This window comes from Calypte anna, chromosome 13 (genome assembly GCF_003957555.1).
Source record: "Calypte anna isolate BGI_N300 chromosome 13, bCalAnn1_v1.p, whole genome shotgun sequence".
In the NCBI taxonomy this organism is placed as follows: domain Eukaryota; kingdom Metazoa; phylum Chordata; class Aves; order Apodiformes; family Trochilidae; genus Calypte; species Calypte anna.
Window position 1 is genome coordinate 616,624 of NC_044259.1, and position 144,179 is coordinate 760,802.

Consider the following 144,179-nt stretch of genomic DNA (forward strand, 5'->3'; position numbering starts at 1 on the left):
GCAGGAAGGTTTCCCACAGCCCACACACGGGCAGCTCTATCACCCAAGCTTTACCCTCCAGCACCCATCCCATCAGTGACTGATGCCACCTCAGCAAACCAAGGAACAAACATCAGTCCACTGGCCCAAGTGGCATCCTACAAATCTGTCCCTTGCCTTATCAAGAATCCCCCAAACCTGAGGCTGAGCCAGACCATGGAACCTGCTGCAGTGGGCTCAAGATCACAGAATCATTAAGTTTGGGAAAAGACATCTAAAATCAAGTCCAACCATCCAGCCAATGCCACCATGCCAACTAAACTCTGTCCCAGATTCCCTGTCCACATTTTTTTTTGAACACTTCCTGGGATGGTGATTCCACCACTACCCTGGGCAGCTTGTTCCAATACTTGACCACTCTTTCCATGAAGTTGTTCCTAAGATCCAACTGGAACCTTTCCTGCTGCAATTTGAGCCCATTTCTTATCATTCTACCACTGGTTACATGGCCCACTCCTTGGACACCACATGGGATCCTAATGCCACCACGGGCCACAGCCCTCCTTGGGGTGGCTTCACTGCACTGCAAGGAGTTCCCTCAGACAACAGGACAGGTCTGCTGCTAAATACAAGTGGTTTATGTTTGCAAAGCTCTGAGATGAGGAGCCAGGACAGGTCAGAGGACTGGACCAGTGAGGAAAAATCAGTGCCTGGTCCAGGGCAGACACAGCTCAGACCTGCAGCTCCAGCCAGGACACAGCAAGAGCTGCTGGGCTCACCTGGGCAAAGCACCTCAGAGCTCACTTATATTTTCCTGGCTACCTCTCAGTCTCACTTTGCTTCACTTTCTGATTTAAAAAGTGATTTGCGGCTTCAAGCTGAGAGCTGTTCTCAATGAAAAAAGAAAGCCCAAAGCCTTCTCCTCTGAGAAAAGAAGAAAAGAAAGGAAAAGAAAAAAAGGCCAGGTTTGCTTTTATTAGGTTGGAATCACACTTTGAACTCGCTTCCACATCGTGCTTTATGTTTTCCAAGCACTGCATAGGATTATCTGGTTAATTAATACTTAGTATTATCCTCACAGATGGAGAAAGCTTCTAAGAACTTAAGGTAAAATATTTTAGCAATACAGATTTATGCCAACCTAAATTTATACTCCTAAGCATAATGAGATTAGTAATAGGAAAGAAACGAAATGAGAGTAATAAAATCTGGATCCTTCTAGGCACACACTGGTCTTTTTACATTTAGAAGCCCCATTCTCACCCTGCAGAGTAAGGAGAGGTTTAAACACCTCCTTTCATTTTCAGTCCAAGCAGAGATGAGCAGCCAGGCCACAAGGACCCTGCTGGAGGTGCAGAACAGCAAGGGACAGGGACTGCTGTGACAGCCTGCAAGGGACAGGGCAAGGCACAGAGGGGCAGGGGTCTGGCTGCACACCCCCTGTTCCCATCACCAGCTGGGGCTGGGCAGGGCTGAGCTGAGCCCCCAAGGATGCTCAGTGCAGGCATCCAGCTGCACATCTGCGACATCTGCAGCCACTGGCCCTGGACCAGTTGCTACCAGAAGGTCTCAGCACCTGGAAAAGCATCCCATGTTTGAGCATGAGGTAAAGCTGGCTCAGCCACAGCTCATTCCCACGTCCAGACCCTAAGATTGGAGAATATTTTCCTGCTCTAAGTCAGCTAGGAAAAAAAAAAAAAAAAAAAAATCACTAAAAGGAATCCAGATGAGGTCACTAAGCGTTTTACTTTGAAATACCTCTTTTCTCACCGAGCTTTTCAGCTTCTTTCAACAGACATTTCAGTTAAACGAGTTTGACAGGGATTTTGAAGGTTGCTCCAGCATGAAAAACTTCGATTTGCACCCAAAAAAAAAGGTAAAAATAAGATACAAAGCAAAGCTGGATCTATCTCAGGTTGGGTTTGCTTTTGGTGGGGAGGGGGTATAACAGATGATCTCTGCAGATCCTCCCAGCCTAAGTTTTTCCCGTGTTTCCACACAAGCTATTTTAAAACACTTTCAAATGTTTTGCCAGGAAGGGACTTGACAATAAAACAGCCTTTTTGTCAACTGTTGAATCTCAGCAGTAAAAGAGCAACCTGAGGCTCAGAGGGGCCTCAAAAACTTCCTCTGCTCCCCCTCAAATCAAACCCAGTTGCAACTTGCACCCAAGGTGGCTGCTCTTAGAATCACCAAATCATTTTGCAAGGAAAAGACCTTTAAGATCATCCAGTCCAACCCTTCCCCCAGCTCTGCCAAGGCCACCACTGCCCCACCTCCCTCAGCTCCACATCTCCAGGGCTTGGAAACCCCCCCAGGGATGGGGAATCCCCCTGGGCCAGGCCCTGAGACCCTTTCCAGGGAGAAATTGTTCCCCAGCTCCAACCTAAACCTCCCCTGGCACAACTCGAGGCCATTTTCTCTTATTCTATCACTTGATGTTTGGGAGAAGAAACCGACCTGCACCTCGACCCCCAAAACTGCATGGTCACTTGAGAAGAGAAAATCCTCAGCAACTAGACAGAGATGAATTTTATCTTTAACATTTCACAGGCAGCTTGCCTAGCAGAGGCTGGAAAACTGAATACAACAGGGACGGCACCAGCTCAGGGTCTGGGTAATGATATTTTGGGTATTTGCAGCATGAGGCACTCCTCCTCTCCAGCCTCCACCCACCAGCACTCCTCATGGAAACAGCCCCCGAACCACAAGACTCCCAGCCCCAAATCTCACCCACCCATCCCACCCAGTATCACCATTTCCCAGCCACACAGGTACATGAGTCACCCCATTCTTTCATGCTCTATTTCTGGCTCCTGACACGCACAACCAGATCAATAGCTGATGTGTCAACATCCCCTTTTATTTTCCCTACCCTGGAGCAGCATCCCACACCCGGGGCTGAGGATGTGCCCATGGCTCACTGCTCACAGGAGCTGTTTGCTCCTTAAGCATTTCACATCTGTAGAGCTGGGGCTGGGATGATTTAGGGGATCTGGGCTAAAAAGTCAGTGAAGGGAGAGTTGGACATCTCCTGTGGCTTGGGCATGGCCCAAGGAGAGGACAGAGGCATCTAACCTGGAGTTAGGGCAGCTGAGCTGATGCCTGATGTTCTTATGGAAACAGCAAGTGTTGGCAGGCTGGGAAAGGGAAGGATCCAGATTCTGGAGGAATAGAAATAACTAAGAACAGGCAGCAAAAGACCTGGAGAACCTCTTGCCAGGCTGGAAAAAGATCAACCCTGGAGCAGCCCCCACAAGGGCTCCTTTCCCTCATCCTCTGTTCCTGCTCCATGGGAAGGACAAGGAGCAGCCCCAGGGCCCAGTTTTTCCATGGGAGAGAGAAAGTTCCTGCCTCAGCCAGGGGAGAACAAAGCTGCTCCCTGCTGAGGACAGCCTGGCCAGGTGGACATGGCCTTCCCCAGGGGGTTCCCAGCAATGATTCCCTGCTCCTTCAACCTGGGCAAGGAAAGATGATCCTTGGAGCAGAAGGTCCCTGCAGCCCTCCCAGCTGTGCAGATCATCATCTCCCTTACACCTTAAAATAGCCCAGAGCATTTGCCTGTATCCTTTGTGTGGGGAGAGTGAGAATTAGAACAAAAAGGAGCCTGAACTTTGCAGCATTGGGAACTTCAGTAAGCAGAGATCACATTGGCAAGAAAATCAATCTTCTGCTAAAGAGAGAAGAAAAAACAAGTCACCAGGCTGGAGCTGCTGCAGGAAGTCTAACAGCACGTCCAGCTGGATTAGGGGCTCCCAATTACACAGCTGAGATTAAGCAAAGACTGGCAGATGATACACCTGGGAAACAAACCTGCTCTAAATAAAACATTTTCAAAGATGAGATCAACATGGAGAGCAGCTAAGGATCACAGCAATACATCCATCCTCAGCCAAGTCTGGGTCAGAACCAGGAGCATCCCGTCCTGCTCTCCCTGGCCAAGGCAGCACTGGTCCTGGTGGCAGGAGGCAAGGCCACCAGGTCAGGCAGGAGGAGTTAACACACCACAAGCTGCAGGAATATCAATTCAGCCTCTTATTTGTAATCTTAAGGACTTAATTTTAGAAATTACAGCTCATGGGGAATTACTCACTGAGCCTGGAAACAACAGGCAGAGGAAGAAGCACAAGGGCTCCTGCCAGCTGCTTCTAAAAACCAGCAGGACACAGGAACAAACCTGGAGAGGGACCAGAGCCACCAACCTGGGGACCACCAAACACGCAGACCAGGACAGTTTAGGAAACTCCAGCAACACTGAGACCAAATCCTGGAGGTGCCAGCAGTGTGAGGTGACAGCCCCCAGCCCAGCTCACCCCACAGCTGGAGCTCTCTGACACAGGGGCCATCATCATCCTCCCTGCTCTGCCCCAGCACAGCAATGGTGACACCTGCCCTAACCAGGGTGGGACTGGCACAGTGTCCCTGTATCCCTCAGACCTCTGTCACAGACACAACTGAGCTTTGCTGCCTGATGCTGTCACCTCTGCATCCCTGATGCCTGAGCTTGTGATCTCTGGCAAGAGATGTTGAATGGGCTCCTGGATCAGTGGCCCAGGAGGAGACATGGCTCAGACAGGACCTGACTTTCAACCCCCTCAGCCCTGCTCCTGCAGCTCACACAGACTGTAACACACCTGCAGGGCCAGGAATAAAAGCTTCCAGGGATATATTTAGCCTCTTGCATATGGAAATACATCTTTTAGCTCCATAATAGGTGTTGCAGACCATCAAATTCAGTTGTGGTGGTTGGAGAAGACAGAAGTAATCCCAGCCTCAGACACCCACCTCATCCCATGCCTACACATTCCGGCAGGGCCATGTGCCACCACATTCCTGGACCACACTCACATCCCCAGACCCTCAGGAAATTCTCTAGCATTTTAAGGCAACCTGGCTCTGACCCAGACATCTGAGACAACGGTGGCCACACACAGAGCACCAGTCATTTTAACAGATCATTATGTTTGCCTTCATTATTACCTCCAGCTCAACAGCCCCCCACCTCCTACCAGTCACCAGCCCCTCCTCTCCCAGCACCACCAGCTCCAGCCCATGCTCTCACTCCAAAATTCAATTAGAGCCAACATGATTTTGCTGTCACCCAGTCAGAAAGCATCACACCACCATGCACATCCGATGCAGCTGGAGGCAAAAATTCCCATCCAGCAGGAGGGTCTCCCTGGGCACTCGCTCTCAATGACACCCATTTATGGCAGCTTCTGAGTTAGCATTTAAGTTAAACCTAGAGATTTAAATAATCAGCTAAATGGCACTGTTTAGCCTCCCAGGCCTCCAGAAGTTCACCAGAAGGTAAAGCTTCATGAGTCAAGAGGAGATGATGGGAAAAGGAGAGGCAGCTGGTACCAGCCCAGGACCACCCCACTGCTCAGCCTCCCCACTCCCACAGAGGCCAGACCAGCACCCACCTCCCCCTCCAGCTCACAGCCCTGATTCACACTCTGATTTCTGCAAAAATGGTAAGTTTAATTTCAAAGGGCATAACTCTTAATTTATGTGTTGTCATGATCCACGACAGCAAAAGTAGGTCATTTCATTATCTGCTGCCTGAGTATTTTGCCAAGGAGCCAAGACATAAAGCTAAACAAAATCATCACCCAAGGTTCAGCATTCATTTATTGGGGGGGAAATAGTATTATGGGTTGTTGGTTGTTTTTTTTTTTTTTTCTACTTGCTTGATTTGCACATCTTGGATTGCAGAGCATATTTAGTTTGGCTTTATAGCAGGCATTTATTGTGACTGTCATATTTGATAATGCTGCCTATAGTCAAAGAGCAATCGTTCATGGATAGAGTCACAATTTATAATTCAGTATCACAGCTTGGAGGACTCATACAGTAAGTCACACAACAACACAACCCCAAAAAACATCTCCAGAGAAATAAACACATCAGAGCATGAATGAGCACCTTCCGAGAAAGCGGCTGACAGCTTCCTCCCCTTGATTCCCACCCCCACAGCCAGCTGAAAGATGTGAAGGATGGAGGGGCCCAAGCCCTAGGAGCTGTGTCCAGCTCCTGCCAGCCTCCCTTAGGGTTTTGGGACAGATGCCAAGGCAGGGAGAACACCTCAAGCAGGACAGGGACTGTGCCTGATGCTCTGAGACTCCACAGAGGAGCCCTCACCACATCACAACACCCAAGGAAGGGAACCACCCCCTCCCAGCAGCATCCAGGAGGACCTGGCCACTTTCAGACCCTGCCACAACTCAGCTGTTCCTCAAAACACAACCTCTGGGAAAACCACAAGAGTGCCAGAAGAGCAGCAATAACTCCATGAAAACCACACATCCCCCACTGCACCCTGAGGCACCTCCCAGCCCCCAGGCAGGAGCCCCATTAAAGCCCAGGCACCTATCCCAGTTAAAGCCATTCCTCTCTCCTACCTGTGTCCAGTTGTCCTCTGCTGTCCTGGCTCCTTGGCTGCAGGGCTACAGATGACTTTGTTGCAGCTCCATCTCCTGAGAGGCTGCAGGCTGGCATCGATGCCTTGTTTCCAGCTCACTCCTGGTGTTCTCCTGCTGTCCTTGCAGCTACTGATGATCCTCTTGGCACCCACACTCCACACAGCCCCACGGGAGAGCACCCGTGGTGGGGAGGACAACAAGTGGTGAGGCCACCCCTGCAGAGCAGCCCAGACCCCTCTGCCCCCTCAGCACCAGCTCAGACTGGGAGGGAGCAGCCAGGAGCTTATAAAAGGTGCGTGTGAGCAGATGGGGCTGGTCAGGGCAATCAGAGCAGGAACCAAAGCTGGGCCTGGCCCCCAGAACTGACCCAGCCCTGGTCAGATTGGCTCCTCTGCTGCAGGTGTGTTACCTGGGGTCACACAGAGAGGGGGTGTCTGGAGCTGTGCCCCAGGTGCCTGTGCCCTTACTCCCCTATCACAGGAGCTCTGCCAGCAGGCACAGTGTGACCCAGCTCCCTCCTGGCAGCCCCAGAGATAACCAGTGCCTTCTCCTCAGCCCCCATTAGTCCTTCATTCCCTAATTCCCCCAAGAAGGTCTGGAGGGAGGTATGGAAGCCCTTCAGGAGAGCAGAGCCCAGCCAGGCAGCCTCCTGCAGCCAGGGTGATCTGCAGAGAAAAGCTGATGGCACAGACCCTAAGGGACAGCTACAGCAAGTGGCCTGATCTATAGACATTAAATGAGACTGAATAGTTTCCCTTTTGCCTGCTCATGGATAAAATCGGTTAGTGAGAGGATTAGAGAGGGGTGGGAAACATCTTTATCTGCTAATGATTCTGTGAATTAACCCTGTTTAGTAGTCATGCATCTAAAGAAGAGGCAAACAGCTATTTTCTGAGGAATGACCTTTAGCAGCAGCCAATACATTTACATTTAATTTAGATTTACAGTTATTAGGTCAACTGGGGAGCAAGTGGAACTCACATTTACAAAGAGGGGAGAAAAAAATTGTGTCTTCCAGCTTTCCCCCAGTGAAATGCTGGTCCTCTCAAAAAAACTCCTCGCACATCACCTCTATCAGGGAGCCAAGCAGGGAGGTGGATCCAGCACCCACTGAAATCCAGTGAGTGCCCAGCTCTGACCTGAGGTGAGTCCTGCACAGGCTGTGTCCCCCCATCCCATCTCTGCAAGAATCAGGGAGAAGCAGAACTTGGGCAGACATCTCACAGTCTCCACAAATGCCATTCTCAGCAACTCCTGGACACAAAGGATGGGTGAGCAGAGAGGCCAGAGCTTCCCTCAGGTAGAATCCTGCCTAAATCTGTTGCCAACCTGATGCTCAAAGTTTGTAGCATAAACCAAACTAACACATATTTACAATGAAACAGTCAAATTTGTCCTCTGTACATTTTAACAAACAGGTTGGGTTTTTTAAAGCTCATTAAAAGAAATGATATTTTGGGGGGACTGGTGTTTTATGGAGAGCCACCAAACAGCTCAGGGAACACAGCCGTTAAGATTGGTATTAATACCAAAAGAGAAAAATATCCTATTATTTAAAACCAGTTTATTATATATATATAAGACAATGAGATCTATAGCTTTCTGATTTCATTCACCCTGGGATGTCAGAGGAAGGAGCACCCTGGCTCACCTGCCCTGTTTACATGTTACTGGCATGTGAACACCGGGATATAAATCAGCTGTTTACTACCTGTACTCAAGAGGCCAAAATGCTTGAAAACATAATAAATTTGGCCAAAATATCCTAAGGACTATTTAGCTTAATTCTGAACAGCGTTTTCAGTAACATAACAGCAATAACCTTGATAGAGTAAATTATAAGCTGATCAAAATAAATAAAATTATAACATAACACTGCCAGGGATCAGCTGTAAAATTTAGATGCTGTTTAAAAACATTAACTACAGAACAGGCTGCTTTCCATTTCAATGGATGATTTACAGAAACTGCAAACGCGGCTCTGACCTGCGCAAGCGCTTCCCTCTGCAGCGCTGGGCTTGATCGGGACGTGTAAAACACACACTGAAATTCATAAAACTTAAATAAAACGGTGAAATTATACCTTGTAGCTATAGTTATCACAAATAATGTATAGTCTAAATTGCAGCCTGAGCAAACACGATTTGCTGGGTGCCTCTGGAAGCCCAAGGCAGGATGCAGAGCAATTATGAGGAATGAGTACAAAGGCCATTTGCATCTGAATGCCGGGGAGAGGGAGCAGGGGCGGGCTGGGAGCCCGCTCCATTCACAGCACCACAATACACCGGCTGGTAAAAGCAACTTTATTAGTGTCCCGCAGCAAAATACATTAGTAATTTGTAACCAGGCATTAAAATTCCCATCCGGTGTCACACAGAAGTTACCAGACGCCTCCACGCTTCTACGTTGTTCCGACTTCACTCCGGGTTCTCCCCCAGCAGAGATGAGTGTGAAACCCCCCCTGAAAAGGCCAGGGGAGGGAAAAGGGCACCCATGGGTGCTCCATCCACCAGGCACACCTGGAAACCATCCAGTTGTAAGGCATCCCAGGAGAATCAGCACCACATCATCCTGCACCTCCAGCAAAACTTGCCCGGGGAAGAGAGGTTTCCAGATGCTCTCCAGATGTGGGCTCGTGGTTCCAGCAGCACAGTGACCACCTGCTGTATTTTCATTCTCCTTTGAGCATACAGAGCTTTTTTTCACTCCAACCCGACAGCAGGAACACACTAACACATAGAAGACCCTAATTAATTTTTTTTTGAGTGAAAAGATCTAATTTTACTCTCCTGAGCATGAAGAAAAATTGCAGTCTCCGAGTAGCACGTTTCAACTATTAGTGTTAACTGTTAGTGTTACTGTAAAATCCTCTTTGGTTATTAGAGTATTTTATTTAAAGCAAGATTATACAAAATAATTTTCTGCTAGAAGTACACCCCTGAAATCTAAAAGCAAGCTAAATTAACACACGTCTGCAGGCTGAAGCTATTCTGATAGGACTTATAAATTTGAGTATTTCCCCACGTAATCTAAACAAAGTTATCAAAATTATATTAAGTAAATACATTTTGAGGCATAGTAAACTTTTGAAAATATCCTTAGAATATTAAAAGTAGAGTTCTGGAAATAGCAGTAGTGGGCTAGAGGAAAAAAAAAATAAAATAACCAAGACAGAGACCTCTCTTTAAATACTCTCCATCGCCTTGAACTCGCTGAGAGCCTGCACGGGGTTCACATGTTTCTTCTGGGATGCTCTCTTGATTTTTGTTTGGGTTTCATCTTGTTTCTCCCTCTTGACCAGGGGTTTCTTCTCCGGAGCCTTCATCTTCCATGAGACAGCAGGAAGGTTGAGTGAAGCCATGCCCTGGGACTTCTGGTACTTGGTGGATGCCACGTAGGAAGCCTTCACGGTCTGCACCACCGCGTTCATCAGGTTCTTGGCTGCTTGGATAAGGGACATGGCACTGTCCACCTGCCAAACCATGAGATGTGTTATACACCATAAAACCCACATAAACACAGAGAATATGAGATGCCCAAGGAGGAGAAGTACTCAAAAACGGTTTAGTTGGCTTTCCTTCTGGAATCTGAGGTTCCAAATTCAAGGTGGTATTTTTCTCTCAACACACTAAGGGGCTGCCTGACATGAGCCACCAAAAAAAAAAAAAATAAGTGCAATCTGTGCCTTTTCCATATTAATAGCAATGGGAAATGTTTGTATGCTGCTGTTTGCTTTTGTGACTAAGCTTTAACAGTCACTTATTCTCTAATGAAATTAATAAAGCTGTGGTAATACCTTAAATCACCGATAATAAATATTTAAACCAGTTCAGAATATTAAGTTGCACTGGAAATGAAGGAATGCAACTGCTGCTTCAGCCCGGCCTGAGCCCTTCCCCACGTGGTTCCTGATTTACAAAAGCATGAAAATCAGAAAAAGAAACACACTTAGCAAGTGGCAGAGATGAAAAGCCACAAAGAGGACAGGGTGGAAGAGAAGGGAGGATCCCTGGGGTGACCTCAGCTGGGACCTCACTTCTCTGGGTACCAGTCCTGCTCCAGGTGGGACCCCTGGCTAGTGAGAGCCAATGGACTGGGCAGGCTTCCTGTCTTGGGCAGGATTTCTCCATCTCTGCCAAGCTCAGCTGCCTCTACCCACTTAAATTCCAGTGCTGTAGACATCTAGGGAAGGTTTTAGGAAAAAACCTTGAAGCCATTGCTTAACCTAGCAGCAGAATCAATGGAGCAGGAGGTTGGTTGCTCTTCTTATGGTGCTGGTGGCTTCCTCTCCATCACTCTGTGTTTTTAGTACCACAATGGCAGAGCAGATCTGCCCCCTCCAGCAACCCACTGTCATCTGCTTTCCTTGCCTCAGTCATCACACTGGAAAACACTTTCTTTGCCTTCCACTATTTTCCATGAATCTTCACAGCAGGAAAAATCATTCAATGCAATGGAAGCACGGAGGCATTTTTCCAAATGAGTTGTCAGATTACTCAGGGTGCAAGCTTCTAGGGCCTCAGTTATAAGCTCTGCTGTCACAAAATTTTGGCAGGATATGGTTGGGGGAGGATGTTGAAGACAGTTCTACTTTTAGACAGGTGAAGTCCCTGGACTGGCAGAGGTCTCCATCTGATAATGTGATAGCAGCTTAACACCACTGCTGGCAGGATTTAGCCCCAGTGGACAGACTCATGGAGAACTGATAAAAGCAGGAGATTAGGACTACAGCTGCCAGCCTGTTCATGTAACTAATTTATGGCAGAAGGGTATGTAGATTCTGAAGACACTGAAAAATTGCAGTAAAACCCTGGAGTACATATTATTGCATAATGACACATCTACTACTTGACAGCATGATGCCTTCAGCCTTCCAGCTACCAGGACATCAGGCATACAACAGAGATGTGCAGCAACACACATTCCATCCCATCTCATCACTCTGTTCCACTCTGCTGGAAATGGGAGCACATGGGGCAGGCAGCAGCAGGAGGGGCAGCAGAGGAGCCCAACCCACCCTGCAAAGCTGCTGAGCTTGGGCAAGTGTGGTCCATCACCACCACTGCTTCTGTGGACCTTCCTCTGATGCTGCTCTCCCCAAGGCACTTGTTCCAACTTGTTGGGTACTAACCAGTTTAAGCATTTGAAATATATAAATGGCAGAAGATGTTGGGGTTTTTTTGTTTCATTTGCTTTTAAGGATTCAGATGATAACACTGGACTATCAGCCCTTTCTCTCCCTTCTTCAAACCTCCCACCTCAGTCATGACAAGGGTGGGCAAAAGCATCAGCAATTAAGCACACAAGTCTAGGACAAGGAAGAATATGCCAAAGAAATTAAGAGTTTAGTTCCACTTCTCTGCCCCAAAATATCTGCCATGTGGTTCCTCTTAGGAGAAAGCACTTCATGAACTACACTGAAAAAGTTATTTGATAAGTGATGGTTGGGAGAAGGGAGCAGGCTGGCCTACCACAGCTTTCTGCTGTCATAAACCAGAGCAGCCACTAAAACCCTGCACTCCTCAGGGCACAGCTAGCTTGAAATATTAACACCTCTGGAGCACACCTCTGGAGCACTGGAGGATCTCCACATATTCCAAGGCTCTGCTGAGACATAGAGTAAGTTTACCTATGCTGCTTCAAGTGACTTAACTTAGAGTGAAAAACAGGCTGGAAAACCAATAGATGACACAAAGGTAAAGTGGATCAGTCTACAAATGTGACCAGGTAAGGAAAATCAAGGTCTGTCTTTTCCCCTTTTCAAACAATACTTCCTCTGAGAACACCATTAAAATTTGAATGCTCTGCAATCTCCTGTCTATATAACATAAAAGCTTAGCTTAGAATGAACTGGACATGCCACAGCTCCTACATACCCCAGACACCACCAGCTCCCCTCCGAGGTTCTGAACTTCAGCCTTCACTTTGCTGCAGATGTTGAGCTGGTGGCAATAGAGAGCGATGCGCTGCAGGTATGCCAGGAGGTCCTGCTTGCAGGCAGAGTCAGGGCACTGGAAAAAAACAAAGGTGAAGTTTTACTTTGCAAGCATGAAACCTGGAACAGAAATCGTGCAGGGACAAAGCAGACAACTCCATTTGGTAACAGCAAATGTGCTCTGGAGATCACTCCCCTTTTCTGTTGAGCTTTGGCTGTCAAAAGACAACTGAGCAATTCATGGGCATCATAAATACATAAAAAAAACCCTGAAGCAATAAACATTGGGTGATCAGAACACAGGGGACAAAATGGTTGGGATCCTTTCAGTTGCACAGCTGCCCTTGAGTTCCCTGTGTGGAGGAGGAGGAAGAGGAAGAAGAAGAGACAGGCTACCCAACCTTTCTAAAGCAGGTTTCTTACCCACGAAAGATCCTTCCTGGACACTGTATAGGACACAGCAGCAATGATTTGACATTCAAGATCTCCAGTTGCACCTAGCAGATGTTACAAAACAGCCTCAATTCCCAACCCTAACCATTTTAAGATAGGAAATTACAAATCTGACAGTTACTCAATTATATCCAACAAAATAGATATTTTCCTGACTTCTGGTCCCATTTCTTAGCAGTGTGGAAACTAAATTCCTCACCAGGCATGAAATAAAATTTTTGAAGTGCTTGCTGAAGCACTCATCTGTAAGATAAAAGTAACTTTTTCAGCTTTGCAATTGAAAGCCTAGGTAGGTACTGGAGACTGCAGTGCAGTTCAGAGAGCTGTTTGCTTGGGCAGAAACCAAGGGCCATCCCCTGCTTTGCAGAGCTGAGCAAGGAGAAGATTAATGAACCAGCCTCATGCTGGATTTCAAAACAAGAGGAGCCCTGCTGAGGGGCAGTCACAGTCCAAAATGGGAGCTGCAAGCATAAGACAAAAAAGCTCTGGGAAGCCTTTGACTGCCCAGGCTGGGCCTGCAGTCTCTTTAGAAACAGCAGGGAGCAAGGTGGCCAGCATGGCTTCTCCAAGGAGTAATGGTCCATCTCACTCCTACTGGCACACTCCAGCTGTACTGAGCTCCACAAACCCTTTGCCAGCAGCCTGCTGATGAATAAAGCCAGCAGCACAAGCAGGGCACTGAGGGCTGCCTGCACCCCAGCACGGGGCAGCAAACATCTCCTGGACTGGGTGCACCCTTGGGCCACTGGCCAGCTCTGACCCCGATGTCACTGGCCATGCTGCAGACAGTGCCCAAGAGGAAAGGTTTTAAAGCAGCCTGGATATTTAAATGATGGCAGAAGCTATCACAATAGGGATGCAGGGGGTATTATGATCTAACAGGTCACATTCTGGTAGACCAAAGCCAGACCAAAGGCAGATTCTGCTCCTTCCTAGACGGCTTAATCCCACCCAGAAGCTTCTTATAGCTCCAGCCCCAGGGACTGGCAAACAGCACCTGATCTCTAAATGCAGGCTTTCCAGCACCCTGTACACACACACACACTCACCTACAAAATCCAGATGCTCTCCCTGACCCCACAGCTTCACTGAACCTGTGGCCAGCTGGACACACAGCTCTCAGCTCCCCCCAGGCAGGGTGTCTGGCCAACCAGCCACTTGTTCCAGAGAAGCCAGGCACCCACTGCCTTCAGCCAAGCCCCCAGAACTCCCCAGAAACCAAAAGGGGCCTCATGTGTTAGCTGTGACAAGAAGAGTCTTGCTTTAAGCAGCATCAGCTTCTCTTCACCCAGCTCCTGCTCGCTCTTTCCACTGACCAGACCCTGCTGAGATTGCACAGTCTGGGACAGCTCTTCTCCACACACCCATTTGCAGCAAGATCCCATCTCATCTCCTACCCTGATCCCGTACAACAGGGCCTCAAATGGAGATCCATAATAGACCTGGTATGCTTGGAAGGATAACCTTTTAAACATGGCACCAATTTACAACTTAAAGCTTCACTGAAGCTCAGGTTTATTGCTTACAGCCACACTGCCTCTGCTCTCCTTTCAGAGAAAGGTAAAAATCCCCTGGTGTCAGCAGTGGGGTCTGAGCCCTAATTCTCATGGCAGACCTTCCCTCTTAAGCTGCAAGATGGAAGCAGGAGCCAAAATCTCCCTGTAGATAAAAGGCATGAAAGGAGACTGCACCAGAACACCCTCTACAAGCTGGGACAAGTACATCAGGCTGTGGAGCACAGCCTAAGGATACCTGGATGGGCAACTGAGCCAGTCTGTAAACTACCAGGAATCACCTTCTTAGTCCCATGGAAGGTAACGAAACACCTTAAGTATCTGCAACTCTTAGGCAGGCACGTTACTTCCATCAGTGAAGTGAAACCCGTGAATAACAAAGCAGCAAAGCTTGCAGGTTAATTTTTTAAGCTAATCAATATTAGTCAGCAGTACAAGATGTTTTAGAGAAAGTTCACAAATAGCATCGGCCAAAGAGCTAATGAAAAGCTGAAATTACCATTTTGGAAAACGCTCTCCATCTCCCAAACAGCTCATCTGACAAAGGCAATGAGCAGCACAGCAGCAGATTGAATTGAATGTTGACAAATGCACAATAGGGCACGTCAGGAGGACCTGCTGAACAATTCAAGGTGCTTTATGGGCTGTGAGTTTATGGAAAGCCTTTAAGGAAAGACACTCAAGGAAAGAGCCTGCCACATGTTTACCAATGGGTGGAGGAGGCAGCAGAACATCAGTGGGGGAAGCAGCGGAATAGGAATTATTATTTGGTTGTATCTATCAATCTGACATGAGCTGGAAAACCACATCCTATGGTGTGTATGCTATTTCTGTGAGCAGATCAGAGAATTCAGCTCCAAGACAGATGATGTTCGAAGAGAGATGTAACACAAGATAAAAAAGAACATCAACAAAAGGCACTGCGGATGCCTGGATGAGCCACGGCTTCTCCTACGCAGGAACGCTGGGATAAAAACCAAAAAACCCAAAAGGCAACAATTTCAACACCGATTAAGAGAGATTGCATTATTGTATTAACCTACAACAGCTACAAAGAGCCCCTGTCTGCAGAGCTGGCTTGGGAGGATCCCCACAAAACGGTCACAGCAGATTGCTGCAGTGTAGACAAAAACAAACGTGGGGGGACACCCCATCTCCCCAGTCCCCCCAGATGAAATGCTGCTGCAGGCTTTGTGATGGCTGTTGGCAAAAGCTTAGCTGGCTGCTCCAAATCAAACCTAGGATCCATCCCAGGCAGAGCAAATGCACAGGCACATTCCCTTCTTCAGCCCCATCTGAGCCTGCAGAGCAACAGAATCATCTTTTCCTTTCTTTTTGCAAAGGAAAGGGGCAGAGCAAGCCAGAAGAGCTCTCCCACCATGTGTGCTGAAGAAGACAAGCACACAGCCCCATCCCCGTGTGTCTGGTAGGTGTAAGTAAGCAACCCCAGAGACTCTCCTTCCTCCCACTGTATCTCCAGTTCAGGGTGTGAACACTGCTGTAACAACCATTCACAAGAAAACGTCCCCACCAGCCTGGTGGAACAGCTGGGCACAACTCTGGCTGCAGAAGCTGAAACCAGACATTGAGAGGAAGCAGCAGGCATGGCAGGGCAGGCAAGGGGCACTGCATGCCAGCAGACATCACCCAGGACAGCTGTCACCCACTGCCTGGAGAACATCCTTGGACCAGCTTCACCAGCACATGGACCACTTGACAGCAGGAGACTGCTAGAGCCTTTTCCTGGGCAATCCCTGCACCTCCCTCCAGCTCCTTTCAAGGTAATGATCGGATACTGACACAACCTCCCACCACCATCAGCAGAGGAAAAGCAACAGAATTTTTCTTTGGCTTTCTAAGTGTTTCAGCACTGGAAAACAAAATGGTAATATGGAGAATCATTGTCGTGCTGCAAATCACTTTCCCTTGTGTTGTGCTCAGAACTTGCTCATATTCCCTCATTCAAAACAAGCAGCTTGATGCTCCGAGTGGAAGATGGGATCCCTCTGGAAAATCCCCCAGCTGATGGCTAGATGCTTTTCAACAGATGTGAAATACCTTGGATAACAGCTTTGATGGTTTCAAAGGACATGTGCTGACAAACTGCCTGAGTGAGGAGTTCCTGGCACACTAACACGAAGGGTCATGATTCTCCCAGTGTCCCAGGGCACACCAGGGAACAGGACATCCAAACCCATCCATTTGGTAAAAGCCCCTGCTAGGCATTAGTGCTCTGCCCAAATGGTTGCATGGAACAGCCTCTGCCTGCAACTTCTGCATTAACAGATCACTACAAGTTTCTAAAGAGCATGTAAGCACATCCTATGAAATATGCAAGCTGAAAGTATTAGTAAAGTACAGAGTCAGATTTAAAAAAATCACCTCTGTTCTTGTCAAAATGACTAACTGTACAGTCCAGCTCGTATTTCTCTTCAAACATGTGCTTCATCTTTTACATTTTTAAGGACCTTCCTTCTACTAAAAGGAGCCATTTAGTTTTCTTCTGTATTTTGAAATGGCTCAGTGCAGAAAAGTGTGTATCAAGTTTGCATAAAACATGTGAATAAAAAAACCCCAAACAACTATTGTAAACCTTCAGCCCAAGATCCCCTGAGATCTATAACAGAAACTGCTCCTTGCTTCATTTACCTAAGGCAGCAGCACACCTGATTCTTCCAGAAAAATAGTTGTCAAAATGCTATAGCAAGGAGACCCATTTCAAAAAACACTTTTCAACTTTCTCTCTCCATCGCACATTTCTCACTGCATCATTAATAATTAGGGGTGAAGCCAGCATCCCCTGGCTGCAACATTTAAAGAGCAATCTGCATTACAAAGATTTACTTCCACAGGGTTTTACTTAAAACCTTGCATTATGGATTTACATTCAGAGAAGGACTGAAAAGCCAGCTGCACAAAATAAAATTCAGTCCATGACCTCAGACTTAACCTACCTGCATTTCAGGGCCTTTCTTGAAGGCAGAATATTACTATTAATGCTGATGTTTCTTTGCAATTTGGGTGTGGGATGGGACCAAAGGTGTTTTTGCTTGGCCCAGCCCAGTTTCTGAAGTGGCCTAGGACAGGCAGATGCATTGCATAAACCCCCAAGCTGGTCCATACTCATTCAATCCTATAGAATTCTTTTAACTTTTGTACATATAGCACAACACCACACATGACAGCCTGGGACAGCATAGAGAATACTTGGGTCACCACGGGTCTTGCTCAAGGTCTTCATCAACTCTGACCAGACCAGGAAAACAACACTAGAGAGCTTTGACAATCTCACCATTCAGTCTACAGGGTATTTGAAAATCGTGAATATTAAAAAGCTGTCTCAAAAACAATATTAGAGGTTGTGCAACAGGCCACGTGCAGTAATTATGGTGTTGCCTACACAGTCACGTCATTGCTTTGGCAAGTGCTGGGTGTGTTCTGAGCATGACAGAAGTGACACGAATTCAGTCTCAGTCCTGTTCAGCTGGAGAAACTGTCCTGGACACTGTGTGGCATGAGGCAGTGCTGGCACATTGCTACCTTAACATGGCAGGTGCTTGATTTAAGCCAAGGAGGTGCTGGTGTTACTGCTGGGCAGGTTTAGCTGCTTACACTGCTCAGGATGGCAGAAGAGCAGCTCAAGAGAAAAGTCTAGAATTTTCCAGCAGCCAATCTAGAAAATCAGTTTCAAAAAGCTCAAAACACTTTTTTTTTCCTGTTCATCATGATTGCAGCACTAAAAGATCTCCTTTTGTTTGTTTGTGCTGGAGGCTTATGAAAATGAATTGTGACTTACGTGGTCAGCAATAGTCCGTCCCAGTTTGTCCATTCTTGACCCAGCCTCTGCAATCTTTTTGGCTGCACTGATCACATCTGATGTATTTTTCAGTGGACCTTTACCTCTGCAAAACAGATCAGAGTCTACCTTTTAGCACCAGCAAAGCAGAAGAGTGAACTATATATTCCTTTACTCATTCTGTTCCACAGGGTACTGGAAGCGATTCCTCATCCAAACTGCAAGAATGAGGTTGCACAGAAACAGACAGGTTGTAACCATTACAGCCCCTACATTTTCAAGGCAGTTTCCCCTTCCTACCCCCTCTCGATATTTAGGTTAAATCTAGGAATAAAAACATCTTAAAAATTTTAGTGTTTCAAGCAACCTAATGATGATAAGAGAGAACATTTGAGAAGACAGATTTGCAATTCTCATGGAATGGAACATCAAGCTGAAAAAAATGGTGTTGTATAAAAGCTGGTAAATGAATTTCAAAAGGCATCAAAATCTCTCTCTCTCTTCTGCAAATAACTGTACCAGGAACTCTTTCTGCAGTACAGCAATATCAAGAAGCCCATAGAATTTAATGTTGTAAGGAACCGAACAAATTATATATATATATATATGCATATAGATATATACGTATATTCCTTGGGACAAAAATCACCCTTAAGAAAGACAGGCAGGCAATAACTGCTGTGCATCTATGAACCAATTTCAACAGTTATTAGCACCCAGTCACTGCATAGTAATGCATCTTCTGAGCTAATATGCAGGCTTTAGTAGGGTGACACTTAAAGGAAATCGTTAAGACTCTTAAGAGCACTTGCAAAATGTTTCATTGAAAGATCAGCATCCCAGCCAGTTCTGAGAGAAGGTGTGTGTACAAATTAAAAAGACTCACCTGGTGAAGTCTGTCATTTCCATCATAATCATACACATTTGTTTGGCCAGGACAATTATATCATTACCACTGTCATCCCATTTTGATACTTCAGCATCCAATTTACTCTTTTCTTCCTGGAAGCTTGCGACTTGCTCAGCAATCTTAGCCTTCTGCTCTTGAGGGAGCTGAGCCATGATAGCCTGAAAGAGAGAGTTTCCTCACTTAGCTTTACACTACTGCTTGTAGAAAGCTTGTTGAAACATTCCAGTCACAGAATTAACTGTTTCCTTTCCTTTTGAACCAAATTCTATGCTCTTGCTTAAGAAAGAGTGCCCAGAAAGACAAGCTGACATCTGAAGCATGGACACTTGCATGGTAAGCTCATTAGACACTGAAGAAGTTTCCCAGACGTTACCAACCATCAAGGAAAAATTGCACGAAGAAGATGGATTTGCTTTTTTTTTACAAAATTTAAGGGTTTTAAAAGTATGTTCCACTTGGGTACCTTCCATTGTTCAGCAATGCACAGAAGAAATACTGCGAGACTCTTCCCCACAAAAAGCTAGATGAAACATGCATACTGAGGAAAGAGCCAATAAAGATCCTGTGCTTACTCCTGAATCAGGTCTATTAGACCAGCTTTACAGCCTGTCTGAGACTCAGTGTCCTGGCCTTCATAAATACTAGGAGTGCTCATGCCTCCAGGAGTCTTCAGCAAAAAAAAAGTCTCCTGCAAGGTAAATTAGATCTGTCTTCATTTAAATAAAAGGGGAGAGAGGGATGCAGGAATAGAGAGTGCAAAAGGAAGGAGAGCATCAAAAATACTCTCAGGAGAATTCCAAAGCCAAGATGGCAGAAGTTTGATAAATAAGGCCCAGCTACTTCTTGCCTGGTTTCAGGCTAAAAGAGCCTTCCCCAAAAAATCTTCCATGGCACTTTCCCAGGAGTAAATTGTTATTGATCCAGAAGGGGACACTTCAAATAAAAATAACAGATAAGGCCGGTTTTTCCTTCAGTGGACCAATTTTAAGTTTTCACCCACTAATGATTACGTACTGCCTAGCCACGCTTTCACTTTTAACAGGCAGAGGAAAGGCCATTACTTTAAATGATTTAATTTTTGAGGTCCTCTTGACATTGTCTTGATTAAATGCTCAGAACCCAAACACACAGCAACAGGGATGCAAGAAGACATTTTGCAAAAAATGCCTGAACTGCAGAGTTATCCATTTCTTTCCCACAAACTCAGTATTTCTGTGTTGAATATGACATAACTGCAATGGAATGATTTGCCCTGTGCCTCCCTGCAGGAGCTCACCTGCTTAACCAAGAGGCTGCAGCTACAACCTCTGGAATGTCAAGGTATAAAGTTGTTCATTAGTATCCAAAGGAGTCTGATCTTTCAGAACATTCAAAATAAAACACAGACACTTCTGATGTCCATCAGACCAATAGGGGCTTCATTTCACTTAACCTCCTTTTCACAAGAAAGGAAAAACGTGCCAGATTTCTGATCCAGTTGCCACCCCCACAGATTTAACCTGAATTTTCAAAGCAAGTTGAACTGTTTCTTGAAGGTGGATGACAGTTTTGGAATACTCAGATTCCTTCCTTACCCTTGCACTCTGTCCTGCAATGAGCTGATCATCTTCAGTCTGAATACTTGTTCTGCTTCGGACATCAAAATCCTCAGTCTCGAAGTCAGAATCATCCAACTCTTCAGGAGTCTGAAGAAAGAAGAATTCAGGCAGAGTCAAACAACAGATTTCATGGCTCTAAAAAAATCAACAGGAATATTGCTTCTCATTGCAAAGAGAATGGAAATAGGTAAAAATTACTCAATGTTTTCAACAAAAAGGTAAATATGGGGGCTTTATGCAGCTTGTGAACATGTGTGATTATAGATGCTTGGCTGCTCATGTTAAACACCATGAGGATCCCCAAATTACACACCAGTAACTAAACATCTGCCATTTGTCAGGACACTAATGCACTCAGCATTTGAAACACAGGAGGAAAAGAAGTTGTAAGAAACAGAACAGTCTCTTCTGCAACTCAGTTCAGTGTAAAAGCTTTGCTTGAAATTCTGAAGCTAAAATTACACACAGCTTAAAGGCCTGGTTCAAACCCACAGACATCCTCTTTAGAACAATTATGAATCAAAGCACTGACTAAATTAACAACAGATAAAATGGATCAGAATTAGGGTTCCTATCCCCCAGGAAAATCTGAAATTCTGTAGCATGTAGGGGCCAGCTTTTATGCTGGAGGCAAAACACATCTGACCTAGTTCCTGCTTGCCTGGCATTTATTTTTTGCTACTGCCAGTCTAGAGCTGGCAAACTTTATATAAAGCTTATCAAGTTTAAACAGTATGTTTGTCAAACTACTACATCTTTGCCTGGAGTGGCACTTCATGACAATTTGGCAGAGCTGGATCAACAAAGGAATCCGCTGATAAATTCAATAAAATTAAGAGATAAGATGCAAATAAAATTCTTGCTCTTCAGATTTCTTTTCTATGATTTGAATTTTACACACTTGTGATCCAGTTAAAATAAAGATGGATATGCAAGACTGTTGCCAAAAAGCAAAGGTGACTATCAAGACCTAGAGTATTTTAGCCATAATCTCCTCTCCATGCCTTGAAGAACAGACTGAATCCTTAAATTCAGCATAATGACACTTATGAACAAGTAGCTCAGTGCATCAATATGTTAAAAATTAAAAAAGAAAAAAAAAGAAAACATTTATGCTTCATCTTTAAAAATGGTTTACAATTCTCAAGTCCTTGTCTCTGCCCATCCATCCCAAAGCCTAAACAACCTGAGGTACACACAGTGTAATTGTGCCTTTCAGCCTGGCATCAAGGGCAAAAACTTCTCTGGAGGGTGAGGTGCCTGGGGATCAGGGAGGAAAGAGCTTTACTTTAACAGCCTACAGACTGAATGAGATACTAGTGAAAATACCCTGCATCAACACACAAGAATTTTAGGTGGTTGAGTGACTTTTCCTTCTGGTCTCTGTGAAGAACAAGTGCCCCCAGGCCAAGTTTCAACCACATCAGCTCATCTGCCCCAGCCAAGCTTTACAGCATCCCCATTCTGGTTCCAGGTTGAGTTAATGCACTGGAGAAGCTTATCCTGAAGACATTCTATACCCGACAGCCCTTTGGACAGCAAATCCTAACACTTCCAACTTTTTGCTAAGTCACCAACACGTCCCCAGGGAGCTGCTGCAGCCCTGCCATCAGTGACACCATCAGGAGCCCTGGCACTGCCAGCTCAGCTGAATACTGATGATGTGGAACTGGTAGTCATGCTTTCCTGCCCTGAACAAGGGCTTCAGTGAGAGGTGAAGCAAATCAGCTTATTTGCATAGCAGGAAAGCACTGATACCTTCATCTAACATTGCTTGGCTATAAATCCCAAGCTTAAGCTTGGAAAAATAAAAAACAAAAGAAAACTGTATGGAGAGTACATATGTGCTTGTCAGCTTTTCTTCTGCTCTGCCATTTAATTCTTTCAGCAGATGTGGAAGATACTATTGCAATGGTTACCATCATCACATAGATTCTGTGGCTGAACATCCCTATTGACTCATCACCAAAACACATCTGCCATGGTTACCATTCTGAAAGATGAAGTTTCTCTGCAAGGCATTTACATTCAAGGCAGAGGGTTAACAAGGAAAGGAAAAAAAAATCCAAAACAACAGACAAGGAATAAAGGACAGCCCTGAGGAGTAGGACTTGGGGGTGGTGGTCAACCAACATGAACCATTAATGTGCAGTTGCAGCTCAGAACCCAACCAGGCCCTGGGGGCATCAAGAGACACACAGAGAGCAGTCAAGGAAGGGGGATTCTCCCCCTTTATTCTGCTCTGCTCAGACCCCCCCCTGCAGTGCTGGGTCCAGTTCTGGAGTCCCCAGCATCAGAAGGACACAGAGCTCCTGGAACAGATCCAGAGCAGAGCCCCTGAAATGCTCAGAGGGCTGAGCTGCTCCCTGGGAAGCCAGGCTGAGGGATTGGGGTTGTTCAGCCTGGAGAAGAGGAGGCTCCCAGGTGAGCTCAGAGCAACCTTCCAATGTCTGAAGGGGCTACAAGAAAGCTGGGGGAGGGCTTTGGACACGGGGGGGGTAGGGAGAGGACAAAGGAAATGGGTTAAAACTTGAAGAGGGGAGATTTAGATTGGACATTAGGAAGAAATTCTTTAATGTGAGGCTGGTGAGACACTGGAAGAGGCTGCCCAAGGAAGTTGTGGCTGCCCACTCCCTGGCAGTGTTGAAAGCAAGACTGGATGGGGCCTTGAGCAACCTTGTCTAGTGGGACGTGTCCCTGATCATGCAGAAGGGTTTGAAGTGGATGATCTTTAAGGTCCCTTCCAACCCAAACCATTCTATGATTCTATAAAACCCTTATGCATGTTTTTTTCTGCAATTGGCTCCTGCCTGGTTTTACCACACTAAGAGATTCAAAAGACAAGCCCAGAGGTCAGCCTCAACCAGAGCTTTCTTCTCTGTGTCCTTCCAGACAACTGCAGGAATCCTCCACACCTTCCCCACACGCCTCCTTCCAGACTAGTGCTGCCTGACCTACCAGAAATCAGGACTTCCAGGTACCACTCACAAAAAAAGCTTTGGAAAAACAAAGCCTCTATGACCCGGTCCCTGTTTACCCAGGTTAGCCAATTAACAAATTACATGCTCTAGGGACTACAGACTGAACTCACCTCAACCTGTTTTTGACTAACCAGCATTAATTCTCAAAATTTATTTAATGAAGAGCCATCAGCTTTTATTTCTGAGCTCTCAAACCATCAAAAGGCGTCTGTAGTTAAGAACCCACTTGCTGTCATGAAATCAAAGGTCACTGATTTTAGCACATTAACGAGCAAGGCATTAACATGATGTTACAAAAGCTGCTTGAAGGGTATTTAGCATCACAATTCTGGCTTCTCAGTGATGCTCAGATCTGCTTAATGAATTTGAAGAAAAAAATACTTCTGATGTACTCCACGGACTGCTCAGCCACTTCCAAGCTCCGGAACGCTAACAGGAGCTAAAGGGAAATCTCACGCTGGCTGCTCGCAATCAAACCCGTGGGTTCCAGCTGGAGGGAAGGGAGGGGGCAGAGGGAGCAGGGAAGCAGCAAACTGTTGGAGCAAGGCCCTGCTGCTCACCCGGATCATCAGCACAGCTTTCCTGATGTCCCGTATCCCGTCGTACACCAGGCGGGACGCGTCGATGAATTCGTTCTCGTCCATCGGCTGAGCAGGGTCCGAGCTCAGCGCCTCCACTGCAGCTTCTACTTGCTCGGTAAACCGTGGCATAACTGAGTGAGGAACACAAAATAACTGTCAGTGTCCACCCCGTTGCCCTTTTCTGCTACATACTGCCATCAAAGACCTGTGTCCTTAACACCCCTTAAGGGGGTGTCCTTAACCAGCACTGAAAACTGGGCAGTGGTTTCATTTAAACGCAAAACATTTGTTACACCCCAGCCGTAGCTTGGGTCTCACGTCCACGTCAGCTTCTGTTTATTCTTCTGCTGTCTGGGTCGGTTGTTTTCCCCTTAGACAATGAAAGGTCTATCACAGCCTGCTAGCAGACAAGGGAAAAACACCTGAGGAAGCAGTTAGAAATTATGGGATAAAATATTAAGCACTTGTTTAATATTCTTTAGATTTGTACCTATTCTTTGTGGGGAAAAACCCCCCAGTATTACCTCCACAAAGCACAAGTTTAAGGCAGTGGAAAAGGGCAGGTTGCACTGCTGTACTTCAGTGACTCACTGCACCCCAGGAAGAACATCACACAACCATTTATTTACAGCCTGTTTCTTCAGTGTCACCCCTGATTCTTGAGCAAAGTTGTAATTAAAGCAAAAACAACAACTAAGAGTTGACACAGCACTCACTCCAGCAGAATCATTTCTTGCCCCATATGGATGTTAGTAACCAGCTCACAGCCAACACTGTGATTCCCTCTTTAGGGATGGGTCACTACAGCCTGCAACGTTTCTTTAGCAAGTTAGAAAACTATTTTAACAAAATAGACTTTAAATGATTACAGAAAATTTATCTGTCTGTGCCAACGTGGCAGAAACCTTCTTTTCTGGATCCTGAACACTGCCAGAGCCTGGTACTGGATAATCAGCATCACTTCCAAGCCCTGACTCACAGTTTGGGACTCAGTTTCTGGTGTGGCAGCTTTCTCCATCTCAGCTGGTGACAGCAAACACATTCAGGGAGACCTTGGGCACTGACGAGTTTTAAAGCCAATCAACAGAGCAAAATTACACTTCTCATTTTGCAACAGCTCAGCATGCAACTCCTGCTAATTTTCATTACAGTTTGTTAATAGAGTCTTTAATAGATCCAGGTACACCAGTACTGGGTGACCTGTACACTTGCAAGGACAATGAATTCAGGAATTTTGGGAGTAACCAACTCTTACCTGTGTTGGACAGTAACTTTGTGGCTTCCAACACCTTCTCAGTGTAGACTCCAGGTTCGTAGTTATCCATTTCTGAAGTGACAACATGAATGACTCTGGCAGCACGTCCTCGAATTGCACCAGCTGTGCGGTCTAAACCATCAACATCTTTTTCTTGGAGAGCAATGACACATTTGTTTACATCTTCCAAAATATGATTCTCTGGTGGTAAAAGAAGAAGGTTTTAGATATTAGTATCTTCTTTCTGCTGCAGTCACTGGAATTGCAATGCCTCAGTTGCTCTATAAAAACCTCCAGGGAGATGCTGTAAAGCACTGACTTTAAGACTTTCTGTGATCAGCAACCAGCTGCCCTTCCAAACCAAGTGTCAAAGAACCATCCTGTTCACCTCTTGGCATCCAAACTACTTCTTGCCTCCCGTCTGTACTCAATTTTACCCAGCAGAAAAGCTGAATTCAGCTGAATTCTCCCCCAGTGTGTTTCTTTCCATATTCCTCCCCTGGACTGTCAAAACCCTTATTCCAATATTTAGAAGCCACTCCCCCATCATTCCACATGCATGGGGTGATGAGGCACCATCCCCAGTGCCACACCTAATCTGCTCTGTCTTTGAACAGTCAGGGCACCTGTTGAACATTCCTGGCTCCCTACACTGTGTTTTCCTACAGCCACACACACACCATCAGAGAAAACTCAACTCTTAGGCCACCACTGAACCTTAAGGCACATAACACGCATGGTGATTTATGCACAAAGTGTGCCAAGCTACAAAGCACTCATTGCCTCTTAAGAAAATAGAGAAAACCAAGACCTGTGTTTGCAATTTACTTCTAGAATACGTGTTTTTGGTTTTAAATAGATGTATTCCCCCCCATTTATCAAGTTCAGGAGGGACATAGTGATTAAAAACCTTCTAGAGATGACTGAAGATGGCTAAAAAGGTTGGGATCCTCATTTGGGGAACAATACCCAAAAGGTCTTCCAAACTCTGGTAGAAACCTCTTTAATTTATCAGTGCCAGCACCTTGACACTGGCATCCAACATCATCATTTGGGCAGCTTGCTAAGAAACCAAATTGGAAACATTTCTGCTCTGTCACTTAAAATGGTTTCCAGCGTTACTTACCATTGACTTCATTGTGCTACACTGCCAGTCCATACCACTGAAGTGGCTTTTATTCCCTCTACAGGTAGTAAAAGAGCCTTTTTGCAAGAGTTTGTAGAGACAAGCAGCCCATTGAGATGACTGATAGAGAAATTGTACAAAGGGGTTGAAAAGATTGCTGCTGGAAGAGCTGCACTTAATTTACATAAAATTAACAAAGCCAGGTTCAATATTGTGAAAGTTCTGTAAGCAGCCTGGGCAAAACAATACACTTGTGAAACACCTCTGAAGTAACTCAGCTTGAACAAGTTCAGCTGAGGGCAGAATGTGGCCCCAGGAGAGAGAAGCTCAGGTTCATTAGTGATTTGACAAGTCAGTGAGCAGGCAGCCAAGGTACAAGAGCTTCAGCGAGAAGCACCAAGTTTCGGTGTTGAAAGGAAGAGACAGACAGCCCTGCAGGTTGCAGCAGTCAGAGAACGGCGTCAGGCCAACACACAGGCTGTTTATTGCTTGAATTCCTTAATGAATAAATTAAGCCACAGACAATTTAAAAGCCTCTTTGGATCATGTGAACTTTAATAAAAGCCATGGACAAAACGAGGATGGAACATTTAAACGCTTGCTGATCATTTAATGCCTCTTGCAGATGCAAAGTTGCCAGGAAGGTGCTTCTATGGAAAGATAATCCCTCATGGGGCAGACTGGGACTGTCAGGTGCATCCACTCCATTTATCCTCTCCAGTTGGATGGTAACAAATCAGATTTGACACTGTTCTGGGTGCTTGTACATACACACACCGCTACCTGTCCTGCAGGCACACGGACCACAAGTGCCTGGCACAAAATGCCATCTGCTGAGGCCAGAGTGGCAGAGCCCAAGAAATGCTGATGTGCAGGTGGGTTCACCAGTACCTTCAGGGCTGTGATCACGCTGTCCTGTATCAAAGCTCCCAGCCTCCCTGCTGCTGAGCTGGAGAAAAACCTCCCAGCAATAGAACACAACACAGAATGTAACACAGGCAACAGCAAACACATCTCACCCATTTTTCCTCATAGGGAAAAAAAATGGTGTGGTTTGGCAATGGGGGAAGAGGAATGATGCTTTTCCATTAGAAATTATTTTTAGAGTAAACAAGAAAATATGAATAGCTAACAGAATTCAAAGCCCTCCCCACAAGTGTCAAGCCTCAATCCATCCCCAGTTTCCACCTTCACCCACCTCTCCTTTAGAAGGGATTAAGGAATTGTTTTCCAACACCCCAAGATGCCTGCAAGGGAGCCTGGGGGTGACAGGAGAGCAAAACCTCAGAGAATCAGTAAGGATATAAAGCCAGAGATGCAAAAATATAACTCTGCTTCTCTGTTGTGTCAGTGGTGGAAGGTCTTCAAACAATTTCTACACTGGACCACCTCTTGACAAGGGAGTCTGAAAGAACCAGGTCAAGCAGCAGTGTCAGCAGACATGGTTACAGAACAGATACTCAAGTGTTCACACACTCACATGTACAGTGTTCATCTTGTCCTGAAGGAGGACAATCACCAGGCCCAAGCAACATCCATCTGGAGGCTCTTAAGACAAAATAGCTTGTCAGTGATGGGCAGTCTCCTGCCTAAACCTCTGTCAGCAGCAGAGGAACAGAAAGGAGCAAATGGAATTATTTTTTCAGAGGATTTCAAAGGAGATCCGGGTAATTTCAGAGCATTGAATTTGACAATTACATGGTGCTATCAGCAACTGCTCTAAAGAACAGAGACAGTGGGCACACAAACACACTCAGAGTGCTTAGGGGAGACACTGACAAGAGGGATAAGAATTACAGAAAGTACAGAAGAAGAGCTTTGAAATGAGGAATAATGAAACAGGCAAAGACTGACTCTGCAGTCAAGCAAGAGATGACTGACTAAGTGTATGACTGAAGTCTGTACACTTACAAGAAAAAGAACAGGGAAAAAAAACCTCTTGACCCACCTTCTACTACAACTAGGGGCATCAAATGAAGCAAATAGGCAGTACTGGAATAACAAGGAGGTCCTTCACACAGAGCAGAGTGAAGCTGTGAATTTTGCACAGGAGATGCCAGAGGTTTATAATAGTCAAAAGAGAAACTAAGACAAGCTTAAATGAGAAGAAGCTGTCAAGGACTGTAGAGTAGGTAGAGCACTTCTGATGCTGGAGCTCCCTGAGCTGCAAGTCTGTCCTGGCTGGGAGTGTATAGAAAAGGTCTTCAGTCTACAGGACTGTTCTTTCATTAATCTTCCATGGACTGACAATTACCCACCACCAGACAGTTGTCCTAGCTCAACAGGGCCCTTCCTGTGCTATGCCCTTCATAAAATGTTGTCACTGACAAGCTCATCTGCAACACTCTCCATTTTCAGTGTCCATATTTTTGTGAGATACTCTGCTATTCTCTAACCCAAACATCTCGTTCATCAAGCCTTTACTTGTGCATAATTAATACAATTCTTCAGCACAAGATGAACAATGAAGCCTGAACTTCATGCTGGACAGCACAACACACAGTAGAAATGTGATGTTTTTAATATATACATACACTAACACACACACACATATATATATCCACAAACACACACAGACCCACAAGAACACTCTTTAATTCTACTTACATCCCTGCTAGGAGCTGATACAAATCCTACAAGGCACAAACATCCTAATAACCCTTCACAACTTTATCCAAAGAGATGTTTAGAGTTTCAGCAGAGAATCAGAGTTGTGGCATTTATATGGAAAAACATTATTCAACGTTCTAAAAACTAATATTCAAAGCAATATCTATTGCTTTAATATTATTCTAACATCTCTCTGATAAGCCAGCACATACAAATATTTGCAGCATCTTGAGTAGTCTCAGACTATGGCACTGCTGTGGCATCATTTTGGTGGTAAACATGCATTTGAGGTGAGCTCTCTCCTGAATCAACCGGTCCCTGCCACAGAAAAGCTGTCACTGTCCCTTACTGTCAAGCCCTTGAAACTCTTCAGAGCAGCTCAGCAATGGGCCAACACCATACCCAGTCCCCTCAAACGACCTCCACAAGGATGGAGCCCACTCAGTTGCAGGGGCTCAACCCATTCTGAGCCACCCTTGTTGGGGAATCAGCATAAGGCAGCTCTGTACAGGCTGCTTTTTCACAGACTAACAGCTTTTTCTCTTTGAAATGTTTTTTACTCTTGTAGGCAAACTCAAAGCAGAGCCACGAACTTCAGCACGCAATTCTCTCTAAATATATTTCCCCAGAAATAGGCTCCTGGCAGCTGGGCAATTTCAACCACGGCTGCAAGGCTGAGCAGACAGACAGATACAAAGAATGAGGATGCTCAACTGCCTCAGAAGTTTATGCTAACTCATTGCAAAGAAATCTGAATTCAGAACCCACAGAATCACAATACAACATGCACAATAACAGAGGTGACTCACCACAGAATCATTACGTGGGGTTGGGGCTTTCTTGGTTGGTTTTACTCCTATTTTTTATATTGCAATGTTAGTATTAATATTTAAAAATAAATATGGTCTTTTCATTGAGGCCTGAAAGTTGTTACCTAAATTTTCTAGGTGTGTTCACCTAGCATCTCTGATGCCATGCATCTTCCTGTGAAATCCCTCCTTACAACCAGAGTTTTTAGGTCACCTGAGATGCCCAAGTCTGTTTACATCAGGAAAATCAGACCCACAGTTCACAGTGGTAATTTTTTAACACTATTGCAGACACAGTTCAGGTGGTTTTATCACCATGTCCTTTGACTAGAGCAGGATTGGAGGATGTGGAAAGAAAAACATCCCCCTCATTGGCAGGTCCCAGCAACTGACAGTGAATCTTTATCAATGACATTGATAAAACAGATTATTTTAGCAAGCACTTTGCCTAATGGAATTATTAATCTGTTACAATCTTTTCATCTTGTATAAAAATTTTAAAAACTTCACTAAAGCTGCCACAGTTAAAAATATTCACAGAGCATTTTCTGTAGGAACAATTTTATTTAATTACCTCATACAACCATGGTCTGATATTGTTTTGTTTACACAGGAGAGCCTGAGGGGACTCTCTTTTTTGTTTAGTTCATAACTTCAACATAAACATGTTTGCTCTAGGTTACTGGGTTGGTCTGTCAACAGCAGGTACATGGCAGCTCACTGGGAGCCCAGCGGGCAACCCAAGATCTTGAGACACAAAGTGTCTCCTGCAATGTTCAAGCTGATCTGTCTGCTGCTGTGTAAATATATACATTGATGAACACACATACCATAAGCACAGTGACAGCATTCTAGGGTACCTGCTGAGCTGAACTATCACTGTTTGCATGCTACCAAAATACCTCTTTCCCCTCCCACCAACAGCTCCTGCTCTATTTTCACACCTCACTTCGCAGAAAATGACACTTGCCAGGTGACACGTACCAACACCATCCCTTCCAAAAACCCCAGAAGACTCCACAAAACGTGTAGAAACCACCCCTTTCCAGGAATAAACTTGGTTATGGGAAGGATTATTCCTGAGATGGAAGTCCTGGTTACCTGATACGGCCAAGAAGTCATCGATGGAAGTGATGTCATCCACAGCATCCGTCAGCACACGGACTTGCTTCTCCCACTGCTCTTTGAAGAGATCCATGTTCTCCTGAGCCAGCTTGCTTTGGGGTTTAGCAGCCAGAGCCAGAGCAGCATTAATGACCTGCAGAACACATCAGGGTTTTAAAAAGTTACCCTTAACGAAACGATTCCTTCCCATGTGTTTATCCAATGAACTCAACAGCAAACAAAGCAAGCTTAGTAAGTTGCTGGGAACTTGGTGTTTAAACACAAATGTTTATTCTGCTGCTCTCACATCCAACTCATAGCTGCTTCCACGTTTATTACGGTTACTTATTACAAGTAGAAACATTTGGCAAGTATTCAGGTGAGTTGGTCTCGCCTTCCTTTAACAGGTGGTGTTAAGAATGTGTTGCTTTCTGAGAGCAAGTTGTGCTGTTAAGTATTTCAGACAGGATGACATTTAGTACACTGGATGCAGCGTTTCCTAAGCTACTTGCCAGACCCTGAGAAAAAAGGTCAAAAAAAAGATTAATCTTACACAGTCTGAAGTAGAAACAACATGCAAATGCAAAATTAAAGATTAATTTTGTATTTATCTTTTTTTTTTCCCTTAAAGCTTTACTCTGTACCTTGCTGGCAATTGCTATAGTACCTTAAAATTCCTGTTATGGTTGGAAGAGCTAGATTAGCCAGGGAACAGGAGGACACAGTACTACTTGATGCTTCTCCTGAATTTCCTTCCAAGTATTCTTGGACTAATTTACTCCAGATCCTTGTTTTTCTAAACAGAGCAAATGCCATGCACACAAATAGATATCAAAGTTTATGTTGTGCCAATTAACTGGTCACCTAAATGACCAAAAAAGCTTCTTTGGATGAGGGAAGAAAGCAGTCTCAACCCCTTGCTCTTGTTCTTGCTGCACTATGCCCCAGCAGAATGGCCTTGGAACACGTCAGGGATAAGAAACCATCTGTGGCCAGCCAGACATGACAATCCTAACTTTGTTTTCAAGCACCTGAGAGTTAGAACTAATGAACTTATAAGTTCAATGTGTAATTTTTCTCCTTACTTTAGGATGGTATTAATTTCACAAAGTTGTTGAACAAAACATGTGAGCGCCAGATGCTCCTGATTTCCCAAAATCTACTTTCTCTACCCACTTCATTTAAAAGTGTCACAAAGTGTTAGAAAAACTATCTAACACCCTAAAGATGGAAACGATGGCGATGTCAAACGTATCACAATGGCACGGAATGAATCAGACAGAAGAAGGCTGATTCACCCATGGGATGATGGAAATCAGCAGCGACTGAGGCAAACCCACAGCACGTTCTCCAGGCCACCACCCTGCCTCTGGAGAGGGAGGCCACAACTTTGGGTTGCAACCAAAATAAGCTCAATGAGTCTGATAACAGAGACAGATGCAAGAAACCATTTGGGATGAGCTGCTCAGGAGACCCAGACGGGACACCTTGGAACTACTGCAATAACAACAGTGCCTCTGCCCTTCATGAAGAAGAATATGGGTGTCCCCTGGTGCTTGCCCTTCTTCACACCAGATAAAGTCACACTTTTGGTACAGGCACCTGCAGGAATCAGGATTTCCTTTCAGAGAGAAACCTGCTGCCAGCCACACTGCTCATGAAGACCATGATCTTCAAGTCCAAAAAGCCTTGCAACACCCAAGAAATGATGTTTAAAAATGTAAACTCAAACTGAAACAGAGGTTCCAGAAAGGGAACCTGCTCAAGAGTCCTACCTCTTAAGTCTAGCTGACACTTCTTGCCCCAGTCTGATGGATGCAATCAAACTCTAGATATCCAAAGCTTTATCCAAGCTTTGTTTATCCAAATAATAAGCGTTCTGGAAAAAAAAGGGGAAAAGCAGACAGTGCGCCAGAAACCTGCTCTCAGCTTCTATCCTGCTAGTAACCATAACTACTGAGAGAGAAAAGATGGTGATACTGAAGGCCAAGACAGTTTCTCTGGTTCTTTTCTAGATACCTTGGCTGGTATCAGATATGGAAAGATCCTTCCAGCCCAGAGTCAGGTCAGTGTTAATACTGAAGGAATGTACAGCCTGTGTGAACGTATGGTCCCCCCATGATGGAGGTCTGGACAGCAGCAGCTGTGTGAACAATTCACCTTTGTCACCAGCACACAGCTGACCCCAGATGCCCCCGGTGAGCAGCTCTGCAGAGCTAAGGGAAGAGCTGTCACAGACAGAGGGCTCTGCAAGAGACTCACACAGGGCACCCTCACCAAATCCAAATGCAGGAGGCACAAGCTGCACCACCCAACAGGCAGTTTGTCCAGCTGAAACAAAGGAAATTATTTTGTACTCTACAACAGAAAAATAAAAATGCAGGGCCAAGGCAAATGTATTTTTAAGCCCCATCCAAGCAAAGCCAGCGTGCAAGATCTCCCTTCAGAGCTTGCACAGGAGATCAGGACAACCTGGGGAGGAGGGGAGGCCAAGGCTATCATGTCCCTGTGGCACTAAACTACAGCTGAGGGAACCCATCCAGGTATGTGTGCACCTGGGAAAAAATGCAAGGCAGGAGATGCAGCTCAACAGTCCTTATCTGGGGTGCATACCCTATCTCCATGTGCAAAGTGGTTCCAACATCTTAGCAGGGGTGATCAGCCCCTTCACTCTGCCAACTCCATACAGCTTAGCATTTACCTGGACCTGTCTCACACACCTGCTTGGGGCAGTCTCCAAGCCCTGCAAATGATCTATTCAAATAAACATGCTCTTATGTGCTGCCTGGTATCCAACAGAAAATGACCAATATCTTTTTGAACAGATGCTTAGATAGACATGGGAAAAGGACAGGGATGCTGGTCCTAAATAGTCTGTGTATGTAGCAGGACTATGATTTGATTACTATCTAAAAATGAACACTCATGTGGAGGAGGGACTGATTGCTTCTCCAAAAAGGATTGGGTTATTAATTTAAAGAATCTGAGTAACACTTACAGGAAGGAGGTATATATAAAATACAAAAAACAGGAAGAAGATGGCCAGACAACCTGAAACCTAGCTGCATCCATGTAAAACATTCAGCGACTTCAGGGAAATATTCTGTATTTCAGAGCTTTTCAAAATGCTGCCAGAGCACTGTGATCACAATGACTCACTGAAGTCATACAAAGAAAAGAATCAAACAGGGACATTTTGAGACTATCCAGAAGGAAATGAAGCATGGCAAGAAAATACACTATTTTTATCGGCTCTTTGTTTCATGCAGCAATTGCAGTGCTCCAGTCAGGCAGCCCAACACTCGATACCCTGGTTCCAGCCACTTCCTTGGAGTCACTCTGCTCCACCTCACAGCTTCCCGTGGCAGGAGCCAGGACTTGGCACCTTAGGATTCAAAAGATTTGCATCTGATGTCTCAATTTGTACACTGTAGCCTCTTCCATGGGAGGAACCTACTTTGTAATTTGTTTTTTTTCCCCTACTGGAACTAAAGATGTTGGACAGGATTTATAGATTTATCCCTTGGCAGGGCAGGACTCTCCTGTGTTCCCTGATGAGTGACATCTGCCTGGGTTACAAAACTGTGCCTACGTTTCCCAGAAGCTCTCTTACAAGCATAGCTAATTCAGGACAGAAAACACCTTAACTTTAGATATTTTTGCTGCTAAATTAAAGCCATTGGGTCAGCCAGAATTAATTATTTTAGGCTTAATTTAGGATGGCTTCCAGTCTCACCTCTATAGCACTTCATCTGGAAGGCTGATGGAGGTTTACACGTGGTGATGTTGCACAGCCAAAGAAGAGTCAGGACTTGGGAGATGGAAACCATCACCTATTCATTTTGCATTGAAATCCTGACCTGTTGTATCTTAATGTAGTTTGGCAGCCACACAACTCTCTCCATGCCTGTAAGTACTTCTTATTTTCTACCTCAGTCTTTTTGAGAGGGACTTTTTGCTTTTTACAGCCAACTGTTCTTTCTGAAGCTGGTTTAGCTTTGCCCCGTTTCCCATAGTAGGGGTTTTAGGATGATACTGTGCCACAATAAGAAGGGGTTTCACTTTTAAGAACTCTAAAACAAACAGTCCTCTCCCCTTTCCCCTCTACAGACCATTTGCTCTATGGCCAAAGTTGCTGCTATTCCTGAACAACTCACTTGTTTGTTTAAAAATAAAGATCTTCATTTAGCAGCTTCCTTGTGGCATTTGGGTAATGAGTTGGAAAGTAGCTCCATGACCTTCAAATTCAGCATATTTTGCCTTTAAAAAAATGAATTAAAAAAGCTAGTAAAACGAGCACCCAGCCCTCATCTCAGGGGTGGAGGCAAATGAGAAAACACAAACTAAGCCCCAGATGGGATGTGAAAATCAGTTTTATTCTGAAGTGGGTGAAAAGGAACTTGACAAGCAGACAACAGGATCAAGTTTGCCTTGGGGAGAAGATCCAAGAGTGAACAAGGGAAAGCAAGTTGGAAAGCAGAAGCGTGATTTTTGGATTGCAGCTTTCCCAAAAATCAGCAAAGGAATTCATGACCTTACCATCAAAGCTGCCACATACCAGCTGAGCCCAGCCCCTTGCTCAGAGAGATTTTAGCACCTGTGTTTTTCTCTATTATGAACAGCATCACTTGCTTACAGGCAGATTGTAGGAAGCTGCTGATAATTTTATTCTACATATATCAGATGCCAAAGCTACCTCCAGTGTTCACCCTACTAATATGCCCTTCCCTGCTCCTAATTGTATTTTGCTCCAAGTAGAAAAAGGGTTCATAAACAAGACATCTAAGTTGCTTCCAGTTACATCCAAGGCCAGGTTCTCATACACATATCTACATGGGCTAACCCTCTACAGACTTCAGTACAGCAAAAAGCACTCTGCAGGCTCTTACGAGCCAAGATGCCTGGAAGCACAACACACAGAAATTGTTTAGCACTTTCTCCAGCTGTAATGACAGTGAGCAGCAAGTGTACAGAGCCTGATACACCCAAAGAAGATTCCTTTGATTTCCAGTACTTTGCTCCAATATACAAAAGTCCTTCGAGCACTTTCCTCTCCTGCAAGTTAAGCAGAGAGTGACTGCAGGCACCTCTGCAGGGACTTTCCCATTGCTACAGTGCTACAATGACCCACAGGCACACACTTCAGCTGGAATCACACGACCTCTTCCAGTTTAGCATGTATGACAGTCAAAGTTATTCACTATTTGCATGCAGATAATTATCCTATCTGATATGGGAAAAGCATTTTTATTTGTAGCTGATATCAATAGTACAACTCACTGCTGCAGCTGCAAGAACTTTGGGGCCATTTGTTTTGGTGTCCATTTGTGCTGCTTCGTTTTGCATTTTGCTGCAGCTCTGGGGGTTCCTCTGTCTTTTCTAGAAGCTTTTCTGCGACTGCACTCAGAGATCACACTGTGCCTGCAGGGAAAACCCAGGGTCCTTGCACATTCACATACCTTCTGCTACAGAACTCAACCCCCTTTTCTTCTTAACATCAGTAACTGCTGGAGTCTCTGCTACTGGTTCCCTGATGGACACACCTGTCCTGTGTTGGCTTGTCTTCACATCAAGCCTGCATGATACAACACTGCAACCCAAGTGTTCAAGGTTCTTCTTGTTCAAGGATTTCTACTCAGTGCCAATAAAAGGCTTCAAGCACCTGTAATTAGTCAAACAAGCTGGAGATAGAACCAAGAATTCTGGAGACACTACACTCCAAAAATCTGACAGTCTTTCCAAGAGAAGAAAAAAAGAGGACGAATGCTTGATATTAAGTCTTTACTGCAAGGAAAGTGACAGCCATGAGGAACTGGCAGTAACTGGGGACTCCAGGAGAGAAAGTCTGCAGGTCACATTTGGGATTGGTTGATTTTAGGGTATGGCAGGGGTTTTTTTGTTTGTTTCTTTAAGATGCTGCAACTTTTAAACAAAAGTGTTGGTGCTATTTGGAACCTTTATGTAGGATTCTTTATGCTTTGGTATTTTGTCTATCTGTGCCAGTAGGTGTGATCAGCATATGCAACCATCTGCCTCATCAGAAATCTATAAGCAGCAAATTACTTTTCAAGCATTTCAAAATTGGAATGAAAGGATGTGGAACAGCAATTATTAAAACAAGATGTTAATACGAGAGGATCCAATTTATTTTTATTAAAAATGTCATTTAATCCCAGAATTATCTGGAGCTTGTTTAACGGGCAACACTCACTTGACTGTGCAGGGAAGGGTGAGATGCACCAACCACCCTGCCTGTGGGTAAGGACATCCAGGGGATGGTCAGTCTTACAGGCAAAGAGAGATTTGCTGGCAGAAGCAAATACCCAACTAATCTAATTCATATCCATCCTAATCCACAGTAATTTTTTTAAGTCCCATCTTGACTGCAATTTGCATCAAAGTCTATAGATGAAGTTCACAGAGGCTTTAAAGAACATATACTTGGTAAAAGCAGCTGCAAGTGACAAGAGACTGTCACATCAAAAGGCTGGAGCAATACTCTTTGCTTTCAAGAGCTGTGCTGGGACATTTTCACTGTTGCTTTCTAAACACCTACAGCTTGTACGATCAGAAACACTCCTCTGGTTAAGCTCTCAGACATCTTTAATTCAAAATGCTGTTACAAAACAGCTTTTGCAGGCTCCTGAAGCAAGGACTTCTTGAAAACAGAACTCAGAAGCCACAGTTACAATTAAGGATACAGGTTTTTGAATTGAGATAAACAAAATCTTTCACCAATTTACCATTGGCAAGCTCTGTATTTATCAAGAAGGCAGAGAAAACTCCCTCCCCCTCTGACTGTGCTAGGCAAACGGAGGCACAGGCAACTATTCCAAGCATTTCACAGCAGTACTTTTCCATTTTCATCATGAAAGACATCTTAGGCATTATTATGATGAATTTTTTTAACATTTAGCTGTAGTGATGGAAGACTTTTGTTTCTTCACCTTCACCCACCACAGACAGCTCAGTTCCCCACCCCACCAAGCTGCAGAACTGCAGGTAACTCCTCCAAAATATTGGGCCCAATTATTTCACTTTGGTAACACAGACTTTCAGCCAAAAAAAAAAAAAAAAAAAAAACAAACCAAAAAACCAAATAAAAAAAACCAAAAAATCAAGCATTCAGGCAGGCTTGTAAGTCAAGGATTCATGAAGAAAACCACCAGTGACCTCCTAAAACCTGCCTTATTTCTCCACAGTAAAGCAAGCTCTCCACAAGTCACCCAGCTGCCTCCTACAAAACATGCACAGCTCTTCTTAACATTCCTTCTGTACCATCAAAAGGGAATTCTACACACATCAAGTCTTTAGCTTTGCATTCACTTCTGCGTTAATTTGCTGGGGACTCATGAGCACAAAGGATGATGTTACTCTTGAGGAAGAGCTGATTTCCAGTAGCATTAGCCACACTAAACAAATTTAATTGCTTGCTTTCCTTGAGACTTCTCAGATGAAAAATTTTCTGCTTCTGCTTTTTCCCTCAAAGAATGAAGTTCAAACCTGAGGATGTCTGAACCCACAGGTGATGCTGGCAGCGAGTGATCTTTGCCAGTAACAACAAAGCTTCTTAGTTCTCCCTAACCACTCCTCATACCTGCTACCAGCTCAAATAGGCTGGTTATGGCAAGAGACTAAATAACTGCTCTATTTGAGATACAGCTTTTATAATTAACTCTACAGATTGATTTCTGCAGAAATCATTCTTTAACCAGGAGTTCCCTACTCCCAGAATGGCTACTACTCAGCTAAGCTACTTAAGAGGTTACCTGGGGATTTTACTGCATTAAATTTCAGTTTCATCCTTTCAGCCACAGCAATACCTTGAATTCAATTTCATACATCATATTTCAGTGTGATATTGACATCTTCACTGGAGTTTCAGAGAATATTGCAATTACTGATTGACTTGACTCATTCCTAATCCAGCATCTTCCTGGAAATAGACCATCTAATCAAAAATAAAAAGGCAGAGAATGTTGGCTCAAATCTGTATTTCATGCCTAATTCCCACGTTTGTTTAGCACAGCCATCTAAAAGGATTCAAGAAGCAGTTGCAAACCTCATCAGGAATAAACTGCAAAAATAAAGAGAATTGTTTAGGAAAAGGAAATAACCCCTCACTATCCTGTTCCTTACATCTAGAAGCATTCAGAGATTAGAATAATCAAAGGTTGGGGACCGATCAGTAAGGGTGGTGAGGAGGATGAGAACAAGCTGGGTTAGATAAACCTCTGGATTGTCAGGAAAAACCACAGATGCCATTTGTAAAACAATTTAGACAAGTGCCCCGATTATCTCCCAGGCTTCACATCATGTTTAAACACTCTTAGAGCATTAAAGAACCAACCAGAGAAGATGTAACATAACCTAAAAGCACTCTTTCCAAGTGCTATGAACATCTACAGTGTCACTAATCTCTCAGTGATGACCCTGAAATTAAGGCAAGACAGTGGAGCACCTGAGCAGCAGGCTGGGAGGTTCAGGAGTGTGATTTTTCTAAATCCATCACTTATAGCTCTTGTCCATTTATAGATAATCAAAGCTTCCAACGTGTGCTAAATGTATCGACCATAATCCCTGAAGTTCAAGGTTAACAACTGCACTTCAGTAGATGTGACTAGCTTGGTGACTTCATCTTATTAATTCTTTCAAACTGACTATCATGCTGTTTATTTTACAAAGGAGTAGATTTATTAAAATAAGCAGTTGCTAGAAAAGAAAAAAGCTAGAAGTGTTTGAAATGCACACAAGTTTCAGCAATGGAGACGTGAAAAACACCCCCATAGACTTGGACAAGTACCAGAAACATCTAGATTCCAAGAAAACCTGACTCTCCTAAAATGATTCTTTTCAGAAGAACCAGCATTTGTCTGGAACAACATGCAGGAGACATTAATAGCACTGGAGATAATTAAAAAAACCAACAAACTGCATCAAGCCAAGTTTGTTACTTTAGGAAAGTAACAGCACTCTTAAAAGTAATAGAAAAGGCAAAATAGTCCTGGCTCTTCACACCACTTTCACCTATTCCCTCAACATTCTCTCCTGCTGAGGCAAGCACAGGGGTAAATCTGTCTTTTCCTTTCCAATGGTTTTAAAAGGACCAATATTTATGGGAAAACTGAACAAATTCCAAAAAATCCTGAACCCAAACACCTGCTTTTCATAAAATACCATTCTGTCATTCTTTGAGTGTGAGTTTTCCATTAGCTCCTGGTTACCAAACAACAGCTTATTTGTATGTTTTAGATCTGAATTTCCTGTTGTGTCATGTTTGTGTTCCTGTCAAGTTTAAAAAAATGTAAATTACATAAAGTGACAGTGCACTGTAGCCTTCATCCAGCTATCTAGTTGGTGACATTTAAAACAGCAGGGCTGTCAAAACAGGAGAGGGTAGTCTAGTGTTTTTATAAACTTAATTTCCTTTTTTCCATTAAGAAGGTATTAATTAAAAGGTAGTCTCAGCCAGGTTTCAACTCTTCAAGCATAGTCAGCTTCCTCTGATCCTACTCTACCGAGAGGATTTTTTTGGCATATTTATATTCTACTCAGACAGAAAAAACCAGCAGACACAGGAGCAGTAGTAGCATCTTCACTAGACATCTTCCTGCAAAATGTGGGGTTTGGCTGACAGCCAGCTGATTCTGAGCCAGCGTATGCCCAGGTGGCCAAGAAGGCCAACAGCATCCTGGCTTCTACCAGGAATAGTGTGGCCAGAAGAAGCAGACAGGGACTGTCCCCCTGGTGCTGGGCACTGGTGAAGCCACACCTCACATCATGGGCTCAGCTCTGGGCTCCTGAGGACAAGAAGGACATGGAGGGGCTGGAGCACATCCAGAAAAGGGTAATGGAGCTGGGGAAGGGACTGGAGCACAAGGGAACTGGTGATGTTGATCCTGGAGCAGAGGAGGCTGAGGGGAGACCTTGTGGCTCTCTGGAACCCCCTGAGAGGAGGTTGGAGCCAGGGGGGGTCGGGCTCTGCTCCCAAGGAACAAGGGATGGGACAAGAGGAACTTTGGGCACAACTCAAGTTGTGCCAGGGGAGGTTTAGGTTGGAGCTGGGGAACAATTTCTTCCCCAAAAGGATTGTCAGGCTGCCCAGGGCAGGGGTGGAGCCCCTATCCCTGGAGGGATTTGTGCCCTGAAGTGGATGTAGCACTGAGGGAACTGGTTCAGGGGTTGGCAGTGTCAGGTTTACCATTGGACTTGAGGACCTTAAAGGTCTTCTCCATCTAAAAGGACTCTATGAACATGCACAGTAAAACCCTGAAGCTTCACTGGCTTACTATCTCACAGTAATGTCTACTAGAATACCCATGCCAAATGAAATCTGAGCTATTATGTAAAAAAATAAAAAAATTAAATAGTACTAGTAATTATTTTGTCAGGTACTTTCAAGTTTTTCAGTCATGATGCCTACACTGTATTTCGTTCTGAACATATATTAAGGAAAAAGTCAAGTTCTGCAGCAAGGCCACAGACAGATACTAAGAAGCCAGAACAAATCCTAAGCAGAACCAGTTGCTCATCGTATTAGGGTGCATGTTATGTTCTCACACTCTTCATTACCTGGGGACAAAGAGCTTCAAGCTGACTGGCTGACATCCGAACCAATTTCACACCTTCTTCGTTGTTTGAAATGGAACAGGCCAAGTTGGCAACCTGTGGCAGAGGTGAAGAAAACAAACACAGCTGTTAGAATTGGGTTTTATTTCCCTCTGTAGGAAAATTTTCACCTGTCTCCAACAGGAACCCGTTATGAAATACAAAGCATCCACATTTGTTCAGTTCTAACCAATTTTGAAAGCACTAATGACAGCTGCTCCGTCTCTAGCCATAAAATCATAATACATCAGATCATAAAACCATAATCATTCAAACTGGACAGATAAATTACTGTTACCACCAATTCATTTAAGTTCTCTCCAGTAAAACATACAAGAACATTATTGACAGCACTTGAAGTTAACAGTTAAAAGACCCACTTGAGTGAAACAGCAGCAACCACACCATTAGAAAACAACAATCCAGCTCCCATGCATCTGAGGATTAAGTATTCTGATGGCTGTAAGCAGAGGGATGCTTCCATCTTTTTCCATATCCCACTTGGTGTCAACACAAAAGAACTTGGAGGCTCACCAAGCAATTCACCTATGGACAGCATGCAGGGGGCTGCAAAGCTCAAGCTGTTTTGCATCTGAATGCATTGGCTTAAACCACCCAATGTTCTCCTCCTGGCAAAGGCTGCAGCATCAGGCAGGTGTTTCTGAGACACATTTGTGCCATGGTTCATAGAATAAGAACATTTGCTTCTTCAGGTGATCTTGAAGATCCATCCACAATTCTCCATAATCTGAATAGTATTTTGTGATGCTAAACACTTAACTCCAAAACCTTGACCTGCATCCTTAACTAGGTCATCTTGAAACAGAGTCCCTTTGGAAAACACCTGCCTTTTAAAAGAACACAGGAAGGGGACAGTAGAGAATTTTTTGGTAATTGAAAATATTCCTCTCATTGGAGCTGCTCTCAGGGGAAGGATGTCTGAAGTACATTACGTTTCTTAGTTGACAGGTGAATGACAAGCATGTTATTCTGAGCAATCTGAACACAGAAACTTATAAAAATAGCACGAAGTGAAGTGAGATGAACACCAAGTACTGTCCTTTCAGAGACAGGGCAAACTGCAAAAACCCCCAGTAAATGTGCTGTAAAAGCATCCCAGCAAGCCAGCAGATGCTTGGTAACACCAGAAACTCAGAGTTGTCCATGTGTGCTTCTCAACCAGATGGGGAAATTCCATTCTCCCTTGAACTAAACAACCATCTACATTCCTACACAGGTCATTCTGTAGCAATAGCTGCAGCTGTGTTGTGAGCTTTTCCCCCTCCTCAAGTCATTCCCCTTGTGTCTGATGTTCCCATGCAGCATACGTGACTGTCCCAACAACCCTCAAGACTGGCTTTCATTGATCCATGAATTTTGGGACTACAAAGCCAGTTCCCACAGCAAAGTGACCAACTTCTTTCTCCCTCCAGTTCCAAATCGAGTTAGAAAGGACGTAAAGCTGCCTGCTGTCACAGAGAGAGGGATGTTTCCAACACTGAACCACCAAGCAAACAGATGCGACTGCATATATTTGGACAAAAACACTGAGAGAAAGACTACACATCATCAATAAGGCAGAAAACTCTGCCAGCTTTCAGGAATATTAGTGTCCTACTCCTCAACTTTCTTTTCCACTTGTTTTTGTGGACGAGACTTACAAGTTAAGAAGTGGAGCTGCAGGAAGGCTTCAGTTCATTGCAAGGTCATGCAGCTTGCACCCCTCTCATCTCCATCCTCCACATTAGCTACCATCTCCAGCTCACCAGCTTAGTTCCTCTCCCCACAGCACTACCACCAAACAGCTGTCCTCGTGGACAATGCCTCATCAGAACGACTTTTGATTTTGCAGGCAGGTTTTTCTCCCCTGTAGATTTGCAATGCCTTAAATCCCTGAGCTGACAGCGAGCTGTTGTATATTATGCTTTTGTTTAGAGGCTCAAAAATCACAAGACAGCAAGATGCCATGATTTAACAGTCAAATAAAGATTTTGCTGTTGTTTTAAGCACAGGTCGTATTTTTGAGAAACACCAGTTTGCCAGTATCCTTTATGATCCATATTTTCAGGCTATTTCTGCCTCCACAGCAGCAGTTACAATCTCTAGGAGTGAGATGAACACAAAGCTCCATTGAGTAGGGACTGAATAAAAGCGACATTGAAGCCCTACAAAATCAGCCTCTCCGATATCTGGAGATGTTGTGCTCTCTCTCAAGCCAAGTGTGATGAATCAAGGGCATAGAAACCTCGCTCTGTCTGAATACAGAGAGGCAAAGAAGTTGACAATTGAGTGCCCCAGCCATGGTACGATGAAATTTTGCTTTTTTGCACAGTCATTTTTTGAACAGTCATTTTTCTTCTGAATACCTCACTGATGGCAACTCTTTAGAAATAGCCTGATTGGGACTGCCAACCTTCATGAAAGAAGTGTGTGTGCTTCCCTGACTGAGGTCTTTGGCAGCCGAAGACGATCCAACTGTTGGCTGCCGCAGCTCGTCCTACTGCTGTGTCTCCAAACCTCCACACTTCATTTCAACACACCCATCCAAAAGAAAGCTCTTCGGTCTGGGGGATAGTTTCTCTGCCAGATTAGCACACCGATTCCCCAGCAAACTATTTGCTGAACATAGGAGCTAAGCAGGGAGGTGGCAGCAGGGGAGATGACTTGAGATCGCTGCAGGACGTGGCAACTCAACATTTGCTGGACTGGTGGGAAGACTCTGTCAAACTATTAGAAAACATTCACAAACCTCTCACAATGTGAAATTTAAGAAGAGCTATGGGAATTCATTATTCAAGTTGTAAATGACATTACAATGATGTACTTTAAATTGTCACCAACTATCAGGTGATAATCCATGGTCCACACCATGGATTCTAAAGTTGTGAGTACCAGCTGAAGCGGATGGTTCCACGAGTAAGAGATGTGTTTTCTAAGGTTTCTGAAACACCCATCATCAGTAACTCCCGTGTGACATCTGATGAATGACCTGACACTCCCTGTCTGCTGAGAGGATAGGGTAGTGCTGGCCAGCGTGACAGGTATACATATTACATGTGATTTTGCAGCCAAGATGAAGATCAACTGTGGCCCAATTTGTTTTAAAGCATGCAGAGCACTTGAAAAATCACACATTCCTAAAACTTAAAAGTAGAGCACCTCAAGCAAGCAGAAATTCCCCTCAAATCAAATGTAAATTAAATACTTTCTCTGAGTCTCTAGCACCATAGCTGACTGACACAGTAAGTGGCCAGACTTGATTTAGAAAGAACACTTGTGCTTGAGAGCAAAATAGCAATTGAATTCCCGCTGCATTTGTTCGTTCTTACCATTCACAATCATCAAGCCCCTTTACATAAGCATAGGCATCAAAGGAGATAAAAAAAAAAAATTGCAAATAATGTAATCAGCCATAATGAGCAATCTCTTGAAAAAAGTTAAAAATACAGAGGGAATGAAGAGAGAGACTAAAGAAATGAGACTGAGGCAGTGCCGATACATCGTGCAGCACTAACAGGCTAATTTAAAAGCATCTTTTTTGCTGCAATATCAAGACTTTCTTAGTGCAAAGCATATTCAACCATGTCCCAGAGATGTCTCCGTGTATCTCAGAAGACAAGATGGGCTCAAAGCAGCTGCTGCTGTTTAGATGAATGAGCTTCAGTTAACCCCCCCGTGACAAAGGCAGGGAGCATTCCTGGGAAGCGCAGAGCCGCAGCCATCTCTGCAGACTGAACTAACGAACTGGTGCCAAGGGAAACTCAGAGCAGGAGGAACTGGACTGGAAAGGGGGTTTCAAGCACAGATCAGTTTGTAGAACTCAAATCTTACTCGTATGTCACTGTAAAATGAGGTGATGCCTTTGGAGGAGGCATGACTTACCTGGTTCCTCCTAGAGGTGGACACTGTCTCAGTGCAAAGGGTCAATTATTAACAGGAACGTGTAATTCAAATTAAAAAAAAAAAATACTGTGCCATCTGTCATGCTTGAGGTTGCATCTCAAGTTCTAGCAATTTTTTTTCTTCAGAATTTACTAATTTTAAAAGCAAGAAAAATCCTAACATTTCTAAAGCACTTCTTTCCTCCTTTAGCAGTGATTTGTCAGCCTGTATCTGGATTGTCAGCTGTTGTAGGCAACTGCCTTTTCTGACAATTAAAAGGCAGTTTTCACCTTTTTCACCTGAAATATCTTTTGTTTGTTTGTTTGAACTTAAAACTTGTTCACACAGTGGCTATGGAGCTGTGCCTTCCAGCAATTCAAAGACTACAGTAGCCTCTGCTACACAACCATGGGGTCATCACTAAGCTCCTTACATTACACTGTTGAAAATAATCAAGAAATCATGCTGGAGCTTTGCATTTGTTCAGCCTTCTCTTGGTACTGACATCCTGACTTAGGTAACAGAGTTACTTTACATGAAGTGTTTATGAAAGGACTGACAACTCACTTTTTAAAGAGGAAAAAAAAAAAAAAAGCAAGGAAAAATGAAACAACAATCTCTCCCATACTGCACCTTCTTTTCCAAGGATTTCAAAGGCTGACACTGTAGAAATCTTTGCTTTATGCATCTGGACTGACTTCAGAAAAGCAGTGCCAAGTTTTTTGTTCTGATTTAGAAGTCATGATTTTAGGGCACCTCCTTCAGAAAGTCAAATACAGAAAACCCTCCTAAATGTGTGCTGGACGCAACCTCCCAGCAGCAGGGTAATCCAAAGGCTTTAATGTGTTTATTGTTGCATAATTTACAATTGTCACAGTTTCTCCTGCTACGCAGCACTCTTATAAACAAGAATTGCAATGGCTATGCAGAAGACAAGCCCGTACAAAATAAATCCTAATAGTCTGACCACTCTAATTTAAAACTGCAACTGTAAAACCATCACTGCAGAACTGAGTTTTCAGAGGGACTGAAAATCTTTTCAATTTATCATTAAGCAGTACCCTCTCATAACTGTTGCTCACAAATCCCTGTGCAAAGACAACAAATACACACGCAGTTATACACAGAAGGTTTAGGAATTTAAGCTACATGGAAACAAAGCTTTTCAAAGTTGTTCCTGGCATTTTAATTACTGATGAAACTTCTGATTGAATTTCTTGTTGGTTTTTTGTTTTTTTTTTAATTTTTCTTTTAGAATTTCTCTGGGAATGCTAACCACCACTTTTAAGCAACTGTAAATCCCCCATTTTAAATCCCCCCCAAAGAGAAGGGACAGGCAGCCGTTCAGCATTTTCCCCTTGAAGACCTGATGAAGGAAAGTGATACTCTCACAAAATTCAATAACAGCACATCTAATTTCTTCCTCTCCCACATTAAGAAAATTGTCCAGATTTACTTCATGATGGTCAAAGCCCATGAAATTAATTTATCTGCAGAGACAACTGTTCTGGCAGAACTAAGTGGCAACTGAGGACTCTCAGAAGAGATGTGTCAATTATGTAATCTCCAACTCTCTTAAAAATTTTTTTAAAAGGCTTTTATTATTCAATAAGTCCATACATTTATTAATTCACTCACACACTACAATATTCAAGACAAACGTGAGCATTTTAACATCCATCCTAGTAGGTACCACATGAGGGAGAAGCCTGAATTAAAGCTATAAATCCTATAAATTCCCTGGTTTTGCAGAGGCATAGCTTATTATTAATTACACAAAACAGTGCCACTTCTTTTAACACACAGAGGGATGGCAGGAAGACTTTGGTTCATGTCCAGAGTGACTCTGGAGCAAGTTACCAGGAGTCACACTGTCAACTGCTCTGATTTTATATGACTTTGGTGGCTGCAAGTAGCTGCAGCTCCACAGAAGGAACCTTGCAAGAGCTTGCTGTAGGCAACAGAATCCCAATGTATTAACTTTCAACAGTGAAAGTCTTTAAATGAAAGAAGCACCACACAGAAAAACTCCAGATGTAAAGCACTGAGAGGGAAGGATGGATGAAAACTGAGATACCTGCTTTTTCCAGAGCTCTACAACCTCACGTAGAAAAGCAGGTTTAATTTCAAGTCTGGTTATGAACACATGGAAGGGAAATTTCAGCTAGATGGAACAAAAACTGTCGAGCAAAATGTTTTCCTTTTCCATTCGGAAGGTTTAGGCACTGAGAAAATGGGGGTTTCAAGGTTTATTTCTACAGGCTAGCAACCAGCTGAAACAGGACAATATTTCATGTACTTTCTGCTCTCTATAATACTGAGGCAAACTGCCGAGGTATTTTCAAGGGTTTCTTTTGGCATCAAATGTCAAAACGTGCACCCTTCAAGTTGTGTCTGTGTGTCTAAAAATCAGCTAAACAATACAGCTTTGCATTTGGCTCTCAGCCTAAACACGTTGTCTCCAGCTACTTGGTGCCATTCTAGGCAGAGCACTCCTACTATTCAACACTGGTGAGCTCCTTCCATATCTGGAGGAAACATCTTTGTCCAACAAAGTACAACCCCATGGGCTGTCAAGGGTTCATAAAGAGAAAAACTCAAGAGTTTGTGCATCACAAGAAACCAAACTGGGCTCCATGTACTGAGTAGCAAAGGAGAGAATGTCTCTTTCTCACCAACAGGAAGGCTTTTCAATCAAAGAGGAGGGAGAAGAGGTGTTTGCAGGGAATTAAAATACCTGTAGCATAAAATACATAATTCACAGAGTCAAGTACTAGCAGGACAGGAATACCTCCATTCCCAGACTCGATTCTCCTTTCCATAGACCTGACTTAAGAGAACAGAGCTGGTAAAGGAACACCAGTGTGCGACGTGGGCACCGTGCCCCTTGGAGACGCAGCTGTAGCAGCAGATGTAACTATTGGCACAAAAACTATTCCTTCCTCAGACAAACAAGCTAAAGTGATAAAATGTTGTTATAAGCACAAAACACATTAGTTACACAAGTCGATCTGAGCTACCATGGCAGAAATCACACTGCTGGTATGTCATGTAGAACAGATCTTAAGCTAAAACTTTCAAAGTGCAGCCTCATCATCAAAGCTTCTTAGCCACACAAGTGTTTTTCTTGAAAATAAGTGTTTCTAGCAGTGATGTTTGGACAGTACCTGAATAATCATCCTTATCGAAAAACACTTCAAGGTTTATCAAAGTGGAAACTATAATTCTTTGCTATCTCAGTTTGTTTATTGCTCAAAGCAAGCAGCATTATGATTTTACTAGAGGGTTACAACTTGGTGCCTATTATTAGCTCTTTAAACGAGTTCTTGGCAACTCAGATAACTGTTCATGGCAATTTTAATGGTAATTATAAGCATGTTATGCACTTGAAGAAGGCAACAAAACAGTAAGAGGAATGAGATCAAGAATGAAAATATTGATGCTGTATCTATCAAAGCTGTACGCAGAAAGCTCATTTAAAATGCTGTTGGCATTAAGGCTGTAATATCTGGAAAATTAAACAGGCCAAGACTTTATTCCTTTTTTACCTGCCTCTGAAGACAAAATCATGTCAACAGCACCTACATTTAACTGTGTTTATGCTTCGTGACTTCCTGTACACAATTCCCTTTCCCAAAAGCTTTTCTGTTGCCAAAGGAAAATGGAAAAGAATTAACACAGGGCTGGTTTTAGTGGGGCAAAAAGACATGATTGGTTTTCCAAACCCTAACCTCATTCACCTCCAACATCTACACCTTTCACATCTCCCTTGGCCAAAGTGTATAAGACCAAGCCCCACAATCATCCAGCATCATTCCTGCTCCTGTGGAAGAGGGGTGGCAGGAATGTCTCTCCTCCATGCAGCAGCAACAAACTGGGATACTCCTTAAAGAGAAGAAGTCTCCAAACACCTTGAGCACTCTTCACATATGTGAGGGTTCCAGTTCCCCTTCCAACACTTCACCTCCCCCATCAGTTTCACTGTCAGATTACCAATGACTTTGCTTCATCCCATGGGTACTTACAATGAAATCTGGACACAAATACTACCCTGAAGGCTCTTACTACAGATCCCTTCATACATAATTTGCTGGAGGCCAGAGGACTGGCCTCAAATAAGCCTTACAAGAACAAAAGCTATCCTATTAAAAGGTCATTTGCCTTTACTTATGTATGATCTATTAAATTTGTATATCCAGTTTTGCTGGAAAATGGAAAAGTTTTTTTTCTGCTGAGGTTTTCCTACTTTACCAATTATAAATGCAAGGAAAGCATGTTCTACAAGTAGAATTTAATTTATTTATGAATTAGTTGACTAATAAAATGAACTTACAAGGAAAGTGCATTGGTTCTTGAAGAGTGTCAGACTTTATAGGGCACATTAGAGTTATACTGGTCATTTACTACAGGCATTTGTTTTAAATTGCTGCCAAGGTTATCTATAGACAAATTACAGCAAACGTGCTTGTTCTTAGGGAGAGACATTTTCCACTCCAGATTAAAATGCGAAATTAGTCTTGAGTTGGACTAACTGCCTCTTTTCCAGACCACAGCACAAGGATGTTTCTCTTTTAACACACAATTCCTTTCAAAAGAAAAACAAACAGACCACAAACCTGAGTCTGAAGATAAATAAATGGGTAAGACTCACAAACACTAAGTGCATACCTTAATCACAGAGACAACTAGCTGTGCCCTGATGAGTTATATCTCATGAACAGAGGACAAGCAAACCTCAGCTTTTCAAAACCTTTGCTGTGTCTGAAGTCCAAAAGGTAACTATTCTTTTAAAACCAAGCTATGTTTTACCCACTTCAGATTCTTTTTCACCTGTAAAAAACGTGCAGCTGTGAGGCTCTCCGAAGAAGATACAGGCTGAAAGTATGGGCAAATCAGGATAAATTGCAATTTAAATGCTGCAAGTGTACAAGTCTTTGGGCTTTTGGAGAGTGGTATTTTTAGACTGAGGTCTGAAGAATTAGTCTAGGACAGCAGGCTAGACAGGGCAGCAGAAGGGGGAAACGTCAGCGTGAAAGGCTACAGATAGCTTGAGCTGCTGCAAGTGCCCAAATGTGATTCTTTCCAAGCAAATAAATTTGCAGTCTGCATCTGTTCATGGCTTTTCACTGAAGATGAGAAAATCATCTCTCCATATGTAAGATACAACCCAGCGCATTAACAAAAGGCACAGAGCAGTCTTTTCAGATAAACCAAAGCCATTTGAAAAGAAGAAATTACGCTTATGAAATACCATTGAGAGCTTTCACCTCCCTGTCTTACCAAAGTTTCTCTGAGAAAGAGACTTTAAAATAAAACTTAAGTTGGGAAAAACATTTGACACAGGGGTACTGGGTTACCGAATAAGGTAAGATTGCTTGTTGTTCTTGAAGAACTACAAACTCTCCCAAATATTCTTCAGCAAGCAAACAACTACCAGAAGATTTTAGCCTGGAATCTGTCCTCATCTACCTTCTAGCTACCTCATTTTTAAGGTGTGAGAAACTTCTCCACTAAAACTACAAAGTACAAAATAGTGACAAATTGACATCCTGATTTTTTCTTTTTAAAGCACTCAGTGGCGTGGCAAAAGTTTCTTCAGACCATTTATGGCTTTCTCACTTTTCAGAGAACAGCCAGAAGTGCCACTGCAGTGACTCCTGGGAACACTACAAAGGCAACCAGGGCACAAAAAGTCAGCATGGTGCTAAGTGACATCAGTAGAAGCAAGCACACATTTGCAGACCAGCCAAGCTTCTTCTAGGGAGGAACATCCAAACCAAGGATGCCAACCCCAAGCTGTCCTTCCTCCAGAGCAAAGGCAGAGGTTGGAGAGCCAAGGCTACCAAGCACCGCAAAAAACCACTGGGAGGCAAGACAGCACTTTACAATCTGTAAATGGGAAGGCTCTCATTGTTCACAAGTGTACTTAACTTTCCTTATACTGGTTCCTGAAATGCTGTTTCTTCTGTTATCCTTGTGTGCTGCATTTAAATTAGCTTCTCAGTTCCTGAATTAAACTCCTTTATTCAGGCAAAGCACTAAGTAGTTAATGGACTGTTAGTAGAGAGCAATTTTGAAAGCTATCTTTGAAATGTATTATTCAACTGAGACAAGTCTCATTTTACTATTTTACCATTTCTCAGTTTTCAAAAGGCAGCATAAGGGTGTTAGCATTTTACTACGTGAGAGACAAATCAGATGGAAGCCCTTTGGGACACAGCTTTGGTGTGGTTTCTCTAGAAGATAAAGACCCAGCAGGCAAGTGAGATTTTGTGGTTGTTGCACCTTTTGGATAAATTTGGCTGCCTTAACTTCAGGAACCACAAAGCAGACAGTGCTCTGCTGCCAAGAAGGGAATGTTTCAAAATAAAATGACCCAAATTATGTGCCTGCATCTCTCTACAGCTCCTTTGAAGGATTCATCAACACCTCTGCACAGCAGGAGTGAGAACCCCCCATGCTGACCCAGGGCAGAACCAGCACTGCCATTCCCCCCCTCTAGTCAACACCTGCAAGAGTTCAGTGTCAAGAAAAAGAAAGAAATAGGTATCTCCCAGTCCCCTCTAGTGGCTGGTTCACCAGGAGAGCAGCACTGACTCCTCCAGGTCACAGGACCGAGGGGTACTAAATCCAATGCATAAAACCTGTCACTAATGTGGATGGGGATGTGCTGAGTCCCTTAGAGCAGTGTAAGTGTCTCACGTGTTCTTCTTCCTATCCCTTAGCATTAAGGAAAGGACACATTCCCTTTTTTCTGTTTCTGAAGCACAGGAGCCTGTCAATCACAGGGTGATACTCAACACAGCTCCATGCTGTGCTGCAGCTGTTTTGTCATATTTGATGTCTCCAGTTACTCAGCAGCATTTCTGAGGGTAGTTAAGATAAACTCCCCAGCACAATTATCTGTAAAAGCAATCCCTTCTCATCTCACCAAGAGGAACATCATCCGCTCTGCTCTTGCACAATCTTTCATTGCTTCTCTGGGTAACTCAGTCAAGCTTTCTGCCTGAAAGCAGGATCATATGGGAGCTCACAAATATCCTTCTCCATTCTGCCACAGACTCACAGACAACGTGAGCACAACCCATCCCAACCCCTCTTCCTTCACAGTAAATTTGACATCACGGACAACTCCGCAGTGGCTCCCTGTCCCCTTGGGAACAGGGCTCTGCAGGAGTGCTATTCCCCTTCTGTCGAAGCTAAGGGTATATATTAATCCATCTAAATTCCTGGAAGAGGTTTATAAGCCATCTCCATCATGCTGCTCTATAGCTATAGTTACATTTTAGACAGCAAAAGCAATAAGCAAGCCTTCAAAAAGTTGTTGCAGCAGCATATCATTTCAGCAGAACCTTTTGATGCCAGTCAGAAATATTGTTTAATGCATACTTCCAGGGGAATAGTCTTTCTTGAAAGACAGACCGTTTGGCTGAATAGAAGTTCTGTAAAACTAATTTGCAGCTTGGCATTTTGCACACAAGCTAAAGGTCAGTAAAAACCACTCTTACGTGCCAGCATGGACAGCCATCCATTGCTTTTCAGAGGGCACAAGTATTCTGAAGGTGTAGTGAGTAAGGGCTCGCCTGGTAAGGACAGGAGGGAGCTGCAGAGGGAGCTGCAGAGGGAGCAGAGCAATTACTCCTTTGTAATTATTTTGATTAACTCCCCATGTGGACACACACCCACTGAAGAGGTGGCAGAACAGTCATTCCTATTGTTGTAACATTCAACTTCTCTTGTAAACAAGCCCCCAAAATAAGTTTCTAGCTTGCAGCATGAAGAAGAGAGGCTTTAGACAAAACATGCTTCAAAATGTTCTCACTACTGCACCTGGCGTGGTCATATCCTGCTGCCAAGGCAGGGTACAGCAGCACTATCTTCCACCTGCTCTTTTGTCAAACAACATTCGTTTCTTAGAATTTAGAACAAAACATCTTTGATACTACGTGAAGATGGCATTTATGCTGAAACGCTGCAGGCCAGAAGTAAAGAAGAATGGATACCTTCAAAGAATTAAAGATTTTCATAGATTAGACAGCAACTCTGAAGAGCTGGACTAGCTTAATGCACCCCAGGCTACAGGGCAGTTGAGCATCATGCTCAGAGTCCCTAAGGCTTTAAAAAAAGTGAGAAAAGTATCTTGAGCAAGAGTCAGAAATTACTTTTACTGATGTTCGATAAAAGTCTTATTCTTGAGTAATTTAAATCTGTCAAGTTGTGTTGAAAGTATTCCCAATGAGCCCAGGAGGCACATGGACTCCATTATCAAACTCAGTGATACTAAGAGAGAAAAAACACATCAACCAGTATCTGATTGTTCCCAGGTAGCTGCTGAGGTTAAGCACACAAGCCAGCAGATGCCTCAAAGGACACCGGAGAGCACAGAAGAGCTTTTGAAGTTTATTCCTAGTGGCATCTTTCTTCAGCAATACCTGCAGATGTTTGTTCCTTGCCATTTAGCATCAACAGGAACAAAAAAACCTCATGCAAAAACAGCACCAAGAGGACATGGTTAGTAAGACATAACCATGAACACAGGGTATGACCTCAGGCTGCTCTGTGCAAACCCTCTACTTGCTGGAAAACCATTACCTGCAGGAGTAGGCTGATGACCTTTAATGCATTTTAGTTAAGATAGATCAGTCCTGTTTGAGTGCCTTTGGTTTTCATTAGGAAAAGGTGCCAGGGATCAGTTTTGTTGTCATTGTGAGCTTTTTGCTTGTCTTTTGTTTGCTCTTTTACACACAAATACGCAGGGTTTCATCCTAAAAGTCTTCACCTAAAAGGCATGTTATATTCACTGGTGTTTTCTGAGAAGAAAATAAACCTCCAGGCTCTAAGCAATGAGTCAAACTGTCCAGCAGGACGGTCATGCCCATGCCATCATCTCCCTTACTCCTTATCCCCATCTCCAATTCACAAATCAAGGTAACACCATAACATGCTCACAATATGTGGAATACCTAAAACTGTGTGGGCTATGTAACACCAGCTGCTGGGGTTTTAGGTGCTTCCTTCGTATATTTTTCAAATATTAAATAAAATGGTATTTAAAATCATTAAAATAAATTGTAGAAAGCAAATTTACTGCAGAATTTTCTATTTGTTTCAGCATAATTGAAAACTGCCTTTTGCCTCTCCCTGCCTTAATTTAACTGGGGATAATTTCATTTTAATTTGTACCATCTTACCTCAATCAATTTGTTGGCATGTTCACGGAAAACCTGGGCATATTCTTTAACTTCTTTTTCGTTCCCATTCTTGGCAGCTTCAATCAATACTAAAAGTGGAACATTTGTTTCCAGAAAAGAGTCTGATACGTGGTCCATAACAGCTTTGCGGAGCTAAAATAAAAATAAAGGGATGAGTTATTTTTCAGTAGTGTTCCACTGCTGCTTTCCTTTTACAATAGTCATACAGAAAGCTTAAGAACTTTTGTCTCTGATCCTTTTTCCTTTGTGTGACCAAGGCTTTCCCTGCATTAAGTCTTGTCTATACATTTTTGGCTTCAATTTAAATTAAATCTCCTTAAAAAAAAATAAAAAAAAAATTAGTTATATAAGTGCAACTCACCAGTCTGGCCACAAATATTGATTTAGCAGCTCATATTGGTTTTGCCTGAGTAAATTTGCTGTTTTCCCTCAGCTGATTAAACAACATGCTGATTTAACTTCTATTTTTCTTTTTCTTTTTTTTTTTTTAATAAAAACATTTTTCTACAAACTTGTTCCCTATTCCCATTTACTTGAAAAGGCAAATATATTGCTTTAAAAAAACAAATGGACAAAAGACTGATGATGCATACAGTCCTCAAAGAAAATAGGCTCTCGGAGATGAATAGCATGAAAATTACAAAATGTACCTGATTATGTTCTAAACCCATAAAGAGAAAAAAAGAGAGTTGGTGGGGGTTTTGCTGATTTTTTATTTTTTAAAGCTCTCTTGCAGGGAGGGTGACTAAGAATCTAACATCTTTGTTACACAGTTAACAGGGGATTACATTTCCACCCCATGCTTCAAAAGGCAGCAAAAGGCAAGTCCACTGCCCACTAAGAACAAGCCAACAAATAACACATATCCAAGAGGGCAATCATGCCAAAACACACACATTTATCTCTACACCCATCAACTTCATGCATTAATTACCTGTCTGCGCAGATCTCTGGTCTTTTTGGTCATTTTATCAATTGCAGAGTTCAGTGCATCACTCCTTTCTTTGCGTCCAGCCTGGAAAAGAAGAGGCACAGAGGTGAATGGGTATTCAGGGTCTCAAGGTGAATCCAGGATTGTTCAGTTCAACTACACCGTCAGCTCTTTGGTTTTTTAACAAAAGTCAAGTCTCCACCTCCCTGGTAAAGCACTCGCTTGGTTGGTTTGGGCAGCACAGGAACATCTGGCATGGTAAGGTTTTACTTTTGACACTTTTCAGCTTGCCTTTAGAAAAGGAGGATTGTTTCCTAAATCTACACATCGTTTTGCTCTCCATCAGCCAGAGGTTACATTCAACCTCGAGTTCCAGACTTCCCTTTTCTGCCAGCTCCATCAGCCACCCTGTGGGTGTCACTGCGTGGAGCCTGGCACAGCTCTGCTTCCACCCTCAGTTTCCCAGTGCCTGAGCTGTCAGGATCACCCAAGGTCAGAGGACCCCACACAAACACCTCACACCTTGCCTTCCACCTGCAGGCACCAGCACCACGAGCTGCCCAAAAGGGCACCCGACCCAACAGTGCTCCTGCACACACCTTCACCCCAGCTATCACAGGGACTGCTCCTGGCCAGGCAGTCAATAGCCCCAAACCAATTATTATTAAGGTAAAAACCTCAGGAAACATTTGTCAGGGATGAAACCAAACATTTCACAGAGGTATCCAGGTCCACCCCCCTTGAGCTGGACTGCACCAAGGTTTGATCCAGCACGTTCAGAATTAGCCCTGGTGTTAAACTGAGAGTGAGGGGCCAAGGAGCAGTGGCAGTTTCTCTTTTTAAGCTGATGCTGGGTCAATTTGTATCAAATTGGGAGCATTACATAGAACACTGGTGGTGGCCTGGTTTTACTGGGAGTGTTTTTCCTGTATAATACAGCTCAGAGTTTTGAAACACACTTTATGCAACCACAATCCAATTTCTGAAGTTCTGAGCTACGATCAATATAATTATCCTGTAGAGAAGAAAAACCATTTAGCAGCACTAAAGTGTGAGCACGCCAGTTATCAATTCTCCAGGTGACAGCCTGGTTTGAAATACCTGGATGGGCAGCCTTTAATCTGAAACACAGAGTCCACTCTACAGCACAAATAAAGTTTAAACAAAACTGGAGGGGTGGGAGGGATTGCTAGGATGTTGTAACATCATTATAGTTTAATGAATTATTGAAGATTTGTCACAAAGTAATCAAGTAATTTAATTCTCATCACAAAAGGTAACTGAAAAGTCACTGAAATTAAAAACCAGGAGCTCGCTCTGACTACACCACATCCTTCAGCATGCGGATTGTTGACCCATTCTTCACTCCACACTCAAAAATCAAAGCTGAAGTCTCTAAATAAAGTGAAGATTAATGTTATTTATTTATTTGACTGTGAACCATTGCCATGCTTGGCAGATACTACAACCAACAGGCTGCTGGGCTAGATAGTCTTGCAACTGAATGTGCTTGCTTGGTCCTAAGCAGGAGCTCTGAGGGTGCTGGTGGCACTTCTAGGTGCAAAATTTTGACTGATTCACCCAAAAATCTGAAACCTGCCACCTGGAAGTGCACTCACTAAAAATCCAGCTCTGAGACAGAAACCCAGAGGTGCTGACACTTTCTGGTGCTCTCATGCCTACTCACCTATTGCAACGAGACCTTTTTACCCAATCCATGGCACCCCCCTGAACACATGGGTGTTTTTTTCCAGGAATATCTTTGTATTTAAGATATACACTCATCTATTATGCAGAAAGCCAAATATTCAGCTGTTCCAAGAAGAACGATTTTACTCCTCCCTGGGTGCCCCTCCATCACCACCTTCAGGCAGAGCAGGTGCCCTTCACTTCCACTTGGCTGCCCCTGGCTTCACAGCCCACAGCATCCTCAGTGTACACAGACCTGACACCTCCTGGAGGAGAGGGACACCAAGAGATGGCTTCCACTAATGGATGTTCAAGTTCATGAGACCAGACTACACCCTACAAAGCATGCAAGCCACACATTAGAGCCTAAGCAGTGCCTGTTTCAGACTTGCTCTCTTCCTATTAAGCTACACCACACATTAGCACAGAAAGAGATGTATAATCTAAACCCATTAGATTTTAGCAAGGCAGCTCCAGTTCATTTCCAGCTTGTTGGCATTCAGAAATTTCAGTACAGAAGCTTGTCAAAAGTATGAAAAGAATTTCCTTCTGAGGGTTTCAGTATAAAACATCCTCTTGATTAAACTAGGGCAATGTAACAGCTCAGTGGATCTAGCCACTAATCTTTCCTTAGGGCTGGTGAAACAGGGTGGGGAGAGAAGGGTGAACTCAGTGAAGACCCACACACCTGCAGCTTCAGAATAGAACCTTCTTCTCATTATCAACTGAAAGCATCACAGCCAATTCAAACCAAGGTCCTGGCCCAGACACAACAATGCCAGCTTTTGCCCATCTAAAGCTTCTAAACTTTTGTTTGTTTGTTTGTTTTTTCATAAAATGAAACATATTTTTACTATGGGGCCAACTATGCCCTATGAGGTCCAAGTGGAGGCAGTGGTCACTGGAGTCCATGAAGAACCCACTTAATCACAACAGTCACTTATTCCAGGCTCCCACACACCCCAGGAATTTTGTCCACACTACCAGCTCAAACAGGACTTGTTGAGCAGTTACTCTCTCTAAAGTAATAAATCATGTTATTTTAAATACTTCAAGTGACAGCTTACCACCTCTGGGTAATTCATTCCAGTAACCAATTACCCATAGTAGTAAAAAAACCTGGCCCTTGTTTCTAGTCCAAACTTCAGCTTAGAAGCCAGCTAATGACCCAGCAGCACAACGCATGCCAGTGCTATCACAGCAGTGAAGCCCAAGTTTGCAGATTACTAATGGGATTTCTAGATATTCACCACAAAGCTCTGCTAAGGGGATCACAAGCTCTGCAGCCAATTGTACAGTAAGATAATAGTAGATTTAATAGGGTCATGTTGACCATGTCAGTCATTTTGCAGCATGATACCGCAGCTCTGCCCAGTATCACGGATAATAAATTTATCCACAGCATAAATTTACTTTAAATTAAATCAGATCCTTACCAAAGAGACTAAAATTGGTGTTAAAAATTGCTCATATCCCCTGCTCCCTGTAATTGCTACCCTGCTTGGGAAGCAACACAAGCAGTCACTGTCACATCCTGGCTGTGCCAGATCCCACTGCCATCCCCACTAGGGTTTGTTTTAATGGCTTAAAGTAAAGAAAGAGCATTTGTATAATGGGAGGCAAGTGGAATTGCCATCTCTGTCATAAAGAATTCCTTTTGTAGGCCTGCCATCTGAGTTAAAACAAAAAAACCTGAACAACTGAACCAAGCTTTTCCTGCAGCTACTGATGTTAAAATCTAACTCCAAGTTAGGTAACAGGGAGGGGTGGTGGCATTGTGTGAACACTGTCTTAAAGCCACCAGGATCACACATTTCACATTAAGTTACTTGAAGTTTTTATAGCTAAACATCCAAAACCTACATAGTTACTCTCAATGTTTCATCATTGGTTTGGGCTAAGCTAAACTTAGAGAGCTTCTAAGAGAAATGGTGCCTCCTACCCAGCACCTGCTCCCAGCAGAGCCCAGCATCCTTCCTCCACAAACCATTCAGATGGGAGCCAGATGTGCCACCACTGCCCTGCCTGCCACCCACCACCAAATCCTCTTAAAAAAAGAGGTTTTGCTGAAAGATTTCTGCTTCTGTGAAAGGTCTCCTGAGCTGTCTGTACAACAAGCAGCCCTCTGGTTAATGATGGCAATTTAGTAAGTGCAAGAGCAGTGTTTGGCATCCCTTCCTCTGGGCAGGACTGCAGAGGCAGCTGTATGCTGAGCAATGCCTGGTGGGGAGGCAGGAGATTTAGTGCTCAGATCCACCTTGTCACATGCTTCATTTTTGTCTTGACACCCGGCCTGATTACATGTCTGCAAAGGAGAACCCTCCAGACTCCTCTCTTCCCAGAACTGCAAACAAATCCCAGATACAGCAGTGCTGATGGGAGACCAGGAAGGGTAAGCAGCAGGGTGTGACATGGGAATTCCAGCAGTGTTTTCTTATCAGAGACCTGAAGGTTATGGAAGCAGGACTATCTGCTGGCTTGTTGGGGGAAAAAAGTCTCCCCTGGTGAGCCCATAGCTTGACAAAGCATGAGGGCTCCATGGCATCACCCAGGCTCCATCAAGACCCTCAACCAGAACCAAGATGCCTGCAGAGCATGCCACACCATGCCACCAACACCAACATTGTCCCTCCCCACTGTCATGCTGGCCCCACGCTCCCCTCAGTGCCCAAAAGAGGGGCAGGATTGCTCCTGCACTCCTGGGACAAACAGGAATTATAATGTGCAACCAGCACCAGGGGCAGAGAGTTGCCAGCCAGGGAGGTGACAGTCACCTCACTCTGCTGCACTTTGCTCTCGGGAAGACACCACCAGCCAACTGGTCCCACAGTCCCATCCCTCTCACCACTCTGGCCTGAAGGACCTCTCCAGCAAGCCTGCTGAGGTGTGGATGATGCTTCACCTTGGACATGCCTTTCTCTTGTGTGTCCACTTCTCCCTGCTACCCCAGCTGCATGGGCAAATGCACAAGAACATGCACATGGTAACACTCCAGCCACACGTCTGTGCTCTCCTCCTTCACCTGACCCAGAACAAAGGTTGTCTCTTCGCAAAAAAGCTGAAAATTCTCCTGTGATCCCTGAGGTGCAATGGCCCAGCAGAAATGAACACCATGGTTTCTTCAGGCAGAAGGGCTGAGCTTGTCTGTTTGTGTGGTGCAGGGCAGCCTTAGTTCTCCTGCAACTCCAGGGCTTGCCATCCTCCAAGAAAGTCGTTCAGCCCACTCTCCATCAAGTAAAATTAGCTTGTTCAGTGTTCCTAATACACTAGGAAGCTTTCCACAAGATGTCAGCCTAACTAAATGACAAGGCTGGCCTTGGGGTGCAATTCTAGTAGGTAGACCAGGAAAACCAGTTCTGCTGCTGCTGCTGGAGGAACAGGGTAAGGGAGAAGCCCCCGCCAGCATTATTTGGTCCAAGCAAGCTTCTTCCTTGGGAGGACATGGCATTCCCTCTCTCTCTGAGCTGCATGTGATGCTCTGTGTTACCTCAATGTGCCCATTCTGGCAGAAGTCCCCAGGTGATCTCAGCCGTGGTTTTCCTTGCACGCACACGAGTTTCCAGCCTTGGGAGAAACGCAATAGCCTGAGTTTCGTGGACAGATGGGGTTTATTCCCAGCCTATTACCTTGACCCCCCCTGCCCCCTGGAGCAGCTCCTGAAGAACGAGGTGAATATTGCTCCAGACTGAGGAGAAGCTGATGCATGCTTTCAGCATCATCTGATGCTTCATGACAAGCGCAGGTAAAAACATATTTTGCTACAGAAAGCACCAAAGAGGTTCCCATCAATGATTTCCCAAACAGAAAACTCACTGGCAAGGTGCTAAATAGCCCTGGTTTGGTTACTGGCCAAAGAATGGACGGCTTTAGAAAGGAAATAACTTCCCCTGTTTGAACATTATCTCTCAGCTGCCAAATTACACAGTCCTAACGTGGGAGGAACTTACCAACAGATACTGATGCAAAAAAAGCAAAATGTTTCCAAAAGACACCTAATTTGAGCCTGCTGGTAAATAAAGAGGTTCCACAGGAGAGGAGAAACATCTGACCTTAAGAGCAGTTCTCATTTTATTAACTACAATATTCACAAAGTTGTTGGTTTTTTCCTATGTTTTAATATTTAAATGTGACTACAATTCAAATCAACATCTGTAATCAGGATTTTGCACCAGATCAGCTGCTATGGGAAGGATGAACGTGGGCACTTGGGTGCAGTAGTTCCATCAGACAGCTACAGCTGGATTTCAGCTCCTGGACTTGTCAGACAGTGAACAGAGGAAGTGAAAAGCTCGATGTAATATTTTTCGTTCACTCTAGAGCAAATCTGAAAATATTTACCACGGCAGAGCAATTAGAGTTCACCTGGCACTTCCTAATTCACTGTATCATTACAGTTATTTTCATAACGGGTTAGGAATGGATTTTTGCTTTGGTTTGGTTGGGTTTCTATTTGGCTTTTTTTGGGAGGATGGGTGGGTTTGAGGTTTTCTGTTTTTTGAAGAGTTTACCCTCTCCATCCCCTTCTTTCCACTTAGCACTTCCCTTCAGTCTGCTCTGTACCTGTAGGGAACCAAAGCTTATGACCAACAGGTAAACAGCCAGCTTATTTTAAAATCTTTTTTTGACACAATTCATCATCTTCCTCCACCAGCGTGACAACTTTGTTATCCTCAGCTCATCCAATATTTGAGGTTGTCAGTGATACCTTGCCACTACAAAGCAAACGTTTTCAAGGGCCTTGTACTACATTATTGCTTTATATTTCAAAGTGAAAATAAAAAAGCTCATCCAAGTTGCTTGGGGCAGAAAGCTAATGCTTCCCTGCCTCATCCACACTGAGTCAAGGCCAGAGCAACTCCTCCCAAGGCTTTCCTGCACATACATGCAAAATTCCTAAAATGATTTTTATCAAGCTTTTCATTTACCTTTCAGTACCAGACTTAGCTCCAGCCAGGAGGGCAATGAACTTTTAAAAGCAGCAGCCATGGCAGCACCACTGCCTCCTCCACGCTGCGTGTGCTCCGTCTGCTCAGCTCTGGCAGCACAGAGAGCTCTGCAGGGTCACTGTGTCAGCAGATGCAGATTTTTGCAACTCTGAAACAGGTAACAGCTCCGGAGCCAGATGCTAAAGGCAGAAGCATCCCTCCCTTTCACAGGTGGCAGATGACAGCAGAATGTCATCAGCTACCACAAAGAAGCCCTCAAACTGCTTTGAGCCCTGATGGTGAACGCCAACCTCACCATCTCCTTTCCTGCACACTTCAGTCCTTAGGAAAAAGCCAAGTATCAAAACCACCGTTTGGGGTGGGGAAAAAAAAAAAATCCCACATTTTCTAGTTTCATAACTGCAGGCTGTCAAGCTGGATTCCAATTCAGTTTTTCTTGTGCCCTAACGCGAGCTCTGCTTTTTCCAGAAATTTCTCCTGGCTTGAAAGGTTCACTCCCCTCCTTTGCCGCGGGTTGGGTGCTGTGTTTGGACACACCGCCTTCACCCAGTGACTCTCCCCACGTTCACAGGGACACGGTGGCACCCAGCTGCTAGGTACAGCTTAAAGCTGCCCCGGTCCCTCTCACCTCTGCCAAAAGCTGATGCTCAGCAGCATCCCCTGTTCAAACAGTGGCTACTTCGTAGCTAAAAGTTCTTTTTCTGCAGCGGTACGGATCAGAACACCGGCAGCAGCAGGCACTGAAGCGCTTCCACCCGCAGCTCTGCGCTGCTCCCAACCCCAGCGCAGATGTAGCAAGAGGGGGAGAAGGGGTGGTGCAAGTCTTTCCTAGTCCTTCTATCGCAGGGACGAAGGGCTCCTGCCGTGGATTTCCCCCCCCACCTCCCTCTATCAGTGGTCTTTAAGAGGCTCACAGTATGCACCACACTGCTTTAAAGCAGCAAAGCTTCTGGAAAACCCAAACAAAAGGAACGTCACCAGGTGACGTCAGCCTATATACAGCCCTGTGTGGTCGCAGCGCATAAGCAAATCCATTCTTGTACTGCTTCCCTGAAAAGCTTTTCAGTAAATGCACTCATGCTACTACAGGAGCTTCTCTCGGCAATAAGCCACCCATCTGCCATCAACAAGTTAGGGCTAAAGGGAGCCACAGCTGTGGAAAAAGGAAACGGGAGCCTCAATTAAACAGCTGAGCAGCCCCAGAGGATGAAAACTTGTATTAAGCCTTGATTTCCAAATCGCAGACCTGTCAGAGGAGAGCGAGCCCGTGATTTCAAAAGGAATACTCCGAGAGAGCACGGTGGATTCAATTTTGCACTAATATCAAAGGACACGAAACCCAGTAAATAATTCAAAGGCTATCTTACATTAGAGCCTTTTACAGACTCACCACGTTGAGTCTCAAACTACGACTGAATGCAACCTCCAATGTACTCAAAAGAATGGGTAAGTTCCTGCGTTTCTCTATACCCTGTGTAATGAATGACTGGCTGTGCTTTAAATGAGCAGTTAGGTGCTAAAGCAGATTCTTGTTTTGCACTGAACCTTATGAGGAAAAAAATATGTTTTCCGATTGTGACACTGTAATCCTCCGTAATAGAGATAAAGACTGATCCTAAGTGTAATATCCCAGTATTCTGTGTTTCGTAGTAAAGTTGTTTCTTGCATTTAGAATTAGCTTGTCAGAAATGCATGGCAATGTTATCTGCAGTGAAATCTTCCATCGTGATGTTCAAAGTATACTGATAAGGCTATCCTATCTTGTTGTTTTCCTAAATTATATTCTGCAGGCTTACATTTCAAGTGGCCATTAGGGGCTCGTATGCTGGCAGCACTATATGCAATGAGTATGGTTTTAAAAATGCTGCCTGCCTTGGGCATGGCTTGTCCACCAAAATGTCGCTGTGAGAAGCTGCTCTTTTACTGTGACTCTCAGGGGTTTCACTCAGTGCCAAACACCACTGAAAAGGGCTCGCTAGGTTTGTCACTGAGGCACAATTATATTTCTGAACTTGAAAGGGATCAATTTGCAAGCTTCAGTCAACTTACTTGGCTTCACTTAGATCATAATCAAATTGCAACAGTCAGAGAAGATTCTTTTCAAGGACTGTATAAACTTAAGGAATTAGTCTTAAGTTCCAACAAAATCTTTCATTTGCCAAACACAACTTTTAGCCAGCTGCTTAACCTGCAGAATTTGGACCTCTCTTTTAATCAGTTATCCTCTCTGCACCCCGAGCTCTTCTATGGTCTTCGCAAGCTACAGACCTTGCACTTACGTTCCAACTCCCTGCGGACCATCCCAGTCCGCCTGTTCTGGGACTGTCGTAGCCTGGAGTTCCTGGATTTGAGCACAAACCGCTTGCGAAGTTTGGCTCGCAACGGATTTGCGGGATTAATCAAGCTGAGGGAGCTTCACCTAGAGCACAACCAGCTGACAAAGATTAATTTTGCTCACTTCCTCCGTCTGAGCAGCCTGCACACGCTCTTCTTGCAGTGGAACAAAATTAGCAACTTGACATGTGGGATGGAGTGGACCTGGGGCACCTTAGAAAAGCTCGATTTGACTGGAAACGAAATCAAAGCCATCGACCTAACAGTCTTTGAAACTATGCCTAACCTTAAAACCCTCCTCATGGATAACAACAAGCTCACCACTCTGGATTCCAAGATCCTAAGGTCACTGACATCCCTCACCACCGTGGGCCTCTCCGGCAATCTGTGGGAATGCAGCCCAAAGATCTGCGCCTTGGCCACATGGCTGAGTGGCTTCCAAGGTCGGTGGGAGCACTCCATCCTGTGCCACAGCCCTGACCACACCCAGGGAGAGGATATTCTGGATGCAGTGTATGGTTTTCAGCTTTGCTGGAATTTATCGACTGTTGTTACGCCCCTGGCTACGACCGAGGCGGCTCCGACCACCGAGTACACAAAAAGAACCAGCTCTTCTCATTTCCATGTGGGAGACAAAGAGATTCCAACTACAGCAGGCATGGTCGTTACCACTGAAGAACCTTTCCCCGAGCCAAACAATGCCATCTTCACTCAGAGGGTAATTACAGGAACAATGGCTTTATTGTTTTCTTTCTTTTTTATCATTTTTATAGTGTTCATCTCCAGGAAGTGCTGCCCTCCCACACTAAGAAGAATTAGGCAGTGCTCAATGATTCAAAACCACAGGCAGCTCCGATCCCAAACCCGGCTGCATATGGCAAATATGTCAGACCAAGGACCCTACAACGAATACGAACCCACCCACGAAGGACCCTTCATCATCATCAATGGCTACGGACAGTGCAAGTGCCAGCAGCTGCCCTATAAAGAATGTGAAGTATAATGCCTACTCCATGCCATCCCAAGTTAAATCAGCTAAGTAACCTATTTTAAAAAATTGTAGGGGACCTACATCAGATTCCAGTTTTTACAAACACTGACATAAACCTAATTTTCCAAGCTACTTAATGGAAACATTGTTCATGGAGTGGTGCCGTACTTTTAAGTTGTTTGGGTTTTTTTTTAAAGAAAAAAGAAATCCATAATATTTTCAGTGTTAAAGAAGCAATGATTAAATTAAACTTGCACTCCTAATGTTGAAAAGTCTAAAGAGATGCTCACCTCAAACTATGTAAAATGTTTCATGTTATGTAATTATATGACTGTGTGTAAACATTTATCCCCGAGTCTTCATATTCTACTTTTTCTAACGAAAACAGTCGGAGGGGAAGGAGAGTGGATCTCTGCACAGAGACCTGCGGGGACACACACACACGCTCCGTTTGTTCCACTGCAGCTGTAGGATCCCAAACACCCCAGCTGGCTCCCTTCACTTGAAAGGCAGCCGTGGAGGAAGATTTTCCTCCTCTCATCATTTCGCTCCAGTAAAAAAGGGGAGGGGAAGCAACAACAACAACAACAAAAACAGAGCAGCAAAGGTCCGGGTGAGAATTTCAGTGCATTGGGGAGCAGTGGATTTCTCTGAGATCCAGGTTTCCTATCTGCATTCCTAGTCTGGCTTGCTTCAAGGGACCTTCCTCAGGACATGCAGGGGAAGGAGCAGTTCACAGGGTCACCAGTTATCATCAGGAGGGTCACAGATCAGCAGCAGGACTCTCCAGGCACTTGGAAAGTAGGCAGCAGAGCTCAGTTAGGAAGGCTCAGGACGACAGGATTGAGTCGAAATATTAAGTCCATTCAGTTCTTATCCTCTCTCTGGTTTGGACTTGACGCTGCTTTTCATGAATCCTGGGCTAATGACTTGCCACTATAAATAAAGGCCATTTCCACACCTTTTTTCATGTGTAAATACCCTTAATGCAAGTTTTTCTTAATTAAAAGTAAATCTCAACTGCAAGGTTAAGGAGAAGGAAGGAAGGAAGGAAGAAGCCTCTCTTTGTCCCCCCGCTGCCCCCCCAGCTGAAGCTTCCTCTTGCCTGGAAGCTATTTTCATGCTCCAACTCCAGTGGTTTCTCTGGAGACAGAATTAGGCCCTGTAATATAAGCACTCACTTGTCCTCCTCTTTCAGAATTCAAGGTAATTACCAGTTTAAAAAAAAAAAAAAAAAAAAAAGAGTAAAAATACATACCTTCTGACAAGTTAGGATAATGAGTTTATAGAATAGTTCACTGAAAAATGTTTCATTTCTTACTTGATATGGGACAGAACCTAAACTAGTATGCCATAAAAAAATCATATATAGAGAGATATATACACACACATGCACTTCATTCTTAAGGAGTAATTTGCTTTCTTTATCCAGAAGTACCATATTGCTATTTCTACTATATTGTGAAATTATATGTAAATATTTGCAGATCTATGCAGCGATGGTGGCATTCAGATGCCACGGGGGTGGGGGCAAGGGGGGTTCTGCAAAGCATTTCACTATTTTTAAGTCAACTGCTCAAATATTGTAAACATTCTAACCAAAGCTAAAAGAACCAGAGGGATGGAAATTTTTTTTAATATATATACACACACACATGTATAGAACTAAAAAGTGTCGTGTCCAATGCTGCAGTGTTAAACAACTACCAGCACACAAATCAAGAAAAATGCCTCACAGTTTTGACATACCTTGAGGACAACAGTAATTACAGTATGCTAATTGTGTTGTACTAAGCTATTCCACAATGGGTTTTTTTTCAAACAGGAAAAAAAAAAATCACTGCATAAAAATGTTTGCTGTTTCACTCTGCTTTTATATATCTGTATCACTACTTAGTGAGGTATTTAGGGTGCAATTATACAACAGTTTGATGTTGATTGTGAAATTAATTCATCCAAGGCAATTACAGCAAGATAAGTGTGACTTTAAGATTTTACATAAAGATTTTTTCCATTACTGGTTTTGAAGATATTAATTCCCATCATTTCACTTTTCCAGACAGTGCCCTTCTTATCAAACAGATAATGTGTTTACTTCCACTGACTGTAGTTAATGGAAGAGACTTGGGTTTTGTGGGTTTTTGGGAGCCTTTAACACTGCACTGAGCCACTTTACACCTATTGTAGGAAATCAGTTTACTGCTTTCAACTGGATACAACAAATCCTGCAGGGCAGAGGGACAAAGAGCGAGTATTTGCAATTATTAAATCCCACATGAGCCAGCAGGCCAGACCTGAGCTGATAAATACAAAAATGTGTTGGTCTCCAAGGGTATTTAGCTGCTTGCTTTCTCCTCACCAGGAGTAAGTGCTCACAGCTCTTCCCTTACATCCAAGGCTTTTGCCCATCACCACCTCAGCCACATCCTGCCCCTGGCTGTGCCCCCCCTTACCTTGCACTGACACCACAGTCTGCACCACCAGCACCTGGGGAGCAGACACTCTGGGGAATGATTGTCATGTACAGCTGTAGGACACCAGCAGATAAAGTTATAAGTGAGCTCATTAATTACCCTGGCAGCCCAATAATCTTGCTACGCTATCATCAACCCTAAAATGTCAATGCTGAGCTCTGGTGTCCTCAGGTGCAGTTGCAGGAAGGAATCTCACCATCCCTGCTGTAACAATCCAAAAGGCACCACTCCAGCCTTCTACACAGCAAGGAGCAGTGGCTGCTGGACTGAAGCTCTGAGGTTCCCCCCAGGGTGGGGGTGCTCTCCAACACCCCGGCTCTGCCCACTACACCCGAGACCAGTGAGGCAGATGTTCCAGCAGTGCTGGATTTCAGCCTTTTCTCCACCCCAGCCACTCATACCATTTTTTCCGAGCACTAGAGAACTGTTGCAGTGTCTCCCTAAGCAAACACAGCCAGGCACCCAACTTCTCTCCTCCACCAGTATCCCCACTGGTCCTGCAGCATCCCCACTGGTCCTGCAGTGCTGCCTTGGCTTGCAGACAGGGAAGCAGGAGGCCAGCAGACAGAGCCTAGCACAGCACTGCTCTGCCTTACCCTGACTCTGTGCTATACCCTAATCCTCAGCCTGTTTCCCAAATGCCATGGTTTATGTCTGCCATTTCCAAAATCATTTGTTGCCAGGTTCCAGGCGTAAGCAAAGCGATTCTGCAAACATTACATTTAGGGTAACAGGTATCATAAAACTTGCAGAGTGCCATACACTAGCAGTGAAGTCAACCTGAATTCCCTACGGAGGGACAGCAAACAGCAGGCAAAGCCAGTGCTCTGCACAAGGACATGACCAGAAGCTGTTCATTTTGGGGGTTTGGCTGTGGTTGAAAGCAGTGTCTTCCATTCCCAATTTTTTGTGACCCTTCCAAGAAGGAGGGTATCGTAATAATTGCATTATTCAACAGTCTCTGATTTATTTTGCTTAAGGACCAAGAACCACGAAGATTTAGTTTAAATTCATGGTATTGCAGCATGAGTACTGGCTGATGACAAGGGGTTGCTAACTTGCTCTCCCCCAGACAGCATCCCTGTTGCACTGCCTCGGTTTCTACAGGTACTAAATAGCATTACAGGTGCTTTGCCACCCCCAGGCACAGCCTCACCCAAGTGTTCAGGGCCTTTTAGGAATGTTTCCTACTGCTCAAGATCCTGGTCCCATCCAAATACCTTCTCCAGCCTCACTGATCTCCAGCCAGCTTTTCCTCCTTCCCCCCCACCCTTCATGTCAGTGAAAGGCAAACCTAGCAGCACAAGTTGAATTTTTGAGTCATCGTTCTGGAACAGGTCTGAATTAATGCTTTCAGCTCCCCTCTCATTAGTCGCTCTGCATTAGATCATCAGTTAAATGCACACAACTAAAAATTACTTGATCAAGAGTAAAATGGGTAAGTGTTTAGTCTCCAGCTGAAGTGTTCCTCTGCACAGAGCTCCCATTTCCTATCAGATTGAAACATAATTAATGCCACTATATCAATGTTTGGTTTTGTTTGCTTTTCCCTCGAGCAGAAATGATCTGATTTTTCAGTGATAAACCTACCCTGCATGCAAATCTAAGCAGCTGAACTTATGTCCCATTACCCCCCTCAGAAGACAGCAGCCTACTGCTGCCACGTAAAATCAGAAATATCCAGTGGCTTTAAAGCAAAAACCTGCACTACGTTAATTTTTTTTTCACGTGTCTTGGTTAATTTCTGCACTACTTTAATAAAAATAAAGTAATTTAATTTTCTGATCTGCATGGCCATCAAAATCCATCTGTTCAGAGCTATGAAAGCTGCCCAGAAGCTGAATTTCATGTTTCTTACGAAGTTTTCTGTAAGAGTTAAGTTCAGTGAGGAATACTGTGGTATTTCTCCTACCCAACCCCTCCCCTCTTCCCTCCCCACCCCCCCCAAAAAAAAGTAATAAGCAAAGAAAGAGCAAAACACCAAAGGCAGTTGTACAGCAGCAGATCGTCCCTTCCTACCCCTTCAGCCATTGCAAAGAGTCCCACATGCTAAAAAATGGTTATTTAGGAGTCTGCTGGACACCCAGAATTTCACATCTGGCATGAAAATCTTTTGAGAGGTACCTAGGGAAAGGTCACAGAAGCTTTGGTGGACAGAATCAAGGCTCAGATGGGGCAAAACTTGCACTAAGGGCAAAACACCAGGCAGCTTGTGCACCTGGAAAGCTACACCTTCACCCACTCCTTCTGTAAAAAAAGGAAAACCAAAACACGCTCTGGTTTTCTTTTTTACTAATGAAAACATAGTAAGTGAACTATTCGACCAGTTTTGCAACCACAGATTAAAAAAAAACAACAACAACAACCCTAATAGTCCCAGATGCATTGTATTTAAATTATGTCTAGAGAGCCAACTTCTGGTGGGAGGGGTGGAAGTGGTGGAGTAAAACAAAGTTCAGTGTACAGAAAAATTTTGTTATTAAAAATTGTGTATACTGTAAACCCGCATTTGCCTCTTTCTTCCCCCCTTTTCAAACACAGCTGTCAAAAGCTCATTCTTTCACAATACAGAGACCAGACTACAGCCACTACCCAAAGCAGGCAGGTCAGGTTTGGACCAGTCCATTTGCCATAACTCTTATCACCTTCTGTTTTACTGCAATAAACGAGCTGGCCTGCACGGGTTCTTCCCAAACGTGAGGTCTCTTGATTAACAGAAACTGGTCCAAGCAAGATGAAAGTCTGAAAACCAACCCAAAGCGCAACTCTTGAGACTGACCCCCTGGGAGTTCCTGCATCAGGAGGAGCACAGGCAGCAGTGTCCCCTCCAGCAAGGCTGCCCACCTTGGAGGGCTCCAAGACCTCCCTCTGGCCCTGGCTCTTCCGTGGGGTCACCTGGCAGACCTGGTTCTCCTGCCTGCCAGGAGCATGGCATTCCCAACAGGAGCCCTTTGCTGGGAGTTCAGAGAGAACAAACAATCAGTCTCATGGTGAGATGTCAAACTAGCAAGGCATCACTTCAGCTTTGAATTACAGCCATTGAGAAAGTGTCAGAAATACAAAATGTTCTTTAAACAGGTTATTGCAAGGAAGATAATGTTCAAAATCATGGTGCTTCAATAGCAGGAGAGAGATTTCTGATTCAGGGAATTGACAAGTTCACAGACACAACCCAAAAGCCTTCATACAACAGCTGAACAAAGAACAAGTTTCAGGATGTTCCAAGGCAATTACATGCACTGAACTGCCAGCTAAAATCATTTTAGTAACTAAGCCATAGCTGCACTTGCTTTTTTTGCAAAAGGTTTGGCTACAGCAAGTTCTCAAGGGTTTTAAATGTCAGTTGGCTAACTGCTCCTCAAATCCCTCTAAATGCCTCAAAGCAGCACATGATAAATCTATTTTCTTAAACTGTCAAAGAGACTGATTTTAATATAACAAAAATTTGAAATGCAAAAGCTGTTGTTTTCACAAGGTATGGTACACAGGAGAAAAATCAGTATTCTGAAAGTACTATGCAAAACCTTTAAATCCAATTAGTAACAAGGAAATGTCAACATCACTAGCAACTTACTTGTAAATGTAGGCTGTGTTAAGACAACTGCAAAAAAAAGTTGAGACTCAATAACCTGACCAGAGAGGACTGCACAAATGAACTGAAAATCCCAGCACATCTGGGAAAGCTCCGACTGCCTCCTCCTGTGAGTGCACAGGCCAAGGGACACAGCTCAGTGCAATTGCTCATCCACCATAAAATACTAATGGTAATATTTACTGCAATCTGTCCTTACAAGGGAAAGAAGAAAAAAGCTTTCTGAAGTCATCGTTACCTAATCAAAGCTTCATTGCTGTTAAGATTCTAGGACAATAATTGTACCTGAATGAATCAAAGCTCTGTCATGTTTGGCATCAAAACCCAGTGCTCTGGGAATTATTCCATGTGACAAAACAAAAAATGACCACCATTGCCTCCCTCAAAAAGTCTCATATTTATTTCTGTGATAAATGACTGGGGAGATTGGACTACTTCAGGGTGTTCAGCAAGTGCTTCTGGGTTTAGAGGCCACCAAAACCTTCTTTTGATTCTTCTGCTGGTTTTAATCAACCAGGTCTAAGAAATCTGACTACTTCATCTGCTAAAAGGGTGAGACCAAAGACTTAGACACTAAAATAATTTGAGACCTTCTGAACTGGCAGCACGAGAACCAGCAGCTGTGAGCTGAGTGGTGACCAAAGGGGATTAATTATATTTTGAATACAAGGTCCTGTCCCCAGTATGTGACACAAACACTTCCAATACACACACGGGACCAAAACTGAAGTGGTGTTCTCTACAACCAGGACATTTTAAGAAACTTGTAGATCTTCCCTGAACACCCCAAAGTATTTATTTTAAATGCTGTTCAAGTAACTTACCCTGTTGTCTCTCAGCAGGCATTACTACTTGTGTGTTGGATAATCAAACAAACCAGGCACAGGAAAAGTGCTGACTTCCTTTTCCACCAACCCCTACAGAGCATGCAGTGCATCCACTCTTTGATATGGGTGCATTCTCCTTTATACCAGTTTAAAAAAGCAGCCTTGTTTCATGAGAAGTCTTGAAGTAGGTGGAAAAGGTTCATCCATCAAGAAGGTTCTTAAATAATGAATGGGTCATAATTCTTTATAGTCAAAAGCAATTAATTTTCTGTATTATAATCAGGAGAATAAATCTGGAAAACCCATTCTAATAGCTCTGAAGCTGAAGGTAGTGTTGTGGCTGAATTTTTAATCTTAAAATACAGGAGCAATGAGGACTTCTGCTGTTTAAACATACAATCTTCTACCAAACAGAACAGCTTTACTGCATATTTAATAGGTAGAACGGGTTTTGCAAGGCCACATGAGATTACAGACAGCACTACATACAGGAAATGCATTCCAAGTAGAAAGGTCCTTCCAAGATACTTCCCAAGTGTAGGGCTACCAGAATTCTTGAGATATCTTTTAAGAAGCATAGAACATACTGCAGAAATGCTTATTGCAAAAGGGTTGTTTTACTACAGAGTGTTAATGCAGAATCCAGCTCAACCCTCCAGCAAGCATTCTTTCTTAGGATGCATTTGCTCTCTTCTCTTTAACTAACTCCTAAATAATCCACCACACATCCAGAACCTCTGCCTCAAAAGCCACATGCTGTTAGCTGGGACTATCAATTTGTGCCCTCAAATAGATTGCTTCAACCCTGCTACCACCTTCAGTTTTTATTCTTTCAGAGAAGGCAAAAAACCTGTCAAATTAGGAGAGCTCTTAGTAAAGCTAACACCAACATAATCTGTTAGGAGGGAGACCACAGGTGAGGGGACAGGGACACAGACTACAGCCGAGTTTCTACCTCTCACAGCACCACGGAGAAGCTAACAAGGGGATAATATCCACGCCTTCCCCTGCACTGCAGACACCGGCAGCAGCTTTGGTAACGAGCTCGGCTTTGAGGAAGGCAAATCTGAGCTACCCAAGGTGACTCACTTGACCCAGAAGGGAATAAAAGAGCGAACACCCTCAGCACGTACCCACCAAAGGCTGCGAGCGAGGATCTAACTACAAAGTTGAGCAAAACCACACAGCAGGCTGCTCTGCAAGCCCTCAGGTCTAATCACGTACCTCTCATTTAAGGAGCAAGAGATATTAAAGCATCATCTTTGTTGTCCTCAGGATAAGACAACATGCTTCAGTAAAGCCATGGAACTACTTATTGATGGAGTCTAGCCCTGAAGCATTTCATCCCCGAGCGAACAGCAACATCTGCTGTGCCAGAGCCTACGGAGATTGAGCATTGACTCCACGCTTGAAATTCTGGTTGAATAATTTAGAGGTTAAGGAATTCCTCCTGCCTCTTTCCAGGTAGTCCTACAGACTGAAGCAGCTGCCTCACTGCTTCCAGGTAGGACAGGCAGCAGCTCAGCACCCAGGGAAGCAACAGCCCCAGAGCACAGTCTGGTAGCTCCTCATGAGAGCTGGGAGCTCTGTAGGTACCAAGTGCATAGCTTTAGGGTTCAGGCCTTTGAGCATTTAACAGCCCCAGGGCAGGCAGGAAAAGCAAAGCATCTCCAGTTTATATTCCTCTCTATGGATGACCCGTTTAGCTCTGGGACATCTATTAGCACCACAGCTGCTGTGGAACTTGGAAGTAAAAGAGCTTTGACTACATGACAGATGCCTTTTTCTGGCAATTAGCATCCAGTCCACAGAGAAACTTCAAAAAAGGCTAAGGTTTAGACATTTGATTAAGCAGAACTACAGAACAAATTACCAGTAAGCTTTGGCAAGTAGTACATTTCCACCAGAGCATCACACTCCTAAGCCAAGCAAAACCGAGAAGCCCTTCTCAAGTCACTGTAGCCCACAGTCCTTTCAGAAGACATCTGCACATGCTTTGCTGACACCACAGAGTGGCCTGCTCTGTGCCCTGTGTCGTGAGCTTTTGCCAGGTAATACACTAGAGAGCAAGTCTCTAGATCAGCTCAAGGTATGCCAGTCCTCTGGATGAGGGACATCTGCTGCCCATAGTTAAAATAAATAGACACCCACACAGCCCACTGTTTAACACCATGGAACAGTGAAATCAGCACTGAGGCATTTCAGATATTTACAGACCACAGGTGCAGCTCTAATGTACCTTCAGTGCTGGGAACTGCTGAACAAGTGGCAGTGCCTCCTCTTCTCCCAGTTTTGAATTTTTCAGCAGTGTAGGTATTTGTTGACAACTCTGAAACTTGGAAGAAAACCTCCACTTTGTTTGAAATCTGAGAAGTGTTTATGGAACGAATTCAAAGCTTTTGCTCCCATGCTGCAGAGATGTTCACTTAGCAGCAGGGACAGTGAACATAATCCATATATAGATATACACACACAGATATATAAAATACACCATACAGAGAGGTTCCTGTGCAAAAACCACTTGCACAAGACCAGTAACATTACACGGAGACCTGGAATGTGAATGTGCTCAGCACTTTCCTCCCACCAGAGCTCCAGACCAGGACCTTCCTGTGACTTACAGCTGTCTGACAGCTCGCCGTAAAACACGGCAGACAAATGAAAGCACTGACAAAGTGGGAAACGACTCCAGTGCACCCAGCAGATAAATTTCAAGGATATTACCCTTCATATCTACAACTGTCTGTGGACAACAATTAACTTGACAAAGCGTGCCAGTGAGAGTGTCCAGAGACACATGAAAAAGTTTTATACTACATTCAAATGAGCTGATGCTACTAGACTGCAGACTGCTTCCTTCTTCTTAGTGGCCACTCCATCATCTGAATACACCACAGTAAAGCTGCATCATCAAGACAGGAACTTCTCACCATCTACTTTCACTGGACGTTTATTCAAAAACACTAATCTTCATCAGGCAAATTAGTAAGTGTTTATCAGTTCAAGCAAACCTAGCAATGCTGTAGCTCTGTAACAACTCTGACTTCAACCTGTGCTGTAAGAGTCAACAACATAATTTAGTCTGTACTCACTGACCATCAGACACCCACTGGGAGCCATCAAAACACAAGAAAACCACTCCAAAAATATGAGGTTATGTAAATAACAAAACAACCCTGCCACCCCATTCCTCCAAAGCATTATTTATGCACACAGTTGCAATGAATTAAAAAAATAACAACAGATGTGACACAGTAAATTCACCTGACACAATATGAAATGTATGCAGTCTGTGATCCTGGGTTCTAACTGAAAGCAATATTTAAAAATCAAAATTAAATCTCAAGAAAACCCCACAAATGGGGAAAATCACCTCTGGAAGGCAGAAAAACTTCTAAAATGCAGTTTCAAGAAGGATTTCGCCCTCTGCAGATGGGATTCTCTGTACAAAGAGAGCCTTTCATCCTGGTTTTGTTTTGTTTATATTTTTAATAATTATTATATGCTGTTTCCCACATTTTCTTATGCAAGAGGAACATTCCAAAAAACTGACAGGATTAGAACTAAATGACAAGTCCACATATTTGATGCAGATTGCTCACAGACACAAGGTGCAAAATACAATAAAGAACAAAAACATGTTTTAGTGATCTAAGCCAGAAAAAAAAGCAAAAAACCAAACCAATATATCCAATTTGAGCAGAAAAGAGGACTAACTTTGTGATTATTAAACCAGCTTCTACCAAGACTATTACACAGCCCATTGACAAATGGTTTTGTTTTGTGGGGGGTTTTAATGCAGTTATCATCAGGAAATGCCTGTTTTACCAGTATGTTATCAAAAGCACTACACTGCCTTTGAAACAGGTATTTCAAATTAGTAACATATTTCCAGTCTCTCTCTCTCTCTCTCTCTATATATATATATATATATATATATATATAAAGCTCTTCCAGAAGTCTTTTTCCTCATATGAGAGCTGTAATTTGCAGCATCACTCTTGCAGAGTCTGTTCCCTACCAAAAAAGGAGTATCAGGAAGGAGAACATACAAGTTAGTCTTCTTCCAAATTTCATAACATCTTTTAGCTTTAATGGCAGCTGACCAAAACTGTCAGGACTGCCCAAACCCAGTCCTAATCCCTGCAGCTCACTCCAGAATTCCCACTGCAGGGCAGTGATGGGAGCAGAGGAAAACACTGGGGCTGGTTAGCAGGTGCTGGGCCTGGTTTGTAAGCAGTTCACATCCTAAGTACAATCGAATTTAGACAATAGAAAGTGATTAATTTCATCAGCAGCACATGCAGGAGCCCAGTTACTAACTAACCTGGATATCCACCCACACAACCCGAGGGGTAACTCCCAATTTCATTCAAATACCTTCACAGGCAACAGTAACTGAGCAGGACCTCTTCTAAGCAATGGTGAAATCAAACCTTTAGAATTGCTGTCTGGTGCTATCAATGTGTTGTTTCTTGAGGGGAAAGAGTGGTATTGTAGCAGAACAAAGTAATTTAATTTTTTGTTTTTTTCACCTGTGATACGGAGGAAGAAGGGAAGCAAAGAGAAGAGGTGTCTGTCTGGTCTGGAAAACAACAGATCCTCAAATATTTTGTACTTCCTTTTGTACCACTCCAAGGTACTGGAGCTATCCATGTACTGTTTAAGTCTGTTCTTATATCTAAAGAAGCTAACAGCGTAGGTTTTATGACACAAAGCACCCAGGTTCTACACCTTTGCAACACATCACCACCACAAAGGCAAAAAAACAAACAAACAAATCTATTACACTGATAAGCAATGATAGAACAGTGTCAGGGTGCCAAGAACATCACCCTACAACAACATCCATCTTTTTCTGAGGAGCACAAATCCATGAGGCTGGGGCAAAGTTAGACCCAGCACTAACAAAACAAACATGCCTGAAATCTTTTGCAAAAAGTGAGAGGTATGTTCTTGTGCCTTTCTAGTTGAGCTCTGAGAGCCAGGCTGAAGGGCTCTGACCTGCCCCTGGTGACCTGCCAGGTCCCCCTCACCCTCCAAGCAGCACTCATCCTCCCCACAGACCTCCATCAGTGTCCAGCTCACAGCGAGGCAGCAAAGGGAGGCAGAGGAGTGGCAGGCTCTGCACTACACATCTGCAGGTGTAAATGCAGTGGGTCTGGCACCCAACTCCTCCAGGTTACCAGCTGTATTCCTCCTCCCTCCCCTCCCTGCTATAAGCAGGCAGGGTGCTGGAGCTGGGGCTCAGGACCCAGCAACACAGGGGTCTCTTCCTGGACCAGCCCAGCCCACAGCCCCAAGCCCCAGCTCCTTTCCCAACCCAGCAGATAAATAAAACCCCATGTGATGGAGAAGCAGTGTGTGGGCACCATGCAGCACCAAAAGCCCCCGTGGTCTCATGGACCTGGGTCTGAGCAGAGCCCAGAGGTGTCTCAGAATTGCTGTTAACAGCTCCCTTAGAAACCCAGGGTGTTTCCTCATGCAGGTGAAAACCACACTGTGTCCCCCCGGGTGTGGTGCAGACAGGGGAGGCCTAATCCAGGCTGCTGCTGAATGACACCCGAGGGGCTGCAGGAGGGCAGCACAATTGTCAATACTTACAGCTGCTTCCTCAGGAGTGATTCTGTGGAATGCTGACTGGTTAAGCTTGGCTACAGGTCAATTCATCTCACTTTCAGTATGGCTGAGGAGATGGGAGTAGCAGGATGGATGGAGGAATGTCTTGGAATACCAAATCAGAGGGACAAAATGCTTCTGCAGGAGGCACAAGACAGCTGACAGGGCTGGGGAGTGATCCCAAGCTGACTCTGCAGGCTTGGTTATTCCCTTTGATCTGAATTCGAAGCCAAATCAGAAGAAAAACCTCAAGTTTTTCGTTTGCAAATTACATGAACTAAAAGATATATCCAGAAACACAAAAAGCAGGCTCATATTTCCACCTGCAATAGCCTTGAAATATTTTTGGGTTTTATATTTTACATGCATGTGAAGGCTTTAGAAATAGAACTAAAACTGGAACAACACAGACCCCTGCAAAACTCAAATTAAAAAGAGTGAGCCAAGACAGCATATGCCCTTTCCAAGAGGAAGAAAATGCATTATAAATCTGGGAATACAGCCACCTAACTCCTGGCAAGTCAGCTCAGACAAACAGATAATAAAACAGTCCTACCAATACAGTCATAAGACATTCAAAGCTAGAATTAATGTAGCTTTTATTCATTATTAGAAATATGAATAGCTTTAGTTTGTGACAGATTTTGTATGTATTTCCTGTAGGAAGGGTTTCAGCAGCCTTAACCTGCAGTATAGCAACAGAAAACCAGATAAGAAGTTGCCTTTCACAGGAAGCAAAAAACCAAAACAAACCTGGAAACAGCATCAAAAGCTGACAACACCTGAGGGACCAGACACTGAGCACCTCCAGCCTTACCAGCACCAAAATCCAGAAGTATCTCCTCTCCCTCCCAAGTGTGCACCTGGGTAACTTCACTTGCCTCCATCAGAAAATAAAATTGCTTGCCAAAAGGCACTGACCCCAAGGTTGGCACCACCATTAGAACAAGCCAGCAGCCTTATTGCCACCACCTCCATTTACCCACAGCAAGGGACTCCCCAAGGACCCGTGCAGGGCTTGGTACACATAACTTCATCCTGCACAGACACCATCCAGCCATTATTTACTGAGCTAACTAATTAGCCGGCCACCCTTGCAGAGCTTGGGAATGCATTAAAGTATTTGAAATTCCAGCACAAACCTGATACATACAAAGTGGCTGCCCTTCTTCCAAGAAAATTAATGTCAAAGGAAATAAAGCATTTAGGAAGAGTCAGCACATCTGAGGTGGAGCAGGAAGGCAGCAGCCCCTACACCAAAGCGCTCAGAAAAAGGCAGTAAAGCAAAGCAAAGAGCAAGGGGATGCAGAGGTATATTGCATTTTTATTGTATCAGCCTGTACTTGTAAAGAAATCATTAGATAGATTACTTAAATTAGCATTAGATAGATGATAAAGCAGCCGCTATTCAAAATAAACAGAATTAATGTACAGAACTGTACAATCTGGCATGGAAAAACAGGGAAATTGAATGTACTTAAGCTGACAAGTGATCTGAAAAACCCAGCTGGCGAAATTCAGTTTTACACCCAGAAGTAAGCTTTAACTGAATACACACTTCACTGCAGTCTAGTCCTGAAAGCACCTTTCCCTTTACAGAGGCTCTGCTCCAGCAGCAGGTAATATAACCAAAGTCACAGAGCAAGTTTCCAAAATGCATAAAATAAATTAATCCATCTACTGGAAATGACACCAGAAATACATCCAGGCTCCCTGTGCTCTTGATAAAGTCCTGGCCTTTCAAAAGCATTTCCTGAACTCCAGCTGAATGTATCCGTGACTTATTTTAAATTGTTTTGGGGGAGCAGGGGGAAAGCTGGAGGGGCTGAAGGAGTGCTGGGGCAGAGGGAGATGTTTCCACAGCACTACAAAACTGCTTGAGGATAAATATTTACAGAAAGTTGGAGATTTCAGCACTCATCACCAAAAAGCCAGTTTTACATTCTCTGAGTCTTCATGGCAGTGTCTGGGGGGATATCAGGGCAGGAAGATGTGCTGCTCAACTACCACCTTTTTCTCTACATACACACCCCTCCTCTGAGGATCTCCTCATTCACTGCAGCCTTTTGGGGTGAGAAAAGCTGTGCAGGACAAGAGAGGTGGGAGATGAGCAGAAGACCACCATACCCAGGGCAAGCAATCTTCCCTTCATCTACAAAAAAGCCCACCCTGCTTCAAACCAGCTCTGCCACCATCAGAACGTCACCTTTTAAATTTGTCAAGACCCTGCCTTCTTCAATTACAAGATTTGACCATCTCTGTAAGCCATTAGCTCCAAAAGGGTCAGCTGCTCATGTGCAAGACAGAAGGGCTTTTACCTTTGTTCTTTTTTTCAGCATTTCAGTTATTTCTGCATTAGCTTCTCATTTTCTTGGCTTTTCTCAGTCCACTGACCTCTAGAATTGGGATTCTTTGACTCCTGGAGAGGTGCCCAAAAACTCATTCTTCCTCTGAGGAAATTCACAATTTGGCATTTAAGGGGAACAGTATCAAATGATATAGCTGCAGTCCTATTTTGTACTTGACATCAGAGCTCTCATGTCACCTTCTTCCCCCGAAATGACTCAATAAAGATAGTCCTCAAAGGAGATGTTTAAAGGCAGAGCAGGAAAGAGCAATCAAGCTCCACGTTACCAGTTTTTCCCTACCTAGTCCAAGAGGCTGACTGGGGTGGAGAAAGATAGCCACATGAACCCTTGGGAAAAAAAAGACATGAAACTGAAGCAACAGGAGACACCTGGGCACCTATAATGTAGCCAGTGGCTCAACCTCTACACAAGCAGCATTAATTGCTGAGGTTAAGGTGTGTCAAGTAAAATCAGTGCATATTTAAAAGCAATGCACAGTAGTAGGGTAAAACAGGTGGGCCAGCACATAAATGGAGGTGTTTGATTTGGGCTACCACTGACACAGCTGTAATTCAGCTGCTTGGGAGGACTGAAAAGGAGAAACATCCAACTAGACCTTCCAGCACTAGATACCTGACTGACTCTGTGTGCTGCAAACACATCCCCAGGTTATCTTCCTGCTCAGAAAACAGAATTGTTTAACAGCATCATATACCAGTGCTGCTAATTAACAACTGTAATGAGCCTGAAACCTGGCAATACAAATGGTGACAGGCAAGAGGAAAGAAAAGAAACTTCAAATTACAAGCAATTTCAAGCACATGAGGGATGCTTCAAAAAGGTTATGGGAAGATCCTTCAGCATCTCTTACCATTTCCTTAGTATTATATGTGTATTTCTGTGCCCTACCTCTCTCCATTTAGCACGCTGCAAACTTCTGCATCATCCATGTTTCCCTTGCTCCACAGAGATACTAAGCCCTCAAGATACCATACCTACAAAATCACACAGTTTCTAAACCAAAAACCAGTTGTTTTCAGAGGGGTTTTTTGTTTGTTTCTTTTTTTAATAGCTACCAGGCTTCATTTTCCAAGTTCTTTCCTCAGGTTTCATAAAGTAACTGATAATGTCAATTCAAGTTATCACATTCAGTAAAACACAGATGACAGCACCTCAGGCACACAGAAGAGATTCTGAGCTAAGCAGCTTTTTTTTTTTCTTCCTGGCCACATATGGCAGCAGTACAGCACCCAACGAACAGCAAAAACCTTTTTTCTTGGCAGTCAGAGGTTAACATACATGCAGAATGAGTCAATAATCCACAAATGGCTGCACATCACACAACGTTTGCATTCAATCCGAAACATACAGACATTAAAGAAAAATACACTCAATTTATGAAAGGCATAGTTATTTGTGAGAGCCAGCTCAGAACCAAGTGACTTTGCCTTTTCACTGACTGCTGCTCATTCTGCAAATGCCCTGATTTTCCCCTTATGGCCTGATGCCCAGGGAAAACTTCCTTTTAAATTGTGCTGAGAAAAATGCATCTTTCAGCACACCTTTGCTAGGAAGTTCTTGGCCCGAGAGCCTCTAGGTTTGTTGCTGGTATTGTAAAGAAACACCTCTTGTACAGTGCCAGTTCAGCAAGATTAATTTGCTGAATTATGTCATGAAGTCAGTCTTTTCAAATAGCTCCGAGCAGAAGATTTTTAACCCTGGCATATGCAAGTTGTCTCTGCTGTTTCTCCTCTGCCCGTTTGCCTCCAGCTCCCATCCCTCCTGCTGAAGAAACGCGTCTCTGTGCAGACCTGAAGGAAGCCAAAATTCTCTCCTCTATTTCAACAGTTTTCCAAGATAAAGCTTAACCCTCATCCTTTCCTCAGACATGAGAGGGATTAAGTCACCCTTCCGCCTCTATTTACATTCAGGAGGGCTGCCACTACTTGGATAAGCCACAAACACTAATTATTCTGTATTGATTCAGTCGACTTTCTGGGACAAAGTAGGTCTAAAGATCCAGGACACAAGATGAGAATTACAGAGCACCAGTTTTTCCTACACAGGATAAAACAGGTGAAACAAGGAGCAGGGTCTAGATGTTAAGCACCACATCTAGAATAGGAACTCTTGAGTTCCTGTCAAGAAACACTTCTGTTGCTTGTGTTGGGATCGATAAAAAAGGCAGAGAGATATTAGAAAGCAAATAAATCACAAAGAGGTTTTTGCATATCACCAGAACAGGAGAGGATATTAGCCTCATCAGACCACAGCAGAGAGCTATGTGTGCACAGTAACTGTCCTCATACTCCCACTTCACCATCTTCTGATTTTCATCCTGTAGAACGATAGGAATTTAATCCAGACTTTGTTCTAGAGCGAGACTGAAGCAGAGAAGGGGAAGCCCAGGACTTGAGACCCAAGTATTTTCTTGTAACGCAAGAATTGTAGCATCCCAACTTTGTAATAATTCCATCATTCCTTCCCTCCAACCAGAGGAACTCAAAAGCCCAGTTGTGTGTGTAATGCTTCTGCACACTGAGAGCATGATCCTGCTGGAGGCTACAATACTGTTTATCCTCAGATCAGCAGTCACTGTGCAAACCTACATGCTCTGTTCCATCCACACTCCTCAATTTTCCCAAGTTATTACCAAGAGGAGCTTCATTAGGAGTGACTAAATAGATAATCTTATGCACGCAAACCGAGTTCAAATATTTTCCTACAAAACAGTGGGATTCAAATGAATTAAGTTACAAAACACAAAATGTTGAAGCAGAACCCATACAGAGCATTATAGCATATTTATATAAAATGGTTTACAGCTCAAAAGATAAATGCTGCTAAATGCCATCCATCACATCACAAATAAGTGCATAGCTCATTATTTCAGATCTTCCTTCCAACAGTTGATCAACATTAGATTAAGAAAGGTCTGGATTATAATGTAATATTAGAAGATACCAGATATGTGTTGACCCTGGAGACAGTATATATCTAACAAGAAAAGAAAAAAGCTGTTTCATCAATACAGACCCTAAGGGAGGAAAAGAGGGATGAGGTAGGATGGAAGCCACACAAGGTATCTTCAGGACTAAATTCTCATTTGGAGACAGCATGAGACTTCAGTTCTGCTGCACACAGGTGGTGTAAGGAGCCTATGTTGTGGCTGCCCCATCTCCTGCAGGGTTGAAGGACATGTTGGATGGGGCTTAGAGCAATATGGTCTGGTGGGAGGTGCTCCTGCCCACAGCAGGGGGTTGGAACTCAATCATTTTGAAGGTCCTTTCCAACCCAAACCAGTCTGGGATTCCATAAAGTGACTGCAGCAACCTTCCCTCTCTGTCATATATGAAGAGCCTACAACAAAAATACTGAAAAGCATGGGAAGACTGCAAGGGTGAGGACTGCTGCCGGAGACAGCAGCAACCAAGTCCCAGCTACTGTCAAATCTATTCAATTTAAGAGTTATTACTAGCAATTTTGTGCCAAACAAGCAAGGTAGTGGATGGGGTAAAGCAACAATTGAAGATTTCAATAGACTGTTAAGTTAATGCTGGAACAAGACTTCAGGTGTGAGCTGGGCTTTGTTGGGTTTCTGTACATGGGCATTAAGCCAGCCATCTGTTTCTTAAAGAAATTAATCTTCACTGCATAGCACAAGGGCTGCCTTCAGCCTGGAAATGTATTCAGGGCATTCAAACTGTGCTTAAGTGACTTGGTTGAGTCAGCAGAGAGTGACACTGGTGTTTTACCACCAGCCATGACAAACGTCCCAAGGGCTGCCCAGGTTGTGCTGTCCTTGCCTCCCCTCTGAGGCTGAGCACCCTCATCTCAGCACTTGTTTGGGCTCTCTGAAGCAGCACTTGTACGTGCAGGTCAGGATGAGCTCTGAGTAACTGCTGAGGTGACAGGGAGCTCTCGAGAGCTTTAAACCCCATAGCTCACAGGGCCAATACAGCTTCTCATAAGCCACCTTCCATTTATCTCAGCTTACCTTTGTATTACTGGCTAAGAAATAAATGTTCCCAGAATGTCTTCTGAAAACACACCCTGTGCTAAGTCCCAAACCAAGATGATGCTGGGAAAGCAACATGGAAGCTTGTTTCTGTGGCCTGAAAATACCCCAACTGATGCAGTGTGAAATTCTCCTCAACTTCACCAGGCTTCAATCCAAGTAAGCTGAATTATTTACTCTGTGTCAGCCTGTAAGCATCCAGCTTAAAAAGCGTATCACTTCGGAAATGTTTTGTTTTTAAAAGCAGCATCTTTGTCAAAATGATAATGTCTATGGAAATGAGTGCCCAGCATAGCTCTCTTTACTGAACAGCAAAGTCCATGACAGGAAAATCCATCCAGGCTTTCAAACCACGTCCATCATGGCAGCATTCAAGCGTCTTAAACTGACAGAAACAATATTAAAAAAGAAAGTGTAGATTATCTCAAGGCAGAATTTTTATCAGCATTCTTTATCATAAATATGGAGCAGGCTGCCATTTTAATTCAGTCTCTTCCCACAGAAACAGTTGCTTTCATGAAAAGGACAGCTCAAGACCCCTTTCAAATATATAGGTGCTTGATTTAAATAAATTTTATGTAAAAATTCACACATGTCTCTTCCCAGGCTTGGATCTTTGATGGGAACACACAGCTGTGGCTCAGCATAATTAATAAGCAAATTCAGAATGAAAACATTTCTCCATTCTGTAAATCAGAAGAGTGTCAGGAGTAGAAATACCCTTCACTGCTGGTTGTAAAGACAATATTATTTATTCAAAAAGATATTGAATAGATAAGCTTGGTGCTTTCTTGCCCATTCATTTTTAAGCATCAGAGATGCTTAAAATTTAAGCACCAGAGATTGCTCAAGGAAGCTTAGGAAAGAAAACCAAAATAGTGCAGTTAAGATTGAGAAAACAGTACCTGTTTGGAGCAGTAAATTTGTGTAAGGGCCCTAAAACCAGAAATGAGATTCAAAACAAGCATTTAGCAAGTGATGCAACCTCCATATTTAAAACCAAAAGTGTTGAGACCTACTTCAGATCTGCTGAGAGCCAAGTCCCAGCAGCCAGAATGCAAGAGTTCCTCTGAGACAGTGCAGCAGCCTGAGGTGCTACCACTTCACTTACCTTCAAGTGCTATGCAATTGTTAGATTTTAACCTGGTTTCTATTAAAAGGAATATAATCCCCACCCCCAAATACACCCTGCTATGGTACTCAACTACTTGAGGCCAAACTAGAAAAAAAATTTAAAATCAGCTGAAATAATCTGTGCCTGGAATGCCTGCTCCAAAACCAGCCCCAAATGGTTTTTCTCCATTTGCTGCCAAGCCCCTCTAATGCAATCCAGACAGTAAAGGACACAGTCAGAATGTTAATATGAAAGCATTAAAATTCCCATTGAAATAGGACCTGTCAAGCTACTTTATGTAACATGATTTATCATTTCCAAATGTAGTAACAAGGGATTTTATTGTACAAGAGCACGTTATACACAATGGGGCTCTGGGTTCACATCCCACAACAGCCAAACTGGAGTTTCTGACCAAGGTTATGCTAGTACATGTCTGAGTTACTGGTGTGTGTAAAAAACAAACCAAACCAAACTAAAAAAACCTAACTATATGCATTAGAAATTGATGGGGTAGGGAATAGACTTAAAATGAGAGCTCTCTGCACATTTCTGTGCATATTAAATAGAACTGGACACCTCTGATCACCACTGCTGAATGGCTCCAAAACAGAGCTCATGGAAAGCAGCCCAACTGTCCCCACCCCTCAGGGCACTTGTACCAAGCAATAAAAATGGACTGTCCAAAGCTGAAGGAAGTGTTTATTTCTTACATGACAATCAGGTAACTGATGTCTTCTGCAAGTTCAACACAGTCAGAGAGCAAACTGGAAACTTCTGGTTGAGCTTCCAGCTGATGGGCTGCTAAACCCCAGCTCCAGAACTCCAGCCTCAAACTCCACCATCTCCTGTGTTTGCCACCTTCAGCACAGCCACTGAAATCAAGGCCAGATGCCCAAGTTCTTCACTAACCCAAGGAGAGTTACAGCACAAAGCACATACCCTGTCAAGACTTCAAAGTCAGTGGATTTTGTTTCTGTAGACATACATTGCTACCTCTCCATTCTACATACCAGCTTCTCAGAAATATTTCAGTTCCTTTTTTATGCATTCACTTTAAGCATTTTAGATCACACAACTGCAATGAAAACTACACGTGTAAATTTGAGGCAGAGCTGACTAGGACTGTGCAGCAAAGCAGAGATGGTGAGAAGAACTGTACCTGCTCTCTGCACCGGGAGAGGTATCCCACCAGCTGTCAGGAAAACACTGGGATAAACTGGTAGGAGTGTAAAAAAATTACTCTGCTTCATCAGTTTTATTTGCAGCAAACTGCAACCAAAATCTACCCACATGAGATTAAGGAGTCAGACACAAAACACTGTTTCTGGTGCATTCTGTTATATTGGAGCACTCAGGATCCCAGCTTTCTTACTTCTTCATCAGTGTAGCAATAATCTCAAACACCATTCAAGAGGAAACTTTTTGTCCTCTTCCTCCAAAATCCATGTCCAACTGAACTCAAGCATACTTTGAAATGTTTTCATTTAATTAATAAATACACACCAAGAATGCCTGACTGCAACAGATCACACAACGATCTGCATCTTGCCATCAACTAGTTCCATGACAAACTTAGCTGTCTGATGTGGTGAGTTTATTGCACCCCATTCTAGGGAACTGATCCCAAATCCAAGACCTTGGACTACTTCCCTTTTATAACACTAGTCAGAATCAGAATCGCAATTTTTTTAGGCCTTCCTACTCTTGCTCTGACACTCAGCAGTTGCAGCAAGAATCAACCTTACTCCAAGTAATGAAAACCAAATGCACACAGACATTCATGTTTGCTACTCCAATGCAGGAAGGGTCTACAATGCAAGTTTAAAAAGAAAAACTATTTTTGGTTGGATTTGAGATGAGAGCAAAAACCATAATGGAGACCAGCTCCCCCTAGGTGAGGTAGAAGATAAAGGGAAAAAGCTAAGGAATCAGATGCTTAATTAAGGGGTGAGCAGTTGATGTTTTAAGGAATGTGGCTTCTAAACCAAAAGGCTGGGTAACAAAATGACAGGTGAAGTTCAAGGGACAGGTAGTGAGTGATGCACAAGGGGAAGATCATCTAACTTAATATCCAGAGAAACAGACTCCTCTTGTTGGCAGCTGGTTCATCAAGATCCCACCTCAGTACTCAGCTGCTACCAGAAAGCAAATCAAGTGTTAAGCATCTTTTGCACAGGACTAGAACACAAAACCAGAAGACACCATGACACTGTCTGAATCCTGAAGAGCAGATGCGGCTCTGGTCACAGTCTCAAAGGGAATCTAAAGACCCAAAGCACAGGAGATCACAGAATGTGTCTACGTTAGTATTTCAGCTCAGACCAGAAGTGCTCTTTTGAAACTCCTCTCCCCATCACTGCTGCTTTACACAATGATTCTCAGCTCAGGGTGTTCTTGGGCCACATGGGCTGGAGTCTCTGGGTAAACCTGAACAAGCAGACACAAAACACCAAACACTAACAGGCACCCAGTCCACAGGAGCAGCCTCAAGTCAGCTGGCGCAAACTCCTGTGCAATGCAGATAAGAACAGGCATGGAGTCCCAATTCCCTCAATAAATGCCACCCCAACCCACCATGCTGCTTGACAATGAGGGACAAACAAAGTGTGAGGTGGTGTTGAGTATCTTGCTTATGACTAGCACCTAACAAAACCAGGACACTTGATTCTGGGGAAGGTGAGACTGAAGTCTCCTAAATGATATTGCTCTGAAGTGGCGCAGAAATGGATGAGCAAGGAGTCACTGCTCAAGGTCATTTCCCTAATGACATGGAGGGAACATCCAACAGAACAGGCAGCAGGTTCCTCTGCTTCTAAATAAAAGATATTTCTTCACACAGAACTTCTTGCTAACAAAGATCATGGATGCTTCACATTTATAAGGGTTCAGAGGAAAATTATTCAGCTTCTCTGGGAAAAAGTCGACAAAGAGCCATTTAATGCAGTCAGCAATGCCAGATCTGGAAGTATCTGAGCTGCAGACTGACAGCACTTGTTCTGCCTACCCAAAGTATCCCCCAATATACCTTGAAAGATAGAGACTTCTACCACACCTCATCGCACAGCCCACAAAGCTTGCAGACTTACAGACCCTTGGGGACAGTTAGAGTATGGGTCAAAACCACTAAACTTTTGAGTTATAAACTAACAAGGAAACAGCCTTTTTATTGCCAGAGGTCTGCAGGAAAACCTCAAAGCTAGAGGAATTCACTAAGCCAGAAGTCATTTAAACCCAAAAGGGAAATCTGCCTGAAGACATTCCCCTGGTTGAACCTTTCCAGTGTACTTCTCATCCAATCTTGTGTCTGAATTTTTACACTTGGACAATAAATACCTCTTATTTTAGCACTGAGATTTACGATGTGCTGCAAGTGCTGTGCAATTAACAGATTTCATGTTTGATTCATTTCTTTCTTCAAAGGGACACTGGAGAAAAGCACAAGAGGAGAGGGCTGGGTACTGTAGCGGTGGGTGTACCATACATGACATGACACTTCCTCTACCACCACTCTAAGTCAGCACTTCCCCACTCTTCCCATAGATGTATCAAACATTTTTCACTGTTTGGATTCCCAACAATTTTTCACTCTTCAGCTTAATCACTGAGGGATTTTTCTCTGCCCTCAGTATGGATTTTTACACACCATCCCACATTTTCACCATAATTTATCAATTGCTTTTTCCACTCCATTTCACTGAATTTCTAATCTCATTTCCCAACTACACTGTCTACAATCATAACATAGCAGTGACTTTAAAAAATTCAGTACGCTTCACTAATTTCACAATGTGTTAAAAGAGATAACAGAGGGAATACATTCTTTCCCTCTCAGCATCATTACTTTAACTTGCATATCAGAGACAACAGTGCAGAGCTGTGGAGGAGGATAGGCATTTCTGCAAAAGAAAGTCAAAGCTCTGCAATCTCACACAGGTATTGACCAACTTTCAATGAGAGAAATGCCACCAACTCCTCCATGCAAGACTGAGCATTTACCTCTTCCACATTTCTAACTAGCATTTGGTAGATGGTTTATTCTGAATCGTGTTGATAGGGCTTCTGCCAATCCAGCAGCACATTTGTTGGAGGGATTATTATAGATACATCATATACTAATAAAACACCCTGCTCTGAAAGGAATTTTAAATGGCACAACTTAGCAGCTTGCTTGCAGGCTTAAGTTCTATATAATGTCAATGCTGAGCTCAAGCCACTTTCACAAGCAATTAAGACAGACTACATGAAGTACCTACCTTAGCCTGCAGGCTACAGAAGGCTTGGCTTTCAGTTTTGTTCAATTACTTTGGCCTTGTCTTCAATAAAAAGCAAGCCTTGCTTCACTTTCTCCCTGCCATACACTGCATCTGTTCTCAGAATTACACCACCCTCATCTGCACATGGCAGCCTTTGGACCAGGCTTAGTCCATGCTGACACTGTATTTGCCAATAGATCTGCAGGTAAGGTACATAAATTCTACTGTCTAAAAGAAAAATAAAGGTCTCTCTGAACAAAGTTTCACTTCAAACATGCTCAAAAGCTTGAGTCTTCACCACACCCCATTAAAATGGCTTCAGCCAAGTGTTCTTGCCACGGTGCTATGAGAGACACAGGCTGCTGAAGCTCTTGCTGCTTCTGCAACTTAATTTCTGAAATCAAATCTAACTGCATCTAAGCTTAAAGACAGTCTAAATCTTATGATAATCCAACCTCATCTCCATTGCAGCAAGAGGTATTAAGATTAAAACCCACCAGGTTAAGAACACAGAGGCAATGGAGGGAAGTCCAACATCACACCTGATGCCCTCAAACACAGAAGCTCATCCACACAACATGACACTTAGTCCAACCAGAAGAACACTCAAATCCTGTGGGCACATTAAATGCTTAAACACTGGAAAAAAATGCTTAGAGTCCAACAACTATACCAAATTGTTCTCAGGATTTCTTACCAAATACTTAACTTTGTGCATCACCTCTACTCAAACTAAATAGCAACAGCAGTTATCTTGATTCTGAGAATCTATGCCTCCAGCTAAAGAGATGACACAATTCAAGTTTTCAAGCTTCAACAGAAACATTGTTTTATCTATAAGCCAAGTTACCTTGTGCAAACTGAGGCTGAAAAACAGACTCAATCTACTGAATTTCTATGCAAACCAACATCAACAGTCATGAAGTAAAGAAAGTGCCAAAAGGTTAAAAATTTATGATGATAGTTGCTTGGAAGACTAGAAATCAATTTGAGGTATTGTTGTTGACTTAAATGTGTTTGAACCTGCTTCCTGACAGCCCTTTCAGGACTGCTAGTTACTGCTCACATTCCCTTTGGGAAGAGAACAAACCAGCTTCGAGATGCAGAGCTTCAACTCCCCAGTTTTAGGCAACCACACAGAGTTAAAACCAGCACAAACTAAGCAAAGAGAACAGAAGATACTCACATTGCCCATGTATTCTGAAAGCAGATCCTGCAAGGCCTGTCGCACCGCATTACACTCAGCCACGATCCGCTCCCGTCGGTCATCACGTGTGCAGGATGAATCAGCCATCAGGGCTGCTCCACTAATGATGCTCTCCAGGCGCTCTTCCAGGGAAGGCCTAAAACGTTCCTCACTGAAGGTCGATGGATCCACAATAATTTGTTTCTAGGAAAAGAAATCAGTAATCAGACCGAGCAGCAAGTTCCTGTTCAGTCATCAGGACAGCCAAGGTTTCCAGCGAGCTCCCGGTCAGGGAGAGCAGACAAACACCACCCAGTGCCTGGCACCAAGGATCGGTTTCATGACTGGTTTTGTAGAATTACTAAAAGGTTCCCCAGCAGAGTACATTGCTAGTCATTTCTTGTGCTGCTCTGACAGCTCAACACAACTTGGCCACAGGAAGCCTCGTTACTTGAATGGCAAAAATCAAACGTGCCAACACAAATGAAGTTGAAAGCACAGAACTCTTCCTAACTACACATCAATCCGGACGTGCCTTCATTAGTTAACTTGTCAGATGCAATTATCCTGTCATGAACAAATACCCAAGGAAAACAAACATCCAAAAATCAGCCCTATATGTAGTGCTCTGTTGGCCTAATTTATCCACTCTTCCTTCTCTTCACCCTTATGCAGGTAAATACAAATTCTCAGAAATTCTCAAAGCAAAACATCAACACAAATGTTTCAAAACAGCACAGAAATCAATTTGTTCATGGCAGAAAACTATCACAGGTTTATCTTAACAGAGTATTAGTAAGGACAGCTCATTCAGAGAAACTTCAGGCTGAAACAGCAGTACTGATGCATCTCTTTTAGCATCAAGGGGCCAATGCTACCACCCACAGAAGTCCACCAGCAGAGGTGGTCCAAGCAGCAGTGCAGTATTTACTGCCCACCTTGGGAGTACTTCCAGGTGGTTTATTTAAAACAGGCTTGCAATTTATTAAGGAAAAATTGTCCTGCCATTTCAAGGTTTGGTGGTTTGTTTATGATTTAGGTAGGTTTTCTTCCCACTGTAGGGATTGGAGGGGAAATTGTTGCCAACTCTATAAAAAAAATAAACCCAAAGTTTTTTGAAATATGCCAGCTAACTTCAACAGCAACATTGCAACCACTGCTACTCCTCTCCCCAGCCATCACCTTTTGTCATGGAGTCACCACACAAGCCTTCACAGAAGGATTAGAAAATGGCATGTGCTCTCCAACAAACTCCACCTTTTTCCTGAATTTTTTAGCTGTGCAGGTAATACAATGGTAGTGTGCTACAGCTCCCCAGCTGATGATGATGAGCAATAATCATTATCTTGTTATCTTCTGATAGCCATTTAATATTTTACCACCACAGTAAAAGCACTGGAGTACCTGGGGGCACGTGTGTGCAAAGCCTCTATTACAAGAGTGCAATAATACTCAAGCGTTAGCAGGAAATGAAGAGCAGGGATAACATCTGCTGGGAACCTGAGCACATTTGTTTCGTCAGTCTCCTTTGGCAGGAGTGAGATGACAAAGCTGTAGCACTGAAGCTGGCCTGCTGAACAAGCCCTGCTGCTATTAGAGAGCCTCACAAAGCAGAACTAAAAGTTCAAAAGCTGCATGTGAACTGCAACACTAAAAAAAAAAAATAAATCTCCTGCCACATATTAGAGAGTTCATATAGTAAAATGCAGCCACATATCAGAAGCCACATTAAATGGTTTGAGCTAGGTTAGCCAACCTATGAACCTGAACTGAGTGGCTTCTTCAATTCTATGTTCCCAAGTCAGTCCTTAACACTGTGCTGTTACAGGACCTGCCTTCCCCTCCCACAGGCACCTGCTCAAACCTGCTGTCCCTTGGGTGCTACCCTGAGCCCTAAGACTTAGGTAGCTGAACATAAAACCGATGGAATTTAGGAAAAGCAGACTTCAAACTCAAATGATAGTCAGAAAAGATCAAGACAACCATGACATCACAGAAAGGCTTCGCACTGGGCACAGGGAGAACTCAAACAGCACTTTATCCTGGTAAAAGAAACATGGCAGAGGAAGTAATGTAGGGGAGGAGTGAGAGTGGCAAGAGCAAAAGGAAAAGGTGAGCAACATCAGGCAAAAATGAAAGCATTAAACACTTTTTAAGTGAAAGCTTTGCAATATTAAATGAAGTTTTAGAGGCAAGTTAGTGCCAAGGTGTTTAAAATTCAGAGGCTGAATCAGTGGTAGACACAGAATACTGACTTCAAAAGGAAAGTGTTCTCAGTAAAAATGCATGGCTATCCTCAGCAACTCGCTGCATGCGAGATAAAGAACAGGACAGATCAGTACAACACATCGGTGTGAAATTACTTCATTCCGAACCAAAGATCATATTAAACTTCCCACTTTGTGTTGCTCTCAGTAGGTAGTTTAGGCAATTCCAAATACATTATTCACTTTTAATAAGTCATTTCTGTCACCTACAAGAACACATTACATAAATATATTATGAAATAGATCAATTTCAAATAAACCAAGGGCTTACATCTAACACAGCAGTAGGGTAACTGCTGCTTCAGAGCTACTTCAACTTGACAGCCTTCAATCACCAAGGACGGCACATATAGAAAGTTCTATATTCCACCAGTCCCAGTTTGGAAAAAGACTTTTTAAAAAACAAAAGCCTGCTTCACCTGGGACCTGCTGCATTTCAGCAGAAAATGATCTTTCAGGCAATCTAAATAAAAGTAAGCTGTTGCTAGTAAATAAGGTGAATGAGCAGGAGAGTTGGAGTTACCAGATTTTTTTTGGTTTTGTTTTTGTTTTTTAATGTAAAACTTACATCAAAGTTGTTCAGAGCATAAGCCAGCTCTCCACCTCCACCCTGCTGCTGAGCAGCATCATCTGATGCAGTTGCTTGAGCTGCATTTGAGATGCCCGTGACCGCCTGCTGAAGCTGTTTGTAGATCAAGTCCCTGTTGGCTTTGTAAGCAGCAACATCAGGGTGCTGCAGACAGGCCTGGGATGCTGTGTAAAGAATGGGCACATTCTTCTGCAGAATTCCCCTGGCTGCTGCCATCTGATCACGGTGACCCACATCTTTCAATTCCTATTAGGGGAAAAAAAGAAAAAAAAAAAAAAAAAAAGGTGATTTGAAAACATTCCCCATATTTAGCACCCTCTGCCTCCCTGCAGCTCCAGAAGATGGGCAGGTGCCAGATCTACCTTCTGATTATCCCTGTTCTTAAGGGCTCAACTAATTGCAAAGCACAGCAGCTTCATAAAGACAAAAGAAAAAGTAATCGAGGGCAATTCAGACCTTTGCAATTCCTAATCTGAGGTGGGATTTTTGCTCTTCTCCACAACAGAGGACCAGAATTCTGAAATCCAGCAAGAGCTGTAAATCAGGAGGACACAAGTTGCCAGCACACTTTTCTCCCCACTCCTTCCAGTTTACATTACATCTAAAGAATCACAACTAAGCCTAAGCTCTCAAAACAGAACATCTTGCATTTTTAGATAACCTAAGAACCAAAATCACTTTTATACTATCAAATGAGCCAAAGGCTTCCCCTGCAATCCTGTCTTGCACTTGCACATGGGAAGCAAATTCTCTTTTAATTTGAACTCTGAGACTCACAATCAGAATGTTTTTTCAATCACACCTAGAAGATGGAGTTTACTCTCCTCAAGACACCTTGGGTACTTAATTTTAGAACAACAAGTATATCACCTAATTCAACTTCTTGTTCATCTCCCATGAGACAGAATTATTCCAAAGACTGTAATTACTACTAATTTAACATCAGCAATCAGGTCCATATGTTTTTACCCAAACACTAACTGCTGCAATTCTCTAAAGCATCATCACCTCTGTTTTGGAATAGAAGCACTATGATAAAGCTTCCAAGTCCAGCATGAGCAGTAAGTTTATAAAAGGAATAATGAATGCTCTTATTAGCAGTATCCTAATTTTAAAGTCATCTCTTAAATCCAATGAATGAAGAAGAGGACTGCCTTATTGAGAAAAGGAAAAAAATAAATCTGACAGACTCTTCAAAATGAATGGGTAATATGTGACCCCTGCAAGAATCACACTAAGCAGGGAGGGCACTGCAAGCAGGCTTTCAGATTTACAGATCTAGTACAACCACTTCCCATAGCGTGGAACAATCCATCACAAAGCAGTTTAAGAACATTTATTGCATTGCCATCACAGCTCTACTCCCATTTACTGCAATCAGATTTTAGATACATAACCAATGGACAATTCACTTCAGAATGTATACCCAGTTTATTTTCAAAGATTAATCTGTGCCAAAAAAAAAACACCCCAACCCTAAGCCGTACCAGAGGTGCTTAAGCAGCAGCTCTGTTTTCTACATATAAGCAGAATAAACAAAAAAAAAAAGCTCTGCAGGAATTTTGCTATTTCTGATAAATGGGAGTACCCACACCTCTGCTTTCTTTTGAGAACTTACCTACACAATGAGTCACAACACTGTTGAACAAAACAAATTTTACACACAATTTAAGGTTAAGCACAAGCTATCCGAAAAGAGAGCATACAGGTAACAAAGGGGGTTTTAAACCCCTTCTCGATGGGCATTTCAGTGCAGCCACTCACTTCCTTGGCAAGAGCCAAGTTCTGTGCCCAGCTCTGAATTTTGCTCCTTGTTTAAATGCACATCTGTACAAACCACAAAGTGGTGAGTGCACCAGGCTCCTGGGTCACATCTGTCTTCTCTTTCCTTACCCACACCTGCACACTGCCCTCAAAGTGGGAAGTACAAGTCTTGGGAAGCAGCTTTTCATTAAGGTACAAAAGCATTAACATAACCAAATGCTACTAGAACAAATTCTGCCAGAAGCAGTACACTACAGCTGAGCAGACTTCCTGCTTACCAGGCAAGCTCCAATTTCCTAACCGCAGTGGGACTACAACACAAAGTATTCAGCAACAACAAAAACAAAACCAAAGGTAAAAGAAGGACAGGACCCATTGCTGCTAATGCAAAAGCAGCAAGGCTGCCTAATTTTCTTATTTTGTAAAAGAAAAAAATAATACCCAGAAGAAAGAACTGCAATCACTATACCTGTTGTCTTTTGGCTGCCATAATGTTAAGCTTGTCCACTTCTGGTTTGAGGGCTTTGTACTGGATACCCAAATCCTGCTCCGTGCCAGCATTTCTTAGTTTCAAGATACCTTCTTCCACCTAAAATCACATACATTCACATGTATTTTTCCAAGTAAACCAGTTCACAGTTACAGAAGTAACTCGGAATGTAACTCACAGCTGACAGAGAAAGCAATCTTCCTCTGCCCCCTTTTATTTCGTGCAGAGTGACACTTTAAAGGCTGATAGTACTCAAGGTTTAGCTACCACTTTATAGTCCCTAGCTACCACAGATGGCCAAGTATGCACTTTGGAAAGAGTATGAAGGAGCCCAGGGCCCCGACAGGGCTTCAGCAGTGGCTGTCAAAGGGCACGAGGAGATTTCTCAAAGCCCTTCTGCAAAAGCAGGCCCATTATCCAATCTCATTTCTCATTCTGTACAAACCACCCACCTTCGTGCTTGTTGGATGAAAAGGCTTACTCAGATATTCCACATTCGTTTTAGTTAATACTACTGGAGCTACTCATCCCCAGTAGCTACGAGGGAGTAGTGGTTAGAAGAAAGCCAAATTATTTAAGACGAAAAAAGCTGGTTACCACCTGCAGTTGGAAACCATTGTGCATCTAGTTTCAACACCAAAAGTCCAGAATGAAGTGCAACACAATGTCAAAAGCTGTTCACTACGAGCATAAAAAACAAGTGACAAAACATCCACTTGCACACATTTAGCTCAGAGGAAAAACCCTAAAAGCCTCCTGGCTCCAGAACAAGCTGCTGACAGTGCACACGGGGGGTTGTTCAGTACAGATCCACCAAACAAAGCACACCCAGTCGGCCAGGCAGGGCACAGTGAACCACAGCACAAGAGCTACACTTACGACTTTGAGTTGAACAAGCAGCTTGTAGACATCTGCCATGTCAGCCAGGATCAGCAGGCGGGTGACAGCAGAGAGCAGAGCCCGCGCCGCACGCACCATGTTCCCTCGCTTGACCGAGGAGCAGGGGTCATCCGCAAACTCCCCCGACGCGCTCTTCATCAGGTCACCTGCACAGGGGAGGAGATGTCTGACCTCAACACCACACCGGGGTCTTTAAGGGGCCAGAAGGGGGTTCCTGAGCAAGGCAATCTAAGTCTTGAAAACCAAAACACGTTTGCTGACGTACAGCCAGCAACTGCTGTGGTACAGGGGTGGAGAGGCTCTGGATCAGATCTGTGGATGCCCCTTCCCTCGAAGAGTTCAAGGCCAAGCTGGATGAGGCCTTGAGGAACCTTGTCTAGATGAGAGGTTGGATGGTCCCTGTCCATGGAGGTTGGAGTAGATGATCTCTTAGGTCCCTTCCAACCTGAGCCTGTCTAGGATTCTGTGAATTAAGATTGCACGTAGCTGCCTCGAGGTATGGTGAGCACGTAGTATCAGGGTTGTGAGGGGCCTGTGCTGAAAAATACCCTTTTGGTCCTTAATTCCAACCATACAGGTGTTCTAACACACCATAATCCCCTGGAGAGGCTAATTCAGCACGTCTTCACTATCACATGCAAGACTGCAGTTATTTCATAAGCTCCAAATGATTTCAAAGCTGAAGCAGAAGCTTTGATTTGTGTGCGTGTAGGAGTTAAGCAGAAAGTACTGTAAACACACAAGGAAACGCCACAGCTCATGGGACTGTAAACAACTCAGAGCAATGACCTGGCTGGATATGCCCTGGTTTGCATTCAAAGCAAGGCACTGCTCAGTACAGCTCTCCAGTGTTTCATAGCCTGTGGGTCTGCATCTGGTGCAGGAGGAAAGAATTTGGGTTTCAGATGGTAGCAATGTTATTGGTTAATATGAAAAGCAACGGCCACTTTACAGAGACAAAGAAATTGCTCCAGAAGGCATTCGGAAAGCATAAAAGTAATGTCTTCATATAGTCAAAAAAGTAAATTTTGGGTTTCTTCTCCTGCTTTCTGGGGCAGCAGTTTGCTTCCAGTCCCACAGTTCCCACAGAGCACCAAGGTTTGGAATCTGCAGTATTATTTTTGGATCTCTTTGCATTTCAGAACCATTTGGTGAACAGCTAGGATTTAGTTTAGAAAATGCTAGATACTTAAGGCCAAGGATTTGCAGGCAGCTGGAGATGACCAGAAAGCAGGCAAACTGTTATAACCGACTGCTGTGTCAGAGGCTTCCCAAATCTGTATGAAAAAGGGTCCATATGGTCAAATGCCAAAACAAAAAATAGCACATCTTGGGTAAGAAGTAAAAGTGAAAGCTGACAGAGGCTCCCATCATCGAGCCCACCACTACATGAGGCTGGCTAAGACTGGCATCAAGATCTCAAGATAATGCAGTGGCATCATCCTGCCAATGGAAATCAGCTCAGCATATCCCCAGCAGAAGAAATTTTTCTATTTTAACTACTCAAAAATGCCTATAATGGGAGAGCCTGGTGTGAACCATCCACATACTTCCATTAAGCAACCAACATCTTGCCCTGGCAGAGTTTCCAGCACCCCAGCACTCACACCTTCAGAGCTATATCCAGCCCCAAGGCAGCTGCCAGCCTGTCCAAGCAGCTACATGGAGACACTCAATTTTGTTCAAATGCTCCCTCCTGTGCAATACCCTTCCATCATCTTAAATAATATGACAAAGAGTGGCATACAACGTTTTAAGATAAAAAATATGCTACTTCAGTACTGTGACAGATGAAAAAAGCTTCTGTCCAAATAGAGACCAGCTATAAATATAAATCTAAAGCTATCCCTTACCCAACTTTGAGGAACACAACTCATTATTTTAACACATGTTAAGAGCCTGAGAGTTTCAGACGGGTGAAATACGATGCAGCTCCAGTGCTAAAAAGCTGCAACCTGCCACAGTTCTGGAAGAAGCTAATAATAGTGAAATTAATGTCACCACCATAAGTATGAAATTATTAACACTCTCAGAGTTAAGGATATATGCCAGAACCAAGCATCACTAAAAATATTTCTTCTCTTCTTTATTTATACGTAAAATGCCCATTTTTCCAACTCCTAAAAAAGAGAAGTTTTGTTTTCATTTATTTCCTAGTTAAAACAACTTAGAGGGGTGACAATTCACTTAACCTGAATCTCAGAAATTGCTAATAAGGTTAAAAACCAAAGTTATTCCCTACCCATCTCTTAAAATTACAACCTTACAAGCCAGTCCTGAAATAAAATGCTATTCTTTTTTTATTTTAAGGAGACTTTAAAATATTTAGAGAGTTTCAAACAGCTTGTCAAGAGTGTCAGAAGACAACCAGCTTCCCAGAATTAAATGAAGATTAGATTTAAAGCTGTTGCATGTACCTTTTTCCCCTTTGTAAATTAACAAAAGCTGGCTTTCAGGCTTCTTTGACAAAGAAAAAGCAGCATGGGGGTAGTAACTTTAGTCAGATTCAAAGGGTAAGAAGGAAATCTACCCTGGCCTAAGGAGGAAGGTTCCTGCATCATATGGGCATGTTGAAACTGGATCCAGCCTAACCTCCTTTTCAATTCTGAACCAGAGATAGCACAGGAAGTTTGGAAGCAGGATTTCAAGAGTTAAAAGAAAAACACTGCAGAAGAGTCAAGACTGTGAGACTCAGATTATACAGCTGGTAAGAATTCTTATATGAGTAATCTGCTTTTCCAATATAACTGTAGATTTTCACTAGATATTACAAGGGAATGATAATAAAATAGAGTCAAGAAAAAAGAGGCAGTGGTAGCCACACTATGATCTTGTCTATAAAGCACTAAGAATTCAATTAAATCTAATTGAACAAAGCCTATTTCAGAAATAGTAAGATTTGAGTCCATCAAAAGAAAATTACCATTTTCTCGTCTCATTCCCACCATGCCCACAGGGTCTGACAGCACTTCCAGACACCACTATTAATCCTCCTCAGCAGCACAGCACATGATGACCATGATGGAGAGGACTTGCTTTGTACCAGCACTGACAGAATGGGGAAGCAGCAGAGGAGACAAGCAAGGCAAGGCAGACCTAGGACACACACAGGCACTCATGGTTTTTTATTCCTGAAGCCTGAAATTCATGTCCACACATCACCCTGTACCCTTCAGCACCTTCCAGTTCAAAGCCAGTCTCCAGCCCTTGCCAGCAGTATTAGGAACACTAAGAATGCCACCAGGCCATAGCTCCACCATAACCCACTGCTCACAGAGCCCTGGAGGCTGCTCATTCCCCACCAAATGCAACCAAGAGTTTCAAGACTCTGCTCTTCTGGACAATGAAGTTCTATCTTACCACTGATGCCACCTCCAGCATCCACCAGGAGGGTCACAACTGGCTGCCCTTGCTTTCTACTGTACAGGGCATAACCCTGTATCTCCTTTTTGCCATATCAACACGAGAGCTGGCATTTCTGGCTATCAAAGCTTTTGTTGAGTCCTTACTCTTGTCTTCAACTAAATCTGAATACTGCCAAGCTTGCTAAGAGCAGGTTCAGAGCTCCTTCATGTTATGGCTTGTCAGAGATCTTGAGTCCTTGGCTGGAAGATTACTTCTAATACAAGTGGTACATTCCTGAAACATTTTTATTGAAGGAAGACAACTGAGAACTCTTTGCACCTTTCCAAGGAATTAAGCTAGCTGGTCACAACATAATTTTAAAGTTGAGTTTTCCAGGAAGAATTTGGTGTTTAGCTTCAAGTTATTCTGCAAGTGGCCTGCTCCTGTTCCTTGGAAATCCTTAAACCACACATCTTGTGTGAAGTACAGCTGAAAAAACATTTTACCCTTTCATAATCTGCCTCACTGCTCCGTTTTGGGGAAAGCTTCACTCTGAAACACAGGGCAGAAAGACTCTGCACTGAATCAGTAGCCTCACTACCCTGCAATTGCAGCCACAAGACATGATCAAAGTGCAGTATTTACCAGATCATTCATCCCTTCCCTCACCTCAAACCCTGTTGCACAGACTTAAGCTTTTTAATTTAAGCTTTAATTTTTGGTCCTTTATGTAAAATTACCATAGCAAGAAAGATGACACTAGGAGCACCAATACCCTGGATCCACACGCTAGCATACAGACAGAGGCAGTGAACTATGGTTCAGACTTTGCAACCTGTCTCAGTGCCAAGCACCTTGGTAAGAAAGTGATTCAGTTCCAAAAGCCCTCCCAGAACCAGCAGAAGAGCTGACCATCTCAATCTCAGAGCAGTCTTCAAAGCTTCACAAGAAAGTAAAACCCTACACAGAACCTACAGTGGATGGGTAAGACTGGGCAAGACAATATTACCCAGGAAAAGTGGAATGGCAGAAATTAATGTAACAAATTAGACACAAAAGATGTCCACATAAGACATTTCCCACTACTAAGTCTTCCCTATAACCACAGCAGGATCTTTACTCAAAAAAATTTTGGTTCTTTGCCTCCACTATTCTGTTAAGAGTTTTATTTGAAGAAGTTTCGCTACTTCGAAAGAAGTCAAAAGTCCAAAGTTTTGAAGGGGCAGGAATCTTACTTTAGGATATTTTCACCATCTTGCTTAATAGTTAAAGCAAGTTGCATTTTATTCTTCCACTGGAAAAAAAAACAGGAAGACTTTGAAGACCCACTTATACTGATTTAGTATGTAGCCATACCATCATTCACTCTAAATAGCTCTTTTCTCGTCTTTGTTTTTACCCCCAACAAATGGGATTTTATGAACAAGCGTGCTCACTAAAATCATGTACCCTCTCAATCTTCTTGCTAGGCTAAAAAAAAAAAAAAATTTAATTTTCTCTGATGAGACAAGTTATCTATTGTCCTAATCATCTTCATAACCTCTGTCTACATTCATTCATCTTTTTTTATTATGGTAACCAAACTGCTCCCTACTCTAAATAGAGGCATTATTAATTCTATTTTCCTGCCTTCTGCTGAAGATAAATTGTGCTATCCATCTATAATCCCACTGCTGCCATCAGACACACAGATGCTGCCAGTTCACTATCACCCTAGTGCTGACCAAGGCACCCAGATGCTCCCCTCCAGTTCTGCCCTCCCTGAAAGAGGAAGAGACAGACACCAAGACCTGGATGTTTTACTGAGCACACCCCCAGGCTTGGTCATACATTCCCCTAATTTCTCCAGTTCATCAGTTCAACTGGTCCACCACAAACCTGGAAACACTTCTGAAGGGCATGGACTGTATCTACACACGTAGGTTGAGGTTTTCTACCTCCCTGCTGTTGTTAGCACTACTCCCTAGTTGTTAGCACCTCCCTAGTTGTTAGCACTACTGAGACCTTCAGTCCTCTCAGGCATTAGCAGCAATAAAGCTTCCTTTGGCTGGATCTCATTTTTCACCATTTGCTTCTAATTTCCTCAAAGGTTTGTTTGGGTTTTTAATTTCCTTTCAAAATGCTGCTGTGCTAAACGTGACCACTGGCACCAGGATGGGGCACAGGCTTTTATCACTGGCCGTGCTGCCTCAGCATCCTCACAAACAGCAGCAGGCACTGGCTGTAAGCAGGGAAATCACTCCAGTCTAACCATCTCCTCCTTGTGCAGCAGTTTTCACACAAGCTGCAAAGAGCTAAAAGGGAGGAAGAAGTGAAATGGCATTAAGGTAGGAAGTTATTTCACTCCAGCACCTCTCGGCTATGAACTCCACCTCCCCTGTCAAGCAGAGTCAGGGAGGTTTTGACACCAAGCCTACATGGAGTCCCAAACTGAAGCAGGGGCCAAGAAACAAGTGAAAGGGTCATCCTGAAGGCTTTTCTATCACTCTCTCCTTCCTGGCAGCTTCTCACTCTAACACAACAACAACAAATTCAGCTAATGGAACTCCCCAGTCCCAAGGACCAAGTGCAGCTCCCTCACTAATACCACTCAGAGTCATTTGAAGGTACTCAGAGATGAGCTCTGCCTCTCAATTCTGAGCTGCAATCAAGCAAGCACCAGGAATTAAAAGCCTCATGACAAAGGGTTCTCTTTTGCTGTTGTTTGTTGTTGTTAAATTAAGCCAACTCAATTAGCTCCTTCTATTGCAGCCTTCTTATGTTGATCTTTCTTTGGTCTGTCAACCAGGCTCACCCAGAACTTAGAACCGTTTTCAACCAATATTTCATCACTGGGCAACTTCAGCTACAAACAAGTAATTAATGCTAATGAGTTTTCCTTTTTTTGCAGCAGCAGCCGCCACCATTAATACCAGATGACTGAGTTTCACTGAAGCAAAGAAAAGGCTCATGACTGGAAGAATGATAAATGATTTATGAGCAGCAGTATTTACTAGCACATATTTTAGAGTAAGTCAGCTCCATAGGTTTTTCTTGTAGGTCTTCTCTAAGAAAGTAAAGAAGAAAGTTATAAAAAACAACCCTAGATGTGGGGGAAGAAACCCGGAATATTTAATCAAGGTCCTCACATTCCGTTTGTTTCTGTTTACATTTTGCATATTCAAGACACCCAACTCTGCCAAGTCAGTGCTCAGCTCTTCCTCCCACAATGGTGCTTTGTCTAAATTCAAATATTGGGGAAGTTATTGACAGACTTGAGATGCAGTTCCACAATATTTATAGGTGGGGGGTGGAATTCACTTTTTAGCCTAAGCTGAGTTTTAAATGCTATTCCAGACCCAGCCTTTCTTCTCTTCCCAACCTCTCCCTGGGACATCCCATTTCCAGATCTGCCCAGTTCACACTGCTCCTCGAGGAAGCCAACGAGACAAGATGAGAATCTGAGTGGAGAGGTGCAGAGTTACCAGAAATAAGAGCAAAAAGGAAATGGAAACCATTCTGCTCACTCTGAAAAAACAGTGTGACAAGCTATCAGGCAACAGCTCTTACCTTGCTTACGAACATCTTCCACAGCTGCTACCAGCTCCTCTTTCAGGAACTGGCTTTCCTTTGCAATTTTGTCTCCTTTCTCCAAGAAATTCTCTGTTGCTTGTTCAACAGAAGCAGCCAGAACATGAGCCTTTTTAGAACGCCCTCGCTTTTTATTAGAGGGGCCCTTGTTGCTGGTGTTAACCAGTGTTGTTACCTGAAGCCATAGATGGAGGGGAAAAAACAAGAAAACATGAAACAAATTAGAAGTTTATCAATTTGACAGCAAGGCCATGTGTATTTTTTCTAGACAGCACTGCCAGCTCCAAAGGGTAAACTCACAAACAAGTGTTTTTCATGTCTCTTTAAACACCACCATGCTTTTTGATTCCTTAGATGTGCATTATAAATTCAACTAAACTGCTTAGAGATTTTTCTTAGCAGCAGCAGGCCTGAAAATCTGATTTTAAGAACTGTTTTTGTGATAAGTTTGTGATAAACTACAGTCTCAGTAACAGGAGAGAGGTATTAGGCAACACCTAAAAAGAAGCCAAGTTGGGGATGCTTAGTTTGGGATAGCTCTCCAAGCATGAAAGACCCCAAACAAGCAAACACAGGGAGAAGCAGCAAAATCCACTCACTCTTTCCCATTTACACTTTTTTTGTGAAGTCTAGGAAAATGCATACAAAGCTACTTCAGAGGGACATTAAATTAAAACAGTAAAAGAATTAACTGCTTTGGAAAGCCCAAGGACTGCTGACACAAAGGTACTCAGAGCTGAATCCACCTTCTCAGGAGGTTGATTCAGAGGGGGGAAAGCCATCAGGTGGCATTATCACTGCTGGTTAGTGGGGAGCATTTGTACTGGGCAGTCTCAGCTCATCACATACTGCAAATAAAGAACAGGTTGCACCAAGGCAGCTCACACTGCTTTCCTCTCTGTACTTCCCCAGTCACATTATGCACAAAATTTGGGATTGCCAGCACAGACTATTGTGCTAATTGAAGAGTAAGTTACAGACACTGAACTTGGACAAAAAGGTCTGTAACAAGTTGGCTGGGTTAAGGTTGCCAAATTAGGACAATTTCTAAAAGGCTATAGAGCAGATCATCCAACTGCCCAGCTGAGTATCTGGAAGGAACAAACAGAAGATACAAACAGCAGCCTGGCCACTAAAGGGATGTTAATTCTGGAAACAGAACTTGATCACTGCAGCTGGGGTCTATCAAAAGGTGCATCCCACCTTTAAGAACTTTAAAAAGTTCTTATTTCAGGAAAAGAATGCTAAAGAAGATGAGTTAACAGCCTCCAGTGGACATTCTCTTCCAGACCTGCTAGAAAGTCTCTTCCACCCATCTTCACAATGCCCAATCTGCATAGTTTACATTTACAAGACTTTGGCTTCCCTATAGTTTTCAGTGCACTTCAGTGAGCAATGTACACCATGCAGAAATAAGGTTTCATTCACAAATCCAGCATAAAGCACAGACAGAAATCAGAAGACAAGCACATCTCTTGCAAAAGATCTACTGAAACAGTAAAAACTTCTGGAGTAGAACTCTGTTAGAGGTCAGTGACATACTTACAACACAAGGCAGCTCTAGACAGGATGCAAACATCCCCCAACACACATTTCACTATTTCCACAAACCTCCTTCCAAAGGGAACTCTAAACATTTAAGGTACTACCTCTAGCAAGCACTAATCATTTCCTCACAAGGAACTTCTGTTGCTCTCAAATACCAGTTTCAAAATGACACATAGAACAGGTTTTTAAAAAATCAACAAATAAGAGGGTCTAACCCAAAATACAGGTGAGGAAAACCACAGCAGTGATGGGATATTAGTTACTAACAGGTGTTTCTGCACTTCTAATTGAAATTCTGTGTCTTATTAGGTGCAGAAGAATCACAACCTTTCCAGGCTCTTGCCCAGGAGTTCAGTTCCACACTAAATTAACATACACACATTTTCCCATCTTTAGTTTTATAGTGCTTTTACTTCTGGAATTTGATCTCTGAAAGTTATTTAATTGCAACAATACATCAAAACAAGTAATCATCCTTATGAAGGCTTTTTGTTTGGTTGTTCCCTTTTTTTCCTACCTGTGTAACAAGAGGCTCAAGTAGTCTTTCAACCGCCAGTGTTCTTATCTCCAAGCTTTTGGGGTCCCATTTGAAGTTAACACCTGCAGTAACAGCAGTCATTTCTAGAAGAAGAAAAAAGTTATATGAATGCATTTAAGTTTTTTTGATTGATGCTCCTGAAATACACTTTAAAGAGAAATTAAACCAGGGGCTGTTAAACACACAGCATCGTGTAAGTCAAGGTTACACTGTCTCTGAAAACATCACTTTTGGTTCAGCTGGTGACATTTTGAAGAATTGTTGTAACACACAGCTGCTACCTCTATGTTTTGGTTGGAAAATAAAAACAAACAAACAAAACCACACCAAAAATCTATTCAAAAGCCACAATATGTAACTAGAACAATTACAAGCTAGAAAATGTTTGGTCAATGATCAGTGGTCCCCAAACAATGAAAAAGGACCTCACAGGGAATGGGGGCAAACAAATAACCCCTTCCCAGTTCTGCTGTCCCGAGCTCCCACCCCAGCACTGAGACACAGCCCAAGGTTCTGGGGGAGCAGAAGGGGACATTTTGACTTCAACATCAGAAAGCTGCCAGATTTCTCAGATCCAAATGCTCTGTCAAACCAGGAGCCAGGTTCTAACTCCATTTCTTTCACCCTACCTGTTCATCCAATTCACCTTTTGGAATTACAAAGGTAAAATAGTGAATCTAAGCATCAAAGCCAGAAAATACAGTTGGTTCAGATTTAACAGCTTACATATCTCCTACACTTCCCCTTAACGTCTACATAGGTGGGAAAAAGCAGATTTGCATTAAGAGAGCTGTTAACAGCTGTCACTGAGCCTTTCCTTCCCTTTGCAGTTTAATATCCACAGCCCAGTGCAACAGCAAATCTGATTATGGGAAACATTTGCTGAAACCACTAGAATAGCTCTGCCTTTGAAAGTAGGATTTAAAAAAAAATATTAAAAAATTAAAATAATTACAATGAATCAGCAGATTAAAAATGTGATGCTGCTTATTGATTTCTTATTCTGTACAGAACCAGCATTTCTGTAAAGAAATGGATTTAAAGTATTTACAGGTCCATAAAACCAGTCCATACCACTTCAGACTTAGCAAATGCCAGCTCTTCCTCCTCTGGGTTGCCCTCAAAATTCAAGAGCAGACTAATTCCTTGTTTATACCTTTATACTTTTTTTAAGAAGACCGGAAGAAAAATACATTCTACCTCTTTTCCTAAGCACCTACTACAGAAGTTTTAAAACAACAACAGCTTATTAGCTGATATTTTTAATCTTCCTGTGGACAGAGCACTGTCTGCATACCATCTCAGCAGCCAGATTGCTCTGACAGCACCAGATGTCCCCGAGCTGCCAGACAAGAGAAACATCCCATTATTTTTCCAAAGCAGGAGGCAAGGTACTAATTTTGGTAACCACTGATGTTTACGACACATCCCAATAACTGTTTCGTATCACCACTGACAGTTAAACACAGACGTGGCTGCTTGGTTCTCACTAAGAATAAAACCTCTCGGGCACAGAGAGGGCATAAATCAGTCAGGGCATCGTGTCCCAGCCTCAGCCAGCAGCACCTTCATGGCAGGCTGCTCCTGAGGCTTTACATCCACTTTCTCACCCCTCCTGGACACCAGACAATAGATTAAGTACTCACTACACTTCTGAGAGGACAGCTTTGCCTTGGAAAGCCTACACACTGTCATAGCCTGAAGTACAACTCTGCAAGGTGCAAAGCAGGAATATTCACCTAACCTGTGCTGAGCTTTCTGCTCACACCCACGCTCCAAATGCCCACACTGCTGGAGAGAAAGAAAACTTTAAAAGCCAAAAAAACAAACAAAAAAACCAAAAACCCACTAGGACATGGTCGATGCATACTAGCACACACTTCTGATGGTTTAAAATCAAAACTCTTGGAGGGTCCCAGCTCCTGCAGCAGAAGGAACACCAGGGATCAGCTCCAGAGGCCCCGTGAGAGGACAGTGGGAGGGTGGAGGATGCTCACCACCTCCTCTTCCTCACCCAACTTCTGACACTCAGCACTGCACCCCATGAACTCACTGACCTTCTCTCCCAACCACCCCTCTGTAGTTTTGTTTGCTGGTCCAGCTTTGTACCAGCTTGTGCCACGGCCCCAACACTGGCTCAGGGCAAGCTGGGAAATGCCCTTCACTCCCCAGTGACATCCTATCCTCCACAAGGAATTTCACTGTTTTCTTCCTTCCTATTGAGCTTGGTGTGAATGCTCCCTATATAAAGGAGCCAGGAAAATAAAACATACGTCAAAAGCCTTTATGGTTTCTGAGAAACATATCCAGAGGTCTGGAAAGCCCATTATGTTTCTAAGTAAAAGCTGTTTCTATATCCTTAATGCCATTATGCCTCTCGCAGAAACAACATGCAGGACAAGGTAACTGGGGGAAGACACATTAATTGTATTAGTAGGAAAATAAAGGCAATGCATCTGAAAACACCTTAGTGTGATAACTCACAAATTGGCCAAAAGCAATGGTCTATAAAACCACTTAGTACAAACTTCATTGAAATTTCTCTCGGAAGCCCAAGCTGACATCAAACACCCTGGTTGGCAGCACTGACTTGGAGAGATCTGGTGCCTCACAGTAAATATTTTTATTCAGTTAAATATTTGTGAAGAACACAGGACCAGGCTATAGCTTCCAAATGTGTGTGTCTGTGTGAATGAGGGGAGAAGGGGGCATTTAGGGGATCAAAAACCAACTGCCAGAGCCACATAAAGGCAGGGCTGAACCGCCAGGGGAAAGCTCTAATTCTCCAAAACCTGTCTTGCTCTCGTGACTGCTTGAGTTTTTGCTTCATTAAATTTCCATATGGTAAGGGTAGTAAACCAAGTTGGAGGATACCATAACAAAGTGCTTAATTGTTGGCTTTTGGAGAGCACAGAACCATTCCCATGGAACCTGCAATCACTCTAACAGCTCATACAGAGAACAGACATCCTCTAGAAGATGGATCTGACCCCAGCTTGGCTTCAGAGAGCTGGGATGAGCCAGCTGATACAGAAGCAGGTCCTCCTGCCACAGACCTACCACACACAGGACATACAGCAGCATCCTAAGCAGGAATTTCAAGGGCAAAGCAGACCACATAGCAGAAGAGAGTAAAGCACTGGAATATATAGAAAGAGACCACTGCAGGAGAAGTTGTGGTTGCCCAGCCTGTGGTTTCATAAGCAGCAGGAAACCTGCTTTAAAAAACCAATTTTCATCCTCCCACATCCCTCTAGGAACTCATGCCCATCTTCACATCACACCCCCTCTGTACTGGCACAGCTTTCCCCACGGCTGAGCGATTAACCAGATGGGGAAGAACTGATTTGGCTGGAGGGGAAGCAATCCATTTTTGCAGGGTGGGCTGAGATCCCCATCTGGTTCACCCTGCCACCACAGCTTCGGCTGAGAGGAGATGGCTGTGTCAGCTGGCACTGCTGGCAAAGCCCTTCCCGTGGAAACAGGGGCCAAAGCTGGACTCCAAAAGCCTTCAGGTTATTACAGCAGTCATGATGGTGCTCACTGCTGTCACAGATGGCTCAAGAGTGACCTTGAACATTTCTGACCTACTGGGGTTAACTGGACTCGCAAAGACACAAGGGTGGGGAAAGGAGTTTGAAGAAGCCACTTCCAGTTTCCCTGCTGCATCCAGAAACTTCACGATTTCCAGCCAACAAGCAGCTCTGCAAGCAGAGCCATCCCAGGCCATCTAACTTCAATGGAGGCCTCACCACTAAAGCTGAAGAAAAGGCTTCCTTTACCCTACTTTGAGCAAGCCCTGCCAGAATCCTACACCTCCTTGCCCTACATCACCTTCCCAAAACCGGCACTCACACTGGCAACACCCCTGATGCAGTGGAGCCACCTCAGGGGGCTAAAAGGGTCTCAGAGCAAGCCAGTGGCTACAAAAATGACCTTACAGCTTCCTGACAGGAGGAGGTGGGGCTGCAGCAGGACTGAGATGAGCTCTGCCCTGAGCAGCACCCCAGGGCAGGTCCCAGCCCTGCTGGGCAGACCTGAGCTGATGCACTGAGCTGCTGGGGCTGCATTTCCCCACCACAGCACGTGTGTGACTGCACTGAAGGGGATCCATCTGCAGTGCTCTTGCCAAAAGCCACAACTAAAGGTCACAGTACTTTCCCAAACTGGTAAGCCAAGGTTTCAAGAATAACCTGAGATACCTACCTCCAGCATACAGGCATGCAAATGATTTCTAGACTTCAGGAACCTCAGAAATGTAGCTCTGTGGCTTCTTCACAGAAGTGTCCTGAAAGCTTTTCAAAAAGCCCATGAAGGAGCTCTGCACACCAACAGGATCACACTAGGGCCTAGTGCTGATGGTCCTGTTTTTCCAGGCTCACTCCCACCAGCAGCCTGGCTGTCTCCCAGGCACTACTGAACTTGTACGTTCAACCTTGCTCTGTACCAAGAGGTCCTGCAGCCTCCTGACCTCTGAACCAGGGCAAATCTCTATTGGTTCCACAGCAGAATATCTACCCGCTCATCTCCTGTGCTGCAACCCAAGAACTACCACCTCACATTACCTGAAGAGTCTTTTACATGCCAGCTTCATCAGCCTTCAAATGTCAACCACCCTGACAGGATGATTTCCAAAAGCTTTTTACCACGCTCAGCATTGTTCTCTTGGTTCTTGTCAGGTGTTCAAACAGGGGTCTCACCAACACAGTGGGGAGATAACCTGGGCCAAGCACAACAGAACACACACAGAATTTGAGAATTAAGTGATAAAAAAAAAAAAAAAAAGAAGAAAAAAAAATACAGGAATAAAAACCAGGAATATCCTCCTCCTGGGAGGAGTCTCTATTTTAACTCCCTTTCTGCTACCCACCTAGTTGCACCCCGTTTGGTGCAGCTGGTTGTGTCCAGGCACAGTGATGTGGACTTTACTGCATTATTGTGCAGCTTATTTATTTCTCTGATTTTTATTGAAGTAGTCACAGTCAGTTTGAATCATAGCCCTGTCCCCCACCACACTTGCAGGCTGCCTTTGGATATTCTGTGCAACGTAATGAGAATACCCCTCATTCCATCATCCACGTCATGATGGAACTTGGTGGGATTTATAACATAATGACCCAGCTTCATCTTCCAGCTAGAAAATGAAACAGCTTCCCTGCTCCCAAGGGAATCCTTTGGTTTTGTTTGGCTTGCTAGCTAGAGTGCCTAATCCATCTGATAACCAGTGGGGATCCTTTACCCCTGCTGGAGGTGAAGGACAAGACAGAGCAGATAAAGTGGGAACCTGGGTATGTAACACATGCCCTTAACATCTTCTGAAAACTTCTGGTCTGAACAAGATTAAGGCAGACTTCCTATTAATCTCACCTCACATGCATGGGTTTCATCAGGCCCCACTGACAGTTCACAACTGGCTTTAATGGCTAAGAGTATTTTTTTTAAATGTTTAATTCTTTCCCTTTGCAGCCTCCAAATGCATTTGCCTGGCCCAGTCCACACTTAAAGCACTGCTCCTCCCAGGGCTGGGCAGGATGTTTGGTACACACAATGCTTTTCAAGGAGGGTTTAGGTGGGTTTAAGATGGTTTTTTGAACACCAAGTACACATAACTAAAACCAGATAGTCATCCTCTTCTAACTTCACCTTCTGCATCAAATTTCACCTGCTCAGCTACCACAACTTTCACCACAAGTGTAATGAAATCCTTGCTACTAGAATTTCACAATCTAAAACATGAATACAAACTCAGATGTTGCATCAAACACATCCTTTTATTATCAGAACACTTCTGATATTATCAGAACACTTCTGCCATTTGGGTGCATTCAGCTCTGCTACACATTTCTTCCACAGACTGGAATAACCAGCCATGGAAAAAGAAGACATTCCAGTCCAGGTAAGCCTGTTTCTCACCAGTCTCATTCCAGATCCAGCTCTCATTATCTGTTCTCCTACTTTTTGCTGCTGCTCCTGTGAAGAAGGCTACAGAGAGGCACCAGGAGGCCTTGCACAGCCAGTAACAACCAAATGCTTCTCTACTTTTCTGTTCCTTTAGCAAATATTTAGACCTTGCTACTGACTGACGAGATCCAGCCTAATATGGTGTCCCTAAGAATATCATTTAAGTTTAGAATTCTGTTTTCTCTTCGACATGGCTGTTCCCTCCTGCCTGCTGCCTTGGCACTGAGCCAGCAGTGTGCCATACAGAACCTGTCACCTTTTCCTGTCACCAGAACCCACCCCATGCCACACACCATCACCTGAAAGCAGAACGTCCTAAGAAGATTCTAACTTATTTCTGAGCAGTTTTCACAACTCAAGCATGATTCCAACCACATGAAGAAATCTGTTGGGGTATTAAGCCAATTACAACACTCATTACTGACTACTTTTTAATAAAAAACAAAAAAATCCCAAACAAAAGCAGAGAATTTGCTAAGTAACCAAGAATAATTTTAACATTTTAGCTGCAAAACATTAAATTTGGGAAGGGAAAAGGCTGCATTCTGAGCAGCAGCTATAACTTAATAAATATCCCCTTGTTCTGGCTTCACAATAAACTTGAGTACTTATGCTGAATACCAGCAATGCTAACACCATGAAAGGTAACTTCCAAAATCAGACCAACCAATCACTAGATTTTTAACTACTGTATTTTAGCTGCCTGCTCTTTGGATCAGCACTGAAAGGAGCAATGATAACTTCCAGCTCCCAACCCAGTCCTTTCAGCCAGGGATCTCCCATTCCAGCCTACATGGACACCTCTTTCCAACAAGCCCAGGGGACACAGCCTGGAGAGAAGGGGTCAGACCAGCTGAGACTTCTGCATCTGCTGGACCACTTTGATTCAGCTCCTGAAAGCCCTCCCAACCCCACAGTGTCTCTTCCCACCCACGAGGCAGGAAAAAAATACTGTAAATTTGCCCCAAAATCCTTAGGAAAGAACAGAAGAGCAGCATGCTGCCTCTCCCAGAACCACAGTGTGCATTCCAGACCCTAGAGACACAGAGTCAGTGAAGATATAATAACTAGGCTGTGGCTAGAGCTCCTCAAACCCCAAACTACACCACCACAGCTTCCAATTACCACTCTTAAGGGAGCAAGGAATGCAACAAAGGGACAACCTTTTAACAAATTAATTTTTGCCACAAGCATTCCTCAAATAAGAAAGTTTCTTACAAATTAGACCACTTCATCAGCTGGCACAGTGCTGCAAAAGCAATTCTTGCTTAGCTTGCACAAAAACCTCAGTGATGGCTGGCAATAAAAGGGAAAGAACCTGGGTATTTCTGTTCTGATCTTCTTCAGCACTCCATCTGCAATAAAACGTGCCATTTAAACTACAGAGTCAGAAACAGCCAGAATCTGGGCCCACTCAAGCCACATTTTCATCCCTCAATTGATAAGCTGTTATGCAATACCCTTCAGGGCTTTTAGCTGACCACATCTTCTAAATCTAGGCTTCATTAACAATTTTAAAAACAGTCAGGAGGACACAAACACTGGAGTTGTTTGAACTGACACGTTCTGAAAAAAAAATCAGAATCCTGTAATTAGAGGTTTGATAAGACACAATTTGCTTAAAACATGGAGGAAATGGATACCCTCGAATTACCAGGGACCAAGTACCACATTGTTTCACAAGTGCATGCTCAGCATAGTGGCAACTAAAGACTATGGAACAAAAATTCAGAGTTGGAAGAGGGAAAAAAGTTTTCCATAGCTTTCTACACCTGCAAAAGCTACCAAAAGGAAGCACCCACCGAAGCAAGGAATATGGGAGTAAAGAATCTTCCAACTAAAATATTTCAAGTTTTTCTAGAGAAAGTCATTTCCAATTCCTTTTCCAGTCCTTCACTTTGATTCAGGAACACTCCATCAGTTGTACTGAAAAATTACAAAGCACTTATTTTTTAAAGAAAGAGGAAATAACAAACACACAAGGGATAAGGCCAAGAACTTAATTTTATGCTCATGGCAACCTTCAACATCTTTCAGCCAGAAACAAAGCATTATTCTCACCCAGAAAACTGCACCATCACTGCATGCCCCGTGGCACCTCTCAACTTGCAGCTCCACCAACACATGCTGCGAGTTAAGGAGGGAAAAACACACAAAAACAAACCCTAGGAAGAAGAGCAAACATGAATGCAACGCACAAACCTTGCTTGGATGAGTGAAGCACCTTTTAAATGACTGCAATTACCTGGCAGGTCATGTAAGGTAGGAGGATGCTCTAGTACACACCATCTCCCCTCCCCACAGCCTGGCAAGAAGGCTGCAGACACTGGGAAGCAGAGGGCACAGCCTGATGAAAACTTGCAAAGAGAGAAACAGAAAACACACACTGGAGCAGCCACTTTTTGGATAAATACCAGAGTTACCTGCAAAGCCATAACCACCTCCTGTCAAGTACAAACTTGCTAAGGACCTGCAGTGGTGAGCAAGAACCAAGAGCTAACAAGGATCAGCTTGGACAGGAATCATTTTGAGTCACTGCCTGAGCATATGGATGGATGGCCACTGAAAGCAACTTTTGCTTGGGAAAAAAGAAAAAAAAAAAAAAAAAAAAAGGAAAATAAGTCATTGACCCACCCACATTTCATAAAAGCAGCAGGAAGGAACCAGAGGGTCTGAGAGGAAGGAGTCATTGCTTGGCTGGTCTTGCTGGAAGAAAAAACATTTTAAGCTAGTACCACAGCCATTTACTGAGTGGAAACCAAATTAAACCTGATTAAAGACATATTTTCTCTCTCCACCCCTTCTCCTCACCCCCAGGAACAGGAAACAAGACAAAGCTACCAAGAAAAAACAGATGAGCTAGGAAATCCTGTTCAATTGGCTTTGCACCAGTGCTTTGCCTCTGGTTCTGCTGATCACTGCGCCTTTCACTGGTAACCACTGACTTTTTCCTCTGAAAATACTCTGTCAAACACAAGCCAATTGTCTTAACCAATTCCTGCAAACTACATAAAACAGCAGAACATACCTGGTGCTGAAGCACTGATGCATACACACCAGAAATTGACATTCATTTTTTTTTGGCTTCAGGTTATAAGCTTTTAACCCTGCACAACTGATTTTCATTACTCTGTTTCAGTACAAATAAACCTTCTGGATTTGTATTTATTTATTTTTGTTACAGTTTATTGCATCTCATATCATTATTTTTCCTCCCTAATTCCCAAAGGGGGAAAAAACCACCCACACAATCCTATTGCATTCCTCACAGTACAGAATCAGAGGACTCCACCAGCAGTGGAAGTGCTGTGGAGTAACAAACAAGGGATATGCTCCCTTTTCCAGAAGCCTTCCCCACATCCCAGCTGTCAGGATACATTGTTTAATGTTAGTCAGGAAACACATTTCCAGCTGTAATGGCAGCTTGTAATTAAACACATCTTCCAAAAAGTGGAAGTGGCAGTAACTACAAAGCCATGCTTTGTAGAGGAATTCAAACAACTCCAGAGCTCTTCATGCAGCCAAACCAGATCCTTGCTCCTTACTCTCTCAAAAAATACATCCCATCTTTGATTTTACTTGTAGCTTGTGTGATGCCTTTCAGCTCTAAAGCAGGTTTTAAATTGAAAGAAATGAAACCACTGAATACCATGAAGGGACAGAGGGTCCTGCAGAGGAGCTTTCCCTTTCAGGGATGGTTTTGCCACCACCCAAGAAAAAGATGGGGAGGGATATAGGGAAGGGAAGCCAAGTGATTGTAGAGGTCTGTATAAAGAAAGGTGGCAAGAGTTAAAATTATGAACAGGGAACTACGGGGGGACAAAAAGATGCTGCCCAAGAGCATCCCACACCCCTCAAAGGCATCAAAGGAGTCAGAGGATATCACTGAAAAAGGTGACAAGCAGTGGGAATGGAAATGACACCAAGTTCCCATCTTATTCCTTCCTTCTGGTGGTGTTAACAGGCAGCTGGGCCAAGGCCAGGCTTGTAATTTAGAGACTCAGACAAGGGTTAGACCCAAAACCTCATGTGGAGGGTCCTGGAGGCAGGAGCTATAGTAACCAGATCACATCAAGTCCCCTCATGCACATCTTCCAGTTCATTGTTCAACATTGTTCTCACCCCTTAAATGAATAAATAATGTAGGTTTTAATCTGCTCAGACTCTGAAACATCTGGACATCAGGTACTGGCAGAAATTAACTTTATGTTAAATTGTACTTGAGGTTTATACAAGACTTGTCACTTACATCCATGCCCACAGCCCGTCATGAATTACCCAAACTCCTGGGCAGCTCTTCGAGAGCAGGTAATGAGATGCACCAGGTCCCTAAGTCATGTTAAAGGGAATTAGTTCTACAAGGACACACTTGTAAGAAAGCAGGTAGAGCACAGGCAGGTTGTACACCTTGATCAGGTGTGTTTACACAGAGGAATACCCACCTCCATCTCAGCATTCCACTGGTTCTGCCCTCTGCTACGCAACAACACTGGTACTGAATTTCTTATTCCTCTCAATTAATACCAACACCCATCCACAGCTTCAGCTGAGGGTCTCAAGTGACACTGGCCTGCTCAGTGGTATGCAGGTTAAACACCATTTTATAGGCACGTGGCACAGCCTTGTTCAGATGAAAAATTAAACTGATCTTTTTGGTTATATAAAGCTACGTGGCTAACACAGCCCTCGTGCAGACCTGTTATTTAAGTGGATCATCTGGACCGAGCTTGTATCACCCAGAAATAAACATGGAAAGAGGGGGAAAAGAAGAATTCCTCCCTTTGGAGCTACATAGATATCATCTGTAAAAGTACCCAGAGAAAAGAAGTGAACAAAACCACTCTAAACCCTTGGGAAGGGTAGGAAAGGCCATGGAAGGTAGAGGGGGGGGAGGAAACCACACCTGCAATCAAGGCAACATGTTCCTGATAGCAGTAATTCTTACTGACTTCTCATCAACTGAAAAGAAGCAAATTTAGTGTTTACCTACATACCCCCTTGATCCTGTGCTGAACAAGGCCAGGAGGGTCTAGGCTACACTCTCTCCTCCTTTACTTCAGTTAATCTCCATTAAAAAAACCAAACAAAAAATAACCACACCAAAAACCCAACACCTTAATTGTCTTGATCCTTCTTCACTTATCCACAAGCCCACTAGTTTCAGGTTTTTGTTACAGCAGCTGTTGAAGGCTACTCCAGAACAGGCTGCACTAATGGCTTACACCACATTCTACTCTTAATTTCCACAAACATCTTGTTTGCCCCTCAACATCAGCCCTATACAGAAACTCCTCTTAAGCACAGACAGCTAAACACATACCTGTTCCACAAGGGGCACAAATAGCTAGAAAACTTGGTGTTGGTTGGAAAAAAATCCATATTGTGAGCCTAGGCTGTGTCTCATCAGCAGTGAAATCCTGCAAGTTCCCAGCTTCTTGGCTCTCTACTCCCTCACTGTCTTGGGAACACTGCAGGAGTGCAGCTCACTCCAAGACTGCAGTGTACATCAGCACTCCTATCTCCTCCTGCCATTCAAGGTATTAAAAAAGATCTACTGGGGAACCAACTGGAATCCAGACTGGTTTTGTGTTCTCAGTACCAGTTTACCCTCCACCTTGGTAACACCCCTTCATCTAGAGCTGGCCTCAAACTGACTCTTCCCATCCCTAGGTGCCTGAACCTGAAGTCTTTCAAAAGAGATTCTCAAGAGTCTAAATGATTAATCAAGTAGCTGCCTTGTAAATTAGACAAAAGTTGTGAGAGAAGGGAATTTCAATACATTAGGGGAAAACTTCCCTTTGCAAACTGTGCTGGTTTAGATCTGCATATTTAATAATGTCTATCACTTTATTATAAAGCACAGGGAAAAAAATGTTACTCCTCACTGATTCCACCACAACCATTTATTAACAGATGCCAAGGGACCAGCAGATGTTTTCTGTAGCACACCTGGGATCAGCAAAAAATCTGTAACCATGCCTAGAAAAAAGGTAGCTGGTTTTTTAAACACAACAGTCAGGGATAAATTATGAATCATATTTAAGTATCACATTTGCCAATCGAAGAGTCAAAACTAAGGCACTGCTCACCAGAAACTGGAGTTAACACCTATTCTCACCCTGACGGGAAGATAACAAGTCTTGCTCGTTCAGGGAGAAAAGTCCCACTTCCAGCTGCAGTGACTGCATCCCTCCTGCCATCCCTTTACCTCAATAAATCTATTTGTACCCAGTTCTGCTTCATGGCACAGCAGGGCATTCTCAACACTCATCTTCTGCAGCACAGCCCCTCCAGTAAGGCTGCTGGAATACGATTTTGTGGGTAGGCTCTATTTTAAGTCTCATACACTGGATTAAAATAGTCTGGAGTTAAAAGTAGTCATTATCAAACATCTGCACTTTCTCTAAAGCTGCAATGCTGTTTAACCAACGCCTGAGCTATAAAACTCACTCAATGGAGCTATTCCAGATTAGCTATAAAACTAAATTAGTGTGAATTCCCAGAGTAGTAAAGGATCTAAATCCTCAAGGTTATATACATTAAAGATCTGCAGCACAAGAACTGGAGTGTTTTCCAGTGCAGGCACAATGGCAGAAAACAACAGGCATTCATCACCAGGCTGGATGGCTGTCTCAATATGGCACTGTCCTAATAAAACAATGCTCAGTTCTCTTTTTATTCATTCTGTTTCCTTCAGAGCCCGTTAAAGCCAAGACATTCCAGCAAACCTGAATACACCAAGTCCTTTAGCAGAAATATCACTGCCACATAGGTCCTCATTCTGGACTAACCCCACTGGCCACCTGAACAGACTGCCCCTAAATATTTTTGTGAGCTTCTCTGCATAAAAAGGGTAATTTAGAAATCAAACAGTAACAGCAACTAGAATTCCAAGGCAGGGCACTGAAGTATATTCCCAGCTCATCAACATCTCTACTAACATGGATTCCTTTGCAAGATCAGTTGCTCAATCCTACAGCTGCAGAAGGAAGATATTCATGCTGGAAAAAAAAACCAAAAACCAAACAAACCAAAACAAAGCATAAATTACTTCCCTATTACATCTTCCAGGTAACTTTATCAGCCCAACAGAAGCCCTACAAAGAAGCTGCACATTAATGGCTGCCATTACACATGCCAGCACAGAAACCCTGATGTTTCACAAACCCTGGGGAAAAAAACCAAAAAAAAACCCCAACAAAAAAGCCTGTTGTGAGGTATATATTTACACTCACATTTTGTGGAGGCTTTGTAATCTCTGCCCTCTGTGCTCCCCCCGGCCACCTGGCATAAACTTTTAATCTCTGATGCAGAGCCCTATTATTAGAGCTGACTGGGCAAAAAAAAGAAACAAAGGATGAGGGCATGCTGTTTATTATGGAAAAGGTTGGGGCAAAGCCGTTTTCAAAACAAAACCTAAATATTTGTTTTTCTCCTGAGAAAAGTTTTCCTTGTTTTAAAAACTGTTTCACTGTAAACAAAAGCAATTAGTGACTCAGCATAAAGTTGTGCTCTTTATTGATACAAAGTTTGAATCAGCAGACAGAAGAAAGTCCAACTAAAGACTTGACCTGACCTTAGCACCAAGTCAGACCCAGGGGTACTAAAAGACCACAAATATTGTAACGCAATCTGTGCTTTCACCTCCATTTGAAACCAACCTGGCTGCAAACCAACCCAGGAGCTGAAACAAAACCCCAGAGCCTCTCCAAGCCAGCAGGACTGAGGATGTGCATCGGCAGAAGTCTGAAGCCTCTCCCCCCTCCTCCGCTTCCCCAGACTCCTCGTGCTCCAGGAAGAGCTTAGGAAACAAATCGCTCAAAAAAACCTCGGGGAAAAATAAATAAATAAAAAAATAAAAAGACAAAGGGGAAAAAATAAAATAAGAAAAAAAAAGGGGGAAGGGAGGAAGGGGGCCCGCAAAAAGTTCCCAGGCTGATAACCCAGACATGCTTTGAGTCATAATGGAAAGAAGGAGGAGCCGGGGATGGAGGCTGCACCCCGCCTGGGCGAGGGAGGGAGGGATCGATCCCCCCGGCCGGGAAACACCCATCGCCTGCGGAGCAGGGCAGGCCAAGGGCAGGGCAGGCCTCATCTCCAACTCTGCAACTAAACCTTAAGCGCCACAGCCTTTCCTGCAAACTCTGAGCCAAGGTTTCAGGTGCGCTGGAGCAACGCGAATGGGAAGCAGCTGGGACAGCCCGCCCGGTGCCCCCGGGGCTGGGGGCTGACAACGCTCTCCCTGCTTTTCGGCTGTAAGAAAGTCGAAGGGAACTTGTGTCCAGCACACGGCTCAGTGCACACAGGCAGCTCCGAGGGGGCTTCAGAAACGTGGCAGAGCCAAGCGAAGGAGAGAAGAGAGGGAGGAAGAGAGGGAGGGGTGTTCCCGGCGACGCGGGTTTGTACACCGATCCCGAAACACCAACTCGGGGCAGAATCAGGGTCCTCCCCCAGCTGACACCACGGGAACCTCGGGGGAGCATCGGAAGGAGAACACCAGAGCCGGACCCGCAACTCCGGGCCCGGGCCCAGCCCGGCTGCGCGGGGAGGAGCCTCTGGCACAGCCCCGCTCCCACCGAAACTTCGGCAGCCGCGCCCCTCCGCCGCTTTCGCTCCGAAAAAATAACATCAAGAAACCCAAACCTCACCCGGCTCCCACCCCCCGGCAGCTTCCATCCTTCCCCCCCACCCCCGGCACGTCCCGCCCCACCGCCGCCCCACACCGGCCTGGCCCAACGCGGCCTCACAGCGCGGCCGGCCCGGGCCCACGCCCCACGCCCGCTCCGCTCCATCCCGCCGCCCCGCACCGCACCGCCCCGCACCGCCCCGCTCCCCCTCCGCCTCGCACGGAAGCCGAGCGGCCGGCAGGGCCCAGCCCGCATTCAGCGCGCAAAAGTTTCCAAGTAGGCAAAACCAGAAGGGCGGTGCCGCAACCCAGAGCCCCTTCCCTCGGAGAAACTTTACCGGGAGCAGGGGATCGGATCAGCTCGGGGATCGCCGCTCCGCCGCCGCCGCCGCTTTGTCTGCCCGCTCCCGGCCCTCCCGATGGGGGAATCGGCTCTTCCGGGCACCTCCCCACCCCGAGCGCACCGGCCCGGCCCGGACGCTCTTCCCGGCACCGCCCGCCGCGCCGCCCCCGCGCCCTTCCCGGCACCGCCCGCCGGCAGGTGACACCGGTACCGCACAGCCCCGAACCGGTACCGGTACCAGTACCGCACGGCCCCGAACGGCCCCGAACAGCCCCGAACCGGCACCGATACCGCACGGCCCCGAACAGCCCCGAACCGGCACCGACACTGCACAACACAGCACCGCACAGCCCCGAACCAGCACCGCACTGGCCCCGCGCCAGAGTGTCGCAGCTCTCAGCCGGGCTGAGCACTCTTTTGGGACGTGTCGTCGAACCAGTACTAAGATCTCAACCCGGTTTTACCTGAGGTAGCGCAGGAGGCAAAAAACAAAACAAAACAAAAACCAAAAACAAACAAAAAAACCACCCCAAAAAACCAAAAAAATCCCAAACCCAACTGTGGAGCAAGAGGGAGGCAGTGGTGGGCTTGAAGGAGGGGGAGAAGTTCCAGGTGGCTTCCCCCTGGGGTTTTGTTTGGAGAACCTGGAGGGTATTGACCTTCTGGAGAGCTTTTGCTCTGAGGAAAAGTCTTGGGTTTATGTCAAGGGCCTGGAGCAACCTGGGCTGGTGGAAGATCACAGAATCATCGTGGCTGAAAAGGATCTTTGTGATCATCAAGTCCAACCACCAGTCCCGCACCATCATAACCACTAAATCATCTCCTGATGCACCACATTCACCTGTTTTTTGCACACCCCCAGGACAGCAACTCCCCCATGGCAGGGGTGGTGGAACAAGATGGTGTTTGATGTCCTTTCAACACAAACCAGTCTGGGATTCTAGCACCAATCCTGCAGGGGAGAAGGGGCCTGGAAACTGCCTGAGGTACGAGCAGGGAGGTCACCAGAACTCCTGACAGCAGAGAGGGAGTTTAATGGGACAAGTCCCCTGTGGTGGGTTTGCAGATGGGGAGAGGTGCCTTCAGGAGTCTCCTCTTCCAGAGGTTTCTTTGAAAAGTCTCAGTAAGCATCTCGTGTGAGGGGACCACCCTTACACAACAACAGATCACTCTGGGATTTCTCAGGGGGTGTTTTGAGATGGTTTTCAATACAGATGTCTCCACAGAACTTAGGCTTGTCCTGGACTGTAAAAACAATTTAATAAATTTAACACATTTCACAACCCATTTGCCACCCCCTTTGGAGAGAGCTGCACTGACTCATTCCATCCTTTCATATTAAACAAAAATAGAGAGAGACTGGGCAGCTCACCTGGGAGGTGGGTTCATTCAAGGTACACAATTTAGCCAAAGGAGGCAACCAGCCCCGAGGTCAGTGTGACAGCGAAGGCACAGCATGGATCAGGACTCTGACTTCCCACCAGGTCCTGGTTCAGTGGCATTAGCAGGGCCGTGTCTCCTACTTTTGCCATAATCCTACAGGCCCTCCCTGCAGGAAGGCAGACTGTGTCCTGCAGTGATTTAGATTGCATTTTTCCTTCCTGCAGGTTTAATCCAAGAAAGGGATCAGAGACAAGGAAAATAAAGAGTAGCATTGTTTTACAATCCGAAACGAAAACAGGGATCAAGAGTCCAACCTTGTCAGGGAGTGAAGTTAATTGACAGCAACTGACATCAGTAATTACAGAACTGACTGAGATACCCTTTATTAAAATAACATATGGTCTTCAGTGCCTTAACAAACAGTGTCGCCTCTGCAAACACAGAGAACAATTTTTTAAAGCTCTTTTTATTTCCTGCTTGTACCAAACCATTAATATTTTGGTGTCAGTTGCACCAGGGATTCAAACTACTCATTTCTGATCTGTAGCATACCCTCAGTAAAATTGAGTTTACACTTCAATAGCTTGCTTTCTTTCATTACTCCTTTTAATATCATTTCTCAGCCTCCTGTGGTGGCTTCCACATTCAGCAGTTTTGCACATCTCACATCCTTTCAGGACAAAATGTCAGAATTTTTTTTTTTTTTTTTAAACCCTTTTAAAACTACAAACTGAAAGGCAGAAGGCCTGGAGTTGCAGAGGATCACATGCTCTGCACCACACCACTGAAAAGCAAAGCAAAAAGTAGATCAGCTGGCAGCTCTGTTGGTTCATGGAGCGAGTTAAAAGACTGAGCAAACAAAAAATAGAATTATGTAAAAGCAGAGCCAGCTAAGTCGAGATTGGACTTTGTCTCCTAATTAACAGCTCTCTCTGGAACACGGTGGCAGGCTCTGACAAGGAGACTAAAACGCAGGGTGTTGTTTAGACAGGCACCCAGAACAATAGCTAACACCTCCCAGACAGTGCCATTAAGACAGCACCAGGCTGTGCCGGCAGCTTGAAACCCAATCCATTTCCTGAAATGAGCTCGAACTCTTCTGCTTGACCCCGAATCTCCCTTTTAACTGTGTTTGCGGCTCTGTAATCCACTTTCTTTTTACAAGTTCCTATCGCCCCTTTTCTCTCGGTGGAAACCGAACGTGAGGCAGGGGAGAGGAGGCGGAGGCGGGCCCAGCGATGCCCCGGGGGGGCTGTCGGATGCAGGAAACAAACAAACAAACAAACAACCAAACACGTTCTGCCTCCCCTCGCTTGGGGCAACTCGAGCTGCAGCACACAGAGGAGCAGGAGGTGGCTGGTGGCTGTCCCCATGTCCGCACCAGGACACCCCTGATGCCGCCACCTTAAAACACCGGGGCGGGGGGGCTGTCCCAGCAGGAACACGGCCCCTTCGCTGCCAAGCCCTGGGGGAGGTGTGTGCCAAGCAAGGAAGGGTCTTGTTCATGTAGCACCCGGTGGGACTCCCCTGCCTGCCAGTCCCGGTGTGCACAGGGTCCCGGTTACACAGCTGGGACTTGGTGACAACATCGCCGGGATCCAGCACCCCCTCCCTGCATCTGTTGGTGCCCGTTCCAAAACCCGTGCTTCATCTGTGCCATCTCCTAAGGTTTGGCTGTGCTGTTTGCGACAAGTGGGGAGCGGCAAAGGCAGAGCTGCCGGGGTGGGAGATGGTAACGGGGGAATTAAAAGGGCAGGAGAGAAGGAAGGACCTAAGGAATGAGACAAGGGGAGATGTAGAGTGGTGTAAGGACCGGAGGAAGCTGCAGCAAGAGAAGCTGAACGGGGAGGCAGGCAGGCAGCCAACAGAAAGCAGAAAAACTAAAGATAAAAGACTTAGAAGACTCTTAGGGTCCAAATACCGGAGGGCTGAGGCTGTCTGCAAGCTGATGTCACACTGTGCAGCGGGGACAGCCTCGGGGCAGCCGTGCTGTGCCACCAGCTGTGCTCCTGCAGAGCAGCAGGCACAGCACAGCATCCTCACCTCTGCTGTCTCTGAGAGGTGCCCGTCCCTGCCCTGCCAGCTGGGTCAGCTTCACCGTGGGGTTTACCCCAAAATGCAGCATCCTCTGTAGTCTGGTGGCTCTGATGAAGCCAGCAACATAGCAAAGGGACAAAAATGTGTGTCTGGTACACACATCATCTCATGCACACTATGGCATCAAGTCCTAGGGACTCCTCAGGATTGGGCTCAAGGTCCTCATGCAGCTGGGAGGCATCACCATTACCCTCCTGTATAAAGAAGTTAGATTGTCCCTCACGATCCAGTTAGAAATTAACATCCACACGGGCAGGGAGCAAATCCCAATGTCTCGGGGCCACCCACACCTCAGGATGTGCTTGTAGGGTGGAAACCATGTACATGGTGTTTCTGGTGGGACTGGAGCTACAGCAGCCAAGCTGACTGTCACAGCAGAGTAACTAAAACTCCCACCTTGATTACAAGAACCTCCATCAGGGGGAGAATGGATTTACCAACACATCTGCAGCTACACCAGGGCTCCTTCTGGCACCACTGGCAGCCCCAGGATCAGATTGTGCTGCCCTGACCAGTGCTGCAGCATGAGGATGGCACCAGCTGGGCCAGAGCTGCAGCCTCAGGCCCTCACTGCTCCAGAGTTGACCAGCACTGTGTTTGCCACCTCTGGCCCCTAGAAACACGTGCCTCTTTATGCTCAAGAACCCACTGGATCCAAACCAAAATGCTGTCTCTTCCTCCATTGCCAAGTGTTCCGGGAGCCTTTGGAAAGAGCAGCCCAGAAGCAATCAATGACACCAGCATGACCACAGGCACTGAGCAGCATCCCTACACACAGAGCCTGAAAACAACAGCCAGAGGTCACACCAAGGAGCAACGATGCTGTCCCAAAAGGCTCAGCATGGGTGGGTTCCCCGGCTGCTGCTCTGCCAGCTTGGGACCCCGAGTATTTTGCATTCACCTGTGATTCACACAGCCCTGGTGAAATTATCTGCCACAGCTCCAGAGAAAGGAACATTCAAAAGAAGCACCCCGAGGCAGTGCATAGCAGGAGCCTGAGAATCCCACTGCATGAGTCACTGACCTCCACACACTGCATCCATTTCAGCCTTTTATTAATAAGGTTTTAGATTTCTGTGGCATTTAGGAAAGATCCTAAAATGCTGTGAAGACCAAGGGTGTACAGCACCACTGAAATGTGGTTCCACCCGGAGAGGTGGGACTGTGCAGGGAAGGAAAGCTTAGCCAAGGGCACTGGGGAAAAAATGCTTAATTTTAAATGGAGCCTCTGTTACATCACTGAGTATTTCATATCCATGGAGAACAGACAATAAGATTTTAGTTTCTAAGGCACTGCTTGAATAAATAGGCACCACAGATTGCTTTCCTTGTCCAGGGGGGATGCAGTGCAAAAACAAGTCCTGGGTGATTTTAATTTAGGGTGTTAAAGGACCACAACTTAAGCTACAAATTTAAACCATCATCAGCTCAAGGCTTTCCTGCCTCCTGATGAGGAAGTTATTCCCAAATGCTGGACATAAAGCAGAAGCCAGTGGAGGAAACAAACCCCAGGCAGGCAGCACCTGACCCTGCACTCAGCACCTGGAAGCTCAGCAGCATCACGAGGCTTCAGCAAGGTAAAAGCTGGCCCCAAGGACCAAGTGGGACAACTGAGAACATGAAGTGGAGACAGCCCTACTGTCCCAAGGCTGACACCACCCCCGAGCAGAGCTCAGGCTTTGCTAAACTGCACAAATCTCTTTTGTTTCCATTTCAAAAGATTAAATTGGTTGAATTGCCCTGCTCAGCTGAATCCTCTCAGCACAGACTGATTTCTGCCAACGAGCAAGGCCTGGCCTGTGCTAACCAAGGGTGGCCAAAACAACTGTCAGCCACAGCTGACATCCCTCTTACTGGCATCCCTCAGTCAAAACAGGCTTGGAGCACTTGGCAGCAACAAGTTCTCAAAGGAATGTCAAAATTCTCTCTTAGTGCAATTCCACCCTATTTTTAGCTGCCACTTTCTGGAAGAGATGCACAGGCACTGCCATGGCTAGTTATAAACTTTCATTGCTTCCCAAGGAGAAATTGCAGGCAAATTACAGACTAGCACATTCTTTTTATGTCCCTCCTGCTCGGAGCATGTCAGCACTGCTGCATTCCCCTCTACCCCCACCACCTTTCTCATGTGCTTACTCAGGGACATAAATGACCTCCCCCTGATTTAACACATTCAGCACAAGCTGAGCCCTCAGAGCTGTGCCAGGGAGGAACTGGAGAAGTGCAGAGCTCGTGTGTGCACAGTGGGTTCACTCCAGATTTCCACCTCTACCCTGCGTCTTTCTTGGCCACATCACACTAGAGCTCCTCCTGCTCCATTAACCCAGAGCAAGGACAGGGCTGCTCCACACACAGATCCTGGGGTTTGCACCACAGCTGATGTTCCCCTCCCTCTGTGCTCCTGCTAACTCACACATACGAAGCTCCACATCACTCCTCCAGATACACAAAGAGGAGATGTCCTCTCATCCCCCCACAGCTTCTGCCCCAAATTCCTATCCCAGGCTCAGGACCACACCACCAGCACTGTACCAGGCTGGATATCTCACAGCCACCGTGGATTTTTAGGCATCAAAACTTCATCCGAAGGGAGCAATTCTGTCATCAAGGTGAAAAGCATCACTACCAAAATGTGATCAAAGAGAGAGTGATCAACTTAAGTGTACTCTGGAGTGCCTGTTCCAGACAAGAGAATTATCAATGAGGAACCAATTTGATAAGGTAGCTGTTATTGACAGGGAAATAAAAGGAATACAGTTCTTACCAGACAGACCTAAGCTGCTCCAAATTGCTGTCAGCCTGAAATACCTTGCCAGTAATTTGTTTCCAAATTCTTTCTCCCTAAATTTGATTTGTTGCTGTACAGTGGATGATATATTCTGTGCAGCACCTCGAAGAGCATTCTTGTTGTCCTCTTGCTGATTGTTTGTGAGCCATCACTTCTGGGAGTTGGCAGGATTTATTCTAAAAAGGGACATCATGACTTGGAAAGCAGGTTTTGTCTGAGGATGCAGTTCCTGCTGCCATTACAAAAGGCAGCTAAGATTACTGGGAGGAAAGTCATTGGGGAGGAAAAATAATCACATTTCCTCCCCATCTTTGAGCTTGTCCACACAGGTGAGCAGCCACACTCTGTGTCTGTACCCTGGGGTGAGGGAAATTTTGGGCAGCACTTTCTAACAAGTCTTGAATCGATCTTTTGACCAGGATGCTTTTTAACCAGGAGAAAAATTAGCAGGGCTTCCCACCTCCTGTGGAATGGTAGCCAGGGGATGAGCATCACATCCAGCAGTTCTTTCTGCTGATCTTTGCTGTTTCTTCAGAAAGGGAGGAAAAGGTGACTGAGTTATGAAGCATCCTGCTGGGCTCAGTGATGGCTCCTATGTGGTGTTCCTTGGGGTTTCCTGTGCTTCTGAGTGATCATTCCAGAAACTTGGTTACTCCATAGGATGTGGTTCTGCACACTTGACACAGAGGTAGAAATGAAAAGCTCAGGGCTCAGTAACACATCCAGCCTGTGTGCAGTTGCCACTGGACTTCTGATTTAAGGACATGTGTGTTTCTTCTCCTGCTCTTATCCTACTTATCTCAACCCACTTTGTTCAATGGGTTGAGCAAATGGAGGACAATTCAGTTTGGGGATGAGGAGCTACCTTGGGTTAGTTATATGTCTTTAAAGTGTGGGTAGAATGGACAGACTTGCCCCAGCCCTCAAATCCAGCTCTCAGGGCACAAGGTCCCAAATAAAGCACCCATCTCATGCACAAAGCTGCATTAGATTAAGGAAAAAATAATAACATAAACCTGGTATTTTAATATTTCTGATCCTTCCAGGAAGGTATTAGCACCTTTAGCATTTTTCTGGCTACCAGCTTGCTGGCAGGACCCTCAGGTGGCATTGCTGTGGCAAGGGCACTGCAGGCACTTCAAATCACCCCAAGGAACAGGGGGTGATGACCAGGGATTTGGACAGGTCCTGGTGCCACCCAGAGCATGGAAAGAACGGAAGAGCTGAGGGCTGGGGGAGGGATCACACTGTACCCACTTGGGGAAAATGAGTGATGGCAGCAATTGTTGGAGGGCAGCAAGAAAACAGCACTAATTCAACTGGCTGCACGTGGTTTACCACAGTTCAGGGAAAGCTCCACTTAAGCAACTGTAACATCACTGAAAAGGCTGAATTAAAGAAAAATAAAACTAATACAAACCTTCCACTACTGTTGTTTTCAGATAGCAACACCAGGGAGAGGCAGTGAAAAGCAGGAGGTCTCCCAGGTGCCACTGCCAGGACTGAGACAGCACTGTGTGTCCCCAAGAACAGGGAGCACAGCAGGGCTGCTCAGGAGCCACCAACTCCTCCTCTTTCCAGGAGCAGGCTGAACCTTCCTGAGGTGACTGAATGCAGCTGGGCAGGAGCAGCACAAATCAATCTCTCCTTAAAAATATATGTGTATATCAGATCCAAACCCTTTCCTCTAGAGCCTTGGGGGAGAAATGGAGTTTTAAAATGCTCTATTACTTATAGATGAAATGCTGGAGAGAGAGAGAGAAAAAAAAAAAGAAAAAAAAAAAAAAAAAAAAAAAAGCCAACAACAAAGCATCTCATTTGTCCTGCTGGAGCAGAGCATGTTGGTCCCCATCACCCACTGCTTGCACAGCACCCAAGAGTAACCAGATCTGGATGGGGTCAGGAGGAAGAAGGAGGAAGGAGCTGTGCCCCAAAGCAGGATAGAAGCAACCCAAAGCACAGCCAGGTCACACAAGGGCATGGTCAAACCCCCAAATTATGGCAACCCTGAGCTGTGCCAATTGTTGCTTTCACACCTGGGTGCTAATTCTGACCAATTATGTGGGTGGATCCTTAAGTACAGGCTTCTCCTAGCAGAACAGGGAGAAAGGACAGGTTTTGTAGACCCAGGGATGCTTTGGAGATTTAACAGCTTTTAGGGAGGCAACCTGAGGGAATTGCTGCAGAAGAGGACTGCCTGCCCCAGACTGAGCTGCCACTTACCCAGGCCCCATCGTGGGTCTCTGCCCAGCCAAGGAGGAGACCATAATCTGAGGTGACACATGGCATGAGGACAAGAGGAGATAAAAGGGAGAACAAGATGAGAAATCAGGTGACAGAAAGACAGCAAGCAGCTGCTGGACAGGGACTGGGAGGATTTGGTGTGGCTGCTGAGCAACAATTCAGAATTCTGGCTGTACAAAGTCTCGTTTCCTTCCTAGTTCCTCACTGTCTCTGCCTAGTGCTCATGGATGGGCAGTGGCATGGGGGGAACGATGGTCTGAAGCCAAATTAAGTATCTTCACTTGGTCAGTTCAGGCCAGGAGAACCACCAGCTCCCCCCCTGAGCAGTGGTTACAAACCACAAGGATGAAGAGGAAAGTTCCTGTACCCATGGCAATCCCATGGGTATCCCCCACAGCCCCATCCTTCCCTGGGGACACCCCCTGCCCTGCAGCAAGTGGGGACTGGTCCTGCCACCTGCATTCATTTCCCAGAAAAAATACAAAGGGAACACTCCCCCTGGGCAACCTGGAGGAGGTGACCATTACCTGTGCCACCAGCTCCCAGGCCTTAGGGACAACCGTGCCCTATCAGGATGTCCCTGGTGCAGAGACCAGCACGTAGCCCTTTTTTGATCCAGCTCCCAGACAAGCATCACTCTGTCCCTGGGGAGCATTATTGTGCTCCAACTCAGCAGCACCCATCCTTCTGCAGCACAGCACCCGGGAGATTTTGGGCCTCACATCCTCCAGTGAAACCAGCAGGGTTACAGCTTTTGGCAGGTGAGGAACTGGTTTTCTGTAAGGACAAAGCTGTTTCATTCCTTCCCACCTCAGCCCAGCCTCCCTGCACAGCTCTGTTAGCAAGGCTGGTGTGCACAATATTAGGGATTAATGAGACAGGTGATTAAATGCAGTTGTGCTTGAATTCAATCCCAAGAGGATGGCTGTGGAGCTGCCCTGCTGTGAATTAGGCAATGAAGAGGGAGAAAGTACCAGACACTGTGGGGAAGTGGCTCTGTTTCATCAGGACTCTCGTGCCAAACCATCCCAGAGCCTCTGCCCACTTTAGGTGGGATTAAAACGTGGTTTTCAGTGAACCTGCATAGGCTCTGCTCTTGGCTTCCTGCAGTCCTCTGCTGCAGCTCAGCCACAGCCCAGCACAAGCACTCACACCAGTGCCAGCAAGGCAATCAGGAGGGGAGGGAAGGGGCAAAAATGTGACTTTTTGTTAAACTACTGCCACTTTGTGGTGCTGATGCTTGGTGTAGAACTCCCACAGGTTCACTTCCAGCATCTCCTCTGAGACATCGTAGCTGGATCTGCTCAGCAGCCACCACCAGGCATGGACATGGCCCTGGGGCAGGATCCAACAGGCACTTGGTGCTGCAGACCAGCAGCAGCAGGGATTTTTTAAGGCAGGCAGAGCCCTTAACAGCCTCCTTACATTCCAAGAAGCCATCTGAAACTCCATACAAGTCTAAAAGTTGGGAAAAGCAGTTGTAAAGCCCTCCCAGGGAGGGCACTTGAAATCCCCAGCTCTCAAAGGGCTCAGCAGTGGCCGCCAGCATCATTACCCTCTCCTTACAGATGGGGAAACCAAAGAGAATTATTTGCCTCCTCTAACCCAAAAGATCTGAGAATGAAGCAGGAGCCCAGATCAGGGAAATCTCAGCCCTGGAACCATAAATGAGTTGTTAGGTATCAGCATTAAAGGCTATAAAACCAGAGCAACTGCTGCCCAGCTGCCCAGGCAGTTGAGGCTGGTTTAATGCTGGCGGGTCCAAGATGCAGTTGGGACTCCCCAGCCCCATGCCCTCTGCTAGCAGCCTCAGTTTCCTTCTAAGACACTTGGATGAAAGCTTCCCATGAGCATCATTAAAATCACAGAGAGCTGATAACTCCAGACCATCCATCTGCTTCCAAACCTCCACTGACCCACAGCCACAGGAATGTGCACAGACAGAGCTCCCTCTGCTCAGAAGAGCAGGAAAATGCCCACTCAAACACCTGGGTTTGTGCTCTTCAAAACCTCCTGTCCAGATGAAACAGTCCCTTGTGCTGGTCACAAAAGAGCCAGTTCTTGATTGCCCAGTTTCTGGGGTTTAAATTCCCATTTTCTCCCTCACTGCCTGGCACCACTGTTTCATCCACGCCCTGGTTCCTGCTGCCAGCTGTAACACGGATGAGATTACTTAGTCATTCAGGAGTGGAGCAGCCTGCTTGTAAACTTAACATTCCTTCAGGTTTGCTCAGAGTTCATGCCCCAGGCTGCAGTCTGATTGAGTGAGCCAGTCCCAAGTGCTTCTGATGGATATAAAAAGGACCTGCAATCAGATGTGCACTTAAGCAAGTACATTACCAAGTTAAATGACTTCAGTTTCACTGAGCTAATTAAAAATGGAACAAAGCAACGATCAGATTAAGGTCATAATTAATAACTCCATAGGTTCAAACTATCCAGTCACCAAATAAATACCATATACAACCAGAGGAAGGGAAGCCAGGGCTGATAACCTGGAGGAATTGGTGTCCTGCTCAGAGGTCTTGAGGAGGGAAAAGCTTCCTCTTGACAGTGACCCAGCCCGCCAAGACAGCATGTTAGCCTCTTCCTAAGGCTTCAGTGTTCACACCAGCCCAGGGTGCTGCCTTACAGGGAGTCAAGTGGATTCAGGATGGTTGAAAGCCCCTCAATCCCCACCTCCCAGGTGACCAGGGCAAGAGCCACCACCCAGCCACAGCCATCATGTCCCTCTTGCCATGCAGCCATTTCAACGCTTTGAGAATTTTTTTAAAGTGACTTTTTTTTTTCTTAATATACCAGCAAAAAATCAGGCAATTAATACAAGCTTCTAAAGTGTTCCAAGAGCTTTTAATGTAAAGTATAAAAGTAAATTGCCTCTTTAGGAGCCTGAAGTTAATGAAAAGTTTCCCAAGCCAGTCATGGTGTCAGACCCTCTGGTGGAAAACCTTCCCCTTCCCACTCAAGCAGCCAAACCCATGGAAGGACCAAGTTCTGCTAAACTGGGGATTTCACAGCCTCTGGAAGCCAAAGCCCATCATTGAGCTCAGAAGGGATTAGAGAAACTCAGGCAAAGAAAAGCTTCATTAATGTTCACTGAGAGCAAAGCTCCAATGCTTTAGAAACCTTCAGCCCCTCAGCTATGGATGCTGTTGACCCCCAAGTGCCCCCCCAGCCCCCCAGAGCTGTCACACTGGAGGGGGAGCTCTTAGCCAAGGCCACAACCTTCTCATCTGAGAGCGGGTCCAAACTGAGAGAAAAAGAACATAAAATCCTGCACAAAGGATTCACAACTGCCTCTGCAAGGCTGCTGGTCTGGCACAGACAGGGAGTGAGCAGCTGCCTGGCAGGGCTTTCCCACTGACTTGTTATTTAATGATTTTTTGGTTCATTTTATATTATTAACAAAAAAAACAAACAAAAAAAAATAAACCTGTTTAAAAAACAGCATCCATCTCTTTGCACCACTTGAGGGACAGACACAGGGTGGGAATGCACCCGAGGTCATGTTGTTGGGTAGCAGAGCTCAGCTCCACACTGACATCCAGGGAGTCCTCCTGGCTCTGGGGTCTATGTGCCCTCCTCCCTAGAGCAGGCTCTCCACCAGGGGGAACGTCCTGAACCAGGAGCCACAAATCAATGCTGTGGGAAGCCACAACAGTCAGATCTCCCAGCAAAACAAAGCAGAAACCCAAAGCATGGAGCATCTCAGCTCAGCCAGACTCCCATCCCCAATGCTGCTGCCCCAGCAGGGCTGAGCAGCCTGCAGAGGAACTGCTTTGCCAGCATCCTCGCCTGGCTCATCCTCGTGGCAGTGACCAGGAGATGATTTACTTTTCCTCCAAGTCAGTCCTTTTCTGCTGGGCTTCCTTCCAGCCCAGCAGCCTGGAGGCAGAACAGCACCGATACCTCGCAGCAGCTTTGCAGCATCCTCAGGCTTCTTAATTAGAGCAGACATAAACACTTTTGACACAAGTTGAGAGGTTTCCATCCTGCTACCAGAGCACCAAACAAACAAGCTTCAAAAGGAGCCACCAGAGCTCAGCTGGAGCCAGCACTTGCTGAGGTACTCACCTTGTCTGCACAGCTTGGGCAAATCCTGCTGGATCCTTCAGCTCCCATCCCATCTGCCCAGTCACACCGAGCTGCGAGGGGCTCAGGGACCTTACAGCACCCGGGAAAGGAGGGAGGACAAGGAGAAGGACAGGGACAAGGACAGAGACAGCACCCTGCATCACCATCTCCCTGGGGGCAGCACAGCATGGCTGGCTGCTGGCATGGACTGGGCCAGGCAAGAAGGATGGGGGGGTCCCCACTCCACACTGGGTCTGTACTCCCAACTGGCTGCTCCCTCTCTGTAATTCTGTATATGGAAATGAGCATGTGCAGGGGGGGCTCATCACAGCCAACATCTGGGGACAATGACCGTCCCCTCCCCCTCGACAAGGGGCAGCTGTGTTTGGTCCTTTCAGATGTGATGTGGTGAATGAACAGCAGCTGTGGGTGACCAGCACCTGGGGGCAATCCTCCTCCTCCTCCTGGGAGAAACCTCTTCCTTTTTGTAACCTCTGCCTACTGCTGGGCAGCCACTCAACAAATGCATTCTGTGGATTTTCTCTCAGCACATGCAGGCCAGCAGCTCTAGGCTGGGGATGAGGAGGTCTCTGTTCATCCCATAGATGTGATATTTTTCCAGCAAAGTCCATGCCTGGAGGTGACTGCAGCCACACGTCCTCTGCTGCACCTCTGCACCATGGCTGGGCTCTGGCAGGCAGCAATGAGCCCCTGGGTGGTGAGGCCAGGAGCCAATCTGCCTGGCAAAGCTTGGAGATCCCAACCTCCATGCAAAAAGCAATTTATTGAAACAAACAGAAAGTGATGTGGTTAAAGGCAACAAAACTCTTCTGGGTGCATAAAAAGAGAACACCACACCCCCCACCCCCGGGAGAGGTTTGCAGAGCCCAGCCCAGCCCTGTGGCCAAGGTGGGAACATCTCACCTTAAAACCACAAAGAGCTGTGAGCTGCTTCAGCTGCAAAGCTGTGAAAAACTGCAGCTTCACATTTCACTTTTAGTACATTCCATTTCCAAAAAACAAACAAAAAGCCCTAAAATGCCCAACTTCCCTTACACTGAAAATGAGGAGTGTAAATCCCTCGGCTACTGTACCATGGCAGGCAGGGATCCATCCAGACTTTCAGTATTATTTTATTGCCGAGGGCACCTGCATCCCCCCAAAGGAGGGGAGGAGTCCTTCCTCAGCCCCCTAAAATCTGCCCCACTCCTGGGGGTGACCCCCTGTCCCCCCACACACCAGCACCACAAAATCCCTCTGGCTTTTACAAAAGTTGGCACATCAGACTCCACCACTGTGGTTTATCTCTAGTTAAAAGCATGGCTGGAGATTTTTGCAGAGCCCAGCCTTGGCTTTCTGCTATATTCACACTCAATGGGTTTGAAGAACTTTCTAGACTCCAGGGAGACCTTGGAGCCCCTCCCAGTGCCTGAAGGGGCTCCAGCAAAGCTGGGGAGGGACTTGGGACAAGGGCCTGGAGGGATGGGATGAGGTCGTGTGGCTCTCAACTGCAAGAAGGGAGCTTGAGGTTGAACATCAGGGAGGAATTGTTTGGTGTGAGGGTGCTGAGCCCCTGGGTGCCCAGGTTGCCCCCAGAAGCTGTGGCTGCCCCATTCCTGGCAGTGTTGAAGGTTGGATGGGGCTTGGAGCCTCCTGGGCTGGGGGAGGTGTCCCTGAGCATGGCAGGGGGTGGATGATCTTTAAAGTTTCTTCCAACCCAAACCATAATTCTTGGTTGCTCTCCAAGTGGTTGAGCTCTGGCATCTCACCACCAGCTGAGCCCCTTGGGTTCCACCCAGCATGTCCTCCAGCCCACCTCTGCTCCTCAGAAACTCCGAAATTCCCAGGGGTGCTGCATCTCCCTGCTGGGATTTGGGGTGTTTGCATTCTAACTCTTCAGGACTGGCCCAGGTCAGTGTTTTCAGAGGGTTGTTGGAATGATCTCTTCCTGTGTCCGGGGTGGGTTTGGGCTCTGGGCTGGGAGGAGCTGTAAAAGAGGAGCCAAGAGCAGGAGGGTTTGCCAATTACATTTTACAGTTTTGCCAATTACATGTTAACATAGTTAATTTTATTAACTATAAAGGACAAGCTGCTAGGTGACATCTACAGCCACGTGAAGGATCCCAAATTCCCCAGGATATGCACAGAGACTCTTCCAGACCATCTCTGGGACTCCTGGGCAATGGGGACAAGCCCCAAGGGGTGCAAGGAGGACCCATCACTCCAAGGGCTCCCCAGGGTGGGAGATGGGGGTGCTGGGTGCCCCTCTGGGCCAGGGATCTCCAGAGTAAAACCCAGTTATGTACTCAGCACCCCTCCAGGAGGGTTCCCCTGAGGGTGAGGATGCTACAAGTGAGAGGATTTAGGGGGAATTTTGGGGAAATCTTCCTTCTGGTTGTCCTCTGCCAGGGGTGGCTCTGGCTGGTTGATCCCCTCCCAGACGGTTTCTTAGCCTGAAATTGCTGTTTATGGAAAGCAAATGTTTCAGTGTTAGCTAATCCAGCTTGTTTGCAAAAGCCCAAAAGGCTCATTTTAATTGCAAGTAAATGATTCTTAACAATACAAATCAGAGCCAGCCGAGGCCGGGAGTGTTTGTGATATCTTGCACTGTAACCAGGAGTCAAGAAACAAAATTAAGGCTCAAATTGAAAAAAGGGGAAGGATTCCATCTGAAACTGAGCAAATATGAGACTTCATCAAGGAAAGATAATCACTTGGAGGGATAATAATGAGGCTTCAGCTTATCAGTTTTGCACGGAGAATCCTTGATATGCCCGGAGTGGTTTTGCTGTGAACAGCACCAGAGACAACTCAATAAGAGACTGAATGGAGGGAGAAGAGCAGAGGCACCTCCGGGCCCTGCCCCAGTCCAGAGGCTCAAACCCACCTGGTTTTGGAGAAAAAAAAAAAAAATCAAGAAAATGAAAACAAACCTGAAGGATTACAACAAGTGTCCAACTGGATGGGGAGGGGAGGGGAGGCTCTGCTGGGACCTCATCCAGCCAAGGGCCCATCTGCACCCCGTGAGGGTTTTTGCTCTGCAGCCCACAGACTGCCCGTGAAATTGAGGTGAAAGTCTGGATGTGAAGGACCCCTGAACATCTGATTTGTTTTAGCATGCAGGGAAACTTTCTTTTCCCTGGCGCCAGCAGCAAATAACTTGGTATTTTCCCCTCCAGGCTGCTCCCATCTCCTGCCCTCACTTCCACCCCAACAGCTCCAGGAGCTGCCACCTCCTCGCTTGGCTGCAAGTGTCCCCTCCCATGAGCTGAGCCACCTCCCTGCCAGCCCCGGGCAGCTCCTCCTGCCCCACGGGGACACAGACACCCCACGGGGACACGTCCACACCACAGGGACACGGCCAGGATGGGAACCTGGACCTGGACCAAGCTCTTGCTTTTCCCTCTGCTGTGGGCACAGTGGGGCAGGAGCCAGGCAGGTCAGGAGGGGACTCTGTGGCCACCTCTCTTCCCAGCCAGAGGAAGCCCCACCAGAGGGATTCTCCCTTGGATCTCTGGCTGCTTTCAGGAACCTGCCACAATAGTTACCCTCACCTCCTAAGAAGATTATTTCTTCCCTGCACTAGGCTCTTGGGTGACCAATTGTTATCTTCTGCTACAGTTAATTTGGGGCTTTATCAGCCTGATCCCACACCTTTATCAGATCTCCATCTGGCTGAGCCCATCAGCATCTCTTAGGCTTCCTGGAAGATCTCCACAGCTTGTTTCAAGGGTGCTGAGGCCATGCCAGGCTTGGGGACACCACCCCTGCTGGAAATCCCTGCAGCTCTGAGCCACCAGTCCCCAACCCAGAGCACAGCTGGGAGCAAATGGCACCAAGATGCCTCATACCCACCATGCTGCAGCCCCAGGGGGGGTCTATCCCAGGCAAAACCTGATCATGGGTGATGTGAGAGCCTTGCAGAACTTCAGGGACTGTGGAAGTAGTCAGAATTGGCAGAAAAATGGCAGAGAAAAGATTGAGAGCAGCTCTGAGGAGAAGGACTTGGGGGTGCTGTGTGAGGAGAAGCTCAACATGACCCAGAAACAGGTGCTGCCAGCCCAGAAACCAGTCCTGTCCTGGGCTGAATCTCCAGCAGCGTGACCAGCAGAGCCAGGGAGGGGATTGTCCCCTCTGCTCAGACCCCCCTGCGGTGCTGGGTCCAGCTCTGGGGTCCCCACCACAAGGACACAGAGCTCTTGGAGTCCAACAAAGATGATCCAGGGGCTGGAGCAGCTCTGGAGCCAGGCTGAGAGTTGGGGGTGTTGAGGCTGGAGAAGAGAAGGCTGCAATGGGGAGACCTCAGAGCACCTTCCAGTGCCTGAAGGGGCTCCAGGAAAGCTGGGGAGGGACTGGGGACAAGGGCCTGGAGGGATGGGATGAGGGGGAAGGGTTTGCAGCTGCAAGAGGGGAGATGGAGAGGAGATGGGAGGGAGAAATTGTTTGGGGTGAGGGTGCTGAGCCCCTGGGTGCCCAGGTTGCCCCCAGAAGCTGTGGCTGCCCCATCCCTGGCAGTGTTGAAGGTTGGATGGGGCTTGGAGCCCCCTGGGCTGGGGGAGGTGTCCTCACAGGAGTTAACAGCACAGCCAAACTCCTGCTGATTTGGTTTTTTTCTTAATTTAAACCAAGCTTTTTTTCATAGGAAGAGGCTGGGTGTGTGGAGTGAAACTCATCACTCCAGGGATACTCAGTGCTGCTGAAGCCAATTTCAGGAGTAAATACAGACTTTTAATGTATTATGGAATTTTAATGTATTTCTTTTTATGAGGCAGAAAGGTGACATGGCTGGATAGTGAGGAACTTACCTGAGCTAATGGCCCAGCTGGAGCTCTTCCAACCAGCCTGCTGAAGGAAATGGATAGTTTGGGACTTTGCTTTAAATGCTTTTAAATAGATCTGTGCTGTCTACCTGCTCTCCCAGTCCCTGCCATGGTGAAGGAGATGGGCCCCTGCCTGAGAGGAAGGAAACAACCAGAAGATGCTGAAAGTGGACCCTGTCCTGGACATGCTGGCAGAAAAGTCACTCTGTGCTGTGTGCTGGAGGAGTCACCAGCTCCTGGTCCACAGTTTGCCCCCAGGTCAAACAAGGAATTTCCCTGCCAGGCAGAGACCCACCAGCTTGTCACCCTCCATGAGGGCCACCTCTGGCACAGGCTGCTTGCAGTGGGACCTCAGGAAGGGAAATCTTCCCAGGTCCCAAGGATAAAACACATTTGGCTGTGGAGAAAAAATGTCAGGAAAAACAAAGCAAGGGATGAGCAAGGGTTGGTGTTTATAGGTCCTTCCTTGCACTTGCAGCTGGATGCAGAGTCCCTCCTGGATGCTGGGCTTCCTCCCACCACCAGCAATGAACCCAGCAGAGGAAGCTGTGTTGTCAATTAGCCAAAGTGATAATTAGCCTTTTTGTCTGAGCCCTGCTCTGTCCAGGTCACTGTATGGACAATGTGATATTCTGCCCTTTCTTAAAGATGTTGCTCAGCACCAAAGCCAGCTCTGATGTGGTCTGCAGGAGGCTTTGGGGCACTTGCTCGGAGAAATCATCTCCCCAGCACTCAGAAATCACCTCTGCCAGGGGGAACATTCCAGAGCTGAGCTTTATGGCTGTGAACACCGAGCCAAAACCTAAAGGGGCTCTGAGTTTAGACCTGTAGGAACATGGCTGTAGGAACAAAAAAAAAAGGGTAGTTTGATGGCAAGAGCCTGCTGAGGATTCCTGGATGGAGCTGGTTGCATGTGGTGGGAAAGCCACTCATCCTGCCCATGGAAGGGAGCCTTGTGTGGGGACCAGAGCTGCTGGCACTTGGTCTGGCCATCCTGCAGGATGGTTTTGGTGGCTCAACAATGAACTTTGAGCTGTGGCACTGATCTGATCACAGAGCCCAGGAGATGAAGGTGCTGAAAGAAGCTCTTCAGCTGGACCACCAGGTGGGATTGTGCCCAATCACCTCCAATGACATTTTCAGCTCCAAGACAGGCTTGAAAATAAAACAACAAGGGATTTAAGTGAGTGTATCTCTGTCTGGTGGGATGATGAAACAGCAGTGTGCTGCCTTGAGCTCCCCATCCCCACCTTTGATGTGGCTTTCAGTTACCTCCAGTGCAGATTTGGGTGCTCCCACTGAGCCAGAATGAAAGAGCTGAGATGAAAGACCTCAGGGAAGGAGAAGGAAGGGTGAAGAATGGGAGCCAGAAGCAGTGTCCCAGGGCACACCATGCCTTCCGTGCACCAAGACCTCAGGAACAGCCATCCCACCCTGGTGATGCATCCCATGGAGGATGCTCAATGGCACACCAGGGCACCAGCTCAGGCAAGGACACCACTGAGGAGATGGAGCATCCCAGTCTGCTTTCACCTCCCAGTTAGCAATGGAGACCACAAGCCTGAGATGTTGCTGCTCTCCCAGAGGATGTGCCAAGCAGAGATGTGCACCCAGTCCAAGGCTGCACCAGGAGCTGAAGAAGATACTTGGTTCTCTGAAGGTGCCCTCCTAAATGAGACACTCACCCAACTCCTCACTAAAGACTTCCTCAGGAGTCTCCAACAGGCTCCAGTGCATGGATGTGGGGCTCCAGGAAACCTGGGGAAGGATTTTGGATACAGGCCTGGAGGGATAGGATGAGGGGGGAGGATTTCAAGCCACAAGAGGGGAGATGGAGAGGAGATGTGAGGGAGAAAGTCTTTGGGGTGAGTGTGTTGAGCCCCTGGGTGCCCAGGTTGCTCCCAGAAGCTGTGGCTGCCCCATCCCTGGCAGTGTTGAAGGTTGGAGCACCCTGGGCTGGTGGGAGGTGGGTTGGAACCTGATGTTCTTCAAGGCCCCTTCCCACCGAAACCATTCAGTGATTCTGTGTCCCAGCCCAGAGCTGCAGCTCCCAGCTCATCCCCCCCTCCCACAGCTCCACTGAAGCCCCCAGCCCCTTCCCCATGCTGGGTGGGCACACACATCCGTGGGCCACAAGTATCTGCAGAGCTGGAGGTGAAAGCACAGCAAAGGCCCTTAAATGCCTGGCCAAGCCTGAAAGTAGCAGCCATCTGAGCATCCCAGGGAGGCAAAGGAGCCCGGGGGATGCTCCTGTGATCCCATCTGAGGCACACACTGATGAGCAATGGCTCTGATGAGAATGGTTGCTGCATGCAGTGCTTTGTGATTATTGAGCTACGGTGCCACACACTCCACTGAGTGACACGTTAGAGGGCTAAGAAAGAAATAAGCTGGAAAGCAACTCCTTCTGCTGGTTAATCTGGGGTGCCCCAGTGTTCCTTGGTGTAGCTCGTTTGCTCCTGCTCTCCAGCAAACCCCTTTGCTAGAGCTGAACCTCCCCACTCCTCCCAGCAGCTTACTGTGCCTGCACCCACCAGAGAACACCGAGCATCCCAAACCCCTGATGGGATGCTGAGCATCCCCCACATCACTCTTAGGGGCAGCACATCCTTCCTGCAGTGCATGAAGCTGGCTGCCACGACACGGTGATGCCACCACTATCCCTCCCCAGCCCCCTCTCCTGTGCCCCCCAGAGCCCCTGCCAGCTGTGAGTGGGCAGCTCAGTGGTTTCAAACAGAAATATTCTGGTCCCAATGCACTGGATAATTTGAGTCTTAATCAAAACCTCCCGTGTGGAGCCAGCAGAGACACCTCGGGGCAGCCCTGCACAGCCAGCGGGGTCTGGACGTGAGAGAAGCTGTAACTTCATTTATGTGCCAATTGAAAAGAACTGCAATAATTACTGATGGGTGTAATTAAGCTCTGGGGAAGGGCTGGTGCTGAGGAGAGGAGCCTCTCAGCCCCTTCTCCTTCACTGTTGAACAGGAAACAAAACCACTGGCCTCTGGGGACAGAGGGGACCATGGTGGCTTTGGGCAGGGAGGGGCTGCAGCACCTTGCTGCCCATGAGAGTGGGTATGGGTCAAGCAGGGCACAGCTGCTCCCAAAACACACTAAAATAGTGAACAGGAAGGGCTTGGGGTTTTTTTGCACATCTGTGGGATGGCAGCACCCTGTGAGGCTGTGCCTGAGCCCAGGAGCCCCCCTGCCCACCCTGGGAGCAAGGACCTGGCTGCACAAGGATGCTCAGGAAGATGAACCTGTGTTATCTTCTGAAGTGTATTAGTGAAACCACATTAAATCCCCAGGAGATCATCTTACTCCAAATTTAAAGTGCTCTTAATTCAATTCAGTGGTGAATCAAGCCCACGTTGAATTTATGCTGCTTTAATTGCCTGCGGAGGCTTCGTGCCGAGGTTTAACGCCGTTTAAGGAATAACTTTTCCATGCAGCTCTCTCCTGTCACCTCACCCAGCTCAGAGACCAGCCCTGGGCAGGGGGTGGCCTTGGGGGAAAGGATGGGCACCCCCAGTGCTCTCAGGGGTGCAAGGGGCAATAATGCTGCTGTTTGGCCAGGCATGTGGACAATGCTGGCCCAGAATACTGCTTAATGCCTTACCCCCACCATGGAGGTGGGGAGGATGAGGGGATCCTGGTTTCTCCAAAATCAAGGATGAAATGCTGTATCCCACCTCCTCTCCCCTGGGTCACAGAGATGCATAGTGCCCAGGGTCTCCGTATGCCCTGGCACTGAGCCTGGAGCCCTTTGGGAAAGGAGAAGGTGGGATTTGGACATGGCTGCTGGATACAGAGGTCTCTGACCATCAGTGGTACCTGAGGACCTCAGAGTCTTTGCCACCACAAGCGTCCCCAAGGAACTGCCAAAAATGGTGTAGTCCAAGGGCACCCACAGCACCCACACCCAAGATAGTGTGATGCTGCTCAAAAACTGCATTTTTAAGACTTGCAGTGTTAGGGAGCATGGGTTGGACTGTAGGGGGTGAAGAGAGAGGGTTGGTCAGCCCTTAACTGGGTGTTAAACCTTCCCTGGATTACCCAATCACAGAATCACAGAATCACAGAATCCTAGGGGTTGGAAGGGACCTCGAAAGATCATCTAGTCCAACCCCCCCTGCCAGAGCAGGGCCACCTAGAGTACATCACATAGGAACGTGTCCAGGCGGGTTTGGAATGTCTCCAGTGAAGGAGACTCCACGACCCCCCTGGGCAGCCTGTTCCAGGGCTCTGTCACCCTTACAGGAAAAAAATTTTTCCAGATATTCAACTTGAACCTCCTGTGCTCCAATTTACACCCATTACCCCTTGTCCTATCACTGGTCACTACTGAGAAAAGCCTAACTCCATCTCCCTGACACTCACCCCTTACATATTTGAAAACATTGATGAGCTCACCCCTCAGTCTCCTTTTCTCCAAACTAAAGAGACCCAGCTCCCTCAGCCTTTCCTCATAAGGGAGATGTTCCACTCCCTTAATCATCTTAGTAGCTCTGCGCTGGACTCTTTCAAGCACTTCCCTGTCCTTCTTGAACTGAGGGGCCCAGAACTGGACACAATACTCCAGGTGCGGCCTCACCAATGCAGAATAGAGGGGGAGGAGAACCTCTCTTGACCTACTAACCACCCCCTTTCTAATGCACCCCAGGATGCCATTGGCCTTCTTGGCCACAAGGGCACATTGCTGGCTCATGGTCATCTTCTTGTCAACCAGGACCCCCAGGTCTCTTTCACCTACACTGCTCCCCAGCAGGTCAGCCCCCAGCCTATACTGGGACATCTTGTTCTTCCCCAAATGCAAAACTCTACACTTCCCCTTGTTGAATTTCATCATGTTTCTCTCTGCCCAACTCTCCAGCCTGTCTAAGTCTCTCTGAATGGCAGCACAGCCTTCTGGTGTGTCAGCCACTCCTCCCAGCTTAGTGTCATCAGCAAACTTGCTGAGGGTACATTCTATCCCCTCATCCAAGTCGTTGATGAAGATATTGAACAACACCGGTCCCAGCACCGACCCCTGAGGGACTCCACTGGTCACACACCTCCAACCAGATTCTGCCCCATTGACTACAACTCTCTGACTCCTTCCTTTCAACCAGTTCCTGATCCACCTCACTACCTGATCACCAAACCCATACTTGATCAACTTATCTACAAGGATGCTGTGAGAGACGGTGTCAAATGCTTTACTGAAATCAAGATAAACCACATCTACCGCTCTACCATCATCTATCCACCTAGTAATTTCCTCATAGAAGGCTATGAGGTTAGTCAAACATGATTTACCCTTGATAAAACCATGCTGACTGCTCTTGATGACTCCCATGTCCTTGATATGCCTGGAGATAGTGACAAGAACAAGTTGTTCCATCACCTTTCCAGGGATGGAGGTGAGGCTGACCGGGCTATAGTTACCCGGGTCCTCCTTCTTGCCCTTTTTGTAGACTGGAGTGACATTTGCTATCCTCCAGTCCTCAGGCACCTCTCCTGTTACCCATGACTTACTGAAGATGATGGAGAGTGGCCTAGCAATCCATCTGTGACATGGAGAGGAGGCCAGGCAGGGCAGAGGAAACCTATGCCCCATGTCCCCACAGCATCACCCTGGGCATCCAGGTTTTGTGCCCCTTCCCAAGCTCACCCTGGCCAAATCTCACCCGGAGATTTAGTTTTGGCTTTTAACCTACAAGCAAAAGCCTGGCAGGACTGGCTGGGAA

General features: G+C 45.0%; 2 protein-coding genes across 2 annotated transcripts; one reads left to right on the top strand and one right to left on the bottom strand.

Moving 5' to 3' along the window:
- Positions 1-8,693: 8,693 nt before the first annotated feature.
- CTNNA1 (catenin alpha 1) lies at positions 8,694-121,160 on the bottom strand. Its single transcript, XM_030458878.1, has 18 exons — positions 121,040-121,160; positions 106,094-106,197; positions 104,008-104,203; positions 97,093-97,259; positions 96,193-96,312; positions 93,939-94,205; positions 91,104-91,307; positions 55,713-55,793; positions 54,758-54,910; positions 41,649-41,741; positions 31,074-31,230; positions 25,428-25,628; positions 24,152-24,303; positions 20,587-20,697; positions 18,989-19,170; positions 18,103-18,208; positions 12,281-12,415; positions 8,694-9,876 (listed from the first exon to the last, which is right to left on the bottom strand). Exons 2-18 carry the CDS (start codon positions 106,193-106,195, stop codon positions 9,589-9,591), a joined length of 2,715 nt encoding a protein of 904 aa, XP_030314738.1. The 5' UTR covers positions 106,196-106,197; positions 121,040-121,160; the 3' UTR covers positions 8,694-9,588.
- LRRTM2 (leucine rich repeat transmembrane neuronal 2) lies at positions 63,787-65,681 on the top strand. The gene is made up of 2 exons (XM_008503407.2): positions 63,787-63,790; positions 64,135-65,681. Exons 1-2 carry the CDS (start codon positions 63,787-63,789, stop codon positions 65,679-65,681), a joined length of 1,551 nt encoding a protein of 516 aa, XP_008501629.1.
- Positions 121,161-144,179: the final 23,019 nt, after the last annotated feature.

Excerpts from the sequence above, each read along its gene's own strand:
- CTNNA1 (XM_030458878.1), bottom strand. The coding sequence starts at position 106,195 with ATGACTGCTGTTACTGCAGGTGTTAACTTCAAATGGGACCCCAAAAGC. Across the intron at positions 31,231-41,648 it reads TTGAAGCTCTTTGTCCCCAG|GTCATTAATGCTGCTCTGGC; the intron begins GTAATGAAGAGT and ends TGTGTTCTGCAG. Across the intron at positions 19,171-20,586 it reads TTGCAGGACAGAGTGCAAGG|GCTATCATGGCTCAGCTCCC; the intron begins GTAAGGAAGGAA and ends TCTCTCTTTCAG.